At 54.9% G+C, this 137,230-nt stretch overlaps 5 protein-coding genes and 3 long non-coding RNA genes across 8 annotated transcripts in view; 4 read left to right on the top strand and 4 right to left on the bottom strand.

Moving 5' to 3' along the window:
* LOC143170195 (sperm-associated antigen 4 protein-like) overlaps positions 1-3,055 on the top strand; it is a 5,939-nt gene extending 2,884 nt beyond the window's left edge. Inside the window, exons 6-10 of the mRNA XM_076358282.1 lie at positions 1-20; positions 589-701; positions 1,303-1,470; positions 1,831-1,920; positions 2,724-3,055. The exon at positions 1-20 is cut by the window's left edge and continues 65 nt beyond it. Coding sequence (XP_076214397.1) covers positions 1-20; positions 589-701; positions 1,303-1,470; positions 1,831-1,920; positions 2,724-2,885 — 553 coding nt within the window. The 3' untranslated portion in view covers positions 2,886-3,055. The remainder of the gene's footprint in view (positions 21-588; positions 702-1,302; positions 1,471-1,830; positions 1,921-2,723) is intronic.
* Positions 3,056-11,431: 8,376 nt separating this feature from the next.
* On the bottom strand, positions 11,432-22,350 carry LOC143170199 (uncharacterized). The gene is made up of 3 exons (XR_012997020.1): positions 22,318-22,350; positions 11,991-12,149; positions 11,432-11,865 (listed from the first exon to the last, which is right to left on the bottom strand). It is a non-coding gene; the product is annotated as an uncharacterized LOC143170199 (long non-coding RNA).
* Positions 22,351-32,888: 10,538 nt separating this feature from the next.
* Positions 32,889-63,215, top strand: LOC143170224 (maestro heat-like repeat-containing protein family member 2B). Its single transcript, XM_076358320.1, has 33 exons — positions 32,889-32,913; positions 33,461-33,603; positions 33,927-34,049; positions 34,536-34,701; positions 35,104-35,202; positions 35,760-35,911; positions 36,303-36,446; positions 37,012-37,104; positions 37,462-37,531; positions 37,647-37,760; positions 38,245-38,318; positions 38,789-38,908; positions 39,899-40,006; positions 40,205-40,364; positions 40,753-40,793; positions 41,084-41,225; positions 41,905-41,957; positions 42,380-42,487; positions 42,742-42,861; positions 43,050-43,172; positions 44,002-44,163; positions 44,384-44,506; positions 44,820-44,887; positions 45,234-45,369; positions 45,475-45,570; positions 46,369-46,492; positions 47,461-47,570; positions 49,726-49,871; positions 50,120-50,267; positions 50,563-50,756; positions 51,377-51,514; positions 62,720-62,826; positions 63,079-63,215. The coding sequence occupies exons 1-33, from the start codon at positions 32,889-32,891 to the stop codon at positions 63,213-63,215; spliced, it is 3,867 nt and encodes a 1,288-aa protein (XP_076214435.1).
* LOC143170223 (sperm-associated antigen 4 protein-like) lies at positions 63,035-68,772 on the top strand. Its single transcript, XM_076358319.1, has 10 exons — positions 63,035-63,163; positions 63,933-64,000; positions 64,611-64,672; positions 64,874-64,914; positions 65,169-65,262; positions 65,854-65,938; positions 66,507-66,619; positions 67,221-67,388; positions 67,749-67,881; positions 68,642-68,772. The coding sequence occupies exons 2-10, from the start codon at positions 63,940-63,942 to the stop codon at positions 68,770-68,772; spliced, it is 888 nt and encodes a 295-aa protein (XP_076214434.1). The 5' UTR covers positions 63,035-63,163; positions 63,933-63,939.
* Positions 68,773-78,785: 10,013 nt separating this feature from the next.
* Positions 78,786-83,104, bottom strand: LOC143169941 (uncharacterized). The gene is made up of 2 exons (XR_012996973.1): positions 82,916-83,104; positions 78,786-79,498 (listed from the first exon to the last, which is right to left on the bottom strand). It is a non-coding gene; the product is annotated as an uncharacterized LOC143169941 (long non-coding RNA).
* A 59-nt stretch (positions 83,105-83,163) lies between these two features.
* Positions 83,164-87,483, bottom strand: LOC143169940 (uncharacterized). The gene is made up of 2 exons (XR_012996972.1): positions 87,295-87,483; positions 83,164-83,876 (listed from the first exon to the last, which is right to left on the bottom strand). It is a non-coding gene; the product is annotated as an uncharacterized LOC143169940 (long non-coding RNA).
* A 2,125-nt stretch (positions 87,484-89,608) lies between these two features.
* LOC143170207 (membrane-anchored junction protein-like) lies at positions 89,609-97,882 on the bottom strand. The gene is given in 6 exon segments (XM_076358301.1): positions 89,609-89,873; positions 89,876-89,941; positions 92,582-92,657; positions 94,494-94,548; positions 97,411-97,535; positions 97,666-97,882. Coding segments are annotated over 5 exon segments (399 nt in total). The 5' UTR covers positions 97,512-97,535; positions 97,666-97,882; the 3' UTR covers positions 89,609-89,772.
* A 10,189-nt stretch (positions 97,883-108,071) lies between these two features.
* LOC143170152 (maestro heat-like repeat-containing protein family member 2B) lies at positions 108,072-129,555 on the top strand. The gene is made up of 34 exons (XM_076358168.1): positions 108,072-108,096; positions 108,644-108,786; positions 109,110-109,232; positions 109,719-109,884; positions 110,287-110,385; positions 110,943-111,094; positions 111,486-111,629; positions 112,195-112,287; positions 112,645-112,714; positions 112,830-112,943; positions 113,428-113,501; positions 113,972-114,091; positions 115,082-115,189; positions 115,388-115,547; positions 115,936-115,976; positions 116,267-116,408; positions 117,088-117,140; positions 117,563-117,670; positions 117,925-118,044; positions 118,233-118,355; positions 119,185-119,346; positions 119,567-119,689; positions 120,003-120,070; positions 120,417-120,552; positions 120,658-120,753; positions 121,222-121,326; positions 121,552-121,675; positions 122,644-122,753; positions 124,903-125,048; positions 125,297-125,444; positions 125,740-125,933; positions 126,554-126,691; positions 126,854-126,965; positions 129,436-129,555. The coding sequence occupies exons 1-34, from the start codon at positions 108,072-108,074 to the stop codon at positions 129,553-129,555; spliced, it is 3,960 nt and encodes a 1,319-aa protein (XP_076214283.1).
* Positions 129,556-137,230: the final 7,675 nt, after the last annotated feature.

Below are 137,230 nucleotides of genomic sequence, written 5' to 3'. Positions count from 1 at the left end.
CTGGGCCCTGAAAAGCTCTGGTATGGACACAAGCAGCCCAGTCTCCTTGGCCTGCGCTTGTCTGTAGCACTCCCCAAAGGAGCCTGCGCTCCAGGCGCTGCTCTCCAAAGTGGGGGAGCTTAAACGCTTCATGGGGTCCAAGAGCAAGGCTGTGGCAGAGTGGCGCTCTCAGACTCCCTCCCAGTCCTGCCCTTGGCCTTCGCAGGGCTGCCTCTGGCACTGCCCCCGCACGTGTTCCTGTGCTGATGGAGGGGCTCTCTTCCTCTCCACTGCATTTGAAAAGGGAATGGCTGGGCCGTCCTTTGCTGCCCATGCAGCAAGCCCTCAGCTTCGGTCTGCTGTCATTCACATGGGTGCCTGCTGTCTCCGAGAACCCTCAGACCTTCTCCTCGTGGCACTGTGAGAGAAGCAGCCACCAGGCACGTGGCTGCCATCATTCCCCTGAACAGCTGGGCACCCCCACCAGCGTGGTGATGAGGACAGGACTGACAGACGTGGAGCTGGCCCGCAACATCAGAAATAGTGTCTGAGCACCAAGTCCTCCTAGTCTGTGGCCTCTTGCAGTCACGTGCTCTCCCTTCCTTACAGGTGCCACCATCGACGTGCAGAGAACTTCCGAGACCTACAGCTGCAAAGAGAATTGGGGCTGCAGGGTTTTATGGTTCTTTCGCACTGCCAACCCTCCTGATACTATTTTGCAGGTATCGTAGCAGAAATCATCGGTGCCGGTTTCCTTCCTTCCTTCCTGTGAAGTTAGGGGCTGACCTCAGGGGCTCTCCCCTCAGTCCAGTGGTACTGCTCAAGCCCGCAGTGTTGATCAGGTTCCTGAAACCAAAGCTCTAACACAGGGCTGGGCTTGCTAGAAATCAGTGGTTCCCCTCAGGAGGGGAACGGAGCTGAGCTGAGCCGAGCCGCTGCATCTTGCCCACAGTCCTCTGCCACAGCTGGGTGAAAGACTTTCTCCCTGGTGACCCCGTTTCCGCGCTCATCCCTAACAGCACCTTTTTGGGGGTGGGAGGCGGGAGCCGGGGGTGTGCCCTGCAGAGCCACTGGGCAGAGACGTGTTTCTGCTAGGCCCCTGACTAGGATGGTTTCATAACCGCTATTCTCCTCTGCTCCGTAATACTGAGAGCCCCCTTTGTCAGGCAGGGAAGAAGGCCTCCTGCTTCTGTCCATTTCCTCACAGGCGCCTCATTTTCGAGGCACCACAGACACACCGGCGCCTACGCTTCAAGCTGCATGGGCAGTTGTGTTGGCCCCAACACTCCCTCACACTTCATTGCTCTCGCGTTCTGGTTGCAGCCGGATGTTTCCCCAGGAAACTGCTGGCCTTTACAAGGGCATCAGGGCCAGGTGGTCATCAGGTTGCCAGCACAAGTCCATCTCACTGCCGTCACTGTGCAGCACATTGCCAAAGAAGTCTCTCCATCTGGGACCGTCATCAGCGCCCCCAGAGACGTCGCTGTCTTTGTAAGTCTCTGCTGGGCGCTTCTGGCGGGGATCTGGCCCGGGGGGAAAGCCGTGACAGGGTCTTGCTCGCTTTTGTGCATCCTCTGAGGTTTGTGCCCTGCTCTCTCCTGAGCACTGCGGTGCGCTAGCAGGGTACTTGAAGGGCTCTAGAGGTTTCATCCCTCTTAAGGCTTGTTCTGGCCAAGCACCTCAGGGTTCTTGACCAAAACTCAAGGCGGAGACTCAGCTCCACCGTAACCAGTGCTAGACTGCTGCTAGAGCCCCAGGAGAGGGTGGGTAGATAACAGGGCTGATGCAGCGCGTACGTTGCCTCTTTGTCGGGACGAGTCTGAGCTGCTCTCCTTGTGCTTTGCCCCTGAGGGAGTAGACGCGGACGGAGAAGAGGAGACTCTCCTTGGGACGTTCACGTACAACGTGGCGAAAGAGCTCATTCAGACCTTCCCTCTGAAGGTACGGTCCACGCGCGGGGGCAAGATGCCAGGGAGCCAAAGAGGTTTGCCTGCAAGTCCATGGCAGGAAGAGCGTGAATGCTTTCTCCCTGGGCAGAGGGGCCCAGACCACCGCCGAGAGAGACCTGGCGGGCTTGGGAGGGCTGAGTAGCACACGGTGGTGGTAGCAAAAGGATAGCGAGGGCAGGGTCAGGCCCGTGGGAGCACAAGTCCCGAGAGATTCCCCGGCTGGACCCACTGCCTTCAGCAGAGCCAGCTGCACACACAGCCACTCCACCCGAGCAACGTCTTTGTGCCGTGGAGAAACAGGGACGCCTGGCGGCGAAAGCCATTGGGCAGCACCGTCGCTCCATCCTGTGGCCTGCTGGCAGGCTGGCCAGCGTCCTCTCCTCCCAACATCGCATGCCCCTTCTCTCCTGGTGCTCTCACGCCTGCCAGGAGGAAAGCAGGCAGAGCAGACAGCGGGAGCTCGGTGGGGTTGCACACCAGCTGCCCCACGCATAGGAGCACCTCCCCGGCCTCTCTGTCAGCACAGAGCAAGCAACAGAGGGAAGGGGCAGAGGGCAGGGAGACTGAGCCCCAGCCGGGCCGGCATGCAGAGGATGCCAGGTGCCTTCCCCCTTCCCGTGTCCCCAGCCTCCCCAGCAGACCCGCTACCAGCAGCGAGCCTCAGATTTCCACAGCCGCTCCCACCCACTTTCAGGAGCTTGTTCCTCAGCAGGAGCAGGACTGGCAGGGGGAGAAACATTGATTGCATTGTCGCTCATAACACCCCCCGTTTCCTTTTCCCTCTTTCCTTCACAGAACGCGCCGCTTCCCAGAGCCTTTTCATACGTCAAACTTCTTGTGAAGAGCAACTGGGGAAACCCAGCGTACACCTGCATTTATCGAGTGCAGGTTCATGGGAAGATGGCAAACCAGAAAGCCTCGACTGAAACCAGAGGAAAAGAAGAGGGACAAACATAATAAAGAAGAAAAAGCGTGTGTGTGGGGAAAGATGTGGCAATTCGGATCGGTGTAGAGGATTGGTCTCCAAAGTGGGGTGCGCAAGAAGATCCATTGAGGGGAGGCCGGGCGCATGTGGAAAATGTTAGAACTTCTACTTAATTTTTTCTTAAAAATGAGGGAGATAGTAAGCGTTCCTAAGATTTAATCTAGAGAGGAGAGGCCCAGCCTGGCACCGCTCCTTCTCCCGCCGCCCCGGGAGGCTCCGCAAGTGGCACCAGCCTAGGGCACGCAGAAGGGCCCGGCTTCAGTTTACAACAGGGAGACTGCCACCCGCCGCCACAGCAGGCGCCGCAGGAGCTTTCCCAGGAGCCCGCCCACCTTCTTCCTGGCTTCTCAGCCAATGGCGCCCGCCAGGCGGTGACAGGCAGGGCCTCCCGCCAGCCACTGCAGCGCCCTTCTCTGGCCCCGCCCCACTGCTACCCCGCTGCCACGGCAACTGGGCAGCCTGCAGGCGCGGGTTGCGGGGCGAGCAACAAGCCTTGGGACAACTCTTTGGGGCTCCCAGGGCCGGGGGTGGGGAGCTCCTCCCTTACTTTCCCGATAGTGGGGCCGGAGGAGCAGATGGAACAATTTGGCCTGGCACCTTCCCAGCACCCAGGCTGTCGGTTTGTCGGTTAACCCGTAGTTTCTGTAAAACGGGTGTGGGGAGCCTGTCTGACTGGCCTGTCGGAAACCCCATGCCTCACCCCAGGAATGTCCCCGTCCTAGATCTTGCTACTCTCTGTTGGGAGGTCCTTTTGTGTCACATTGATTAGTGTCGACGGGGAATTTTCACCCCTTGTTATTCTGACCTCCCTTTGGCATTTGGACGACCCTGACCCGTCTTTCCTTTTGACGGACCAGCGTCTCTGGGGTTCCCAGGAAGGCTGACCAGTTCTGCAGCCCTTGGGGTGTTCCTCCACCATCTAACACTAAGGCTAGGCTCTTTGGTCCCCCGGGTGCTGCATGTTGCAACAGTGTGGTTTTCCCTCCCGCTGTTGCTGGCATGGACCTCATAACCGGGGTATAGCATCTTCTCCATTAAGGACATCCCGGGCAGCCAGACTGTCGCGGAGGCTCATGTCATCCAATTAGGCGGGTGATAGATTGAAAAATAAACTTTATTTTAACCAAAATTGTTTAGCAGAAAACTAACTAGAAATGAGGCGTCAACACTCCGACAACATCAGTAAACCACAGGTTCAGGATGGCGTACGAGGGATTAATACTGCACAGCCGGCTTTAGAAATGCGGATCCAAAATGTGCACAATCACTCAGCTATAAGATGAGGGCTCTCAACCTCGAGGAGTTTCCTTGGGTGGCGTCCCGACCCAAGGGGAGAGTCCCTGACTGCAGACCCGCTGCTCCGAGGAGGACCGGCTCAACTTGCCCTCCGGCGGGGCTCCATTTATACCCTAGTCGAATCTGATCTGTGGTCAATTCGAATTGGCTGAGGGCCTTAACTTGCTTTCTCCTCGCCCGAGGTGTATACGTGACGGTAATTACTGGCCCAAGGTGTGTACGTGATGGTCAGCACTCACCACCTTAAAGGCGCGAATGTAAGGGCGTGAAAAGTAAGGACGCAGTGGTCTTAATGCCCCCAGTCTTTGTCAGGGCGGGTGCACCTGCCACACAATCCAACCCGTGACCACAGTCACGTTTCGACTGGTTTCCCTGGAGTGGTGGTACAGTCACCTCTTGCCTCCAAAGTTAAAAGGGAGCGCAGTCTTGGTGAGTTCAGTGCTCACTGTGAATCATCATTTCTCAGTTGTTTAAGGTCGTACTGGAACATCAATTATACGAATAGATTTTGAGGGAGTATACTCCATGGCTAATACAGTTTTCGTTATTGCGCGCTTAACACCTTTTATAACAATACAAATCACAACAATCACAACTACAAGCATTATCAGAGATTGGAGAGGACTGGCTAGCCATCCTGACAAAGAAAACCCAAACATACCAAAAACTTTCCCCAACCAATTAGTCCCTAGTGCAGCAACACTTGCCTCTGAGTCCTTTGCTACTTTTTTTCATTTTGTTGATCTGGTCTTGAAAGGGTACCGACATGTTCAGGATGTGGACATAGCACTCATTTTCCGATAGGCTCAGGATTCCACAGACACCTTTCTTCTTTAACAGCATCAGATCTAATACGGCTCGGTTTTGAATAGGCGTTCTACTGGTATGTTGTGGTTGATTATCTAATAGCCCCAAACTATCAGACGTGGCGTTGGCCAAGGCTGACAGCTGCAGGCCCAGTTCCAGAATAGCCTGCCGGTTCCGTACCGGAGCAATTCCCATCCCAAAACCTGATTCCAGCCACCATCCTGTTTGTGTTGAGGCTTCCCGCCATTCCCCCCGCAAGCCCCTTGGGCTGTCATCCCACCACTTACGTGGCATGGATCCTTCCCAATAAATGGGACACAGAGAGAACACGGCTAATGTGCAGGCTAGTCCTGGGATGGTTGCGTAGAATCGGGAATATGTGTGGCCGTCAGAACATGCCCACGCTAAGTTAGGAGGTGCAGGGACAAAGGATGTTTGGCATGAACCTGGCACGGTAGTAAGGGGACGACAGTAATCTTTCTTACTACAGTCTAGGGCAGAGGGCCACAAGTAACTGGTAGTGCTACATAGGCAGCCCTGTATTAAAGCTTCCTGAGCAGGAGGATATAGCCGTAACGGTGGCATTTCATCTATGTCTTTGCACCTGATCTCTGCCTGACAGTTCCAGAGCGGAGATTTCCCTACCAGGAATACCTTTTCCCGGTACCAGCTGGGCGCACAAGTGTGTCTAGCCCACGTGCAGTTGAGGGGGCAGTCCCATGAATTTCGATTACACACGCTGGGACATTCGTTATTATCCTTTTCAGGGTGTTTGATGCACCATGAGGCATTCAGTGGTTTTGTATATTGTAGGGAGAGGTCATCGGTGCTCCAGCAGACACTATATTTGGTAGCTCCCCATGGAATTTCGGGGCATAGTGTAGTGCCATTCCAGCTCCAGCCCGTGGCCTCATGGGTAGGTTGAAGAACATAATCACATCTGGCATTCCATACCAAACTAGCATTTACTGTGCCCGGCTACCAACTGTAGACAATATAAGTACAGCCTCTTCCCTCGATCTCCCTAAAGCTCCTACTATAATTATTATTAATTATATATTATTGCTCCCACGTGAGCTCGAGGGCTAGCGATATGTTCATGTCCTGCACAAAAACTGGTAAAGGGTCTTCTGCTGACTTGGGTGTGGGCAGGCAAACCGTTACAGAGGTTAAATTCATCATTCGGGCAAATCCCACTATCGTTTTGCTACCATATTGCTGTCCAGGTCCTGGTTGTTTCCATTGGTCACTGTCACCATTGCCAGTACGAGCACCAAAGCAGACTGCTTTTCCATCGTCCTGTAAGAAAACACAGAGCTGGGCCTCGGGCCTGAAACCGGGCTTCAGGGTTAGAAGTCAGGGATTATCCACCGAGCACTAATATGGTGGGTTTTTCTGCTCCCGTCCAGAGTTCCCAGGCATATAAGCCTCTGGTTTTTGCCAGGGTCATGGGTACAATGCCAATGGAGGGTAGCTTCACCATTACAGGTTGGTCCACGTCCGTCCGTGGTGGGAACTGGTCCTTTTGTATCGCCCAGTATAGGGGTCGTCACCCGTTAACAGTCTCATAGTGCAAAATGCTCGAATTCTGGGGTTTCCATAACTTCCCCAGCGGCTGTTAACAATAAAGACCGCCCGTGGTAATCATATGTCCCAGTTGTGGCATCAGACATCGGCATGTCTTTTAATCAAACCATTGGTTCGTTCGACTATACCGTTAGCCTGAGGATTATATGGTGTATGGAACACCCATTTGACGCCTTCCCCGCGAGCCCAGTCTTGCACCACTGTGGCCGTAAAATGTGACCCATTATCACTTTGATGATACACACGGGGGTGTGTAAAATACTAAACCACTTTCTTAACGCTTGGACCGTCCGATCTCCGGTGGCGGTGCTAACAGCTGTAGCCATGGTCAGTCCTGACACCACCTCTACTCCTACCAAGATGTATTTCTTCCCATGGGATGGCCGCAAAGGACCAATATAATCCATTTGCTAGGTGCTCCAAAGAGCCTTGCCTTGTTTGCTACGCTGGGCTGGAGCTTGATTTGGGTGGTTGGCCTTATCCAACGCTGTGGGCAAGCTGTAAGGACTGCTTCACATATTCTCATGGACACTGGCCATCCCTGGGACCCACACTCGTAATAGAGGTCTGCTTTCCCCGAGTGGCCTCGCTTAATGTGCAGCCACTCAGCCAACCGTTCCCAATCTTCCTTTTTGCTATCTACTACCTTAATTTGGGCTAGGTGATCTACCTGTTGACTCCATTTTGCAGCGGTGGTCCCATTTCTTGCATGGCCTTTTACCCATCCCACCTTTAGGGGTCGTGATCCGCCTATTTCTAACAATCGCTGCCGGTCTCCAGCTCTCCAGGCTTCTGTACAGCCTGCTTCCCACTGATTGGATTCCCATTGGCATATCCACTCTGTGGCACCCTTATAGGTTGCGTAGGAATCAGTGTAAATTTTGGCAGCACCATTCTCTGCTGCCAGCAGGAGGGCGCGCAACTCCCCTACCTGTGCGCTACCTTCCCGCTCCTCTGTAATCGCTTTCCCGGTACCAATTTCCAATGCCCCTGCTCTATATTGCCACCTGGATCCCACTCAGTGGGCAGGTGCATCTGTGAACCACACTCCCTGTATACCTGAGCCTGTGGTCAGTTCGGGTGCCTCTTTGATCGCGGAAGGTTTATAGGGTTGGCCCAGCAAAACCGGATCCAGATTCACAGCTTGTTGGAGCTTAGAGGCTTTGACCGGGCCCTCTCTTAATGACAGTAACTGACTAACTCCCTCCAGATAGGCATACCACTTCCGTATCGTGTGATCCCTTGAGGATAGAATTTAGCAGAGGAAAAGGGCCTCGTACTATAATGTCTTGCGAAGTACGTAACCTCTCCGCCTCCTTAACTGCCCTGGTAAGTGAGAAGAGTCCCTTCTCCCACTCTGAGTACCGTTGTTCAGCTTCCTTGAATGAGGTAGAAGAGAATAATAAAGGTCTAGCCGGCCCCCTCGGTCCCTTTTGGAATATACCGCAATAGGAGGCATGTTCTGCAGACCCCCATTCTGCCCTCAACGGGTCTTGTGAGTGTAGTGGGCCTAGCCTCCGACAGGTCTTAAGTTCATCCTTCAGGACATTAAGGGCCTCTGTATGTCGTGGAGTCCAATCCCATTCCTTATTCTTTCGGAGCAAGTCATATAAAGGGCGAGCATTCACCGAAAAACCCCGGTGTATGTTTTCTCCAATAGCCCACTGTACCCAACAGTGGCTGTAATTCTGTCTTATTGCCTGGAGTTTGCCCTTTCTCAATAGCCGGTAGAGTGGCATGGGGCATCGCAACTGCTCCAGCTATCCACCAAGCTCCTAGGAATTTAATTTCGTGTCCGGGAACTCGACATTTGGAAGGTGGAATGTCAACTCGTTCTACATGGCTTCGGCCAGTTGCTCTACCTGTTCTTTATTATCTCCACCAACTAGGATGTCGTCTACGTACTGACATATGTGGACGCCTGACAGCACCTTCACTGTGTCGGGGAGTTTGGCCAAGGCATTGTGGGCAATAGCGGGGGAGTGTTTGTATCCTTGTGGGAGTCGATTAAAGGTGTATCGCGTCCCTTCCCAAGTAAAGGCAAACTGAGGCTTATCCTCTTCTCCTAGTGGGATCATGAAAAACATACCCTTGACATCCAGGGTGGCCATCCACGGGTGGGCAGCTGCCTGTATTGCTGTTACTATGGAGGTTAGACTTGGGACGGCAGCCGTTAGCAGCGGGGTATTATTGTTTCACCTTCGCCAGTCAATCGTTAGGCACCACCGCCCATCTGGCTTTACGAACTGGCCAGACTGGAGAATTATAGGGGGAGCGTGTGCGACTTATGATCTGTCTCTTCTCGAGGTCGCTAATTACCTCTGACATGCCCCGTTTAGCTGCGGTTGGTAGCGGATATTGAGAAACATAGGTTACTTTAGATTGCGGTCGTGTGGGAGCAAGCTGCAGGGTCCTAACATGGACGGCCTCTGCTCCTCTACCTCCAGAACTCCACACCTTGCCATTAGGTAAATACCACCGCTTGCCCACTAATACATCAAATCCCAATATATTTCCCTCATAAGGGCTTGGAGCCACCTCCACGGCCATCATTCGCTTTTCTCCAGGTAGCCAAAGTTGAGTCCGAGCTATGGGACATTTTTCTGCTGCACCCGCCACCCCTATTCTGTTTATCGTCTTTCTCGATGGTTTAATTCCTAACTCATCGGCTTGTTGCTTATTTAGAACACTAATTTGGGCCCCTGTATCAATTAAGAACTCTAAACTTGTTCGCTTCAGACCCACGGGGGTACGTATATAAGGTTCCTCGTCAGCAGACCATTGGCAGGAATTCACCATGCGGAGTGGGCGGCCCGAACCCCAAACCGCGGCTTCTAGTTTTTTAACTTGTTCAGTTCCCCTCGCAGGGACGCAAAAGGGTTAATTGTGTCTGTGCTATTGTGAGGGAGGGTGGTTGCCCGCGTTTTCCCTTGATCTTTGGTTTTCCCCTCAAGCAATTCCACCAGTTTCTGGCTGTGGTTGGTGGGCTGCCCGTGCAGCATCGCCCGGGGTACTCCCAGCACCAACGCTTTTCGCCAAAGGTCGTTCCTTCCCGGATCGTGGGCTCGAGCCGGTCTATCTCGGGAAGGTGCGGGCTCCCCGCGGGGAGGCCGTCCGGGGTGGGGGTTTCGGCTGGCTTGTCGAACCCTCCTATTCCCGCCCGTCCACGCCACTGCCTGGATCAGTCCACCCCCTCTCATGCCCGTGAGGGACTATATGTCGTGTAACGTCTCCGCCCAAGTCAGCACGTGCGCGGGCGCGTTCTGAGGGTTTTGCCAATTGTGTTCTATGGCCCTCTGGATCCTTTCTCTGAGGGACTGAATGTGTATTTTTAGGGCGTCTGGTAGCCCTCTAATGAGAGGTCTAACGTGGCTGGGGTGCACCGGTGCAGCCGTCGGCACCCCTTGCTGCCCCCTCTCATACATTGCCTGGATACAAGCAGCCTTTTGTACTCCTCCCGCTAACTCCGACAGTCCTTTTACTCGGATGGTAAAAGGACTGGTAGGTAACAGGCTCCCCTCGCTCTTTGGAGTCCACACACCCAGCCCAATAAGCCACTCGGGACGTGATCGACTGGTCGCCTGCCGGCCCGTCACTCACAAACACTCCGGGTCCCCAGAATCCCCTAGCCTCGTCCTCGCTCAACAGTATCACATCCCCCCCCGTTAAAGAGACACACCACAAATACTCGGTTTCCGTTTCTCCCGTCTACACGAGAACCTGGCTTGTAATTCACTGAGCTCACGTCCCGTCCGGGGGGTGGTAGGGACAGTGGTTCGGGGGTTCCTGCCCTGCGGACCTGTATGCTTCTCTGTTTTCATAAGAGGCCGCACTTCTTTTCCCTCCAACTCCTCCGTTTCCTCAGAACTATTTTCATCAGGGTCTCCCCACATGTCCCCATCCCAATCCTCGGGATCTGCACCCGCAATTAGTTTTCGGATTTGGACAAGCTCGCTTGTGCTAGCATGATCTCAATTTTTTGTTCTAACAGAAACATCCGCTCTCTTTCTCTTTCCAGTTCTCCTTTTAAACAATCGATTTCTAACTGCTTCTTTAAATTGCTCTTTTCTAGTATTCCGGAATAATTGTAGTGATCTTGCGCTTTGAATTAGTCAGGCACCCAGAATGGCACACATGGTCCCTTTACCTTTACCATTTCGATTAATCCTGTGGCATTGTTCTACTCACTGCGACCGCTGCTGCGTCGAACCACTTCTCCTTCACCCTTTTTATACCTGGGGGAGAAGGGCTACATCCGTGCCTCCATAGTAATTCCTCTATTGACACCATCCTGCCAACTACGCCAATTTAATGTCGCGGAGGCTCACGAAATCAAATTAGGCAGGTGATAGATTCAAAACTAAACTGTATTTTAACCAAAATTGTTTAGCAGAAAACTAACTAGAAATGAGGCGTCAACACTCCGACAACATCAGTAAACCACAGGTTCAGGATGGCGTACGAGGGATTAATACTGCACAGCCGGCTTTAGAAATGCGGATCCAAAATGTGCACAATCACTCAGCTATAAGATGAGGGCTCTCAACCTCGAGGAGTTTCCTTGGGTGGCGTCCCGACCCAAGGGGAGAGTCCCTGACTTGCAGACCCGCTGCTCCGAGGAGGACCGGCTCAACTTGCCCTCCGGCGGGGCTCCATTTATACCCTAGTCGAATCTGATCTGTGGTCAATTCGAATTGGCTGAGGGCCTTAACCTTCCTACTCCTCACCCGAGGTGTATATGATGGTCTTAATGCCCCCAGTCTTTGTCAGGGCAGGTGCACCGGCCACAGCCCCGTCCAACCTCAATGATTCTGTGAAATCCAGACACAGAGATCTACTTTGGAATCACCATGAGAAGTTTAGTTACCAAACAAACCGATGGGAAAGATGTGTGGTAATACTCATGTGCGCGCACACCACGTGCAATTCCGTGAGACTTTAAAGCACTTTGAAAACAGCAAGCTCAAATGGGTTTTGCCGTCAGCCTCAAGCCGAGAGGCAGCATTCATCAGCCGACGCAGAGGAACAGGCTGGGAGTCAGCTAGAAAACTGTTCCCAGTTCTTCCCTTGTCATCCCTGGCTCAGGTGTGCAAGCCTGTGCACTGCTTTGTCTAGTTGCCGAGTTCTCATCCCGCTGCGATTCCACAGATAATGTGAACACAAAGGAGTTAAACAGGAAGACCTCTAGTTAATGGCATGGGAACCTGAAAGCTTATGACAACTTTTCTCCAAATATGGGCAATGCTGCTTAGATTCTGTCACCTAAGGAAGAGAAGGAAGAAGACAAATGGGGCAAAGGATTACACAGGAATGAAATATCAGGAAGGTACAAGAGACATTAAAAATATTGATAGGGGCCCTGGAAGACTACGTTGTAGTCAACTGACCTGTCCATACCCGACCGTGGGCATGAGGTCGCTGCTCCGACTTCCACTCTTCTCCCCTTCCCTGTCTCTTCCGCTGCAGTACTTTCTGACATTTCATTTCTTCTCTTGACCTTCAGGACATTGCAAACTCGGTATTGACTAAATTTGATTTTGACCTTTCTGTTTTAGAACAAAATTCAGAGTCAATTACATTCCTATTTCGCAAAATTGTTCACGTTTATACAACGAAAACCAAAAAATGATTCAGGAGTAAGAGAGTAGCTTCCTTCTTCAAACAGAAGAGAGGCACTGAGAGGCCATCCAGAGAATTATGCTCAACAGTTTTAAACAAAAAGTACTGCTTTCCAGGACATCCTATTTGCTCCATCTTCAGAGGAGGGCCTAGGAATGTAATTAGCAGGAATGTAATGCTAGCAGACATAGAAGAAATTCTTTTGGGGAATTTGGACGTGACATCTTCACTAATTCACTCCCTCTTCAGACATTTACCCATACTGAAAACAAACCCACCCTGAGCTCTCATTAAACAAAAACTTTCCAAATAAGCTTAACTTTGTTGTTTATGACATATACAGTACCTAGGAAACTACTTAATTATTCAGAAATATCGACCTCATACAGACTCTCACAGTGAAGAAACCATTGGACAGCTCAGCTCAGACTTGCAGAAAATACATCTAACTGAAGCCGGCAGGGCTGTCGGGTCCTGAGGCAGGACCTCATTCAAAGTCCACTGGGATTGACAGGAAGATTTCTCGCAATTTGGAGGGTTCTAGGTGAGAATTCAGTGCCACTTTACATTGCCTGACTGACACCTAGAAACAGGAGAACTGTAGCATTGCCTATATAGATACATTCTGCTTCTCCAGACTATTTTGAATATAAATTTACAAAAAAAAATCCAAAACAACAAAACAGAAACACACACACAACTTACAAGCTCGTAACTGCCCTTGTTTACGTCTTTACCTGTAACAGAGGTATTATAAAATTTGGTGAATATTTAGACTGGACTTTCTTTAACCAACTTAAAAGTACACTTTTGCATTGCACCTCACCTTCTGAGAACAAGATAAACTACTTAGAAACAATGCTGGACTTGCATATGCTATGCTGAAATTGAAAAACAGCAAATACAGCTCTTTCAGAACTAGAATTCCTGGCTATGAATACCACATGTCGATGGGACGGGGACAATTGCTTTTCTTGAAGGAGACGAAGGAGTCTTCAGAAGAGAAGGAACCGAAGAACTGTGAGCATCACTCTGTGTTTTGGGCACCAGGTGGAAGATGCAAGGACATCTGGAGCATAGCCTCCAGCAGAGAATATTGGCCAGCTAACCTCTGACGCATGGGATCAATACGTATTTTCCTGGAGAAAAATCCCTGCCAACAGAAACTCGAAACATCAGTGCCTGAAAGTAACAGGACGTTATGCTGTGCATAATTTTAGAATAGCAACGCTGTACAACTATCTGGGGAGGGCAATTAAATACTGGAGCAAGGCGTACAGGACAGTGAGTGAATTCTCCACGTTTAGAAGTTTTTACATCCAAACATGGTATGTTTGATAGGGGACGCTACACGCAAGCAAATGGGTGAGACTAAGAAATGAATCGTGGTCCCTTTTATAAAGGAGACCAGACTAAGCAGTCGTAAGAAAAAACAGCAACTTTTCTCAGGGACCAATAATCGGAACAGGAAATAGTAAGAACAAACACTCAGTTTTCACAACAGAGGAGGTTAAATGTAGAGTCCCACAGGGGTCTCAGCTGGGGCCTGAGGCTGTTCAGGGAATTCACAGAAAACCTGGAAAATGAGACACTAGTGAGGTGAGAACATTTGCCAATTATACGAAAGACGTTACTACCATTACTACCAGTGTTACAATCAGTATTTAGAAAAACAAATGCATTCTTCCTTTAGGAAAACAGAAACAAAGAGCGTGAAGTTCAATGTCAACAAACGTAGTCGAGCACAAGGAAGAAAAACATGCATTCCATATGCATGTGCTGGCTCCAGCCTAGCTACTGACATGAAAGAATGAAGGTTGGGAGCCACTGGGCATTGCTTCATAAAAATACTAGCTGAAGAATCAGCAATGGCTGAAAAGGCAAAGAGAGATTCAGGACACTGTAGAAAAGCAATACAGGACAAAAGAGAACGCATTGTTCTGCTCTATTTCAAATCCACCGTACAGCCATACTGCACGCAGTTTTGCTCCCTCTAATTCAAAGATACAGTAGATGAAGGGAAAGTGAAAAGCAAGATACAGATCACAGATGTTTCCAGAAATCATCCAAACGTAACCATAGTGACTTACCACAAGATACGTTTTGCTGAAATGAGTTGAGTTCTCGATACACAGTGCAAATGTGTAAGGCACAAGATGGACATTCTCATGTTTCAATCTCATCTTTAATACTCTCTCCCATTTACTCAAACCTGAGAACAACGATAAGACTTAAGAACAAAGCACTGACATTTCAAAGGAGCAGGAGTCCTGACAACGTCTTCTTGTAAAGCTTCAAAAGTCACACCACACTGAACAGATGTATAAGGGAGCAAATACAACCTGTCGGTGTGAACTTTGTGAAAAAACACTAGTAACGCATTACAAGAAACACTCAGCCAGGTGACACTCTCCCATCAGTCACGTGTATTAATAGTGTTGTGTTTCCTTGACTGCATTTGCCTTCAGTCCCGACATCCTCCCACAAGAAACAACGTGCCAGGCTCTTCCAACCCGAGGAAGAAAACCTCATCAGCTTTCCTAACCAAAAAGTAATTCTTCTAAAAATTATTTTTAAAGTTGAAAAGGACTAGGATTCGTAGGAGTAGCATCAGTACATTTACCTCACAGTTCAAAATGGGAGGAAAAAACATAATTGACATGACAACCGCCACAGTTACAGACGTTACAGAACAGTTACAGTTACAGACGCTCCTTCCTGGGGGGGCAGTTCTGACACCAAGGAGCTCATGCGTGCAAGAACGGATGACGCTAGACAGCAGTCTCCTTACATGCCTCTGATCTCAGGAAGAAACAGGTAAAATGAATACTTTCAGTCCGTTTGCTAGCAGAAACTGACATCCTGAGGACTGGCGATGGAGCCCAAGACTTGCCTAGATGAAACCTGACACAATCAGTTCCTTTAAGGGATGAAATTGGTCGTTTGAGTTTGGCTTCAAGGACTCCCACAGCTGGTGATTAACTAAGATTTACGCTACAGCCCGACACACAGATTGCAGGACAACTCATCGCGCCAGGCCTCTGAGCTTGCAGTTCTCATCGGGGCCCAGTGCTGGCTGAGCATGTGGGTGGACTTCCAAGTTCCAGAAATACATACTCGTGAATCAAACGCTCCTCAAGCACGCAGGCAAAACTAGCTGAGCTTTCGAGAAGCAAACCAACAACGAGCCTTTGTTTGTTTGGGTGCTTCCTGCCTGAAGAGGCTCTTGGCTACTTTCTCGTCCTGGCAGTAACAGGAGTAAGTTGCTATCACACATACCAGCTTCTGACAGAGGAAGAGGACGACCTCGTTCTTGCCTGTCATTACGAGGTGTGGCAATAAGGCAGTCTTCCAAGACTGGGAGGCGGAAACGCCTGGGTGTTCATTACTCCGGGGCACCCAGAATCACAGGAGATGATGCCAGAGGGCCTGATCTGATTCACAAATTGACACACCTTAGGACGGAAGAGGCCTCTCATTCAACTAACTTACTTTTCTCTTCAACAAGAGCATCAGGAGAGTAACTTCTTCTTAACCCTTTACACTACAGCAACTACAACAGAAACATTAATTAACGGTTACCATTTCTTTAATTTAATTATTGTCAATTCAAATTAATAAGCTGCAGAATATGCAGCAGACATGGCTAAATTCTGTCCAGTTGCGCAGGCAGGAAGAAAGAGATGAAGGCTAGCTGGGCCCTTGGTGCACTCTGATGAAAGAACATCTAGGAGGAGGAGCCTGTAGTAAAGCTGCCGGCCAGAATAATCCAATCTCAAATGCCTCAGCACTTACATACCAAAAGTGAAATCCCCAGGAAACTACACTCAGCAAAACCTGTGCATGCCAATATTCAAATATTAGCTTCTCTATGCCTATGCTGTGCAACGGCACAAAGCTTTTACAGCGCTGTCTTTTGAGAGCAGGCCAGACTGACGGCAGCTAAATGCCCCTGTAAACTTTAGGCTAGAAGGAAAAACTCTGGTGGCTGGTCCCAAAGGAGTAAGGGGGATGAGCAAAATAAGGGGAATACTGCGTGGAGGACATTTGCTTCACCCTTATTTCTAGACTACAAAGACTACATTGAAGACGGGACTGGGATAACTGCATGACAATCCTGCAGGCTTTGTGTGTTCAAAAGCCTGTCTAGGCTTCCAGCTACCTCACCTCAACTACTTCTCCTCGTAAAACTCACTCTGTGAGGTGCTTTTTGCTTCTCGCCGCCATCTATGTGGGTACGTAAGCACATACTCACGCTTGCTCCCACCCAAGAACAACTTTTATACTCAACATCCCTCTAGGCAACATAAGATTTCATGGGAACACTATCCTGTTCTCTCAAGTTCAAGCTCAAACTTCTTCCTATACAGACTGAAGACGGCTTTGCAGGTACAATCCGTCCCCAGAGTCTCACGGATGTGATTTAGTCCTAGTGTACCTTACAAGAAAACTACTGCAGTCTTCTCTACTAGTGGGCCAACGTTGCTGAGCCTGTAAGGAGTGTTTTACGTTTTATTAACCTTTCTGAGCAATGCGCTAGCTTTGCTTGCAATCGCACTCGGTGGCCTTCCTGGGACTTTATATAGACACGTTCATTTTCTCTGGCTAAGTCTGATTTGGAACGCAGGGGTGTTCATCTGAAAACACTGCAGAACACTCTTTTCACATCAGTTCTCTCTGGTGAAGGCAACAACTGCGGAGGATCTTCAGCTAACGTAAAGCTGCAAAGCTCAAAGGAGTTGTACTCCAGCGAAAGATCTGCACACTACTAGACATGAATGTCGAATTAAGCAATGCCCAACAGATACAAGTCATCGAATCTTTTCTTTTGTGAGTAGGAAAGAAAGGATACACAGAAAGATAGGGAAGTGGTCTGTAGAAAATGGATGTAAATCATCAAGATTTCCAGGGATTATTCGAATCGCTTCCTGGAGAGGCCAAAAAAAGGAAGGAAGGAAGAATAGTAACAATACAGCCACAATTCCACTGTCAAGTACAGTTTCAAGGCTTGGGAAAAATTTAAAATTCCTTTACAGTTTGCATGAATCATGGAAGAGCAGGTTCGCGATATTTTGCTGTTCTTCCTCCCCTTCTTCGCCCCGCTCCCTCCCATCACCTTAGAGTGCACCGCACTAACAGACTCATAGAAATTGAAGGGAATGAGCATCTTAATCTTGAATTAACATAGAAGCATTACTATGGAGAGTGGAGGTGTGCTTTTAAACTTAAGAAGTTGTAAATGTAAGAAGTCTCCTTTTTTCCAGCAAAACACATGTAGGATTGACCTGTTTCAAAAATAAACATATTCCTCTTTTTCTGAATATTGACCCAACTCAGTTACAAAGGAACTGTAATTCAGCCCCAACAAACGCCTGCTTTACGAACGGGAAACTTGTTCTCGTAACACCTTTCAAGACCTTTCTAGTAACACCATAATTTTCCATATCAATTGAAATCAGCACGTTTTCTTCAATAATATTTATAATGCCATTACTGTACTCTGAAGATTTTTTTTAAATTAAGAAACAGGAGCATTTTTAAGCAGGCAATAGATTTGTCTCATTTCCTCGGGAATGGAAGGGGCTTTCTTCTGTCTCAGGAAGAAGATGGCAACAACAGAACTCATTGTTTGTGACCAAGCACCTCTGTCTTCCAGGCTATCGCGATGCCATTCTGCTCAAGGGACTAAAAGACGGAACCGGCAGGACGTCTCCCTTAATCCCCTCCACGGTGCAAACCTGCAGAGGAACGGGCCTTCACAGCATTGGAGCTAGGCCCTGTGATGCTGGGAGTTGTGTACGGCCTGCATCAAACTGCGTTCCCAAAGAGTAACTACATCTTTTGTAAGCCATCTTCTCAAAAGTTGTTTGCTGCTAGGTATCGGCCAACAATAAAACGCACAGGGAGAGAGAAGGTCTTAAAGAAAATGCGAACCCATTAAAAAGTAAACAAATCACACAAATGTCCCTTGGAAATAAGTAAATGAAGTGGAGCGTAAGGAATTATGGCATGCAACTATTCTCTGGTCTATGCTCTGGTAGGCAGCCATTCTCATGTCCTCCACATTCAGGGGCCCCAGCCAGATCTTGCTCAGAGATGAGAACTTTCCTTCCTCTTCAGAAAGGCTCTCTCCTTGCTTGACACGGAACAAGTTAATGAAAGGAATTACACAGCGCCCCGCAGCAGAAGGACAGATACCACCCACCCAAGACTTCTGCTGTGGTCATGAAATCTTCATGAATCAGCAGGGAAACAAAAGTACGATTCAGGAAGGGACGTTGCCGTGGTGACGAGGAAACAACGGTGGAAAGAATGGAAGAAAGCAAGGCACCACCCAGGGCCTCAGGACAAGGATGTCGGAGCTGCTACCTGACTGCGGGGGGATTCATTGGTTGGGTTGGGGGGAGCTTGGGGAGGAGGGGTTGATTATTTTCTTTTAAGCCTGGAGTGTAGAGATGCAAAAACGGAGTCATCTTTGAATCGTTAAGGGAAGAACCTTCATTGTTACTTGTTTTTCTCTGGGGATTCAGGAGACCTTCAGTGAAGACGGCCTTCCTCTACCAAAAGCCTGCGCACATGGGTAGGCAATCAGCTCTACGATCAGCTGGGATCAGCTCTCGCAACTCTTTCAATGTTCTTTTGGGAACCTGTCCTCAGATCGGTCACCATCTTATTGTGGGCAAAAGGAGTTTCACTTCCCAAATCTGCAGGCTAACCGACAGCATTGCTTTGGGCATAAGGCTATGCAGGCACTTGGGACTTACTCCTTTACTCTCTCTTATGAACTGGGAGTGAATCCAGATGCTTTCAATAAGCAACCTGTATTCACCACAAACCATGACACGATGGGGAAGAGTTTCACGAGTTTCGCTGTAAAAGGAGTTGCTTTTGCTATATGTTTGACCATGTTGATCTTCCTCTCCAAAATCAACACAGAGAACAAAACAAGGAGGAAGGTTAATCCTCCTGGATCTGACGCTATTCCAGCAAAATGCTAATAAGCAAAGCTAAAGAAACAATTGCGTTTCTCTTCATCCCAAAATAAAGTCATGCAGCAGAATTTCAAAGAGCCGGCCTACTGCTACAAAGGAAAAAGGAGACCAGCGTTGCACGACATTTAATGTAGCTTCAGGTCTGGAGACAGCCTAATTGGCATGATGTTCATAGCGCATTCTCTTCAGTTCTTCTGCAGCTAACAGCAGTCACTTCCAGAGTAAACCCAGGCTCTGGCAATGGCTGTGCACGTCTGGTTGCAAAAGGAAATCCACTCCCACTCATAAAGCCACTCTACAGGCAGATGCTTGAGTCATTGCCTATGGCATTTTAGTCCTGCCGCAACCTCACTGGCATGAAAACAGGGTTGTCGGGATGGCACAATGCTGGTCTGTTTCTCTTATCAGCAGGGATACTTGCTGACTCAAAAGGATCTCAGTTTCAGCATGGTTGCCACCATCTGAAAAGAGATTTAACCTCAACAAGTTTACAAGACCTTCCAAAAGCCTTTGAGGGCATCAACCTTGAACTGCTGTCTGCTGACGATCACAGCCTTGAAGGATGTACACAGGGAGCCAGATTATGCTGAGCCACTGCTTTGGGGTTTTTTTAATTACTATTTATGAATACCATCATTATTAATTATTTATCAGAGGCTGACACAGCAACAAATCCTCAACTTTCAGACCAAGTTTGAGCTCTACAGAACACTCCTTCAGCAGGACACGATCTATAAGCACCTGGTTTGGAATACTACCCTTAAACCTGAGCAGCTCCATCTTCTTGTGCCAGAGTAGCTCAAACTTCTGTGATTACTATAGCCCGCAGCCTCCAGGATTCTGAGTCCCCTCTCAAATTAAAAGCTCCAGAGCTCCTTGAGTGAGCTGGTCAAGGTTTTGCCCACTCGCAAAAGCACTTGCCCATCATCTCTGTGTTAATGTGACCAGCAGACACAAGCAGATTCCTCCAGGGCAATACCCTCAGGGAAAGTCTTTTTTTCACCTCTGAAAGATCACCCTCTTTTCTTGTTTGGCATCTCCCCCATCTCACCAGACCACTCAGCACCCTGTGCTTTCGTTACTTTGCTGGCTACTAACTAGGACTTCCTATCTGAGGCTTACCACACAACTGTTACCTCCCACAACCCTCCTATTCATTGTCCCCTGCACACCCAAAGGCTGTTTTCCTTTCTCTTCCTTGCATGCCTGTGGTACCACAGACTAAAATACGCTCCCTTCACTCTCATTTCTCAGCCTTGCCACTACAGTGCCTTCCAGAAACTGAGACAAGCAGTTATGCGAAAAGTCCTGCTCAGCCCCTCCGCCTGCAAGGAGAGGCACGCTGTCCTGTTTCAAAACAACAGGACAGGTTTGCCACAAACACATCTGAAACAGGAGTGGCAGTGGAAAGGGAACCTTGAGAGAAAAAATCCCGAGAGCACAACAAACATCTGCTGCCAGCAGCCAGTAAGAGCTTCCAAAGACTCTTCCTACGCCCACACTCGAGTGCCAGATTGCAAGGCCAGAGAAAGGCACATCGCTAACAGCAGACAGCCCAAGAAATAAGCACATACGTTGAGTACAGAGCTCCAAGGCTGTACTGGTTTTGACTGGGATAGAGTCAATTTTCTCCACAGTAGCTAGCATGAGGCTCTGTTTTGGATTTGTGCTGAAAAGAGTGCTGATAACACAGGGATGTTTTAGTTACTGCTGAGCAGTGCTTACACAGCGTCAAGGCCTTTGCTGCTTCTCACCCCACCCCACCAGCGAGCAGGCTGGGGGGTGTCCTGGTTTCGGCAGGGATAGAGTTAATTTCCTTCCTAGTAGCTGGTACACTGCTGTGTTTTGGATTTAGGGTGAGAACAATGTTGATAACACACTGATGTTTTAGTTGTTGCTAGGTAGTGTTTACACTAGTCAAGGACTTTTCAGCTTCCCATGCTCTACCAACTGAGAAGGCTGGAGGGGCACAAGAAGCTGGGAGGGGGCACAGCCAGGACAGCTGACCCAAACTGGCCAAAGGGATATTCCATACCATGCGACGTCATGCTCAGCATATAAAGCTGGGGGAAGAAGAAGGAAGGGGGGGATGTTTGGAGTGATGGCATTTGTCTTCCCAAGTAACCGTTACGTGTGATGGAGCCCTGCTGTCCTGGAGATGGCTGAACACCTGCCTGCCCATGGGAAGTAGTGAATGAATTCCTTGTTTTGCTTTGCTTGCATGCGCGGCTTTTGCTTTACCTATTAAACTGTCTTTATCTCAACCCACGAGTTTTCTCACTTTTACCCTTCCGATTCTCTCCCCCATCCCACCGGGGGGGAGTGAGCGAGCGGCTGCGTGGTGCTCAGTTGCCGACTGAGGTTAAACCACGACAGGGGGCACAAGAAGTTGGGAGGGGACACGGCTGGGACGGCTGACCCCAACTGACCCAAGGGATATTCCACACCGTATGACGTCATGCTCAGCATATAAAGCTGGGGGAAGAAGAAGGAAGGGGAGGACGTTCGGAGCGATGGCGTTTGTCTTCCCAAGTAACCGTTACGCGTGATGGAGCCCTGCTTTCCTGGGGATGGCTCTAAACACCTGCCTGCCAGTGGAAAAGAGTGAATGAATTCCTTCTTTTGCTGCGCTTGCTTGCGTGGCTTTTGCTTTACTTGTTAAACCGTCTTCATCTCAACCCACGGGTTTTCTTACTTTTACCCTTCCGATTCTCTCCCTCATGCCACTGCGGGGCAGTGAGTGAGCGGCCGTGTGGGGCTTAGCTGCCAGCAGGGGTTAAACAACTACAAAGGCTCTGGAGCTTCCCAGTTAAACACAAAATTTCAAAATACTGTCAGCAAAAACAGCCTCTTTTTCCACTGAAGCACAAAATCCGCACATGGCAGTGAAATAGGAGTGTTTTTTACAGCTCAGATTACTCTCTTAGGCCAATGCTCAGCGTATGCAAGTGCAGTAGCAACTTTTAAGTGACCACTTTCACGGCCAGTGAAAGCAGGCAGGAAACGAGGAGCTCCCAAGATCTGAATTTAGGGTCTCCTATTAACTCCCTGCTACCTGCAGTCATCAAACTGCAGGCTGACTTTTCAGCTTTAACATGCTTACCTGCTGAAGTTGCCATACCAGATTTTACATTTGTACACAAGCCTGCCTGCGTGAAGAAAGCTTGTTTCAGGCAAGGGACAGGTAAGTGGTTTCAATGACATCGTTCTTTCTCCCTGAATGCCAGCCTAGGGAAGGAGGAGAGTCAAAGGTAAATTACTAAAACCCTTCACCACATCTCATTCTGACAGACGAGAAGAAAAGATTACACGCAGTTTTTCCTCTAGAGGACATTTGCAGAGAGAACACGTTTCCTACCAGGATCTCCCACAAGTCAGAAAACCGCTGATTCAGTGTCCGTTCCAATCAAGCAGGGTATTTTTGAGCAGGGTTAGAGGACAGACTCCGAGCTGATGGCTACCCGCCTTCAGCTGCACTGCTCCGGACATGTCACTGCCACCGTCCCTGAAGCTTTACAGGCCTCTTGCCCCGCGGGCTGGCAAGACAGCCCCGGCAGGCCTGTGTTGCAGCCCGTGACCGACACCACGCTGGGAGGGACACCCCCGGCTGCTGTGGGTCCCTGCAGCCCCTGCGGGTACAGCCAGGGGAAACGCGTTTCTCTCCGCACCCGCACATCTCCCCGGTGCCCCCCAGCCTCCGCCGGACAGCCACCGGCGGGAGGCAGTCCCCTGCTGCTCCCGCAGCGCCGGGGGCGGGAGGGCGGGGCCGGGGCTCGCCGGGCCTGCCGGGGGAAGGCCGGGACCCGCCGCGGACGCCGGCTCAGCGCCCCAGCCTGCTGAGAGGGGAGATGCCGCCGCCGCCGCCGCCGCCTCCTCAGCCCTTCTGCCGGCCTGCGAGGCCCCCGGCCAGCCCCCGCGCTGGCGACCACCGGGCAGCCCACCGCTCCAATGAAGGGGAGGAGCCCCCGCCACGGCCACCGGCTCCGCCGCGCCCGCCACCCGCCCTCGCCTCAGGCGGGGCCGGGCCGGGGCTGTGGCCGCAGCGGAGCCGAGCCGAGCCGAACGGAGCGGAGCGGAGCCGAGCCGAGCGCAGCCGAGCGGAGCCGAACGGAGCGGAGCGGAGCGGAGCCGAACAAAGCCGAGTGCAGCCGAGCCGAGCGCAGCCGAGCCGAGCCGAGCGCAGCTGAGCACAGCCGAGCCGAACAAAGCCGAGCGCAGCCGAGCCCAGCCGAACGAAGCCGAGCGGAGCCGGCAGAGGGCCGCGCCCCCCACCAGCGGCGCGGAGGTCCGCGCCCCGCCCCGCCGCTGGGCGAGGGGCCGGTGCCCGCCTGGGGCGGGGGACCCCCGCCGGGGCGGGGGGCGGCTGCAGACGAGGCCGGGCTCGCCTCGGGGTGCTGGTGGTGGCGAGGGGCTGGCGGGCAGGACTGTGCTGCCCAGGGGCGCGTTGGCAGCCCTGCGTACCCGCGTCCTTCCAGCGGGCACAGCCCTGCCGCGGGTTTGGGGGAAAACGCCCCGACTGGCATGTTCGTGCCTTGAGCTGATCGGGTAGCTCCGAGCGCGACCGACTCCTGGCTGTGTGCGCCGGGACGTGGCCAAACTCTGAGCACCGGGGGCAGGGAATGGCCTCTGCGGTGTCTCTGGTGAAAGCTGCCCCGTGGGGGTGCGGGGGGGTCTCCTGGTCCAGGCAGAGATGCCTCCGTGAGGACGCCTGTGGAGGGGACCCCCGCCAGCACACCTCAGGCGGGGACGGGACAGCTTGTTGATGAGCTTTCTGACCAAGGGGGACCCCGTTTCAGAGGCCCTGGCGACGCTCGCTCAGCAGCACCTTGCTGCATCATTTGCACAACAGGACTCTGGGCAGGTCCCTGGGGACGCTGGGGACTGGCCCCAGCTGCAGGTGGGAAGGGTGGACATGGCATGGCGTGACGTGACGTGACGTGACATGGCACAAAGTGCCCCGTGTGCCCCAGCTCGGCAACCCCTTTCCAGCCCTGGCGCAGGCGTGGGAGTGGGCAGGGGGGCAGGACGTGCTGGTGGCGGGTGCTGGAGGTGGCCGGGGCTGTGCTGCAGAGGTGGCGTGGCAGCTGTGGGGGAGGCTCCAGGAGACGTCTGACCTGCCGCCAGGGAGGCTGGGGGTCGATCCTCAGCCGCTACAAGCACCTCCTTTCCTTCCCTTCCCTTTCTGCCCCACAGAGCTCCCTGCTGCACCTCTGCTCTGGGTCACCCGGGGCTGCCACCTCCCCCTGCTCCAGCTCCCCACGGCTCTGCACTGGCTCCGGCTGCTGCTGCACTTCAGAGGCAGCTGCATTTTGGGGCTTGGAGCGCCTTGGGTTCCGGTGTGAGCCCAAAGCATCAGAGGAATTGGCCTTTACCTTGTGGCAGGCCTTGCAACTGCTTTCAAAGTGGTCTGGGCTCTGCCCGGGCCTCTCAAGTCAATGTTAACTCTGGTGCCTAATGACAGTCCCTTGACAGTGGCCCTGGTAGCTCATCCCTTTCTCTCCCAAATTTCAATGATGCCGGGTTTGCCGATTCTTGTTTTAGGCACCTTTCATGCAAAGATTCCCGGAGGTTTTTTCATTCCTTCACTCCACACACACAGAGTGTGATTCCTGGAGGGCCACAGAAATGCAACAGCAGCAGCGTTCGTCTCACCTGGGTTTTCTGAGAGGAAGCTCCCTGTGAGATATCTGTCCTGAGCCTGTCGGGCAGCCACGTTTTACTTCTAAAACAGACGCAGCTGAAAAGCTCCGATGATCAGTGACCTAGCTGAGCAATGATCAAAATAAAGCCACTTTTCACCCCACGGAAGCCTAACAGTGACATTTGTAGGGAAAACAATGTCCCAACTAGTTCTCTTGTGCCAACCACAAAGACCGATTTTGGTATAAAAGAAGAGGCTTCTAATTGACTAAATAAAAACCTAAACAAACAACGAAAGCAGACACTGATCTGCCTCCTTGGGGCAGGACAGTCAGAATTTCCCTTTGCTCTGCAAAGGGCATCCTTTCCGTTAAAATGCAGAGCTCCTCCTTGACGAACCATGAGGCAGTCAGTGCTCGCTGGCTTCTGACGGCAGCCCAGCCTGGGGAACCTGGCTCAGACAAGTGCTTGCACCACTTTGGTGCTTCTAGGCAGCACCTGGACTCCTCCTGCCTCTCAGGACACATCTATAGGTCCCAAACATCGTTCTCATAAAAAAAAAAAAAAAGATGGCGTTCATGTCAATCTACAGGGAATGAGAAGGTCTTAAGCTTCTGGAGTAACAATTTGCATTTTATCATCCAAAAAACCAGTAGAGTGTAAGCAGAGTTGGGAGTCAAACAAAGTTAACGTGGAGCCTCACAAAAACTGCTCCGCCCTGGTGAGACCCCATCTGCAGTACTGTGTCCAGTTTGCGGCTCCCAAATAAATACATAAAAAACGTCACTGACACACAGAAGCAAATCAAGTGGAGGCCACCAAGGTGACCAGGGGCTGGGAGTACAGGATGCATGAGGAGAGGTGGGGGGAGCTGGGTTTATTCAGTCTGGAGTAGCAAAGGCTTGTGGGGATCCTAACTGCTGCCTTCAACTACCTAATAGGAGGGCGCAGAGGGGACAAGGCTGGGTTCTTCTTAGAGGTGCATGGTGATAGGACAAGAGGCAGTGGGCACGCGTTAAAACATAGGAAACTCCAACTAGGTACACGAGGGAGAAAAACTACCATGAGATGGGTCACGTACTGGAACAGGGTCCAGAGAGAGTGTGGGATCTCCATCCCTGGAGATACTGGAGACTCTCAAGTAGAGGAGGACCTGAGCAATCTCTTCTAACTGAACCTGCTTGGAGCGGGAGGCTGGTCTAGAGACCTCCAAAGGTCCTTCCCACCTACATCATTCTGTGATGCACTTACCAGCAGTTAACAAGAGTTATCAAGAAAACTTCTTTACGAAAACGGGGGAGGGGAGAAGCCCGGCCCGGCCCGGCCCTGTGGGAGCCCCGAGTGTCCCCAGGGAGCACAAAGCCTGGCAGCTGCCCTTCCTCACGCTCCTGTCCAGGTCCTGTCAGCTCCTCCCTGGAAAAGCAGGCACCGGCATCGTCAAACATCCTGGGGGCCAGGCCGGGAAGACCCCTGCCAGGGACAGCCCCGGGCGGTGCTGCCCAGAGCCCACCCAGCCCCGCTGTCCTCCCACGGCACCCACCCTCACACCAGCCCACCCCTTCTCCCCCGTGGGTTTGTCCCCGTGGCAGCTGCAGCAGGATCGCGCTGCTTTCCATCCCCAGCAAGCGGGGCAGGGCTGCACAAATGGAGCCCAAGGGGTCACGTCCTGTGGGCAGAGACCAGCAGAGACCTGCGAGGGAAACCGCCGCGTACATCGCACGGACGGGAGCAGCAGCAGCAGGAAAACGCTCCAGAGTTGTTCCACTTTCAGGGCAATCCCAGGCAACGCTTCACGCGTGGGATGTATCGTCTCGAGAGCGGGGCTAGCCCAGACGTGGCTGGCTAACGAGCCCGGCGGCAGGCACAGGCTGACCAGCAGCACTGAGCACAAGGCAAAGTCTGCCGTGGGTGCAGCCAAGGGCTGGCGCAGCCTCAGTGCCGGCTGGCACCATACGCCTCTAGAGAACACCGGAATCACGAGAACTGGCTGAGTCCCTTTGCGTCGGTGACACCATCATCAGGGCAGTCGCTGCCACAGACACAGGGACCCCCGGGCCAATGATGATTTTTCTCTATTGGTAGAAGCATTCTCCTCCAGGATCCACCCGAGGCTCCTGCCAGGTATCTCCCGGAGCCTTCTGACGTCCTCCTATAAGGACCTAAGATCCCAGGTAGCAGCCCCAGACTCCTCCACGGAAGCTGCCCGAGACTTTTTTTCTCTTTTGGAGGAAGCTGTCACCTCCCAGATGTACCCGAGACTCCTCCCAGGCATGTCCCAGAGTCTTCTGACCTCTGAGTTAGGGACCTGAGCTCTCGAGTGGCAGCCCCAGACTCCTCCAAGGAAGATACCCGAGATGATTTGTCTCTCTTGATAGAAGCACCCTCCTCCGGGATCCACCTGAGACTCCTCCCAGGCATCTCCGAGGCTCTTTTGACCTCTGCTTTAGTGACCTTAGATTCCTGAGAGCAGCCCCAGACTCCTCCAAGGAAGATACAGAGATGATTTTTCTCACTTTGAGGAAACTCTCTCCACCAGAATTCAGCCAAGACTCCTCCTGGGCATCTCCCGGAGTCTTTTGACCTCTGCTTTGGGGACCTGAGATCCCGGGTAGCAGCCCCAGACTCCTCCAAGGAAGATACCCGAGATGATTTTTCCCTTTTGGAGGAAACTGTCACGTCCTGGATCCACCCGAGATACCTCCCAGGCATTGCCCGGAGTCTTTTGCACTCTGCTTTAGAGACCCCCCCACAACGTTCCCCACTCGTCCCCCAGTGCCCCCCTTCCACCCCCTGCCCACACCCCTGTAAACTCCTGTGTCCCCCTCGGTTCCCCCCACCCATCCCCCAGTGCCCCCTACTCCCCCCAGTGTCCCCCTTTTCCCCTGCTACCCCCGCACTGTGTCCCTGGGCAAGTGCCGTGGGGGTCCCAGCATGGTGGGACACCGGGGGCCAAAGCCTGCTGTGGTGGTACGGTCAGGGCTGTCCTGGGCTGCTCCCTGCGCCAGCCCTAGCTGGTGCTGGAGGTGGTCATGCCGTGGGGGTCGGGGGGGTGGCAAGGGGAGCCCCATGGGCAGTGGGAGGGCACGGCAAGGCCCCAGGGCCCCATGGGGAGACCCCTGCTCTGGGGTCTGTCCCGGCGTGACTCTGTTGTCTCCAGGTACAAGCAGCCGCCCTGTTTCTTGAGCGCTCCCCAGGAGCAGCACCACCAGGCAGCTCAAAAAATGTGCTGCCTGCAAAAACTTGAAACCGGCTTAATTCTGGGCAATTTTTCTTCTTTTTAGGCCTGTTGAGTCCCAGGACTGGTCCGTGTCCGGCAGCCGTCGAGAGATGGCTCAGGACCGTGTCAGGGCCGGCGGTGCTGCTTCTGAACCCCATGGCGGCCATGGGCAAATGGACAGGTTGTCAGATCCCAGGGCTGGGTACGTGTGTGAGGTGTCAGGGTCACCCCAGCTTGGTTTTTCCCAGCAAAGCCCCAGCCGGTGCCAGCCCCGTGCTGCAGCCCCGGGGCCGAGGCTCAAGGAGCCAGGCATTTCTGTGGGCGCTGCACTGTGCCGGGCCCCACTGCTGGCTGCCAGCTGCCTTGTGTCAGGGCAGCCGATCTGAGAAGACCAGCTTTGCTTTGTGTCTGCTAGAAACAGAGAATTTCTGTGTTTTTCATGCTGAAAACAGCTGTGCTACTGTTGTGGCACCATCACACTCCATGGGGAAACAGGAAAAACGGCTGCTCCTTATCTTGAGGATGTGCTGAAGCCCTGAACGCATCAGCTCAGTACAAATCTGAACTCCCAAGTCAAGCTCACCAGCAGGACAGATCATGGCATTGATCAGCTGCACACAAGCCACCTGAAAAGAAAACCCCAACCACACAAACAAAAGAGAAAACTTCTGAGCATGGACTGGAAGTCAGTGGTTCAGGACTTACTAGGAGGCCAGAGGACAACACACAAAGCTGCCGCTGTAAAAAGCAGTAAAGCCAAAGGCATTTCATCCACACCAAATTCATCCTGCTACAAGCTCTCCAGCTCCTGCACTAGATTCCAAGTGCCGTGTCCACAAAAACCTGAGGAATTAAGTACCCTCAGCACCGCTGAGGTTCCACTCTCCAGGCCGTCCAACAGGGGCTCCAGTCGCTCTCCAGGCCATCCGTTTCTGCTCTTTTAGTGAAAAGCCTCCAGAACATGCCATGAGAGATGATCAGCAGCTGCCCCACAAACCAGGACAGGAGCGCACATTTGCAGACCCATTGTAAAATGAAGAGTGAGAGTCAGAAGAGAGACTCCACTGAGAGGCCACTAACAGTCGGAAACTCAAGAGCAGCAAAAGGCAGGACTTCTACCACCATGTACGTGCCTTTGGGTTGAGGCAGAACATGGAGGGTACACAGACCCTTCGCAGCATCTATCATCATGCGAAGGACTTTGGTTTCAACAGCTCTTGCCAGGAGCAGCATCCCCTCTTTTGTACCCAGCGGTGTTTTGCTTCCAAACTAAGGAGAAAAGGAAGTTGGAATCAATGTCTGAGACCAGGCCAGCTCTAAAGAAGAGTGCAATGGGAATGCCTCATGATTGAGAATGCTCTGAGGAATAACCATGAGAAAACACTTGCTCCAAAACCTTGCCCAAACATCTGTGTTACCCTTGTTTCTCATGGGACAGAGGAGCGACAAGAAAGGGAGTGATGCATCTCAAACCACACGCTGCCAGCAAGAGAAAGGCTTTCGACAAAAATTAAGACCCCAGGAGCCACAAAAGGAACCTGTGGACTTGGGAGGAAAGAGAGACTCTCTGTTTACCCAAGGAGAGCCAGGAAGAGCACACACAGGGACAAGGAAGTGCCCCAGCTCGTTCACAGGGAAGGCAAACCAGGTGTCCACTGCACAGGAGTGTAAATTAATAAAAATACCACCCCCCCCCCTCAGATGCAGAGCAAGACAAAAAGGAAAAAATGCTGAAGTGCAGCAAGCCCTCCTAGATAAGTTAAGAGGCATAATCAGAGAGGAGCAGAGCAAGCCACAGAAGAGGGCGGAGCAGCTGAAGTCTCACAGACCTGGACAAATAGATGGAAAGTATTTTGTAAGTCCTGGAAAAAGTATATGATGGTGACGGTACCGGGAAATGTACAGTAGGGGGAAAAAGCAAAACAAGCCATGTGGCGATAACAAGGATTTACTAAAGAGCAGGAATCTTCCACCAGCAGTTTCCCTCCCCGTTCCAGCAACTGTCCTGAGATATCCGGGCAGACACCATGCGGCCGGAGCTGTGGCTGTGTGAGGTCGTCTCCGGACACCGGACAAGCCTCTTACCTCGTTGTGTATAAAAGCCTTCAGGCATCAGATGGAGTCTTGTCTGCGTTGTGTACCTTCAAAAGACAGTAGAAAAGGTTGTTTATGCAGGAAAGCACCAGACTGAATGCCGATACTTCACCTTGTTACCAGTTGACCCCTTACTCACAGGAATCCCTCAGCTCAATCCCAAACACACACAGCCCCATCTCCATCTCAGAAGAGATCTTTAAGCCCCCAAACAAACCACTGCCTCATCCCCACGTGAGCAACCTGCCCTGATCCTCTTTCCTTTCCCCTCCCTCCCTTGCCGTACCACACTGAACTGGCATTTCTTTCCCTCCTCACACAACCAGACCATGTACAGACACAGTAATAATCCTGCATATGAAAAGTGTCTGCGGTCACCAGGGACTGGTCTTCCCCAGTTGCACCACAGAGTCACGGTGTCGTCACTGATGCAGCGATGTAGGGGTGCACACCATACATCAGCCAGCAGAAAGCATAGGAGGCGTAAGTCTTTACAGACCGTTTTTTCTCCTTCACATATTCCCTTTAAATGGTGTCTTCAACTCTTCCCAATATGTATGTAGCTTTTGAAGTTTACAGCTTTATAAGAGATCTGAAGAAGTGCTTGTCTCCAAAGGCTTTTCTGCTGTTCATCTACATTCGTTGTTCATGCAATAAGACAGTAAGCAACTGTACCTAATGTCTCCTAACACGCGCATGACCTGGGTTACCCCACAGCCAAGGCCGAAGACTCACCACAGGGTGAAAGTGTGGGTGGACGGGGGACCGTGTGGGTGCAGAGGCTGGACGAGAGGGGAGGCAGAAGGGGTCTCCGGCAGAGGTCGAGGGATGACTTTTCCCTGCTGTTGCAGCCACCTTTCTCCATGAGCGGTCTGGGTCCTAGAAAGGCTGGAGCCGCATCAAGCACGGCGGGACATACTCAAGCACGTCACCGAGACCAACAGGTGGCAGCAAGAGCAGCAGAGGCAGCTCCCCTGGTAACTGCCTCCAAAAAGGGAAGGTGCTTCCCCCGGCTGCAGGGCCCATCCCTCCACTGAGGGCAGCCCTGGGGGAAAGAGGGGATTTCTCTGACACCCCTCATGAGACAGAAGCAGGTTTTGGAGACTGGCGTTGGGCTGGAGCTCCCTGACACCCGAGGGGGGCTTGCTGGGCACCCCGAATTGGCTTTTTGTGTGGGACCTGGCTGAAGAGAAAGGGATCCCTCTCATGGCTGGCTCTCCCCTTTCCAAACCAGAGTCTGTACTCCCTTTGCAGAGTCCTGGCACCAAAACGCCTTGCCCCGAGGGGGGATACCTGTTTGGGACACCCAAGGTCTCGGCCCCACCTGACGCAGCCCCAGGCTGATCCGCTGCACCTGGGACCCTCTCACAGGCTTGGGCAGAAGGGGCAGTACGGAAGATGAGCAACACAGTAACCGAGCACTTGTGAACATACTTGCAGAAGCCCCTCACTGCTCCTGGCCCACCCCCACATAACCACACGACATCACGCTGTGCCCCTGAAAGCAGGGCTGGGGCAGGGGAGGGCGCCGGCCCCAGCAGGCCCGACCCGGACCCTCTCCACAGGCCACTTCTCTGCAGGCCGAGGGCCGGGGCCCGCTCTTGCACCTGGGGGCTCCGACACCTCGGCAGGGGCTGCCGGCCGCAGCCCCAGGCCCCGGCAGCCAGTGGCTAGGCCCCGTGCTGGCACTGAGGGAGAGAGCAGGAGGGCGCCGGACCGGGCCGGGCTGCAGCAGGGCTGGGCTTGGCACCCGCCGCCGGTTCCTGCTGTGAGGCTTCAGGGCGAAGGCCGGGGCCTTCTTCTGAGAAGGCCGGAGCCAGGCCCGCAGGCCGGGGTGGGCCAGGAGCAGCTGTGCCCCGAGGGCCTGGCTAGGCTGCTCTGGACACCCCCCTCATCAATGCTGATGTTCTTGGCTGAAAAGAGGAAAACGGGGAGTAACTTTGCCATGCGTGTTTACTAGAGGCTTGTGGCCTGATCCTGTCAGGCCCCGGGTGCTGGCGGGGCTTTCCAGGTGGCTGAGTGACGCCGTGCAGCTGTAAGTGGTGACATAAATTGCTCTGGTGGCCAGTGTATGTAGCATGTCCCACCTGTGCAGTCAAGAGAGCTGGCTGGGTTTTCCTGCAGCTCCGGCCTGCGTCTCTCTCCTTCCTGCGTCACCTCTTGTCGTGACGCAGTTGGGTCTGATGGGTTGGAGGTCTCCAGTTTCTGCCCAGTTCGGTCCTGGCTGGAGAATGGGAGCCAATGTTCTTGGAGGAGACGTAGGGGAGGGCACACAGAGACACAAGCAGGAGCCTCCTCTTTGGAGAAAACCAGGGAGAGACAATGCAGAGGGAAAAGGCCAGGTCAGTCCTCTTGACACCACATTGCCCTCGGGTCCCTGGAGTGGGACATGGATGAGGGATGGGGCTGGGAAGGGCTGTCATTGCTACAACTGTTTGAGGACCATGAGCGAGTTCAAGTGATGGAGAATGGGGAAATCCTGCATTTCTGGGCTGTGGGTGTCCCCAGGGTGCTGCCGTGTCCGGTCTGCGCCCCAGGGTGTGTCCCCAGCATGTGTCCCCATGTCACAGCAGCCCTCTGTGAGGCGCCGTGCCCCGCAGGGGGGTCACAGTGGCTGGGCTCTATATTTTCCCCCTGGGGCTGGTGCTGCCCCAGTTTCTCATGGCGTTTGCGGGAGGAGCACCCGGAGGGAGCAGTGTGTCTATCCGGGGGATCCTGCTGCCATGAGGAAGATGAGAGCGCTCAGAGGTGAGGGGCTGGTGGGAGGTTGGGGGCTGATGCCTGCCGGAGGCAGTGCCCGTCCCAGCTGGGGGCTGTGTCCCTGTCCCAGCTGGGTGCTGGGGACTGCGTCCCCGTCACCTCTTATCCTGCTGCCAGGCACCTCTGAGAGGGCTCTGGCTCCATCCTCTCCCTGCCCTCCGTGGGGCAGCTGGAGACTGCTCAGAGACAACCTGGCCCGGATGGCTCTTGTTGGCTGCTCAGCCCCAGCCCTCCCGGCCTCTCCTTGCAGGGCCCCATTCCATCCCCTGCCCAGCTCGGGGCCCCCGCGCTGGACTCACTCCGGTGCGTCGCTGCTGTTCTGGCACTGGGGAGCCCGGAATGGGCCCAGTCCCCCCGGTGTGGTCTTCCCAGTGCCACAGCGTCGGGCAGAGTCCCTCCCCTCATCCCACTGACTGCCCTCTTGCCAGTACAGCCCAGCACGGGCTGTTCGTGCTGGGGGAGGCTGGGAAGATCCTCACCCCTCCCTGGTTCGAAGCCCTGCAGCCAGCAAAAGCGTTTCTTCCTTTTCTTCCAGCTCTCTGCCGATGCGTGCGTTCCCAGTCCAGACCTGCGCATCCTGAGGATGAAGGCAGGGCAAAGGGGACGGCTGTCCCTGCAGCTGTCACTACCTTTGCGGCTGTCGGGACTTCTCTGCTAAAGCAGCTGCAAGACCATGAGGTGAGGCGGTGGGGGGGTGAGGGCTCCCTTTCCCCTTCCTCGCCTGGCACTCTCCCTCTGACCTCCGCCATCCCCCATCCTCAGGAATGATTTTCTAGGCTCCTGCAAGGCCTTTTACCCTGGTGGAGCCGATCTCCCTGTCTGGCTCTCTGCTAGTGTCAGAGGTGCCACGGAAGATCTTGCCGTTCCCCGTGGCTGTCCTGACCGATGCCTGCAGCTCGTGCCTCATGCCCAAGGCACACAGATGATCTGGGGGGCAGCCGGTCTCCCTGGGAACGAGGGCAAAGCAAGTCTCGTCACTCCCCTTTGTGGTCTGTCCCCAGGGTGACCGAGTGGAGACATACCGAGAGCTGGAGAGCGTCTTGCAGGGAGACGACGGCTGTTTGACGAGCGGTGTCGTGAACCGCCTGATAGCAGAGGTGTCCAGTGACATGCGAGCAGCCCAGGTGAGCTTGTTCTCTTTCAAGGCACCAAAGCGGCCTGCCTATGCCCCTGTTTTTTGGGGAAATACAGAGCAGCGCAGAGATGTTCCTCGGTCATTCAGACCCAGCGGTGGTCCTAAGGGAGAAGCTCTGGGGACTAATGGGGGCATTACAGAGAATTTGAAGAGGGGACACAGAAAGCTGTGCAGAGAGGTGGACTCGGGGTTGTTTCTAAATGAGCGAGAGCTGAGTTCAAGCTCAAGGTTATTTCTCCTGCCTTGAGGGAGCGCCATGGGAACCCACGAGTTCCACGGAGAGGCCCCAGGGGGGTCTCCTGGCATCTCCGCAGAGAGGGAGAGGAGGCAGTAGCACAGGGCTGCGCTGAGGCGGCAGACACCCGGCCCGAGCACAGCTGCCCTGAGGCGTCTTGCAGGGGAGACAGGGTCATTCAGCCTGTCCGAGTGCCTCAGCCTTTTTCTTGGGAGTGTTTAACCTGTGGCGCTTTTTCAGGGTGTGACAGATGATGTGAAGACGGCCGCTAGCGATGTCCTGGTGGCTCTGGCCCGCTCCCACTTCCACTTTGTCATGTCCGAGCTCCAGAGCCACCTGAAGGTCATGGGGAAGGTCCCTGATGAGACTGTGCTCCTCACCTTGGGCAAAATGGCCTGCAGCTACGGTATGGCACTCTCGGCATCCTGGTTTGGGGAGGGGTCTGTGATAACGGGGAGAAGGGATCCTCCCCCTTCCTAAATGTTTTGTGTTGAACTGGGGGCTATGAAGTTGCCGTGCCTCCTTGCTCCGTGCCAGGGCCGGCTGGCAGCTCTGCCTTACCAGCCCAGTCCCGGTTCCTGGAGGGTAGGAGCACATTGGAGGCAAACCCGTGGGGTCTCTTGCCCCCCGCTGTCCTCCCCATTTCCCCAAAGGGCTTTCCTGTGTCCTCCTTGGGGAAGGCAGCCCTCCACACACCCTCTGGCTTGTCCCGCGTAGCCCAGCAGCCCCAGCCTTGCCAGCAATCGACCCCAGCCTCCCGTGTCTCTCACTGACCCTCTCGGTCCCTCTGTCCCTGTCTTCTCTGCAGCTCTGTGGTGCATCCCCTTTGTGGGAATGACACTGCTCGCCCTGCGCACCATGCTGAGCCGGGTGGGGAGTGGCCGGATCCTGCGCGCCATCTGCAGTGGTGAGTGTCAGCTCCCTGGCCAGGGCCCAGGGGCAGGGGCTGGGGTGGCCTTTGATGCCTCCGTGTGATCTCAGAGGGAACGTGGTGGGTGTCAGCCCGCAGCGAGGTCAGGCCTTGGTGATCCCAAAGTGCTGTGAGTGTGCAGAAGGAGCGGGGGAAGCCTGGGAGGTTCCTGTGTGCAGGACGTGGCAGTGCTGCGTGGAGGAACTCCAGGGTCCCTTCCCATGGCTTCTGTTCCCCTGCTTTCCTCTGGGGTTTAAAGCCCCTGCACTGAAAGGGCGAGTATGTGGGAAGGGAAGGGCAGCGGCTGCAGTGGAAAATGCTGGAGGGGAACAGGGCATTGAGGAGGAAAAGGTGCGACGGGGAGAAGGAGAGAAACAGTGGGGTGATTGAATCCAGATACCTCAAGAGCACGGCTTGTCCTCGGATCCAGCTCTGGTCCTAGGCTGAGCCCTGCCGAGCCTGGGACTGCCCTTAAAGCAGGCTTGGGCGAGGGTGCAAGGAACCTTCCTTGCTGCAGACTCTCAGGTGCTCCCTTGTCCTTTCTCCTGGTGCAGTTCTGGAGCAATGGTCAAAAGGGGTCAATACCTACTTCTGCAACCGGGAGCAATGTCCCTTCCCTCGCAACGGGAAAGCGCAGCTCTGTGAAGACATTTACCCGGTCTTCCGTTACGCGGTGGTAAACTGGCTGGGCTGCGAGGAGGAAGAGGTGAGAAGTGCTGCTTTCCACGCCTGGGGCCGCAGCAGGGATGTCCACGTCAGTGGGTCCGTCTGTGCCCGGTGGGGTGCGAGCAGAGGCGGGCAGGGAAGGGAAGCGATCTGGGTGAGAAAGCACCCCAAGCCGGGAGCCTGCCAGCACATTGCCTGGGGCTGGAGGCTCCCTGGAGGGAAGCAGCCAAGTCCTGGGGCCTTTCTGCAGGGAGGGCTGGGGTACCAGCATGGGGAAATGCTCTCTCTCCTCTGGAGCGAGCCCTTCTCCTGCAGGGCAGAAGGGAAAGGGAAACCCCTCCCAGTGGGAAGGGCAGACTGGTGTCCAGGGGATGCTGAGCGCTAGGCAGACCTTCAGCCCTCCAAGCAGAGCCTCTCCCTTCCCTGTCCAGGACAAGCAGGCTGTCCTCGGGGCGGTGGCTGCCATGATGGGGGTCCTTCTGCATGAGGAGCAGCACCGAGAGCATGCCTGGGAGCAGCTCCTCTGGCTCCTGCACCAATATCAGGAGGTCCGAGACACCTCTCGGGTCACCAAGGTGAGAAGTCGCGTCGGGCCCGGCATGGCTGCTGGGGTGGGCCTGAGCGAGTGGCACAAGGCACTGGGGAGCTGTGGGGTGCCAGGGGGAGCTGGGCAGCCCTTCGAGAAGGAACAGGGAGAGCAGAGGAGGCCTGAGGCTTCCTGGGCTCTTTGGGCAAGAAAAGAGCAATGCCGGGGGGGGCGGGCAGGAGGGAGCCAAGAGTCCCCGAGGCTCATCTTCTCAGGAAGGGAGGCATTGGCACCTCCCTGGAGCTCTGTGTGCGGGAAGAGCTTTGCCCTAATGCCCAGGGCCACGTCCCGTCCCATCCAGTGAGGGGCAAGGTCTGACGAGTGGGAAGTGGTGGGAAACTGAGTTGTCAACACCGGGCTCTCTTCAGAGGAAAGAGACCCTCCCGATGCTGCTCTGAGGGGAGGGCAAACAAGAAGCCCCATGCAGGAGGGTTTGGGCTTTTCCCTGGGAGGTGGTGTTAGGGACTCCCCTTATCCCACATGTGCTGTGTTTCTCCCTTCCCAAGTGACTTTTGGTGGCTTTAGCCTCCTCTTCCTCCCCCGTTCTCTTGTAGAGCCTCATCTATGTCCTGGAGACGCTGGAGGGAGTTCAGACCCCAATCCCACAGGGCATGGCTGTTGCCATCAGCACGGCTGTGCACCGCCAGGTAAGGGGAGCCTGCGCCCTGCCACCGGCCTGGGGCCTGCACACCTGATTGCCGTGGAGGGGAAAGACCTGCCAGCTGGCAGGGAAGGGAAAGGCAGGACAGGGCAGGGCAGGGCATCCCTCCGCCAGGATTTGTGAGCTGGGTGCCACGTGGGTGCCACGTAGGTGCCTTAAGGCTGCAGGAGGCCTGATCCTGGCGGTTTGGAACGGGTCCAAGGGGCAGCCCGGTTCCCACAGCGATTTCCCTCTCAGCCAAGTCACAGGAGGACTCTGGGAGAGGAGGGCAGAGAGCACCGTCTCTTTTCAGTCCCCCTCAACGCTGACGCTAGTTTCTTTAAAACGGACCTTGTTCCCACAGCTCTCTGAGGTGACCAAAGAGCCTGGCCCGGCCCATAAGGCAGTGCTGTCCCGCTGCATCATTCTGCAGGGTAAGGAGAGGAGACTGGGCGATGCCCCGCCGTGCCATGGCAGCTCTCTCCCAGAGAGACCTCGGCGGTCGGCGGCAGCTGCCTGCTAATGCAGAACACGATTTCTTCCCTGCAGCCCACATGTGCCCTGAGGAGACAGTCATGTTTCTGCACTCCCAGCTGAGTGGTGGGAGCGAGGCCGGCCGTGTGGCAGCCCTGGGCCTGCTGGGAGCGCTGGCCCACTCTGACGGTCAGTGCCATGGGCCAGAGACACGAGGCAGGGGTTGGGGCTACTGGGCTGAGAGCAGAAACGGGCTGAAAGTGGTACACCTGCACCCAAAAGGAGCTGCAAAGAGCAGGTCCCCCAGCTGAGCTGACGCCCTGTGACAGGGCTCGAGCTCTCCCCCGGCAGTTAGAAATGGTGGCACACCAAGGACGATGCTCCAAGCTCAGTAACACGGGTGGGCTGATGGGCGAGCGGGCGGGCTGGCACGCGCAGGAGCTGCTTGTACCCATGCCATTTCTCTCATGCTCTCTGTTACCATAGCTTTCAGTCCCTATAAAATTGCTGTGCCTCTAGAAACAGAGTTGCTCTGGGTGTGCCGCTGCCTCCTGTGAAGTCAGTCAGGCCCCGCTTTTCTGTCCCACTGGTGTATGAAAAGCTTGGAAGCTTCAAGGGATCCCTTCTGCCATCGGGGCTCTGCCTCAATGCACACTCTCTGTATCTCTTCCAGCACCTGCAACAAGAGAGAAGCTGCCCCAGGTGGTGGAGGCCGTGCGGTCGGTGTGCAACGACCCCAGTGCCCCGGTGAGCTGGTTTGGGAAGGGGCGGTGCTGCCAGGGCAGGCAGAGAAACCCTTTCCCTCGGGGCAGAGCCTGGCAAGGCCATAGCAGGAAGCAGCGGTTTGGGGTCTGACCTAGATGACCATTCCCTTTCCCCACTTCCTCGTGCTCCCCAGAGAGCTGATGGCAAGAGGTGCCGCTGCTGCTGGCGTGGGCAGGGCTGGGGTGCCTGGGGAAGCGCCGGCACGTTGCCCAGGTGGTGGGTGATGGCTCCTCACCGGGGAGAGCTGGCAGAGCAGAGTGGGGAGGTCATTGTGCTCTGCAGGGCAGATGCACGTCCAGCCTGGTGCTAAAGCCCATTCCTGAACCCAGGAGCAAAAGCTTCTGCCGTGCCCTTGTCATCCCTCCGCGAGCTACAAAGGCTGCCCCCAAGCGAAGGCAGCTTCCCTTTGGGTTTTGAACAGGAGGGTCGTAACCACACTCTCCCCCTGGCAGGTGCGGAGGGCAGTTCTGGAGTTCATCAGGGAGCTGCTCAGCTCCGGCTCCCAGAGCTGCTGGGCATGGGATGTGGTGGGGCACATCTTCAACGAGTTCAGCCGGACCTCAGGCAGACTGGTAAGGGCAGAGTGGGACACCCGGGGCTTCGGCGGGTGCCTGGACTGTGCTGAGAGCTCCTGCAGGCATCCTTGACCATGGAGAGCTCCATGCTGCAGGGCCATCAGCACCGGCACTGCCATCGGAGCGGCCTCCAAACGGCCATTCCTCCTCGTGGGTGTCTGTGCTGATGTTGGTGGAGATGTCAGTGGATGACGTGGGTTTGCACCTGGGCGTGCCACCCAGGACTGCGGGGCTGCCTGCATGCCCGACGGGCTGAGCTGTGTCCACAGGCACCTGCAGCAAAGCCGTCTTGCAAAGGGAGGGGCCTTGTAGGGACAGGACATCCTCCAGCCAATGCAGACAGGTGGGCCTGGCTAGAGGAGCTTTCTGTGGTGTTCTCGTGCTCTGGCCCTCCAAAGCACGCCCTGCCCATCCGATAGCAGTCTGGGGACCCGTGTCCCTTCTGGCAAGGGGACAGGCCATTTGGCGGTCCCTTTGGTGAGTGTTTCCAGCTGGGCGCCCAGGAGATGAAGGCTGGGGATGGCCGAGCCTCCTGCTGACTTGCCGAGGATCTTCCCTCTGGCTGGAGCTTCCTTCCAGCCAGGGGATCTGTGTGCGTCGCTTTGCTCCGGGGCTCGGGGAGGCTCTGCTTTGGGAGCAGGGCGAAGGAAAGGGCTTCTGCAATTCTCCTCCACATCCGTTGGGCTGGGCGTGCCGCCGCCAGGGCTGGCGCTGAGCACGCCCTGCTGAAGGGCACGTTCCTCACCTGTTTTGGTGGCACAACAGCAGCATTTGGGCCCTGGGGGACTGTGCAGACAAGCAGCGTCTCTCTCTGCTCCCAGGCTTGCCAGTCCTTCCCAGGGTCCGGGAACTGGTCCCCGAGCTGGGTCCGGCTGTCCTTGTCCTCTGCTCCCGGCAGGTTGGCGCAGCAGCACTGGTGGGACCGTGCCTGAGCCTCGTCAGTTGGGAGCTGAGAGTAACGGGGGTTTTGCCAACTCTGTCTTACAGGTGGCAGGAGGCCTTTTTGCCTGGGAAACCCCGGAGGAAGGAGCTCTTCAAGCCCTGTGCGTGGACATTCTGGGCTCGCTGGATGTCTCTCTGAGAGGGATGGCCAAAGTAAGTTGCCCTCTGCCCTGCTGCTGTGGTCACTTCTTGCCTTCAGGGCATTTTTCGTTGCGCTTCCTCATGCCCTGAACCTCTCCCCTCACGTGCGCTGAATCAGCACACAAGGCTCAGGGAAACGCAGACCATCCTTTTTGTCTTCGAGCTGAGTGGAAGTGCCAGTGTGGCGAATTGCCTGGTTCTTCTCTGCAGCTCCTGTGGCCGAGGCTGCTGCAGTATGTGGTGCCAGCCCAGTACAGCGGCATGCTGATCCCGCTCTCCCGCTGTCTCCAAGCCCTGGCTGAGAGACGGGAGAGAGCAGGATGCGAAGAAGAAGAGGAGGAGCCTGATGCCGTGGACTCCCAGGAGCAAGGTAGGAGCCCCAGTGAGTGCTGCTGGGTTTGGCTGGGTGCCGGGCCAGTCTGTGTTTACGCGTGCCCTGCCAGCCCTGAGCAGGAGCCCGGGAGAACCAAAGGCTCTGCTGCTGGGCACGAGGGACTCTTCCCTGCATTGCCTCTCGCCTGGCGCAGAGGCCTGGCTCTCCTGCTCGCAGTGTGCTCCTGGTGAGCCGGGGCTCGTTCCTGGCCATGCTGGAGCTGACTTCATCTCATGCTGGGCAGCCCTTGGGAGTCCCCCCCGAGGCCAGCGCTGTGGCAGCGCAGCTGCTCTCAGCCCTCAGCCCTCTGCGGGGGCAAGGGAGGTGCGAGGGGCAGGGCATGGCAGGGGCTCGTCGGTCACCCAGCCTTTCTTCTTCCCCGCAGCCCAGCTGCCGACTCCCCAGGCCCTGCTGGCTCGACTGCTGGTGAGTAACGGGGCTCTGAGGAAAGAGCTTTTCTGGCCAGGGGTGGTGGGAGAGCCTGGGGCAGAGGTGCTTTTGAGGCCAGTGCCAGGAGCCCGCAAGGAGAAGGCAGTGCGCCTGAACCTTCCTGGGCCCGTCGGGGATCCCACTCCTTTCTCGGGGCCAGCAGCACCCTGGGTGAAGCCATTGGATGCCCGCTGCTGGCCGGAGTGGCGCCGAGCTCCCAAGCTCCCTCCCGGGAGAAGCTGCAGCTCTGGCGGCAGGAGTGACCCTTCTCTCCTGCTCTCGCCTAGGTGGTGGCGGCAGCTCCTCACAAGAGCGGCGAACGTGCAGTCACTGCATTGCAGCTGCTGCAGGCCCTCCACGGCAGGATCCACAGAGCCTTGGGGGCGGCGTGGGCGACCGAGATCCCCCTCCTGCTGCAGTACTTGGAAGGTAAAGCGCGGGAGGGGAGGGAGAGGCTATGGGGACAGAGAAGGGGCAGGGCAGCTTTCCAGTGTGACGGAGGGGAATTGTCCCCAGCTCCCCAGCACTTGCTCTGCTGCCTTTCCCCTCCCAGGGAGCCAGCACTGAGGCTGGGGGCAGCCGTTGATGTCCCCTAGGAGGGCAGGTCTTGGTGGCACCCCCATGTCCTGGCTGGGATGGTGTCTGGGGCAGGGACAGGACTGGTGCTCCTGGAGGAGGTGCAGCCCCTGGCTTTGGAGGGCCGAGTCCCCAGGCCAGGCCAGGTTTGCAGCATCTGTCCTTGGCAATAGCCTGGGAGGAGGGCTGCAAATGGGCAGAAAGTGGTGGGTCATTCAGGAGAAAATGTGTGTTGCCGGTGCGTGCTGGCACTCAGTGGTCGGCGTTGTTCTGGGAGCTGCAGTCAAGCAGTGGGGATCAGCTGCGGTCAGTGCGTCCTTCCCCAACTTGAATGCAGTGGCTCTGACAAACGCCCCTGGGCTCCCTCCTGTGTCTTTGGCCTCACAAGGGCTTTGGCGCAGGTGCTTCTAGGGCCTTTCTAGCCTGATGGCCTGGGACTTTTGGGAGGTCTGACCGCAGAGGAGACCACTGGGCTCTTCTTTGGTGTGAGCTTAAATAGCAGCAAGGGCTTTTGCTTCCTCTTGCTTTCTAGGAAAAACCGAGATCTCCCTGGACTCTGCAGAGTGGGAGCACCGTCTGCTTAAGGTATCGCATGCTTGGGGGAGAAGAGGGAGCAAACAAAATTGTGGGAGGAAGCTTGGGGCTGCCTGTGTAGGCACCAGGAGGTGGGGGCACCTCCTGAGCACCCTGCACCTCCCCCCACAGTAGGTGCCTGCCTGCTCAGAGGAGCTGCTCTCTGCACATGTGCCACGGCTGATGGCTAATGCCCTCTAACGCTGTGGCACACGCCTTAGCACTGCCTCCTCCTCCACATCTGGCGTGCCAGGGGGTCTCGCCTGAGGTGTTAGGAGAAGAGGGAGGCTGGAGAAAAGAGGGTTGGGTGGGGCAGGGGAAGAGACTGCCGTTCCCGGCAGCTCTCCCCCAGCAGTGTCCCGGGACATGTGAGTGTGGAAAGGGTCCTGGCCAAGGGCAGGGGAACACTCGGCTTCCTCTCCTGTTCCCCACAGTTCCTACAAGCGTCACTGGAGCCCATCGAGGACAAGGCTTGGACCGTGGGCCTGAGCCAGGAGCTGAGCCAGCAGCTGGGCAGCTCTGCCCCTGGTTCCTGGGAGAAGGTGTGTCTCCTGCCCCGTGCTGGGGCTGGGGCTGGGGCTGGTGCCGGTGCTCTGCCCATGCAGGCGGTTTTCACTGCTTCCCCTTCCTTCACCCCCAAAGGCACTTCCTCCTGGGCTGCTCCAGTGGCTGGCTACAGCCTGGCACCACGGCTGGCCTCGCCTGCTCCCAGGGGCGGTCGGGTCCACCTGGGGCCAGCCCTCTCCTGACAGGTCGAGCCGTGACCGCATCTCGGGCTCGGCCTCTTCTCTTTCAGCTTTTCCTGTACAAGGCTCTTGGGACAGCACTGGCAGCTTGTCAGGACCTCAGACACGTCCAAGAGCAGGTGCTGAGGTTCCTTCAGGAGACAAACCCTGTGGAGCTGTCTGAGGCCCAGGTGAGGTGATGCTCATGTCCTGAGCATCCCCTGCCTGTTCCTGGGGGAGAGGGAGGGCTGCTCCAGACCTCCTTGATTTCCCCGTTGCTGCCATTCCCCCCTTGCTGCAACGTCCTGCCTGGCCGTTGTCACTGGCTGCAGCTGAGTGCCTGGGCTGGAGCCGACTCCCTGTTTCTCTGTGGTTGCAGGGAATGATTTTTGTTGTGTCCCACGCTGCCAAGAGCCACTTCCACCTGGTCTTGGACACAGTGACGATGTTCACCGCCGCTTTCACTAGAGACTGGTTTTATCAGACTTCCATGGGCTGGAAGGTAAAGGATCCAGGGTTTTGCTGTTTGGCTTTCCTTTTTTGGCCTTATTTCCACTTCTACACCTGCAGCAGCCAAACCGTGGCAGCTGTGTTTAGATAAGCCCTCTTGTAAGAGCTCCCTGAGACCTGTGTTTCAGAGGGGATGTCCTGGCATTGGGGCCCCTGAGGTGTCATTGGAAAGGACGGAGTTTGACACCTCGTGGATCAGAGCCGGCCGGCTGGGGCAGCTGCAGCAGTTGCTTGCATGCAGCCACGTTGCCCGTGACTTAACTTCAGCAGGAGCTGGCAAGAAGGGGGTGGGCATGGTGCGACACTCTGCCCCTTCCCCAAAGCTGAGGGCTGGGAGCAGGAGCCTGGTGAGGTCTCGCTGGCTCTGCCCCCCACCTGGGGGCCACGGGGAAGCCTTTCAGGGCAGGGCAGGGCCCTGCAGAGAGAGCGGTGCAGCCTGGCCTGGGCGGTGGGCAGACTGGGCTGATCTGCCCACTGACACGCGTAGGCTGCGCATCTCTAAGCAGGACCGTGACAGGCTATTTCAGATACCTTTCCACAGAAAGCTTCCAGACAGCTCCCCAACCCCTCAAATCAGTGGTAAAACCACCAGCAGTGTGTGTGATGCTGGCTGCACCCTCCTCCTCAGTCCATGCGAGAACCCACGCTGTGGGATGGGAACAGCTCCCGGCCCCAGAGCTCGCAGCTTGAGGAGTAGCTTGGGGAGCTGCTGGGAGGTGCCCAGGTGAACGAGGAGCTGGTGAGGGTGCAGGGCAGCGGCCTGCCGCAGGAGCCTGCGGGAGTCCTGGAGCTGATGTCTTGGGGCATCTCTGTCGACACAGATACAGCGGCGGCAGAACACGGGGAGAGCCCAGGCCACTTGCGCTGCTCTCATGCGCACCTACAGCGGCATTGCGCTGCGTGCCCCCAAGGAGCAGCTGCTCACCTGCGTGGATAAAGAAATCATGGGCAACATCCTGCGGCTCTCCAGAGCCAAACAGAGGGTAGGAGCGTGGGGCGTGCAGGGGCAGGGATGCCTGGGTGCCCTCGCTCCAGCCCCTCAGGGCTGGGGCATACCGAGATGGACGGTCTCTTTCTAAACATCCCCCAAGGAAGGGTTTGTCCTCAACGTCCAGACCCCAAACCCCCACGGGTTCCATGCTCCTCTTCCCTGCCTCAGCCCTTCAAAGAGTTCAAGGGGTGCTTTGCTCTCTTTGGCCTCAGGACTTGCAGCTCAAGCTTGCCTTGGTGCAGAGCATCACTGAGGTCAGCAGCGCCATCCGGGCTGTGGGCGACTGCGGCAGCTTTGAGCTCTCCTTGAAGCAGGAGGCGACGCGGACCCTGCTGGTGAGTGCCTGTAGCCGGGGCAGTCACACGGGGGAGTTTTGGGCTGTGCCATGAGGCTGCTTTCCCCAGAGGCACAATGGTCTCTCGGCTTCATGCGAGCTCCTGGAGCTGTGTCCCGAGCTGGTGGGGCCCTTGGGCGCTGGTGCTGGGTGGCTATGGCTGGGGAGCAGGGTCCCTCCTGCGGTGCCTTTGGGGATCCATGGGGGTGACGGGGCAGGGCCTGTCAGTGGAGCCTGTCCCCGGGGGAGGCGGGAGGGCTGTCCCGTGCCCCTGCCCACTGCCAACTGTGCGCTTGTCTCTCTGGGACTTGCAGGACTGGATAAAGGGGGAGCCCTGGGACTCCCTGGTGTATGGAGTGTTTCAGGCCCTGGAGGAGTTGAGGTGAGGTCTGTTCCCCGGGCTCCGGGGGCTCCCAGTGTGTCCCAGCCCCAGTGACCTTGAGCGTGGAGCCGGGAGCTGCTGGGGCTGTGGAGTGGGAGGGTGTTCCCCATTTCGGGTGTCTCCCGATGGAAGGGAGCCTCAGGGGTTCCTTAACCTGGGTGTGGGGGTTGCCTGCTGCCTGGGAGGAGGCAGGAATTGCTGGAGCTGAAGGCAGTGCTCGCTGGCATGGGCTGGGGATGTTGGATTTGGGGCCCTCGATTAGGAGGAACCCAGCTATGGTTTGAGCCACTCTGGAGAGGGCTAGTAAATCCCCTTTCTGTTTTCTCTTCCTTTTTCCTCTGGCCAGCAAGCTGAGGCCACCTCTGAGCAGGGAGGAAAGTCGCAACCTGCTGTCAGTGTGCTGCCAGAGTGTCTTGTCCTACCCTTCCAAGGGGCGGATGAACAAGGGAAGGAAGACAGTGAGGGCAGCTGTGAACGTGCAGGTACCCACCGGCCAGTGCCTGCCCACCTCTGGGTCAGGATCCCACCTCAGTGCGCCCTGGCAGCCCCCGTGATGCAGAACCTCAGCTCTCCTTTCCTCCTTTCAGCTTCTGCACAGGAGAGGCATGGAAGATCTGGGCCATCTCATAGAAAGCCTTCTGGAGGCAGAGGCCACCTCTGCCTGTTTTGACGATGTGGTCCACGTGAGTAGCCATGGGGCAACAGGGAAAGCGTCACAGGGGCAGGGAATCAAGGCCTTAGAGGGTGATAGGAGGTGGATACCTTTCCTATGGGAAAGTGGGGCTTTGGCTCCTCGCTCTGAGGCTGTGTGTCTGGCTGGGGCCAGGGCCTGAGCTGGGGGACAGGAGCGCCCGGCCACTGTGGCCTCAGGACAGGCAGAGAAGTGGGTCCTGCCAGAGGGAAAGCCAAGAGCCAGCCCTGAGCTGGGCGAGAGCAGCCTGGGGGAAGGCTGGAGTGGGGAGACGCTGGCAGGGAAGCAACACCTGGCTCAGGGCAGAGGCAGCTGGAGAGAGCAAGGCGGTGGAGGCAGCAGTGCCAGTGCTCGGTGGGGCTGGGGGCTGTGCCGGGAAGGGGCCAGAGAAGGAGGGAGAGGGAGAGGGATCTCAGGGAGAGAAAGATGCCTGTTGCAAGAGAGATGCACCCTGCCTCAGGTCCTGAAGGGCTGGCTCACCTCAGCCCAAGAATGGGAGCGGGAGAGAGCCCTGCGGGTTTGCGCCCACGTGCTGGGAGCTTGCAAGGAGCGGTTTGAGCTCATGGTGAGTAGGGACCCCCCGTGTGCCCCGGTGCCCCCTCCCCACCATTCATGGCCCCGGAAGGGAGCCCTGCCTGGCCAGGTGCTGGGTTTCAGGGCTCCTGGGATTATGGGGCAGCCCTCCTGCCTGCCCCTCTGCCCGGTCGCTGCTCAGGGAGCAGGACGGGCGGTAGGGGCCAGTGGGTGCTGGGGCTGCCTGCGACCCTTTTCCTGCCGCTCTCCCCTGCAGCGAGGACATCCTTGCAAGCAGTTTGGCTCTCTGGTGGGCCTGCTGGGGACTCTGACCAGCGGCTGCCTGGCCGCATCCTGCCAGAGGGCATGGGTCTGCCTTGGCTACCTTCTCCAAATGCAAGGTGAGGAGAGCGGGCGCTTCCCAGCCTTGCTCAGCCTGATCCTCCCTCCCTTCCTGGCTTGGCACCACCGGGATCCTGCAGGGCCAGGCCCCATCCCCAGGAGGGAAGGGGGAGGCAATGTGCTCCGCTGGTTTTGTGCCCCCACCCTGTTAACTCTCTGCCTCCCCGGCCATCTCAGGAAGGATCCCTGGGAAAGGGTTGCTGAGTCCCACCTCCTTGGGGCACGTGTGATGTTGGGTGGTCAGGGCCATCCCCACTGCTGTCTGAGAGCAGGATGTTGTCACTAGCGCTGGGGACTGTCCCCCTCCATGTCTGTCCCCCTCCACGTTCCAGGGAAGACAGAGGGTGGTCAGACAGCTTGCTCGGATGAGGTCCCTGACGTTTCAGAGGGTGCCTCCCCCCTTGCTCCCTGCCCTGAGCCTGGGGAGACAGGCAGCTACCCAGGCAGTGTCTCCAAACTCATCCCTGCCAGGGAAGAAGTCTCCTGCCGAGCACAAGAGAGGAAACCAATTTGCTGCCCAGAGCAAACTGGGCAGGGAGGAGGGATCTGAGCTGCAGGCCCGGAGCGTGCTGCAAAGGGTTGTGTTTGAACCCTTTCCTCTTCAGGCAGCAGGGTCTGCCTGTGCTGAGGAAGTCACAGGGAGGTTTCCCGCCTCCCAGAGATGATGGTGGCCTGTGCGGGAATAGGGGACACAGCTGCTGGGAGCAGAGGCCAGTGGCTGCTGAAACCCTGAAGCCCCAGCAAACAGTTCAAGGAGGAAGAGGGGTCTTTCCAGCCCGGGATTTGTCAGCCGTTTATCAGGCTCAGGAAATCCTGCTGCACTGAGTTCAGGAGGGCCCTGGGTTTCCCTGTGGCCTTCACTGCTGCCACTTGGGTTCTCCTGGCCCCTCTCAGTATCTGGGGCCAAAGGCTGGGTTTCTGGGTTTCTGCAGACGTGACTCCTCTTTTCTCCTGGTGTTTGTTCCAGCCAAGACCATGAAGGTGGTGCCTCAGGCAGATGAGATCAGGTGCCTGTGTGAGGAGCCGAACAGCCCAGACACCAAGACTCTGGCAGACAGCTGTGCCACAATAGCAAAGGTAACTGGCCCCAAAACAATGGGGTGGGGGCCCAGCTCCCGGACTCCTGCACATCTCCCTGCTCCCCTCCAGAGTCTCTTGCTGTCTCCAGAGCGAGCTGTCCAGGACGGCTGTTGTTAGCAAGTAGCAGGAGGCTTTGAGACAAGACTGTCCTTTAGGCATGCTGGAGCAGATACTGTGTGTGTGTGTGTGTGTGTGTGTGTGTGTGTGTGTGTGAGAGAGAGAGAGAGAGAGAGAGAGAGAGAGAGAGAGAGAGAGTGCTCTTGTCAGAATACAGATTTGGTATATAAGCAAACAACATGGCGGGGAGACACTTCCAAATCAGTTACCTGCACCAGGTGTAAACAGCACTGTATGCACAGCGGGAGGATCAAGTGCTTGCCCCCTCCATGACTGCCAAACTAACAGTCCTGTCAAGTTTCCTTTCCTTTCTGAATGGCTGGAGCAGAGCTGTGACGCGGTCTCTCCTGTTCCCGACTTCTCTCCAGGCTGTTTGCAAATGCATCCCTCCAGCACAGGCCACGGACTTTCTGACTGCTCTCCTGGACAGCTTCCTGCGTGTCAGACCCACGTGTGTGAAGGCAGTGTGGAAGTGGGTGTTCGTCTTCCTGGTGGAATGCAGAAAGGAAATACTCCAGGAGGTGAAGGAGAACTTTTTTTCCATTTGACTTTGTCTTTTCTCCTGTTGGCTGTTGCACTACACACAGGTGCCCGTGTGCTGAGCTGAGGGGCTACTGATGGGTCTGAGTCGTGCATTAGCAACTGCTGCTGGCGTCTGCTCCAGCTGGTGACAAGGATATGGGCACTTCTTGTCCAAAGTGTCCCGTTGGTCCAGGTCCTTCCCACGAGTGAGGCAGTTATCACTGGGAGGCACCAACCTTGCCGTTCCTCCCCTTCCTCTGGGGTCGCTGTCAGTCCTCCCTGCCCTGGGACCCATTTCTTTCTTCACTGGTCCCCAATTCCCTCTACTCGGAGCTTTGCTGGGCACGCTAGGTTTTCCACAGGTTGGATACTTGTTCATTGCTCTTACTGCTTTCCCCGACTGTGGTGTTACCCAGCCCGCGAGGTGCTCGTCCCTTAGCGACCAGTTGCTGTCCATTTGTAGCCTGGGAGCCTCTGGCCTCATGCTGTGCCTGCCCTTTCAAGGCCTCTGTTCTCCTCCACTCGCGCTCTGCTGCGCCCCACTTGGGCTCTAGGGCTCTAGGGCTGGCGCAGCTCACTCAGCCCAGGCTAACTCCCCAGTGTGGCTGTCTGCCGCTGACAGAGGTTGTTCACAGTGACGGCAACCACGGGTTGCAGCTCACAGGATCGTGCCCAGCTGAGCTAAAGCTCACCCAGCTGTTAGGTGGCTGCTGTTTACAGCCAGGGCAGGGCGTCCCTGTGCCGTCCCTGCAGAGCCCGTGGCCGCTCCAAGCAGCGGGAGCACCGCAACCGTGGGCTGCGGGGTCACCCCTTGCTGCTTCCCCAGGCGCAGAGCAGGTTGTGTCTGCCCCACGGGCCAGAGGCAGGCAGCTGTGGGAGAAGCTGGGATCTTCCACAGGATGAGGGACCTGGCTGCCTATTTGTCCTTGTCATGGCCACAGCTTCTAGCTGTGAAAGGCTCAAACAAACACCCCTTCCTTTGGGGGAAGGTCCTTTGTGCGGGGAAGGGGCTGGCGCTTTGGGAAAGGAGGGTAGAGGCAAGGAAAAGTGTCCCTGGAGAACTGGCTTCCCCGGGAAGGAGTCACGTGCTCTTACACAGGCCTTGCAAGGCCTCTTCAGGGTTTTGAAGAGCGCGTGTGGTTTTGCTCTTGCATTGCTACAGACACATGGGGAGAGTTATTCAGGTGTTGGGTGTGCAATGTGTCCGTGTCCTCTGTGTGCACACAGGGCACACAGCTGCTCATACGGTTGGGCCCAGGCACATGCAGTGACTGAGGCTTTGCGTGTGAGTGCGTGCATGTGTGCGTGTGTGTGCACACAGACGTGCAACTGCCAAGAGCACGCTCAGCTCCGGACGTGAGCCAGGGTCAGGCAGGGGGTGAGGTTTCGAGCTAGATCTGGACTCTGTGTCAAGGGAGCAGGCATTGCTCATGTGCTGAATGACTGTGTCTGGGCCCCGCAGGAGGGGGTAAAGGATGCACCGAGCCCTTCTTTCTCCTCTTCTTCCATTCAGGTGCCAAAAATCCTGAACACCCTTTACAGCTCCATGCAGCAGAGCACCCACAGGCCCTTCTCTCTCCATGCGGTGTTTCTCCTCACCCGCTTTCACCGGGAGCCTGTGATCAGCAGTCTCCTCCAGAAAGGTCTGCCCATGGACAGGTACGTGCACTATCCACTTCCCCCACTGTAGTCAAAGAGAGACCCTGCAGCTTGCTTGCACCAGGGGGGTCCGGTTAAGCAGCAGGTCCTTTTTCTGCCTGAACTGTCTTGAGTGTTGCAAGACTGCGTGCTTGTGTCTCTGCTGTGAGTGGGGGGTTGTAAGCCCCATTGCAGACAAGGAGAAGGTCTGAGGGCGCTGCAGGACTGCAAGGATACGGGCTCATGGGTGAATGTCTGTTCCCTTGCAGTGACACGGTGGAGCTGTGGAGGAGCCTGGGGAGGAGCATCTTTGGGATTCAGGTCCTGAGGTGCTTAGTGGAGAAACTGAACAGAGCAGGAAACAACCGCCTGGGTTGTAAGCGGCCCAACCGTCAGACTGCTCTGGAGACTCTGACGGTATGTTCAATGGCAGACACATTTCTGCAGCTTTGCATCTGCTTTCTAACTCATACTCTGGCACGAGGGAGTCAGGTGCCCTTTGCGGATGCCCGTGGAGACTGCCAGGGTGCTGTGCTGGGCCGGCCTCAAGGAGTGTGGGGAGCCGGGACAGTTTTGTGCTCCTGAGCCACAGGGCTGTCACAGAAGTGACAATTGTGGCGAGTAACCCCCCCGCCCCAGGCAGGCCGGGGAACCCGGCTGGTGGGAAGAGGCCCTGCCTGAACAGGTGGTTCTTGGTCATGTTTCTCTGTAGATCACCCGTGCCATCTCCGAGGTGGTGCTTGCTCTGAGGAGCACAGAGGAGCTCAAGCAACTGCTTCCCCACCTCCTTCCCAGCCTCCTGAGGTGGGTCAGTGAAACGCTGGGCGAGGAGAGGCTGCTTTCCCCCGTGAGCAGCTGGAGAAGGCTGTTCCTCGAGGGCCGGGTCCTTGAGGAGAAGCCCTGCAGGTAAGGAGCTGAAGGGGCCGGTGGAGGGGTTGGCTTCAGTTCCCCTTTCCAAGACATGTGCGTTCGTGGGGCTGTGGGAGCACTTTGCCTGCCCCGCTTCCTAGATGTGCAAACCGGTCGTCGTGGTTGGTTTTACTTCTGCTCCTTCATGGAGAAATTCCAGCTCCCAGGCAAGAAGGTCTTACGCGGCTCGTACTGCGGACGGCTGTCATCTTGCCTCCTGCATACCCTTGCATGCACGATAGCATTGCACTCCTTCAACAGACCCGCGCTGTGGGGAGCATGGCTCTCACGGGCGCTGGTGTCATTCTTCGCAAAATGCTGGTGGGAAGAGGTATTAGGTGTTGCCTTGGTTATCGAGCATGGAGTCAGTCTAGGGACGTGGGTTTTCTTCTGCTTCAGTGGGTTTGGGGCACAAAGAAAATGCCAGTGCCGTTAGCTGCAGTCTTGAAGGCTATGGAGCATCATTTCAGGGGTAGTTAGCTCTGCTAAAGATAAATCTTCCCCTGATCTGTTGTGATTTGAGATTTCTTTGGTTTTGTGGTGGTGCTGGTTTTTTGATTGGCTTTGTTTTGTTTGACTGTGTTTTTATTTGTTTTGTGTTTTGTTTCTTTTGCCAGGCTTTTCCTTTTGGCTTTAGAGTTGGTGCTAGGCAGATGCATGGCAGACAAATGGATGCGGCTGCTCATGAATCGGGCAGTGTGGGCTCGCCTGGAAGACCCCCTGGCTCACCCTGAGGGGGTGTGTCTCCTGACCAGGTAAGAGCCCCAGGGAAATGGCTGCTGGGACCCTTCTGGCATGCCTGGGGGGACGTCCTCAGCTGAAGAATAGTGCCTGCATCAGTGCAAGTGAATTTTGGAGACCTGGCCTGTGGCCGTCCTGGGTAACTCTGTGTCCCTTGCTTGTGCTCCCTTGTGCAGCGTCCTGCTCCAGGCTGGGCTCGCATCACCCTGTCTGGTGCAGAGCCTCTTGCCATGGCTGGGTTCCCGCTCAGTTAACCTGCAGGTGACAGCTAGAGCTTTCTTTGCTGAGGTAAGGTGGCGGGGGGGAGGAAGGGTTCAGAGGGGTTTTACTGAGATACTGCTGCTTGGGATGTCTTTTTTTGTGGGAAGATCCCTGGGGAAAGGGTCCCTGCAGTGGGGCGGTCAGGGGAACGCCCGGCTGGGACCAGGTCCCCATGGCACTGCCTGTGTCATTCCAGCTCTCTCGGGACGGCAGTACGGCAAGGAGCCATGTGTGAGGCAGGCACTGGAAGAGTCCCTCTGCAATACCTGGCCGCAGCCAGCACCAAGGAGTTAATTAAATAAAGCTCATCACAAAATGCCTAGGGGGAAGCATATCTTTTTTTTCCCTGATGGCATCCTCGTGGTTGGTGGGACCACATGTGGGTTACACAGAGGCTGGGGGCTGCCAGCTGCGTGGCCCCTCTCAGATCTTCCCGGGCTGGGGATAACAGAGTCACGCCGGGACAGACCCCAGAGCAGGGGTCTCCACACAGGTCTCTCCACACAGGGAGCCCACCAGCAGAGATGTGGTTTCGACCCTCAGGCTGTTGTGCACACCGGCCCCGCTGCAAGCCCTTGCAAGCCTCTGGTCCCCTGTCCTGGGGGTCCCACACCATATGTGTGATCCAAACTGAAGACTCCGCAAAGTTTGCTCAAACACAACCCGTGCTCCCGCCTTGCACAGTCATGTTCCTTGACAGAGGTGAGGATGGAGCTGTAAGAGGGAGTCGAGCCCCTTCCTGGGTTGAACACCACGCTGAGAGGGGGTCCTGCTGTGGAAGGGGCACCAGCAAGGGCCAAGGGGCCGGGGCCGGGGGTTGCCCCGGGCACCTGCAGTTTCTCAAAACTTCAATCAAAAATCCCTCCAGAGGCCAGGACAAACCCCACTTCAGTTGTGGTGCCCCCCCAATGGCCAACAGATTTCCCTGCCTTCCCACCACGGTCTGACCCTGCCACCCTGAGCCCCAAGGAGCAGAGACGGGTGAGGGCTTTCCAGCAAGGAAGGAGGGGTGAGAGGGGAAGTTTGCTCATCCAAGGGCTGAAGGAAGGCTCTGGGACGCACGGGGGCTTCCCCACGCCTTGCACCCAAGGTGAAAGGCCAGGGGCAGAGCACAGCTGGGGCCAGAGGAGCACGGCTGGAGCTGGGGCTGCCTGACTTAGTCAGGGAGGGAGGGAGGGAAGGCTGTGGGGAGGGATGTCCATGACTTTTTCTGGGAATGCTGTCTCAGAGCCCAGCCAGAACTAGGGCCATGCCTCCCCACGCTCCTTTGCCTAAACTTCCCACCCTTTGATACAGCTCCTTGATGCTACCAGCTGGTTTCCAAGGCTGGGCCTGGCAGAGGAGGGAGGAGAGTTGGGGTCGGCCCTTTTTGGCTCCTCAGGCTAGAGAATGACATCCTTAGCTGCATCAAGAGGGCAGGCGCGGCGAGAGGGATGATACTGGAACAATCGAGGTTGGAGAGGTGTCCAAGCTCAAGCTCTGCAAGCAAGACCAAAGCAAGCCCTGCCTCTGGTGACTCGGCTTCCCAGATCACCATGGGATGGAAGGGGACCCTCTGCTGAGGAGCTCTCATGGACAGATGTCCCCACCACAGACATGTACAACTCCTCCAAGGGTCACTCCGGGAGCCTCAGTAGAAGGCAGAGGCAGCCCTAGGCAGCACTTGGACTTGAGGGACAGTTCCTCTCCCCAGGGGGAGGTGCCAGCCAAGGAGCCTTTTCCTAAGGGAGCTGGACAGACCATGGAGGCTGTTACATAAGAAAAAGCTCCAACGTGAAGATGGCTTCCAAGACCTGCACAAGAGAACTTGACCGACAGTGACCTGCCCTGTGCAAGAGGGTCTGCTCGTAGAAGAAACCAGACCAAACCGGCTGAAAGTGGCAAAGTTGCAACAAAATAGTGCAAACTCTGCTAATAAGTATGCATTAAGCACGCTTGCACGGGGGGTCGCGTGAAGAAATACTCAAAAGCGCATGGTAACAAGCGGTGTCATGGCCAAAGCCAATAGGTTATGTAAACTGTAAAAATGAATATCTGAGTAGTCTTAAAACTGTATATAAGGAATGAAGTGTAACATGGGGTCCCTTTGGGCTCCCAGCCGAGAGGCACCTTAATGCCGGCAATAAAAGCTAGTGTGTACTTCTGCTGCCTTCTTTCCGGTACCTGTGCACAAGCTAGGGGAAAAGAAGAAAATGTGAGCAAGTCCTTTTTGCTAACGATTTGGCGACCCAGGTGGGACTCTGTGGGTTTCCGACCTGGTGAGTGTAGCTACCACATACAACACAGCTGGCGCTGGGTGAGTTCACCCCATTGTCCTTGCGGGGTCCGTGTTCACCGGCAAGGTACTGAAACTGGGGGCAGCGTAAGTCATGGGGGGTTCAATAGGTAAGGAAAAACGGGGTTCGCCGCTGGCAGAAATTCTGCAAAACTGGAAGAAAACTGATGGTACTTCAGGACTCACTGAAGCTCGAAAGCTCGAGCCATAGTTCTCTGCCAGGATGAGGGGCCAGCTGAAACTCGGGAGGAGATGCCGTTCGAGCAGTGGCCCCTGGAAGGTTCGTCTGATATGAGCAAGCTGACTTTCCTGCATCAACGCTTGGAGGATCAGAAACCTTAGCAAATGAACTACTGCTCTTAGCAAATGAACTACTGCTCTGTCTGGGATAACTGGGCTTTTAAACAACCAGGCGGATACGGGGATTTGGCTAAGGTAAGACAGATGGTAAAGCACCCAATGCCGGGAGACTCAAAGTCTAAACCCTACCCTCGCTCTGCTTCACCCTGCACCTGCTCCTGCTACTCCTCAGACCCCTACGCTGTACCCGCCGCTTCCTCCTGAAAATCACGCTCCTGCTTTGCAAGCTCCTATGAGCTTGCTAGTGGCTAGTCCGGCTGCAGGAATGCCTGTGGCAGCAGGACAGAAACCACCCCCTCCAATATTACATGCCTATGTTTATCAGCCATGGGCTCCAGGAGATTTGACTCAAGGGGCGCAACAGATGCCCTGGGTACGTGAGGACCCAGAAAAGGTTGCCCAACTCTTCTCTACAATAATAGAGGGACATCACCCCTCTTGGAGGGATGTTCAAGTGCCGTTGCAGCAAATATTTTGGTTGGGAGATAGAGATCGGATTTGGGAAAAAGAGAGAGAATTAGCAAGTCGTGATGGAAACAGACAGCCTTGGCCAAGCGTGGACCCTAATTGGGATTATAAGAATGCAAATGACCGAGCTGCCTGTGAAACAGCTTGCCATAATCTGGTCCTGGCAATAAAGGCTGCAGGACAAACCGGTGTCAACTGGGAAAGAGTTCGGGAAGTGAGGCAAAGATCAGAGGAACACCCGAGCGACTTCGGGAGTCGCTTGCGGCAAGCATTGTTGCGATACGGAGGAAGGACGGAAGGTGACTTTAATGACGAATTGGCAGTGAGTGCATTTGTCCAACAGGCAGCCCCAGACATTCATAAATACTTTGTGAAGCACGCTCCAGGATGGCAGGGGGAAAAAAAATCCACAAAAGATATTGTCTCCGGCAGCGTATGTATATGACGGTAGCTCATAAAGACCAAAGAAAGAAACGGAAAGAAGAAAGTGAGAGGAAGTGAGTATGTTGGCAGTAGCGATGGGAGGAATCCCGCTGACGAGAGGAAGATGAAGGAATAGGAGAAGGGGTGTGGGAACAGCAGAAGCAATGAGAAGAGGACAACTGGACCCAAGTCGTTGCGCACGCTGTAAGAAACCAGGCCACTGGAAGAGAGATTGTCCATTTTGGCCACGAATGACCAGAGGATTTGGGTGGGAATCCCCCTGTTTGGAAGCCGCCAAGCAGAGAAAAGGTTGAGGAGCTGGCAGAATTCCCTCAGCACGACTCTCAACAATGACCGGAGGTGGGAGAGCCTGTAACCCTTGCGGCGTGCGAACCACTGGTAGGAGATCGTGCTCAAGTCGTGATAAAAGTCAGTAATCACACTTTAGAATTTCTGATAGACACGGGTGCAACCGACCCTATGCTAAATCAATACTGAGGTGAATTAAGTCAGGAGAAAGTACAAGTGCAGGGAACCGAGGGGCACCCGGTGACACTGGGGATAACAATCCCTTTATTAGTAGAAGTTGGCCCACATGCATTATACCCTCAGTTTGTGATAATGGAAGGCAGTCCAATTAATTTATTGGGGAGGGATTTACTGGAAAAATTGCAGGCAGGAGTTATGTTTGAAAACAGGGGCATAGCGTTGGAACTGCCAGAAGTCATTGCTCAGATAACGATGGCTGAGGACTTCCAAGCGATACCCCAAGAATTGAAAGATGTCCATAAGCCGCCTGGAAAGAAAGAGAGTTTCTAACCATCAGCGCGACACAAAACAGCACATCGAGAACAAAGTTTTGGATCTTCTACATGCTCTAGAAAAAACAAAACAAGTAGCAGTATTACACCATAAAGCCCACCAGCGAGATACTTCTGACCTGACTGAAGGAAACAATCTTGCTGACGGTGCGGCTAAGGCAGCAGCTTTACAACCCTTTGTGGCGGCGTGCTCCCCCCACCCCACCCACCCCCCCGCGTAAGCAACGACCACCAGTGGGGGTCGTTGTGGCTGCATCCAGCTTATGCTGGACTTCGGGAATGGGTGGCAACACAGTGGCCAAGGGCTGCCTGGAGCAGTGACCCAAACGACTTGCTGATATGCAAATACGACTGTAAGTCAATCATCTTACTCCATAAATAGTGGACAGCCCAGGGCCCGTTGAGCTCTCCTGCACGGCGGGATCTCCCCTTGAGTAAGGACGCCTCTCAAGGTTACTCCTCGAGGTTGAGAGGTTCCTTGCCGCAACAGATCCTTGGTAAGTGACTCATAGCACGCTAAACTTTGAAATCTTAGCTAAGTGATATAAAGGATCGGTTGCGCATATATAATCCTTTAGACATAAACCGTTGACCGAGTCTGGGACTACGTTTGCATCCAGCCGCACCCAGACTCCTCTCTGAGAAGGAGTTTAGAAAGCAAGGGGGTCCTTTCTGAACCTCACGACTCAACGGGAGGGTCTCCCTGGCAGTTTTGTCTGACCCTGTCCTCTATGCAGTAAATAATCAAGTGTACCTTGCCATCGAATCTTGTTAAATCACTGTCACGTTTACCATTGAACTTCATTAACTCACACTTTAACTCACTGTTTTCTATCAATAAAGTGTATTGTTGCTTCTCTCGCTTACCAGTGAAGTGCACTCTCACGCCATCTGCGACAGGCACCCAGGTTTAGTAAGAAGAATTTCTGCTCTGGCCCGGGGCTTAGTCAATGTGCAAATACAGTACTTATCCAGGTATGAAACTGAGGGTATCAGTTGATCCCAGGTGCCACATACACTGCACCTTCTTCCATTGTCTCCTGTCGATGAATTGATTTCCAGTCTCTTCCACCTCATCGCAGCTTAAATAACTGCACTCTGGCTGAGGGCTGACTGGGGGAACTTCTCAGTGCTTTAACTTTGCTTTGGGCTTGGTAGGAGCACGAGGCTTCATCCCTTTGGCTTGGCCCCCAGCAGAAGGTGGGCCAGTGGCAGGTTTCCAAGTGGTTTGGTGGAACTGAGCTTGTACCCCTACCGGAGATTAAAACCCGAAGAAACAAAAACCCAGAGAAACTGTGTTAGGAAGTAGCAGAAAAAAAAACCCTCAGGGATGACCAATGTTTAAGACACAGGGGTTTGGCATTTTGGAGACCAGAGCTCCCAACAGACATGCCTCTTCGAATAGAAACATCCTTTAGCTTTTGATCCTGACGGAACTATTACAGACTGCCCCCATCTCTACTTTGCAGTTGCCTGAAGCATTTGCTTGTCCATGTCCAGTTCGTTTCCATGCTTGCAAATTATGTTTAATCTGCAAAACAGTTAGTACTATAAACTGGCAGCCAAACGCCTCTTCTCTCAAAGACGTGAAAACTGCAGTTAAAGGTGACACAGGTACCATGACAGGCCTTCTGGTCTGGGTTAGGATTCAAAAAGCAGTGTCTTCTGAACTTCTGTTTTCCCACTGCTGCCAACAGCTGGAGAAAGGGTCTGGTTTTGATCAGCTGGATGATCAATGCTAACTACCACGATCCAGTACAGGATGTTACACCTCAGGCTTCAGATTTTGGGCCCAACACAAAGGACTGGATAACCTGCCTCCTGCCATTGGACTGACTGCCGTATGGCACATCCCCTGGCTTCTCAAGCTCTTCCCCAGCAGTCCTCTCCTGGCCACTCTGCTGTAGGCCGCTACATGGTCTCAGGGAACCACGTTCTGGGTCCACTCTGGCATCTCCCGTCAATGAGGATACAGAGATGCTCGCCCAGCACACTGTGCTCCTCTCCCCTCTTCTGGTCTCTCTGCATTGTCCTTTCCTCATCTCCAGCCACTGGTTTTGACCTTCAGGCAGATCTCCGCTGCTTGTAAAACTCCCCCGTCAACAAGATGACCACGTCCTCCTGATCCTTCTCAGTGTTGGGAACTTTGGTCTGGAAGCCAAAACAGAAAACACAGGAGGAAACAGGAGGAGGAGGAGGAGTTGGAGGCAACAGGAGGCATCAGGAGGCTTCACCAAGGGCAAGTCTTGCCTGACCAACCTAGTGGCCTTCTATGATGGACTGACTACATCCGTGGACGAGGGAAGAGCTACTGATGTCATCTATGTGGACTTCCGTAAGGCTTTTCACATGGTCCCCCACAACATCCTTCTCTCTAAATCGGAGAGATATGGATTTGATGGATGGACTATTCGGTGGATAAGGAATTGGCTGGATGGTCGCATCCAGAGGGTAGTGGTCAACGGCTCGATGTCCGGATGGAGATCAGTGGGACGAGTGGCGTCCCTCAGGAGCCCATATTGGGACCAGTACTGTTTAATGTCTTCGTCAATGACATAGACAGCGGGATCGAGTGCACCTTCAGCAAATTTGCAGATGACACCAAGCTGAGTGGCGCAGTTGACACACCTGAGGGATGGGATGCCATTCAGAGGGACCTGGACAAGCTTGAGAAGTGGGTCCTCGTGAACCTCATGAGGTTCAACAAGACCAAGTGGAAGGTCCTGCACCTGGGTTGGGGCAACCGCCAGTATCAATACAGGCTGGGGGATGAAGGGATGGAGAGCAGCCCTGCCGAGAAGGACTTGGGGGTACTGGTGGATGAAAAGCTGGACATGAGCCAGCAATGTGCACTCGCAGCCCAGAAAGCCAACCGTATCCTGGGCTGCATAAAAAAATAAGCGTGGCCAGCAGGTGGAGGGAAATAATTCTGCCCCTCTACTCCGCTCTGGTGAGACCCCACCTGGAGTACGGCATCCAGCTCTGGAGTCCTCAGCACAAGAAAGACAGTGACCTGCTGGAGCGGGTCCAGAGGAGGCCACAAAAATGATCAGAGGGATGGAACACCTCTGCTGTGAGGACAGACTGAGAGAGTTGGGGTTGTTCAGCCTGGAGAAGAGACGGCTCCAGGGAGACCTTATTGCGGCCTTTCAGTACTTAAAGGGGGCTTATAAGAAAGATGGGGACAGACTTTTTAACAGGGCCTGTAGCGACAGGACAAGGGGGAATGGCTTTAAACTAAAAGAGGGTAGATTCAGACTAGATATAAGGAAGAAATTTTTTGCCACGAGGGTGGTGAAACACTGGCACAGGTTTCCCAGAGAGGCTGTAGATGCCCCATCCCTGGAGACATTCAAGGTCAGGTTCAACGGGGCTTTGAGCAACCTGATCTAGCTGAAGATGTCCCTGCTCATTGCAGGGCGGTTGGACTAGATGACCTTTAAAGGTCCCTTCCAACCCAAACCACTCTGTGATTCTATGATTCTATGAAACAAGAGGAGGAGGAGGAAGAGAAAGAGGAGAAGGCCCCAGGAGGAAGACGAGGAGGAGGAGGAATAGGAGGCATAAGAGGGGGAGGCAGAGGAGGAGGAAGAAGAGGAAGAGAAAAAGGCAACAGGAAGCATCAGGAGGCAACAGGAGAAAGAGGCAAAAGGAGTCAGCTGGAAGAAACGGGAGGAGGAGGAGAAGGTGGAGGCAGTGGAAGAGGAGACAGAGGACGAGAAAGAGGAGGAAGAAGAGGAAGAAAGGGAGGCAACAGCAGGCAACAAGAGGCAAGAGGAGGAGGAGACAAAAGGAGGTAAAAGGAGGCAACAGCAGGAGGAGGCAACAGGAGACAAGAGGAGGAGGAGGAGGAGGAGAAGGTAACAGGAGGCCAGAGGAGGCAATAGGGGGTTCCTAGAAAGGCTGTCCAGTTCTGCAGCCCTTGGGGTGTTCCTGTCATGGGCTTCACCATCTAACACCAAGGCTAGGCTCTTTGGTCCCCCGGGTGCTGCATGTTGCAACAGTGTGGTTTTCCCTCCCGCTGTTGCTGTCATGGACCTCATAACCGGGGGTATAGCGCCTTCTCCATTAAGGACATCCCGGGCAGCCAGTCTTGCTGTCCACTCGGAAAGCCCATCCAGAGCATTCCAGGGATGGGAGGGGTTAGAACCCTGTGTTCCTGGCAGCTGTCTAACAGCATGTAGTACTGGGAGGGGGTCAGGCTAGCAGGAGCATTCCCTGGGGGTTTTTGGAGGATCCCAAGGGGTTGCTGAGAGATGGGGCTGGTGAGTGGGCATCCCAGGATGCTATTGAAGTTCTCATGCGAGGTTAGCAGGGTTGCTGGGTCATCCCAGAGAAGCCACTGGGGTCTCTAGGTCAGCCCAGAGGAGCTGTTGTGGTGTCTTGTGCATCTTGTGGAGGAGGAGGGGGCACTGTGGCCCTTGGCAGTTGCCCACAGGTCACCTTGGGAGACAGAGCCCCTCCATGTCGGTGTGGAGCCTGAGGGGCCCAGCCCCAGGCAGGATACTGCCGTCTCTGCCCGCTCCCAGAGGAACCCCCCTTCCAGCGTTGGACAAGGGAAGCCCGTTCCTACCCACAGGATCACACCCAAAGACCACCCTGTCCCACGAGTGCAAGAGCCGCCCAGCCTGCCGCAAGCCCCCCAGGCGCCCTTTGATGCCAAGGCCCCGGCTGCCCATCAATGGCACCGGCAGCTCTGCTGCCTGGACGGCCCACTGCACTGGGGCGGGGGCCAGGGGTCCGGGCAGGCCTGGGCTGCCCATGAGGAAACGGGCATCTTGTGCTCCCCTGCAAAAGCGGGTGGCATGGCTGGGAAGCTGCAGAGCCCCGCACCGCCCCAGCACAGCTTGGCCCTGCGCCAGCGTGGGGCACCCACTGGCCAGTGAGGTGGGACATGTGGGGCTGCGCTCCATATGCCCTGTGTCCCCATCCTGCCATGCTGGGACCCTGCTATGGGCCGTGCCGCTCAGTGCCCGCAGCGCAGCCTATGCCCCTGTGCAGGGACCTTCCTGGACCCTGCAGGCCACTGTAAGACAAGGAAGGGGCACACTTCCATTTCAAACTAGGGAAGTCAAGGCAGAATCAGCACGGGTGAGAAAAAAATGGTCTTTGTTAACCAGACGTACCCCTGGGCCCCTGACAGCACGTCTGGGCTACTGGGTTTTTCTTCCTGGCGTACGAAACAGTTGCAAGAGGAGAAACACTGACGGAAGCAGCTGTCCCATGGGGCGGGAGCAAAGCCCCCTTTCCAGCACCCTTTCTTGTTTCCCGGGTATGCCCAGGAGAGCTGGAACCCTGCCCGGCAGGCCAGGCCAGGCCAGGCAGCTGCCCGGCACGGGAGCGTGGCAGGGTTTGGGAGCCCACAGGCATGGGGTTCCGCCGCCTGTAAGGGCGGCAGCCGTCTTGCCCCAGGGGAGCCCACAGGGTCTCCCCGCCCTACTCAGCCCTGGGGAGCCCCAATGTGATGTCAGAGCCGCCGCTGTGAGGTCAGAGCTGGCTGCCTGCACAGCCCTGTGGCGCGTGGGGAAGGAGCCCACAGCTGCTGTGTGGCTGTTGCCCTGGGCAGGCGCGCTCCTGCTGGGGGGGGCGGCGTGGGGCTGCTGCCGGAGCTGTTTTTGCCTGGGCAGGCCACACTGCTGCGGCTGAGGGGGAAGAGCTGAGCGGGGAGCCTGTCTTTGCCCAGAGATGGCGAGGAGAAAGGGCCCCCAGAGAAGATGCCAAGGGGCCTCCAAAGGCTCCTTGGGGAACAAGGCTAACCAACAGCCAGCAGGGGAGGCAGCGGGGCCGAGCCGCTGCCAGACGAGTAGGTACGAAACGGGCTGCTCCTGCCCAGGGCGTCACGTTGGGGTGGTAGCACGGACGTGGTGTAACATGGTCAGTGGGGTGCGCAGCAGCATGGGGAAGCCAACAGAGGTTTGCTGAAGAAGAGCCCCGTGGCTTGCGAAGCCCCCCTTCTGTGGGGATGGGTCTCAGCTGAAAGCCTGGCTCGCTCTCCCGGCCAAAAGCCAGTGTGCAGCAGGGCCTTTTGGGGAGGCGGTAGCCTCGTGCTGCAGGGGTCGGAGCCCAGCCCTGCTGCACGGGGAGATTTTGCTGCGCGGGGAGTCCAAGCCCCTGGGACCTGGGACTGGCCCCCTTGGGACGTTGAGGCACAGTCCTGCCTGGCTGAGGGGGGCAGCTGAGCGGGGAGAAGAGGGGTCGGGAGACCATCAGCGCCCAGGGAAGAGGTGGGGGGCTGCGGTGGGGGACAGCAGCCTGTGCCCCCTCCCCGAACGGCCACTGAGAGGTGCCTGCCGAGGGGCAGGATGGCGCCAGGGGCCAGGGAGCAGGGAGGGACAGGGTGAGAATTGGGCTGTGCTGCCGGGTGGGCTTCCCGAGGCAGGGGACCGCTGCTGCCAGCTCGCTTCCTCTTCTCCCACTGTGGGCCTGTAAAGCAAAGGATGGGGAAAGGCGGGGGGAACCCCTGGAAGCAGCCCAGCTGTGCTGCCCTCTCTCGCTGCTGCTGGAACGGTCCATCCTCTGGCAAGGGCCTCCGCTCAGGCTACCTCTGCCCACCTCGGCTCCTGCAGCGTGGGGACAGTGGGCAACCGGCATTTGTCTTTTTCCTCCCACAGGAACCTCTGCATGGAGGTGGAGCTGGTGGAACTGTCTTCGATGTCAACCGCCGGCTCAGCCACTCAAGGGCCTGCCAAGTGGCGTGACGAGGCCACAGAAATTGCAAGTAAGTTCAGCACTGCTGCTTGCTGTGAAGTCCTCTGGGGTGAACTTGGAGAGCTGCGCTGTGCCAGAGCTCTGGCCAAATGTCACAAGTGGCAGGAGAAGTGCAGGCTGCCCTGCTCTTTGGCCCAGGGAGGGAGAGTGTGTAGGACTCGGTGCCCGCCTCCCCACAGGGAGCTGAAACATGTGTGGCTGGGCATCCTGGAGAAGAGACCTCAAGAGACGGGCCTAACTTTTCTCTCGTTTCTTTGCCCAGGGACAGTCTTCAGCCTTACTTGCCATCTGGCAGGTGCCCTTGTCTCTCTGTGGAGACATCTGCTGAGCACGTGCATCTTCGCCGTGTACGTACTACTTGTTTCTGCTGTGGACAGGGGGGAGAAAGGGGATGTGTGAGGGCCGGTGCAAGCAAAGGGGAGAGCAGAGGGTGTTCCCCAGCCAGCAGCAGGGGGCTCCCACTCGGGCACCAAAGCTCGGGCGCTGCTCGTGCTGTGGCCATTCTCAGGGAGAGCCAAGAGCAAAGCCCCTCGGAAGTCTCACTCCCACGCATTTGCCGGAGCCCCAGACTTTGGCTGCGGTAGGACAAACTGCCACGTAGCCAGACGCTCGGGTGCAGAGCCAAGCCTCCGCAGGGGAAGGGTTTCCCCCGGCTCTGGCAAGGGAGAGTCTGGAGGTGCAGGTCTGGGAGGGCTCTGGGAGGAAAGCCAGACAAGGCTCCTGCGCTTCCCAGCTGTGCGGAAAAACACCCCCAAGAGAGATCTGTGTGATGGCAAGTGAGAACAGGCCTGCTTTCTCAGCCAAAGAGAGAGCAAGGTCCACACCAGAAAGACTGCTGAAAAGCAGTCTTCATTTGCTCGACCTCTTGGCTTCCCTGGATAGTTTTCATTCCCTTTTGGAAGGTGCTCCTGGAGCCCTTCCTTTGGGGAAGATCTGCCGGCAGTGTTGAATGGCGTGGACAGAAATCGTGTTCCTCCTGTGTGCTGCTCTGTCAGCTCTCTGTCAGCAGCAGGCTTCCAAAACGGTGGCTTTCTGGCCTGAAAAGGGAAATCCACCCGTGAAAGGGTTTGCCCACGACTTGGTTCGTTGACAGCCACAGGACTCCCTCTTTTTCAGGCAAAAGATGGCCCTCCAGAAGAAGAGGTTCTTGAAAGTCGTCTTCTTGTTGCTCCCAGTGGCTCTTGGTGAGTTTTCGTGAGCAAACATCTGAGGGCGACAGCCTGGCTGTGCTGGATGCCAGCTTTCAGCTGGCCAGCTTTCCTTTTGGGCCAGTATGTGCGGAAACTCCCGTGGCCCAAGTGCTTCCCGAGTATGTCCTTGAGTGGGACTGGCTTTCGGACTAGCAGTAAGACTGGTAGTCTCCCAGCCATGCTGCTGCTCTGGCCACTGGACCAAATGGCTTGCGTAGTCTGCAAGTCTGCGAGCGAAGGGCGTAGGTATTTCCAAGCCTGAACTGGGGATTCCCAGGGGGGAGGGGCCGTGCAGGGGGACCGATGGAGAGGTACCTCTCCTAGCCCATGCAGCCTGGTCTCGGTGCTCACTGAAGCAGTGAGGGGAAATGGGGAATAGCTCTGGGGCAGCGAGCACACCTGAAGATCACGGCTGCGCAGTCCCCTCAAGCCGGGGCTGATGGCTCCCGGTCGGAGGCGCGTCCTCTCTCTGCGCCCCCACGTTCCCCACCTCCTCAGCTAACCTGCTGCCCCACCCCCAAGGCAACAGGGAGGAGACAACGCGACTGCAGGGATCGCTAGCAACCCCAGTAAAATAACTGTCTCTTGGTGATGTGAATTGCAGCTGGTGTTTACTGCGGGACCTCGCTGCCAGCGTGGACAATGCCGGCAAAGGGACTGAGAGAGGTCGGTGACTCTTGTGGGACAGGCACCTCCGGCAATGGAGCGTGGCTGACAGTGGCTGGATAAATCACGGGCTCTTCTGCTTCCACGCAGGGTGACCCAAAGAAGCAGCAGCTTTTGCCGTCTCTTCCTAGGGAACCCTCTCCTGGGAAGCCCCGGCGGCTCTGGTAGCAGATGCTCTAACGGAGCGTTTTTCCCTTTCAGGAGCTGACAAGGGTGTCTGCAGCAGACCTCAAGACCCTGCGGTAAGAGATGTTTCCTGAGCTGGAATTGGTTCGGTGCAGAAGCCTCAGCCGACCTCGTGCTACCTGCACTCGTTTTCCTAACAGCCAGGGCTCCCGTACTTCCCTCCTGCCTTTGCCTTTTGCTCAACCTGGTGCGGAAGGGAAGCACTCGCAAAGCAGGGAAAGCACATGTGTCTCTCCTCCTTGCTGAGCTCAGGTGCTCCCCAGAGGGGATGGGCCGCTCTCTGACAAGATCTGCTTTCCTGTTCCTGCAGGCACTCGAGCGCTTTGTTGGCGGAGCAAACCCAAAAGATGCAGCTTCTGCTGGAGGAGGTGGCTCAACTGAGGGCGGAGCTCAGCAGTGTGAAGGTGATCCTGCATTTTGGGGAAGGAGGCTTGGCTGGGCAGAACCCCCGAGAAAGCACTCCTTGGGGTTGTTGGTGGGGCCGGACTGCTGACCGCCGCAACCCAGCCTTTGCCCCAGGGGCTTGCTGGCTCAGCTTCTGCGCTGCACAGGCCCTCCTCCAGCCCCAGTTTAACCGAGCTGCTTCAGGCAGCGGAGGACTCCCGACAGCCTTCCCTTGGCATGCCGACACCTCTGGCTGCTCTGGCCAGGCCCCTGAGGCAGTGGTGAGACCCAGGCACGCTCACGGCGCCAGCCATCGCTGGCAGGGCCTGAGCCCATCTCCCAGCTGACCTGGAGAGCGTGGAAGGTGGGGAGGAGGGTGTGGGGACCCTCGTCAACCCACCTCGGGGACATGGTCGTGGCCGTGGACACAGATACGGTTCCTCAGTCCTCGCGGCTCACGTCAGCAGCAGAGAGTCTTGCAGCTCTGTGGACTTGAGACTGGGCTTGCCTTGCATTTCTGACACTGACCCTTTGCCTCTGCGGGCGCTAGTAGCCATGCCGAACTGCCCGCTGATGTGATCCTTTTCTGTGTTTGTTTATGGCATGCCCAGGAAGTTCAGAAAGTGAACCAGGCGGCGTCCGAGATGGCTTCGGAAGTCTACGTCCAGATGTCTGACTGGGCCCTGAAAAGCTCTGGTATGGACACAAGCAGCCCAGTCTCCTTGGCCTGCGCTTGTCTGTAGCACTCCCCAAAGGAGCCTGCGCTCCAGGCGCTGCTCTCCAAAGTGGGGGAGCTTAAACGCTTCATGGGGTCCAAGAGCAAGGCTGTGGCAGAGTGGCGCTCTCAGACTCCCTCCCAGTCCTGCCCTTGGCCTTCGCAGGGCTGCCTCTGGCACTGCCCCCGCACGTGTTCCTGTGCTGATGGAGGGGCTCTCTTCCTCTCCACTGCATTTGAAAAGGGAATGGCTGGGCCGTCCTTTGCTGCCCATGCAGCAAGCCCTCAGCTTCGGTCTGCTGTCATTCACATGGGTGCCTGCTGTCTCCGAGAACCCTCAGACCTTCTCCTCGTGGCACTGTGAGAGAAGCAGCCACCAGGCACGTGGCTGCCATCATTCCCCTGAACAGCTGGGCACCCCCACCAGCGTGGTGATGAGGACAGGACTGACAGACGTGGAGCTGGCCCGCAACATCAGAAATAGTGTCTGAGCACCAAGTCCTCCTAGTCTGTGGCCTCTTGCAGTCACGTGCTCTCCCTTCCTTACAGGTGCCACCATCGACGTGCAGAGAACTTCCGAGACCTACAGCTGCAAAGAGAATTGGGGCTGCAGGGTTTTATGGTTCTTTCGCACTGCCAACCCTCCTGATACTATTTTGCAGGTATCGTAGCAGAAATCATCGGTGCCGGTTTCCTTCCTTCCTTCCTGTGAAGTTAGGGGCCGACCTCAGGGGCTCTCCCCTCAGTCCAGTGGTACTGCTCAAGCCCACAGTGTTGATCAGGTTCCTGAAACCAAAGCTCTAACACAGGGCTGGGCTTGCTAGAAATCAGTGGTTCCCCTCAGGAGGGGAACGGAGCTGAGCTGAGCCGAGCCGCTGCATCTTGCCCACAGTCCTCTGCCACAGCTGGGTGAAAGACTTTCTCCCTGGTGACCCCGTTTCCGCGCTCATCCCTAACAGCACCTTTTTGGGGGTGGGAGGCGGGAGCCGGGGGTGTGCCCTGCAGAGCCACTGGGCAGAGACGTGTTTCTGCTAGGCCCCTGACTAGGATGGTTTCATAACCGCTATTCTCCTCTGCTCCGTAATACTGAGAGCCCCCTTTGTCAGGCAGGGAAGAAGGCCTCCTGCTTCTGTCCATTTCCTCACAGGCGCCTCATTTTCGAGGCACCACAGACACACCGGCGCCTACGCTTCAAGCTGCATGGGCAGTTGTGTTGGCCCCAACACTCCCTCACACTTCATTGCTCTCGCGTTCTGGTTGCAGCCGGATGTTTCCCCAGGAAACTGCTGGCCTTTACAAGGGCATCAGGGCCAGGTGGTCATCAGGTTGCCAGCACAAGTCCATCTCACTGCCGTCACTGTGCAGCACATTGCCAAAGAAGTCTCTCCATCTGGGACCGTCATCAGCGCCCCCAGAGACGTCGCTGTCTTTGTAAGTCTCTGCTGGGCGCTTCTGGCGGGGATCTGGCCCGGGGGGAAAGCCGTGACAGGGTCTTGCTCGCTTTTGTGCATCCTCTGAGGTTTGTGCCCTGCTCTCTCCTGAGCACTGCGGTGCGCTAGCAGGGTACTTGAAGGGCTCTAGAGGTTTCATCCCTCTTAAGGCTTGTTCTGGCCAAGCACCTCAGGGTTCTTGACCAAAACTCAAGGCGGAGACTCAGCTTCACCGTAACCAGTGCTAGACTGCTGCTAGAGCCCCAGGAGAGGGTGGGTAGATAACAGGGCTGATGCAGCGCATACGTTGCCTCTTTGTCGGGACGAGTCTGAGCTGCTCTCCTTGTGCTTTGCCCCTGAGGGAGTAGACGCGGACGGAGAAGAGGAGACTCTCCTTGGGACATTCACGTACAACGTGGCGAAAGAGCTCATTCAGACCTTCCCTCTGAAGGTACGGTCCACGCGCGGGGGCAAGATGCCAGGGAGCCAAAGAGGTTTGCCTGCAAGTCCATGGCAGGAAGAGCGTGAATGCTTTCTCCCTGGGCAGAGGGGCCCAGACCACCGCCGAGAGAGACCTGGCGGGCTTGGGAGGGCTGAGTAGCACACGGTGGTGGTAGCAAAAGGATAGCGAGGGCAGGGTCAGGCCCGTGGGAGCACAAGTCCCAAGAGATTCCCCGGCTGGACCCACTGCCTTCAGCAGAGCCAGCTGCACACACAGCCACTCCACCCGAGCAACGTCTTTGTGCCGTGGAGAAACAGGGACGCCTGGCGGCGAAAGCCATCGGGCAGCACCGTCGCTCCATCCTGTGGCCTGCTGGCAGGCTGGCCAGCGTCCTCTCCTCCCAACATCGCATGCCCCTTCTCTCCTGGTGCTCTCACGCCTGCCAGGAGGAAAGCAGGCAGAGCAGACAGCGGGAGCTCAGTGGGGTTGCACACCAGCTGCCCCACGCATAGGAGCACCTCCCCGGCCTCTCTGTCAGCACAGAGCAAGCAACAGAGGGAAGGGGCAGAGGGCAGGGAGACTGAGCCCCAGCCGGGCCGGCATGCAGAGGATGCCAGGTGCCTTCCCCCTTCCCGTGTCCCCAGCCTCCCCAGCAGACCCGCTACCAGCAGCGAGCCTCAGATTTCCACAGCCGCTCCCACCCACTTTCAGGAGCTTGTTCCTCAGCAGGAGCAGGACTGGCAGGGGGAGAAACATTGATTGCATTGTCGCTCATAACACCCCCCGTTTCCTTTTCCCTCTTTCCTTCACAGAACGCGCCGCTTCCCAGAGCCTTTTCATACGTCAAACTTCTTGTGAAGAGCAACTGGGGAAACCCAGCGTACACCTGCATTTATCGAGTGCAGGTTCATGGGAAGATGGCAAACCAGAAAGCCTGGACTGAAACCAGAGGAAAAGAAGAGGGACAAACATAATAAAGAAGAAAAAGCGTGTGTGTGGGGAAAGATGTGGCAATTCGGATCGGTGTAGAGGATTGGTCTCCAAAGTGGGGTGCGCAAGAAGATCCATTGAGGGGAGGCCGGGCGCATGTGGAAAATGTTAGAACTTCTACTTAATTTTTTCTTAAAAATGAGGGAGATAGTAAGCGTTCCTAAGATTTAATCTAGAGAGGAGAGGCCCAGCCTGGCACCGCTCCTTCTCCCGCCGCCCCGGGAGGCTCCGCAAGTGGCACCAGCCTAGGGCACGCAGAAGGGCCCGGCTTCAGTTTACAACAGGGAGACTGCCACCCGCCGCCACAGCAGGCGCCGCAGGAGCTTTCCCAGGAGCCCGCCCACCTTCTTCCTGGCTTCTCAGCCAATGGCGCCCGCCAGGCGGTGACAGGCAGGGCCTCCCGCCAGCCACTGCAGCGCCCTTCTCTGGCCCCGCCCCACTGCTACCCCGCTGCCACGGCAACTGGGCAGCCTGCAGGCGCGGGTTGCGGGGCGAGCAACAAGCCTTGGGACAACTCTTTGGGGCTCCCAGGGCCGGGGGTGGGGAGCTCCTCCCTTACTTTCCCGATAGTGGGGCCGGAGGAGCAGATGGAACAATTTGGCCTGGCACCTTCCCAGCACCCAGGCTGTCGGTTTGTCGGTTAACCCGTAGTTTCTGTAAAACGGGTGTGGGGAGCCTGTCTGACTGGCCTGTCGGAAACCCCATGCCTCACCCCAGGAATGTCCCCGTCCTAGATCTTGCTACTCTCTGTTGGGAGGTCCTTTTGTGTCACACTGATTAGTGTCGACGGGGAATTTTCACCCCTTGTTATTCTGACCTCCCCTTGGCATTTGGACGACCCTGACCCGTCTTTCCTTTTGACGGACCAGCGTCTCTGGGGTTCCCAGGAAGGCTGGCCAGTTCTGCAGCCCTTGGGGTGTTCCTCCACCATCTAACACTAAGGCTAGGCTCTTTGGTCCCCCGGGTGCTGCATGTTGCAACAGTGTGGTTTTCCCTCCCGCTGTTGCTGTCATGGACCTCATAACCGGGGTATAGCATCTTCTCCATTAAGGACATCCCGGGCAGCCAGACTGTCGCGGAGGCTCATGTCATCAAATTAGGTGGGTGATAGATTGAAAAATAAACTTTATTTTAACCAAAATTGTTTAGCAGAAAACTAACTAGAAATGAGGCGTCAACACTCCGACAACATCAGTAAACCACAGGTTCAGGATGGCGTAGGAGGGATTAATACTGCACAGCCGGCTTTAGAACTGCGGATCCAAAATGTGCACAATCACTCAGCTATAAGATGAGGGCTCTCAACCTCGAGGAGTTTCCTTGGGTGGCGTCCCGACCCAAGGGGAGAGTCCCTGACTGCAGACCCGCTGCTCCGAGGAGGACCGGCTCAACTTGCCCTCCGGCGGGGCTCCATTTATACCCTAGTCAAATCTGATCTGTGGTCAATTCGAATTGGCTGAGGGCCTTAACTTGCTTTCTCCTCGCCCGAGGTGTATACGTGACGGTAATTACTGGCCCAAGGTGTGTACGTGATGGTCAGCACTCACCACCTTAAAGGCGCGAACGTAAGGGCGTGAAAAGTAAGGACGCAGTGGTCTTAATGCCCCCAGTCTTTGTCAGGGCGGGTGCACCTGCCACACAATCCAACCCGTGACCACAGTCACGTTTCGACTGGTTTCCCTGGAGTGGTGGTACAGTCACCTCTTGCCTCCAAAGTTAAAAGGGAGCGCAGTCTTGGTGAGTTCAGTGCTCACTGTGAATCATCATTTCTCAGTTGTTTAAGGTCGTACTGGAACATCAATTATACGAATAGATTTTGAGGGAGTATACTCCATGGCTAATACAGTTTTCGTTATTGCGCACTTAACACCTTTTATAACAATACAAATCACAACAATCACAACTACAAGCATTATCAGAGATTGGAGAGGACTGGCTAGCCATCCTGACAAAGAAAACCCAAACATACCAAAAACTTTCCCCAACCAATTAGTCCCTAGTGCAGCAACACTTGCCTCTGAGTCCTTTGCTACTTTTTTTCATTTTGTTGATCTGGTCTTGAAAGGGTACCGACATGTTCAGGATGTGGACATAGCACTCATTTTCCGATAGGCTCAGGATTCCACAGACACCTTTCTTCTTTAACAGCATCAGATCTAATACGGCTCGGTTTTGAATAGGCGTTCTACTGGTATGTTGTGGTTGATTATCTAATAGCCCCAAACTATCAGACGTGGCGTTGGCCAAGGCTGACAGCTGCAGGCCCAGTTCCAGAATAGCCTGCCGGTTCCGTACCGGAGCAATTCCCATCCCAAAACCTGATTCCAGCCACCATCCTGTTTGTGTTGAGGCTTCCCGCCATTCCCCCCGCAAGCCCCTTGGGCTGTCATCCCACCACTTACGTGGCATGGATCCTTCCCAATAAATGGGACACAGAGAGAACACGGCTAATGTGCAGGCTAGTCCTGGGATGGTTGCGTAGAATCGGGAATATGTGTGGCCGTCAGAACATGCCCACGCTAAGTTAGGAGGTGCAGGGACAAAGGATGTTTGGCATGAACCTGGCACGGTAGTAAGGGGACGACAGTAATCTTTCTTACTACAGTCTAGGGCAGAGGGCCACAAGTAACTGGTAGTGCTACATAGGCAGCCCTGTATTAAAGCTTCCTGAGCAGGAGGATATAGCCGTAACGGTGGCATTTCATCTATGTCTTTGCACCTGATCTCTGCCTGACAGTTCCAGAGCGGAGATTTCCCTACCAGGAATACCTTTTCCCGGTACCAGCTGGGCGCACAAGTGTGTCTAGCCCACGTGCAGTTGAGGGGGCAGTCCCATGAATTTCGATTACACACGCTGGGACATTCGTTATTATCCTTTTCAGGGTGTTTGATGCACCATGAGGCATTCAGTGGTTTTGTATATTGTAGGGAGAGGTCATCGGTGCTCCAGCAGACACTATATTTGGTAGCTCCCCATGGAATTTCGGGGCATAGTGTAGTGCCATTCCAGCTCCAGCCCGTGGCCTCATGGGTAGGTTGAAGAACATAATCACATCTGGCATTCCATACCAAACTAGCATTTACTGTGCCCGGCTACCAACTGTAGACAATATAAGTACAGCCTCTTCCCTCGATCTCCCTAAAGCTCCTACTATAATTATTATTAATTATATATTATTGCTCCCACATGAGCTCGAGGGCTAGCGATATGTTCATGTCCTGCACAAAAACTGGTAAAGGGTCTTCTGCTGACTTGGGTGTGGGCAGGCAAACCGTTACAGAGGTTAAATTCATCATTCGGGCAAATCCCACTATCGTTTTGCTACCATATTGCTGTCCAGGTCCTGGTTGTTTCCATTGGTCACTGTCACCATTGCCAGTACGAGCACCAAAGCAGACTGCTTTTCCATCGTCCTGTAAGAAAACACAGAGCTGGGCCTCGGGCCTGAAACCGGGCTTCAGGGTTAGAAGTCAGGGATTATCCACCGAGCACTAATATGGTGGGTTTTTCTGCTCCCGTCCAGAGTTCCCAGGCATATAAGCCTCTGGTTTTTGCCAGGGTCATGGGTACAATGCCAATGGAGGGTAGCTTCACCATTACAGGTTGGTCCACGTCCGTCCGTGGTGGGAACTGGTCCTTTTGTATCGCCCAGTATAGGGGTCGTCACCCGTTAACAGTCTCATAGTGCAAAATGCTCGAATTCTGGGGTTTCCATAACTTCCCCAGCGGCTGTTAACAATAAAGACCGCCCGTGGTAATCATATGTCCCAGTTGTGGCATCAGACATCGGCATGTCTTTTAATCAAACCATTGGTTCGTTCGACTATACCGTTAGCCTGAGGATTATATGGTGTATGGAACACCCATTTGACGCCTTCCCCGCGAGCCCAGTCTTGCACCACTGTGGCCGTAAAATGTGACCCATTATCACTTTGATGATACACACGGGGGTGTGTAAAATACTAAACCACTTTCTTAACGCTTGGACCGTCCGATCTCCGGTGGCGGTGCTAACAGCTGTAGCCATGGTCAGTCCTGACACCACCTCTACTCCTACCAAGATGTATTTCTTCCCATGGGATGGCCGCAAAGGACCAATATAATCCATTTGCTAGGTGCTCCAAAGAGCCTTGCCTTGTTTGCTACGCTGGGCTGGAGCTTGATTTGGGTGGTTGGCCTTATCCAACGCTGTGGGCAAGCTGTAAGGACTGCTTCACATATTCTCATGGACACTGGCCATCCCTGGGACCCACACTCGTAATAGAGGTCTGCTTTCCCCGAGTGGCCTCGCTTAATGTGCAGCCACTCAGCCAACCGTCCCCAATCTTCCTTTTTGCTATCTACTACCTTAATTTGGGCTAGGTGATCTACCTGTTGACTCCATTTTGCAGCGGTGGTCCCATTTCTTGCATGGCCTTTTACCCATCCCACCTTTAGGGGTCGTGATCCGCCTATTTCTAACAATCGCTGCCGGTCTCCAGCTCTCCAGGCTTCTGTACAGCCTGCTTCCCACTGATTGGATTCCCATTGGCATATCCACTCTGTGGCACCCTTATAGGTTGCGTAGGAATCAGTGTAAATTTTGGCAGCACCATTCTCTGCTGCCAGCAGGAGGGCGCGCAACTCCCCTACCTGTGCGCTACCTTCCCGCTCCTCTGTAATCGCTTTCCCGGTACCAATTTCCAATGCCCCTGCTCTATATTGCCACCTGGATCCCACTCAGTGGGCAGGTGCATCTGTGAACCACACTCCCTGTATACCTGAGCCTGTGGTCAGTTCGGGTGCCTCTTTGATCGCGGAAGGTTTATAGGGTTGGCCCAGCAAAACCGGATCCAGATTCACAGCTTGTTGGAGCTTAGAGGCTTTGACCGGGCCCTCTCTTAATGACAGTAACTGACTAACTCCCTCCAGATAGGCATACCACTTCCGTATCGTGTGATCCCTTGAGGATAGAATTTAGCAGAGGAAAAGGGCCTCGTACTATAATGTCTTGCGAAGTACGTAACCTCTCCGCCTCCTTAACTGCCCTGGTAAGTGAGAAGAGTCCCTTCTCCCACTCTGAGTACCGTTGTTCAGCTTCCTTGAATGAGGTAGAAGAGAATAATAAAGGTCTAGCCGGCCCCCTCGGTCCCTTTTGGAATATACCGCAATAGGAGGCATGTTCTGCAGACCCCCATTCTGCCCTCAACGGGTCTTGTGAGTGTAGTGGGCCTAGCCTCCGACAGGTCTTAAGTTCATCCTTCAGGACATTAAGGGCCTCTGTATGTCGTGGAGTCCAATCCCATTCCTTATTCTTTCGGAGCAAGTCATATAAAGGGCGAGCATTCACCGAAAAACCCCGGTGTATGTTTTCTCCAATAGCCCACTGTACCCAACAGTGGCTGTAATTCTGTCTTATTGCCTGGAGTTTGCCCTTTCTCAATAGCCGGTAGAGTGGCATGGGGCATCGCAACTGCTCCAGCTATCCACCAAGCTCCTAGGAATTTAATTTCGTGTCCGGGAACTCGACATTTGGAAGGTGGAATGTCAACTCGTTCTACATGGCTTCGGCCAGTTGCTCTACCTGTTCTTTATTATCTCCACCAACTAGGATGTCGTCTACGTACTGACATATGTGGACGCCTGACAGCACCTTCACTGTGTCGGGGAGTTTGGCCAAGGCATTGTGGGCAATAGCGGGGGAGTGTTTGTATCCTTGTGGGAGTCGATTAAAGGTGTATCGCGTCCCTTCCCAAGTAAAGGCAAACTGAGGCTTATCCTCTTCTCCTAGTGGGATCATGAAAAACATACCCTTGACATCCAGGGTGGCCATCCACGGGTGGGCAGCTGCCTGTATTGCTGTTACTATGGAGGTTAGACTTGGGACGGCAGCCGTTAGCAGCGGGGTATTATTGTTTCACCTTCGCCAGTCAATCGTTAGGCACCACCGCCCATCTGGCTTTACGAACTGGCCAGACTGGAGAATTATAGGGGGAGCGTGTGCGACTTATGATCTGTCTCTTCTCGAGGTCGCTAATTACCTCTGACATGCCCCGTTTAGCTGCGGTTGGTAGCGGATATTGAGAAACATAGGTTACTTTAGATTGCGGTCGTGTGGGAGCAAGCTGCAGGGTCCTAACATGGACGGCCTCTGCTCCTCTACCTCCAGAACTCCACACCTTGCCATTAGGTAAATACCACCGCTTGCCCACTAATACATCAAATCCCAATATATTTCCCTCATAAGGGCTTGGAGCCACCTCCACGGCCATCATTCGCTTTTCTCCAGGTAGCCAAAGTTGAGTCCGAGCTATGGGACATTTTTCTGCTGCACCCGCCACCCCTATTCTGTTTATCGTCTTTCTCGATGGTTTAATTCCTAACTCATCGGCTTGTTGCTTATTTAGAACACTAATTTGGGCCCCTGTATCAATTAAGAACTCTAAACTTGTTCGCTTCAGACCCACGGGGGTACGTATATAAGGTTCCTCGTCAGCAGACCATTGGCAGGAATTCACCATGCGGAGTGGGCGGCCCGAACCCCAAACCGCGGCTTCTAGTTTTTTAACTTGTTCAGTTCCCCTCGCAGGGACGCAAAAGGGTTAATTGTGTCTGTGCTATTGTGAGGGAGGGTGGTTGCCCGCGTTTTCCCTTGATCTTTGGTTTTCCCCTCAAGCAATTCCACCAGTTTCTGGCTGTGGTTGGTGGGCTGCCCGTGCAGCATCGCCCGGGGTACTCCCAGCACCAACGCTTTTCGCCAAAGGTCGTTCCTTCCCGGATCGTGGGCTCGAGCCGGTCTATCTCGGGAAGGTGCGGGCTCCCCGCGGGGAGGCCGTCCGGGGTGGGGGTTTCGGCTGGCTTGTCGAACCCTCCTATTCCCGCCCGTCCACGCCACTGCCTGGATCAGTCCACCCCCTCTCATGCCCGTGAGGGACTATATGTCGTGTAACGTCTCCGCCCAAGTCAGCACGTGCGCGGGCGCGTTCTGAGGGTTTTGCCAATTGTGTTCTATGGCCCTCTGGATCCTTTCTCTGAGGGACTGAATGTGTATTTTTAGGGCGTCTGGTAGCCCTCTAATGAGAGGTCTAACGTGGCTGGGGTGCACCGGTGCAGCCGTCGGCACCCCTTGCTGCCCCCTCTCATACATTGCCTGGATACAAGCAGCCTTTTGTACTCCTCCCGCTAACTCCGACAGTCCTTTTACTCGGATGGTAAAAGGACTGGTAGGTAACAGGCTCCCCTCGCTCTTTGGAGTCCACACACCCAGCCCAATAAGCCACTCGGGACGTGATCGACTGGTCGCCTGCCGGCCCGTCACTCACAAACACTCCGGGTCCCCAGAATCCCCTAGCCTCGTCCTCGCTCAACAGTATCACATCCCCCCCCGTTAAAGAAACACACCACAAATACTCGGTTTCCGTTTCTCCCGTCTACACGAGAACCTGGCTTGTAATTCACTGAGCTCACGTCCCGTCTGGGGGGTGGTAGGGACAGTGGTTCGGGGGTTCCTGCCCTGCGGACCTGTATGCTTCTCTGTTTTCATAAGAGGCCGCACTTCTTTTCCCTCCAACTCCTCCGTTTCCTCAGAACTATTTTCATCAGGGTCTCCCCACATGTCCCCATCCCAATCCTCGGGATCTGCACCCGCAATTAGTTTTCGGATTTGGACAAGCTCGCTTGTGCTAGCATGATCTCAATTTTTTGTTCTAACAGAAACATCCGCTCTCTTTCTCTTTCCAGTTCTCCTTTTAAACAATCGATTTCTAACTGCTTCTTTAAATTGCTCTTTTCTAGTATTCCGGAATAATTGTAGTGATCTTGCGCTTTGAATTAGTCAGGCACCCAGAATGGCACACATGGTCCCTTTACCTTTACCATTTCGATTAATCCTGTGGCATTGTTCTACTCACTGCGACCGCTGCTGCGTCGAACCACTTCTCCTTCACCCTTTTTATACCTGGGGGAGAAGGGCTACATCCGTGCCTCCATAGTAATTCCTCTATTGACACCATCCTGCCAACTACGCCAATTTAATGTCGCGGAGGCTCACGAAATCAAATTAGGCAGGTGATAGATTCAAAAATAAACTGTATTTTAACCAAAATTGTTTAGCAGAAAACTAACTAGAAATGAGGCTTCAACACTCCGACAACATCAGTAAACCACAGGTTCAGGATGGCGTACGAGGGATTAATACTGCACAGCCGGCTTTAGAAATGCGGATCCAAAATGTGCACAATCACTCAGCTATAAGATGAGGGCTCTCAACCTCGAGGAGTTTCCTTGGGTGGCGTCCCGACCCAAGGGGAGAGTCCCTGACTTGCAGACCCGCTGCTCCGAGGAGGACCGGCTCAACTTGCCCTCCGGCGGGGCTCCATTTATACCCTAGTCGAATCTGATCTGTGGTCAATTCGAATTGGCTGAGGGCCTTAACCTTCCTACTCCTCACCCGAGGTGTATATGATGGTCTTAATGCCCCCAGTCTTTGTCAGGGCAGGTGCACCGGCCACAGCCCCGTCCAACCTCAATGATTCTGTGAAATCCAGACACAGAGATCTACTTTGGAATCACCATGAGAAGTTTAGTTACCAAACAAACCGATGGGAAAGATGTGTGGTAATACTCATGTGCGCGCACACCACGTGCAATTCCGTGAGACTTTAAAGCACTTTGAAAACAGCAAGCTCAAATGGGTTTTGCCGTCAGCCTCAAGCCGAGAGGCAGCATTCATCAGCCGACGCAGAGGAACAGGCTGGGAGTCAGCTAGAAAACTGTTCCCAGTTCTTCCCTTGTCATCCCTGGCTCAGGTGTGCAAGCCTGTGCACTGCTTTGTCTAGTTGCCGAGTTCTCATCCCGCTGCGATTCCACAGATAATGTGAACACAAAGGAGTTAAACAGGAAGACCTCTAGTTAATGGCATGGGAACCTGAAAGCTTATGACAACTTTTCTCCAAATATGGGCAATGCTGCTTAGATTCTGTCACCTAAGGAAGAGAAGGAAGAAGACAAATGGGGCAAAGGATTACACAGGAATGAAATATCAGGAAGGTACAAGAGACATTAAAAATATTGATAGGGGCCCTGGAAGACTACGTTGTAGTCAACTGACCTGTCCATACCCGACCGTGGGCATGAGGTCGCTGCTCCGACTTCCACTCTTCTCCCCTTCCCTGTCTCTTCCGCTGCAGTACTTTCTGACATTTCATTTCTTCTCTTGACCTTCAGGACATTGCAAACTCGGTATTGACTAAATTTGATTTTGACCTTTCTGTTTTAGAACAAAATTCAGAGTCAATTACATTCCTATTTCGCAAAATTGTTCACGTTTATACAACGAAAACCAAAAAATGATTCAGGAGTAAGAGAGTAGCTTCCTTCTTCAAACAGAAGAGAGGCACTGAGAGGCCATCCAGAGAATTATGCTCAACAGTTTTAAACAAAAAGTACTGCTTTCCAGGACATCCTATTTGCTCCATCTTCAGAGGAGGGCCTAGGAATGTAATTAGCAGGAATGTAATGCTAGCAGACATAGAAGAAATTCTTTTGGGGAATTTGGACGTGACATCTTCACTAATTCACTCCCTCTTCAGACACTTACCCATACTGAAAACAAACCCACCCTGAGCTCTCATTAAACAAAAACTTTCCAAATAAGCTTAACTTTGTTGTTTATGACATATACAGTACCTAGGAAACTACTTAATTATTCAGAAATATCGACCTCATACAGACTCTCACAGTGAAGAAACCATTGGACAGCTCAGCTCAGACTTGCAGAAAATACATCTAACTGAAGCCGGCAGGGCTGTCGGGTCCTGAGGCAGGACCTCATTCAAAGTCCACTGGGATTGACAGGAAGATTTCTCGCAATTTGGAGGGTTCTAGGTGAGAATTCAGTGCCACTTTACATTGCCTGACTGACACCTAGAAACAGGAGAACTGTCGTGCCATTTGCCAAAGCAGAGGGAAGGAGCAGTCACTCAATGTGAGGGATCAGCAGACTTCGTTTATTAGAATACAATCATCACACTTTATAGGTTCCTTAATTAGCTCATACATATTACAAAAGCCAAGCTCCTTATTGGTTAGTAGCCTAAATGCCAGCCTTTACATACACATCTTGTTTCTCCCAACATTTACATACACATCTTGTTTCTCCCAACACCCTGTTTCCTCCAGCTGCCGTTCCCTTTTGCTAACCACAACTTTCTTGTCGGCTTTATGCCGGAGTAAACAAGGTCAGTGTGTCCTTGCACTTTATTAGTTCTCACACCAGCTGTTTTCGCCACTTCTTGAGATCCTGCTGACTTATCAATTCTATGTTGACATGCCTCTGCTCAGCCAGCCAGTCTCCCACAATTCCCCCGTTTTTATTTTGGGCTAGCCAAGCGTCACTAGATATACGTGTTATTAATCGTTTAATACAAGACAAAGCACAACTAAACAACAATAATCCTATAATCACTATTATTAGTATTAATATTAGGCTCTGAATTATTCCCTTTAACCACCCTCCTAGGCCTAGCCAATTAGTTAGCCCTTCTCATTGGTAGCTGCCGGCTGGTCTCGCCGATCTGTGCCTCCTCCTTATCCTGGGTGTTGTTCCGCTGTTGTTGTTCATCACGTAGTGAGGCTCCTTCTTCTGCTCAGGGAAGGATGGTCAAGGTCACCAGCCGTTTTTGTCAGCATATCCCTGCTACTGTTAAAAACATGGGTTGCTCAGGGATACTAGATCGTGCCCCTGCTGTACCAGCCACTCCTCCACAATTCCCCCTTCTTGTTTTTGAGCAACCCAGACTTGATTAACAATTTTCATAATTGCTTTCTTCACACAGCTAAAAATTATACAAGAGCATATACTTATTACTAATATAACAATTAAAATGCATAAGCTTTCTTTTATTAAACTTATTATCCAAGATGGCAGTTCCCCAAATATATTCTTAAGCCAGGTATCGAATAACCCGTGATCTTGTTGAATATTCTTGGTGTGGTCCTTTAACCATTGTAGCTGTTTGTGGATTGACTCCCCATGGTCAGACAGATTCATACAACACATCCCTTCAAAATCCTCACACCCATGTCCTTGTGCTAATAACAGAAAGTCAATAGCAGCTCTATTCTGTAAAATTGCATGATGGAAGCTATCCTGATCTGCAAGTAATTTTTCAATAAGCTCTGTTGTCATATCAGCCTGCTTTTTAGCCCAACAAGCTAATTTCCCTACCTCATTTAGGGCCCTCGCAGCTGCAGCACCTGGTACAAATAGTGAAAGGAAGACCTTTTCGGTGTCGCTAGGCAGAATTACGTCATCACGACAGTCTGGGGAAAGACCCGTGGCGGCTCTTTTTCGTCTTTGTTGCTGCTCTTTTCTTGTTACGGTTTTCCACCAATTTTCTCCCGGAGCCAGCAGGGTCAATTTTCCTAAGTAGCATGGCCCTCCTACAGCATTTGCTGGGATACCCTGCCAGGCCCTGTCCCCACATATTAAAAATACCTGTGGGGGCAACGCCTTTGGGGTACCATTGTTCCAGATCCCTATTCCTCCCTTTGTTTCCGCTCCAGCCGCTCCTAAAGCATAGCTGTTACCACTGTCATTGGTACCACAAAAATCGCCCGCATCCTGATACTTGTAGTAAGATGCGTGAGAGGTGACATTAGTCCACCCTGTCCAATTTCTTGCCTGGTAGAAGTGGATACCCGTCTGTAGGGGTCCCCCAAATATAAAACATGTCTGAGTCCAATTTTTAGATGTATTTCCAACTCGCATCGACCCTAATAGTTCCAACTCCTGGGGATTCCAGGGTAGCGAGTGATTTAATCCTTTTATCAAGTTAGCACTACAGTTGCTAGTTGCAGTCACATTAGTACAACTGCCAGTACTGAACCTGGCAAAGTCACCTTCCTTATATCCAGGCATACCTAACAAACAAGTCCTAAACGGCTCAGTTGCTGAGGCGAGGGAAAGGCAAAACGCGGGCTGTCCTGTTTTATTTGCCCAGGTTACCCACATATTTTCCCTTGGGTTAATGCGATGTATAGTTGCCGACCCTGGGATTATTAAGATTAGCCCAATTACGATCACATCTGCCTGGCTCAACATTTTCTCTTCTAGGCGAATTGCCTTTCTTTTTTTGTTGGTTTTTTTTTGTTTTGTTTTTTTTTTTTTTTAATAAACAATAATCAATTTGGCAGTTTCGTGGACTGTATTTCGTGTCCAGTGGTTATTAATATTCTATACAGCACTATTTCTTTTAGATAGCAAGTTTCAGATCACCTTTGTGCACGCGTGCACCGGGCCCACCACTTCTTATCACAATGGTAACACTGACACAATACTCACGGTACACACTGTAGGCACTCTTTGTTTTTGTTTTTTTTTGTTTGTTGTTTTTTTTTTTTTCTTTTTTTTTTCTCTCTTTTTTTTTTTTTTCTCTTTTTTTTTTTCCTCTCTTTTTTTTTTTTCTCCCCTCTTTTTTTTTTTTCTCTTTTTTTTTTTTTTTTTTTTTTTTTTTTTTTTTCACATATCGCCCCCCACAAGCGATCGACAAAATGACTATACGCTTCAGTGGCACCTTGCTGTACAGAACTAAAGGATGGAGTGGACGAACCGGGTAAGGCTAAAAAGGCATCTAGCACCAGTTTGGCAGACAACTGCAACAAAGCAATAGGAAAAAACAACTGAGCATTAATATCATTAAACCTTCCCGTCCCCGTTATCATTTCCACGGTAATCCCATAGAGGGGATCCCCCTGCGTTTGATGCTGTGCCGCAGCACTTGCCGCCCGCCGTGACCATTCCGACCCCCACAACAAATACTGCGTAGGTGACAATAAAAGCCGCATAAGGTTTTGGCAGTCAGAAGGGCACATCAGGTCAGCCGAAAAAATCCAGATTACAATTTGACGTGAAGCTTCTGATTTTATCCCATACTGGGACACAGTGTTTTTTGCTTGCTGAAGGATTTTCCAATCGTGAGGTGCCCACTTATTGCCGTTATTCTCTTGCAGCACAGGAAAAGCACTCGCCCCCAAGCTGGATACCGCTTGCCACTGCCCGTCCAGCATAGCGTCTCTAGCCACTTCGCTCCAGCGTCTGGGCTGAACCGTCGCTGGTGGTCCAGAGAGGCAAGGGGGTAGGGATTCCCCTGATGCCCCGGACAGGTGCTCCATCCCTCCCCTCTGGGCTGTAATTGTTAAGTCCTGTAACTGTTGCACCACCTTCTTCAGGAGCTCATTAGTCCCAGCCATACTCTGTTCTTTGCTGTCACCCTGTGGTGGAGTAGACGCACCTGAAGAGACTCCTAGAGGTGGGGCTGTTGGCCACGGAGGGGTTAACGGAACCAGCCGCTCCTCCTCTCCGGGTCGTCGCTCTTCCGCGACCGTCTCAGGTGAAAGAGGGGCCCCGTTACCGCTAGTTTCTGCATCTTTGCAGTCCGTAAGCGGAGGGTACGTTTCAAGCAGTTCAGAAGCGCCGTCACCCCCCAGAACACTATACTTGGCTTCCAAGGCAGTTCGTTTGGGGGTACCCGACATACCTCGGACTGCCGACGGCCCAAAGAACCGAAACAGTCCAGATGTTGTATTCTTCGGTCTATCAGGCAAGGGTTCTGGGGCTAGCATTTGAGTGGCTGCACAAGCCACCTTTCTTTCAGCTTTCATGGCTTTTAAAGTCTCTGACACAGACCTCCATAGTTCCCGCACTGTTTTAATCTCCTTCTTTGACTTTTCATCCCCCGTGATAGTCTGCTCCCACATAGTATTGCCAAGCTCTCGCCACTCAAGGTCAGAAAAAATAGTTTGACTGTCCTTAAAATGTCCCCAACGTTGTCCTAATCAACGCACATAATTGTTTTACCGTTGTCTCGATCCCTCTCTTGGAGAGGATGCTTACGAGCAACACAGCTGCCGCCTCTGTTTCCATGATAGCGGTCGCTCACTGGGAGGCAGTTGGCCAGACTGCTCCGTTATCAGTCCGTATTAGAATCTGAAAAAATTCCCCGGGCTACCCCATACTCTAACAAGTCAGGGAGTTCCTTCTTTAAATCTACCCCTTCTGTGCCCCGCTTCTCTAAGAAGCATTTGAGCAAGTTATACGCCGCTTGCCTGTTCATACCTTTAAAGAGCGCTCTATTGCAGCCTTTGCAGACTTCGGCGGCGCGTAGCTGGCGGGACAGCCTCTTTAGGTGCTCCCGGGTGCGGGGACGAATATCCCTTTCACCTCCTGCGCTGCTTACAGGACCGCACTTTAGTTCTCTACTGGCCGTGGCTTCCGGACTCCGCTATCGGGTCGCCGGGTCCCTTGTTCGGGCGCCAAAAGTCGTGCCATTTGCCAAAGCAGAGGGAAGGAGCAGTCACTCAATGTGAGGGATCAGCAGACTTCGTTTATTAGAATACAATCATCACACTTTATAGGTTCCTTAATTAGCTCATACATATTACAAAAGCCAAGCTCCTTATTGGTTAGTAGCCTAAATGCCAGCCTTTACATACACATCTTGTTTCTCCCAACATTTACATACACATCTTGTTTCTCCCAACACCCTGTTTCCTCCAGCTGCCGTTCCCTTTTGCTAACCACAACTTTCTTGTCGGCTTTATGCCGGAGTAAACAAGGTCAGTGTGTCCTTGCACTTTATTAGTTCTCACACCAGCTGTTTTCGCCACTTCTTGAGATCCTGCTGACTTATCAATTCTATGTTGACATGCCTCTGCTCAGCCAGCCAGTCTCCCACAATTCCCCCGTTTTTATTTTGGGCTAGCCAAGCGTCACTAGATATACGTGTTATTAATCGTTTAATACAAGACAAAGCACAACTAAACAACAATAATCCTATAATCACTATTATTAGTATTAATATTAGGCTCTGAATTATTCCCTTTAACCACCCTCCTAGGCCTAGCCAATTAGTTAGCCCTTCTCATTGGTAGCTGCCGGCTGGTCTCGCCGATCTGTGCCTCCTCCTTATCCTGGGTGTTGTTCCGCTGTTGTTGTTCATCACGTAGTGAGGCTCCTTCTTCTGCTCAGGGAAGGATGGTCAAGGTCACCAGCCGTTTTTGTCAGCATATCCCTGCTACTGTTAAAAACATGGGTTGCTCAGGGATACTAGATCGTGCCCCTGCTGTACCAGCCACTCCTCCACAATTCCCCCTTCTTGTTTTTGAGCAACCCAGACTTGATTAACAATTTTCATAATTGCTTTCTTCACACAGCTAAAAATTATACAAGAGCATATACTTATTACTAATATAACAATTAAAATGCATAAGCTTTCTTTTATTAAACTTATTATCCAAGATGGCAGTTCCCCAAATATATTCTTAAGCCAGGTATCGAATAACCCGTGATCTTGTTGAATATTCTTGGTGTGGTCCTTTAACCATTGTAGCTGTTTGTGGATTGACTCCCCATGGTCAGACAGATTCATACAACACATCCCTTCAAAATCCTCACACCCATGTCCTTGTGCTAATAACAGAAAGTCAATAGCAGCTCTATTCTGTAAAATTGCATGATGGAAGCTATCCTGATCTGCAAGTAATTTTTCAATAAGCTCTGTTGTCATATCAGCCTGCTTTTTAGCCCAACAAGCTAATTTCCCTACCTCATTTAGGGCCCTCGCAGCTGCAGCACCTGGTACAAATAGTGAAAGGAAGACCTTTTCGGTGTCGCTAGGCAGAATTACGTCATCACGACAGTCTGGGGAAAGACCCGTGGCGGCTCTTTTTCGTCTTTGTTGCTGCTCTTTTCTTGTTACGGTTTTCCACCAATTTTCTCCCGGAGCCAGCAGGGTCAATTTTCCTAAGTAGCATGGCCCTCCTACAGCATTTGCTGGGATACCCTGCCAGGCCCTGTCCCCACATATTAAAAATACCTGTGGGGGCAACGCCTTTGGGGTACCATTGTTCCAGATCCCTATTCCTCCCTTTGTTTCCGCTCCAGCCGCTCCTAAAGCATAGCTGTTACCACTGTCATTGGTACCACAAAAATCGCCCGCATCCTGATACTTGTAGTAAGATGCGTGAGAGGTGACATTAGTCCACCCTGTCCAATTTCTTGCCTGGTAGAAGTGGATACCCGTCTGTAGGGGTCCCCCAAATATAAAACATGTCTGAGTCCAATTTTTAGATGTATTTCCAACTCGCATCGACCCTAATAGTTCCAACTCCTGGGGATTCCAGGGTAGCGAGTGATTTAATCCTTTTATCAAGTTAGCACTACAGTTGCTAGTTGCAGTCACATTAGTACAACTGCCAGTACTGAACCTGGCAAAGTCACCTTCCTTATATCCAGGCATACCTAACAAACAAGTCCTAAACGGCTCAGTTGCTGAGGCGAGGGAAAGGCAAAACGCGGGCTGTCCTGTTTTATTTGCCCAGGTTACCCACATATTTTCCCTTGGGTTAATGCGATGTATAGTTGCCGACCCTGGGATTATTAAGATTAGCCCAATTACGATCACATCTGCCTGGCTCAACATTTTCTCTTCTAGGCGAATTGCCTTTCTTTTTTTGTTGGTTTTTTTTTGTTTTGTTTTTTTTTTTTTTAATAAACAATAATCAATTTGGCAGTTTCGTGGACTGTATTTCGTGTCCAGTGGTTATTAATATTCTATACAGCACTATTTCTTTTAGATAGCAAGTTTCAGATCACCTTTGTGCACGCGTGCACCGGGCCCACCACTTCTTATCACAATGGTAACACTGACACAATACTCACGGTACACACTGTAGGCACTCTTTGTTTTTGTTTTTTTTTGTTTGTTGTTTTTTTTTTTTCTTTTTTTTTCCTCTCTTTTTTTTTTTTTTCTCTTTTTTTTTTCCTCTCTTTTTTTTTTTTCTCCCCTCTTTTTTTTTTTTTCTCTCTTTTTTTTTTTTTTTTTTTTTTTTTTTTTTTTTTCACATATCGCCCCCCACAAGCGATCGACAAAATGACTATACGCTTCAGTGGCACCTTGCTGTACAGAACTAAAGGATGGAGTGGACGAACCGGGTAAGGCTAAAAAGGCATCTAGCACCAGTTTGGCAGACAACTGCAACAAAGCAATAGGAAAAAACAACTGAGCATTAATATCATTAAACCTTCCCGTCCCCGTTATCATTTCCACGGTAATCCCATAGAGGGGATCCCCCTGCGTTTGATGCTGTGCCGCAGCACTTGCCGCCCGCCGTGACCATTCCGACCCCCACAACAAATACTGCGTAGGTGACAATAAAAGCCGCATAAGGTTTTGGCAGTCAGAAGGGCACATCAGGTCAGCCGAAAAAATCCAGATTACAATTTGACGTGAAGCTTCTGATTTTATCCCATACTGGGACACAGTGTTTTTTGCTTGCTGAAGGATTTTCCAATCGTGAGGTGCCCACTTATTGCCGTTATTCTCTTGCAGCACAGGAAAAGCACTCGCCCCCAAGCTGGATACCGCTTGCCACTGCCCGTCCAGCATAGCGTCTCTAGCCACTTCGCTCCAGCGTCTGGGCTGAACCGTCGCTGGTGGTCCAGAGAGGCAAGGGGGTAGGGATTCCCCTGATGCCCCGGACAGGTGCTCCATCCCTCCCCTCTGGGCTGTAATTGTTAAGTCCTGTAACTGTTGCACCACCTTCTTCAGGAGCTCATTAGTCCCAGCCATACTCTGTTCTTTGCTGTCACCCTGTGGTGGAGTAGACGCACCTGAAGAGACTCCTAGAGGTGGGGCTGTTGGCCACGGAGGGGTTAACGGAACCAGCCGCTCCTCCTCTCCGGGTCGTCGCTCTTCCGCGACCGTCTCAGGTGAAAGAGGGGCCCCGTTACCGCTAGTTTCTGCATCTTTGCAGTCCGTAAGCGGAGGGTACGTTTCAAGCAGTTCAGAAGCGCCGTCACCCCCCAGAACACTATACTTGGCTTCCAAGGCAGTTCGTTTGGGGGTACCCGACATACCTCGGACTGCCGACGGCCCAAAGAACCGAAACAGTCCAGATGTTGTATTCTTCGGTCTATCAGGCAAGGGTTCTGGGGCTAGCATTTGAGTGGCTGCACAAGCCACCTTTCTTTCAGCTTTCATGGCTTTTAAAGTCTCTGACACAGACCTCCATAGTTCCCGCACTGTTTTAATCTCCTTCTTTGACTTTTCATCCCCCGTGATAGTCTGCTCCCACATAGTATTGCCAAGCTCTCGCCACTCAAGGTCAGAAAAAATAGTTTGACTGTCCTTAAAATGTCCCCAACGTTGTCCTAATCAACGCACATAATTGTTTTACCGTTGTCTCGATCCCTCTCTTGGAGAGGATGCTTACGAGCAACACAGCTGCCGCCTCTGTTTCCATGATAGCGGTCGCTCACTGGGAGGCAGTTGGCCAGACTGCTCCGTTATCAGTCCGTATTAGAATCTGAAAAAATTCCCCGGGCTACCCCATACTCTAACAAGTCAGGGAGTTCCTTCTTTAAATCTACCCCTTCTGTGCCCCGCTTCTCTAAGAAGCATTTGAGCAAGTTATACGCCGCTTGCCTGTTCATACCTTTAAAGAGCGCTCTATTGCAGCCTTTGCAGACTTCGGCGGCGCGTAGCTGGCGGGACAGCCTCTTTAGGTGCTCCCGGGTGCGGGGACGAATATCCCTTTCACCTCCTGCGCTGCTTACAGGACCGCACTTTAGTTCTCTACTGGCCGTGGCTTCCGGACTCCGCTATCGGGTCGCCGGGTCCCTTGTTCGGGCGCCAAAAGTCGTGCCATTTGCCAAAGCAGAGGGAAGGAGCAGTCACTCAATGTGAGGGATCAGCAGACTTCGTTTATTAGAATACAATCATCACACTTTATAGGTTCCTTAATTAGCTCATACATATTACAAAAGCCAAGCTCCTTATTGGTTAGTAGCCTAAATGCCAGCCTTTACATACACATCTTGTTTCTCCCAACATTTACATACACATCTTGTTTCTCCCAACACCCTGTTTCCTCCAGCTGCCGTTCCCTTTTGCTAACCACAACTTTCTTGTCGGCTTTATGCCGGAGTAAACAAGGTCAGTGTGTCCTTGCACTTTATTAGTTCTCACACCAGCTGTTTTCGCCACTTCTTGAGATCCTGCTGACTTATCAATTCTATGTTGACATGCCTCTGCTCAGCCAGCCAGTCTCCCACAATTCCCCCGTTTTTATTTTGGGCTAGCCAAGCGTCACTAGATATACGTGTTATTAATCGTTTAATACAAGACAAAGCACAACTAAACAACAATAATCCTATAATCACTATTATTAGTATTAATATTAGGCTCTGAATTATTCCCTTTAACCACCCTCCTAGGCCTAGCCAATTAGTTAGCCCTTCTCATTGGTAGCTGCCGGCTGGTCTCGCCGATCTGTGCCTCCTCCTTATCCTGGGTGTTGTTCCGCTGTTGTTGTTCATCACGTAGTGAGGCTCCTTCTTCTGCTCAGGGAAGGATGGTCAAGGTCACCAGCCGTTTTTGTCAGCATATCCCTGCTACTGTTAAAAACATGGGTTGCTCAGGGATACTAGATCGTGCCCCTGCTGTACCAGCCACTCCTCCACAGAGAACTGTAGCATTGCCTATATAGATACATTCTGCTTCTCCAGACTATTTTGAATATAAATTTACAAAAAAAAATCCAAAACAACAAAACAGAAACACACACACAACTTACAAGCTCGTAACTGCCCTTGTTTACGTCTTTACCTGTAACAGAGGTATTATAAAATTTGGTGAATATTTAGACTGGACTTTCTTTAACCAACTTAAAAGTACACTTTTGCATTGCACCTCACCTTCTGAGAACAAGATAAACTACTTAGAAACAATGCTGGACTTGCATATGCTATGCTGAAATTGAAAAACAGCAAATACAGCTCTTTCAGAACTAGAATTCCTGGCTATGAATACCACATGTCGATGGGACGGGGACAATTGCTTTTCTTGAAGGAGACGAAGGAGTCTTCAGAAGAGAAGGAACCGAAGAACTGTGAGCATCACTCTGTGTTTTGGGCACCAGGTGGAAGATGCAAGGACATCTGGAGCATAGCCTCCAGCAGAGAATATTGGCCAGCTAACCTCTGACGCATGGGATCAATACGTATTTTCCTGGAGAAAAATCCCTGCCAACAGAAACTCGAAACATCAGTGCCTGAAAGTAACAGGACGTTATGCTGTGCATAATTTTAGAATAGCAACGCTGTACAACTATCTGGGGAGGGCAATTAAATACTGGAGCAAGGCGTACAGGACAGTGAGTGAATTCTCCACGTTTAGAAGTTTTTACATCCAAACATGGTATGTTTGATAGGGGACGCTACACGCAAGCAAATGGGTGAGACTAAGAAATGAATCGTGGTCCCTTTTATAAAGGAGACCAGACTAAGCAGTCGTAAGAAAAAACAGCAACTTTTCTCAGGGACCAATAATCGGAACAGGAAATAGTAAGAACAAACACTCAGTTTTCACAACAGAGGAGGTTAAATGTAGAGTCCCACAGGGGTCTCAGCTGGGGCCTGAGGCTGTTCAGGGAATTCACAGAAAACCTGGAAAATGAGACACTAGTGAGGTGAGAACATTTGCCAATTATACGAAAGACGTTACTACCATTACTACCAGTGTTACAATCAGTATTTAGAAAAACAAATGCATTCTTTCTTTAGGAAAACAGAAACAAAGAGCGTGAAGTTCAATGTCAACAAACGTAGTCGAGCACAAGGAAGAAAAACATGCATTCCATATGCATGTGCTGGCTCCAGCCTAGCTACTGACATGAAAGAATGAAGGTTGGGAGCCACTGGGCATTGCTTCATAAAAATACTAGCTGAAGAATCAGCAATGGCTGAAAAGGCAAAGAGAGATTCAGGACACTGTAGAAAAGCAATACAGGACAAAAGAGAACGCATTGTTCTGCTCTATTTCAAATCCACCGTACAGCCATACTGCACGCAGTTTTGCTCCCTCTAATTCAAAGATACAGTAGATGAAGGGAAAGTGAAAAGCAAGATACAGATCACAGATGTTTCCAGAAATCATCCAAACGTAACCATAGTGACTTACCACAAGATACGTTTTGCTGAAATGAGTTGAGTTCTCGATACACAGTGCAAATGTGTAAGGCACAAGATGGACATTCTCATGTTTCAATCTCATCTTTAATACTCTCTCCCATTTACTCAAACCTGAGAACAACGATAAGACTTAAGAACAAAGCACTGACATTTCAAAGGAGCAGGAGTCCTGACAACGTCTTCTTGTAAAGCTTCAAAAGTCACACCACACTGAACAGATGTATAAGGGAGCAAATACAACCTGTCGGTGTGAACTTTGTGAAAAAACACTAGTAACGCATTACAAGAAACACTCAGCCAGGTGACACTCTCCCATCAGTCACGTGTATTAATAGTGTTGTGTTTCCTTGACTGCATTTGCCTTCAGTCCCGACATCCTCCCACAAGAAACAACGTGCCAGGCTCTTCCAACCCGAGGAAGAAAACCTCATCAGCTTTCCTAACCAAAAAGTAATTCTTCTAAAAATTATTTTTAAAGTTGAAAAGGACTAGGATTCGTAGGAGTAGCATCAGTACATTTACCTCACAGTTCAAAATGGGAGGAAAAAACATAATTGACATGACAACCGCCACAGTTACAGACGTTACAGAACAGTTACAGTTACAGACGCTCCTTCCTGGGGGGGCAGTTCTGACACCAAGGAGCTCATGCGTGCAAGAACGGATGACGCTAGACAGCAGTCTCCTTACATGCCTCTGATCTCAGGAAGAAACAGGTAAAATGAATACTTTCAGTCCGTTTGCTAGCAGAAACTGACATCCTGAGGACTGGCGATGGAGCCCAAGACTTGCCTAGATGAAACCTGACACAATCGGTTCCTTTAAGGGATGAAATTGGTCGTTTGAGTTTGGCTTCAAGGACTCCCACAGCTGGTGATTAACTAAGATTTACGCTACAGCCCGACACACAGATTGCAGGACAACTCATCGCGCCAGGCCTCTGAGCTTGCAGTTCTCATCGGGGCCCAGTGCTGGCTGAGCATGTGGGTGGACTTCCAAGTTCCAGAAATACATACTCGTGAATCAAACGCTCCTCAAGCACGCAGGCAAAACTAGCTGAGCTTTCGAGAAGCAAACCAACAACGAGCCTTTGTTTGTTTGGGTGCTTCCTGCCTGAAGAGGCTCTTGGCTACTTTCTCGTCCTGGCAGTAACAGGAGTAAGTTGCTATCACACATACCAGCTTCTGACAGAGGAAGAGGACGACCTCGTTCTTGCCTGTCATTACGAGGTGTGGCAATAAGGCAGTCTTCCAAGACTGGGAGGCGGAAACGCCTGGGTGTTCATTACTCCGGGGCACCCAGAATCACAGGAGATGATGCCAGAGGGCCTGATCTGATTCACAAATTGACACACCTTAGGACGGAAGAGGCCTCTCATTCAACTAACTTACTTTTCTCTTCAACAAGAGCATCAGGAGAGTAACTTCTTCTTAACCCTTTACACTACAGCAACTACAACAGAAACATTAATTAACGGTTACCATTTCTTTAATTTAATTATTGTCAATTCAAATTAATAAGCTGCAGAATATGCAGCAGACATGGCTAAATTCTGTCCAGTTGCGCAGGCAGGAAGAAAGAGATGAAGGCTAGCTGGGCCCTTGGTGCACTCTGATGAAAGAACATCTGGGAGGAGGAGCCTGTAGTAAAGCTGCTGGCCAGAATAATCCAATCTCAAATGCCTCAGCACTTACATACCAAAAGTGAAATCCCCAGGAAACTACACTCAGCAAAACCTGTGCATGCCAATATTCAAATATTAGCTTCTCTATGCCTATGCTGTGCAACGGCACAAAGCTTTTACAGCGCTGTCTTTTGAGAGCAGGCCAGACTGACGGCAGCTAAATGCCCCTGTAAACTTTAGGCTAGAAGGAAAAACTCTGGTGGCTGGTCCCAAAGGAGTAAGGGGGATGAGCAAAATAAGGGGAATACTGCGTGGAGGACATTTGCTTCACCCTTATTTCTAGACTACAAAGACTACATTGAAGACGGGACTGGGATAACTGCATGACAATCCTGCAGGCTTTGTGTGTTCAAAAGCCTGTCTAGGCTTCCAGCTACCTCACCTCAACTACTTCTCCTCGTAAAACTCACTCTGTGAGGTGCTTTTTGCTTCTCGCCGCCATCTATGTGGGTACGTAAGCACATACTCACGCTTGCTCCCACCCAAGAACAACTTTTATACTCAACATCCCTCTAGGCAACATAAGATTTCATGGGAACACTATCCTGTTCTCTCAAGTTCAAGCTCAAACTTCTTCCTATACAGACTGAAGACGGCTTTGCAGGTACAATCCGTCCCCAGAGTCTCACGGATGTGATTTAGTCCTAGTGTACCTTACAAGAAAACTACTGCGGTCTTCTCTACTAGTGGGCCAACGTTGCTGAGCCTGTAAGGAGTGTTTTACGTTTTATTAACCTTTCTGAGCAATGCGCTAGCTTTGCTTGCAATCGCACTCGGTGGCCTTCCTGGGACTTTATATAGACACGTTCATTTTCTCTGGCTAAGTCTGATTTGGAACGCAGGGGTGTTCATCTGAAAACACTGCAGAACACTCTTTTCACATCAGTTCTCTCTGGTGAAGGCAACAACTGCGGAGGATCTTCAGCTAACGTAAAGCTGCAAAGCTCAAAGGAGTTGTACTCCAGCGAAAGATCTGCACACTACTAGACATGAATGTCGAATTAAGCAATGCCCAACAGATACAAGTCATCGAATCTTTTCTTTTGTGAGTAGGAAAGAAAGGATACACAGAAAGATAGGGAAGTGGTCTGTAGAAAATGGATGTAAATCATCAAGATTTCCAGGGATTATTCGAATCGCTTCCTGGAGAGGCCAAAAAAAGGAAGGAAGGAAGAATAGTAACAATACAGCCACAATTCCACTGTCAAGTACAGTTTCAAGGCTTGGGAAAAATTTAAAATTCCTTTACAGTTTGCATGAATCATGGAAGAGCAGGTTCGCGATATTTTGCTGTTCTTCCTCCCCTTCTTCGCCCCGCTCCCTCCCATCACCTTAGAGTGCACCGCACTAACAGACTCATAGAAATTGAAGGGAATGAGCATCTTAATCTTGAATTAACATAGAAGCATTACTATGGAGAGTGGAGGTGTGCTTTTAAACTTAAGAAGTTGTAAATGTAAGAAGTCTCCTTTTTTCCAGCAAAACACATGTAGGATTGACCTGTTTCAAAAATAAACATATTCCTCTTTTTCTGAATATTGACCCAACTCAGTTACAAAGGAACTGTAATTCAGCCCCAACAAACGCCTGCTTTACGAACGGGAAACTTGTTCTCGTAACACCTTTCAAGACCTTTCTAGTAACACCATAATTTTCCATATCAATTGAAATCAGCACGTTTTCTTCAATAATATTTATAATGCCATTACTGTACTCTGAAGATTTTTTTTAAATTAAGAAACAGGAGCATTTTTAAGCAGGCAATAGATTTGTCTCATTTCCTCGGGAATGGAAGGGGCTTTCTTCTGTCTCAGGAAGAAGATGGCAACAACAGAACTCATTGTTTGTGACCAAGCACCTCTGTCTTCCAGGCTATCGCGATGCCATTCTGCTCAAGGGACTAAAAGACGGAACCGGCAGGACGTGTCCCTTAATCCCCTCCACGGTGCAAACCTGCAGAGGAACGGGCCTTCACAGCATTGGAGCTAGGCCCTGTGATGCTGGGAGTTGTGTACGGCCTGCATCAAACTGCGTTCCCAAAGAGTAACTACATCTTTTGTAAGCCATCTTCTCAAAAGTTGTTTGCTGCTAGGTATCGGCCAACAATAAAACGCACAGGGAGAGAGAAGGTCTTAAAGAAAATGCGAACCCATTAAAAAGTAAACAAATCACACAAATGTCCCTTGGAAATAAGTAAATGAAGTGGAGCGTAAGGAATTATGGCATGCAACTATTCTCTGGTCTGTGCTCTGGTAGGCAGCCATTCTCATGTCCTCCACATTCAGGGGCCCCAGCCAGATCTTGCTCAGAGATGAGAACTTTCCTTCCTCTTCAGAAAGGCTCTCTCCTTGCTTGACACGGAACAAGTTAATGAAAGGAATTACACAGCGCCCCGCAGCAGAAGGACAGATACCACCCACCCAAGACTTCTGCTGTGGTCATGAAATCTTCATGAATCAGCAGGGAAACAAAAGTACGATTCAGGAAGGGACGTTGCCGTGGTGACGAGGAAACAACGGTGGAAAGAATGGAAGAAAGCAAGGCACCACCCAGGGCCTCAGGACAAGGATGTCGGAGCTGCTACCTGACTGCGGGGGGATTCATTGGTTGGGTTGGGGGGAGCTTGGGGAGGAGGGGTTGATTATTATCTTTTAAGCCTGGAGTGTAGAGATGCAAAAACGGAGTCATCTTTGAATCGTTAAGGGAAGAACCTTCATTGTTACTTGTTTTTCTCTGGGGATTCAGGAGACCTTCAGTGAAGACGGCCTTCCTCTACCAAAAGCCTGCGCACACGGGTAGGCAATCAGCTCTACGATCAGCTGGGATCAGCTCTCGCAAGTCTTTCAATGTTCTTTTGGGAACCTGTCCTCAGATCGGTCACCATCTTATTGTGGGCAAAAGGAGTTTCACTTCCCAAATCTGCAGGCTAACCGACAGCATTGCTTTGGGCATAAGGCTATGCAGGCACTTGGGACTTACTCCTTTACTCTCTCTTATGAACTGGGAGTGAATCCAGATGCTTTCAATAAGCAACCTGTATTCACCACAAACCATGACACGATGGGGAAGAGTTTCACGAGTTTCGCTGTAAAAGGAGTTGCTTTTGCTATATGTTTGACCATGTTGATCTTCCTCTCCAAAATCAACACAGAGAACAAAACAAGGAGGAAGGTTAATCCTCCTGGATCTGACGCTATTCCAGCAAAATGCTAATAAGCAAAGCTAAAGAAACAATTGCGTTTCTCTTCATCCCAAAATAAAGTCATGCAGCAGAATTTCAAAGAGCCGGCCTACTGCTACAAAGGAAAAAGGAGACCAGCGTTGCACGACATTTAATGTAGCTTCAGGTCTGGAGACAGCCTAATTGGCATGATGTTCATAGCGCATTCTCTTCAGTTCTTCTGCAGCTAACAGCAGTCACTTCCAGAGTAAACCCAGGCTCTGGCAATGGCTGTGCACGTCTGGTTGCAAAAGGAAATCCACTCCCACTCATAAAGCCACTCTACAGGCAGATGCTTGAGTCATTGCCTATGGCATTTTAGTCCTGCCGCAACCTCACTGGCATGAAAACAGGGTTGTCGGGATGGCACAATGCTGGTCTGTTTCTCTTATCAGCAGGGATACTTGCTGACTCAAAAGGATCTCAGTTTCAGCATGGTTGCCACCATCTGAAAAGAGATTTAACCTCAACAAGTTTACAAGACCTTCCAAAAGCCTTTGAGGGCATCAACCTTGAACTGCTGTCTGCTGACGATCACAGCCTTGAAGGATGTACACAGGGAGCCAGATTATGCTGAGCCACTGCTTTGGGGTTTTTTTAATTACTATTTATGAATACCATCATTATTAATTATTTATCAGAGGCTGACACAGCAACAAATCCTCAACTTTCAGACCAAGTTTGAGCTCTACAGAACACTCCTTCAGCAGGACACGATCTATAAGCACCTGGTTTGGAATACTACCCTTAAACCTGAGCAGCTCCATCTTCTTGTGCCAGAGTAGCTCAAACTTCTGTGATTACTATAGCCCGCAGCCTCCAGGATTCTGAGTCCCCTCTCAAATTAAAAGCTCCAGAGCTCCTTGAGTGAGCTGGTCAAGGTTTTGCCCACTCGCAAAAGCACTTGCCCATCATCTCTGTGTTAATGTGACCAGCAGACACAAGCAGATTCCTCCAGGGCAATACCCTCAGGGAAAGTCTTTTTTTCACCTCTGAAAGATCACCCTCTTTTCTTGTTTGGCATCTCCCCCATCTCACCAGACCACTCAGCACCCTGTGCTTTCGTTACTTTGCTGGCTACTAACTAGGACTTCCTATCTGAGGCTTACCACACAACTGTTACCTCCCACAACCCTCCTATTCATTGTCCCCTGCACACCCAAAGGCTGTTTTCCTTTCTCTTCCTTGCATGCCTGTGGTACCACAGACTAAAATACGCTCCCTTCACTCTCATTTCTCAGCCTTGCCACTACAGTGCCTTCCAGAAACTGAGACAAGCAGTTATGCGAAAAGTCCTGCTCAGCCCCTCCGCCTGCAAGGAGAGGCACGCTGTCCTGTTTCAAAACAACAGGACAGGTTTGCCACAAACACATCTGAAACAGGAGTGGCAGTGGAAAGGGAACCTTGAGAGAAAAAATCCCGAGAGCACAACAAACATCTGCTGCCAGCAGCCAGTAAGAGCTTCCAAAGACTCTTCCTACGCCCACACTCGAGTGCCAGATTGCAAGGCCAGAGAAAGGCACATCGCTAACAGCAGACAGCCCAAGAAATAAGCACATACGTTGAGTACAGAGCTCCAAGGCTGTACTGGTTTTGACTGGGATAGAGTCAATTTTCTCCACAGTAGCTAGCATGAGGCTCTGTTTTGGATTTGTGCTGAAAAGAGTGCTGATAACACAGGGATGTTTTAGTTACTGCTGAGCAGTGCTTACACAGCGTCAAGGCCTTTGCTGCTTCTCACCCCACCCCACCAGCGAGCAGGCTGGGGGGTGTCCTGGTTTCGGCAGGGATAGAGTTAATTTCCTTCCTAGTAGCTGGTACACTGCTGTGTTTTGGATTTAGGGTGAGAACAATGTTGATAACACACTGATGTTTTAGTTGTTGCTAGGTAGTGTTTACACTAGTCAAGGACTTTTCAGCTTCCCATGCTCTACCAACTGAGAAGGCTGGAGGGGCACAAGAAGCTGGGAGGGGGCACAGCCAGGACAGCTGACCCAAACTGGCCAAAGGGATATTCCATACCATGCGACGTCATGCTCAGCATATAAAGCTGGGGGAAGAAGAAGGAAGGGGGGGATGTTTGGAGTGATGGCGTTTGTCTTCCCAAGTAACCGTTACGCGTGATGGAGCCCTGCTTTCCTGGAGGTGGCTGAACACCTGCCTGCCCATGGGAAGTAGTGAATGAATTCCTTCTTTTGCTGCGCTTGCTTGCGTGGCTTTTGCTTTACTTGTTAAACCGTCTTCATCTCAACCCACGGGTTTTCTTACTTTTACCCTTCCGATTCTCTCCCTCATGCCACTGCGGGGCAGTGAGTGAGCGGCCGTGTGGGGCTTAGCTGCCAGCAGGGGTTAAACAACTACAAAGGCTCTGGAGCTTCCCAGTTAAACACAAAATTTCAAAATACTGTCAGCAAAAACAGCCTCTTTTTCCACTGAAGCACAAAATCCGCACATGGCAGTGAAATAGGAGTGTTTTTTACAGCTCAGATTACTCTCTTAGGCCAATGCTCAGCGTATGCAAGTGCAGTAGCAACTTTTAAGTGACCACTTTCACGGCCAGTGAAAGCAGGCAGGAAACGAGGAGCTCCCAAGATCTGAATTTAGGGTCTCCTATTAACTCCCTGCTACCTGCAGTCATCAAACTGCAGGCTGACTTTTCAGCTTTAACATGCTTACCTGCTGAAGTTGCCATACCAGATTTTACATTTGTACACAAGCCTGCCTGCGTGAAGAAAGCTTGTTTCAGGCAAGGGACAGGTAAGTGGTTTCAATGACATCGTTCTTTCTCCCTGAATGCCAGCCTAGGGAAGGAGGAGAGTCAAAGGTAAATTACTAAAACCCTTCACCACATCTCATTCTGACAGACGAGAAGAAAAGATTACACGCAGTTTTTCCTCTAGAGGACATTTGCAGAGAGAACACGTTTCCTACCAGGATCTCCCACAAGTCAGAAAACCGCTGATTCAGTGTCCGTTCCAATCAAGCAGGGTATTTTTGAGCAGGGTTAGAGGACAGACTCCGAGCTGATGGCTACCCGCCTTCAGCTGCACTGCTCCGGACATGTCACTGCCACCGTCCCTGAAGCTTTACAGGCCTCTTGCCCCGCGGGCTGGCAAGACAGCCCCGGCAGGCCTGTGTTGCAGCCCGTGACCGACACCACGCTGGGAGGGACACCCCCGGCTGCTGTGGGTCCCTGCAGCCCCTGCGGGTACAGCCAGGGGAAACGCGTTTCTCTCCGCACCCGCACATCTCCCCGGTGCCCCCCAGCCTCCGCCGGACAGCCACCGGCGGGAGGCAGTCCCCTGCTGCTCCCGCAGCGCCGGGGGCGGGAGGGCGGGGCCGGGGCTCGCCGGGCCTGCCGGGGGAAGGCCGGGACCCGCCGCGGACGCCGGCTCAGCGCCCCAGCCTGCTGAGAGGGGAGATGCCGCCGCCGCCGCCGCCGCCTCCTCAGCCCTTCTGCCGGCCTGCGAGGCCCCCGGCCAGCCCCCGCGCTGGCGACCACCGGGCAGCCCACCGCTCCAATGAAGGGGAGGAGCCCCCGCCACGGCCACCGGCTCCGCCGCGCCCGCCACCCGCCCTCGCCTCAGGCGGGGCCGGGCCGGGGCTGTGGCCGCAGCGGAGCCGAGCCGAGCCGAACGGAGCGGAGCGGAGCCGAGCCGAGCGCAGCCGAGCGGAGCCGAACGGAGCGGAGCGGAGCGGAGCCGAACAAAGCCGAGTGCAGCCGAGCCGAGCCGAGCGCAGCTGAGCCCAGCCGAGCCGAACAAAGCCGAGCGCAGCTGAGCCCAGCCGAGCCGAACAAAGCCGAGTGCAGCCGAGCCGAGCGCAGCCGAGCCGAGCCGAGCCGAGCGCAGCTGAGCCCAGCCGAGCCGAACAAAGCCGAGCGCAGCCGAGCCCAGCCGAACGAAGCCGAGCGGAGCCGGCAGAGGGCCGCGCCCCCCACCAGCGGCGCGGAGGTCCGCGCCCCGCCCCGCCGCTGGGCGAGGGGCCGGTGCCCGCCTGGGGCGGGGGACCCCCGCCGGGGCGGGGGGCGGCTGCAGACGAGGCCGGGCTCGCCTCGGGGTGCTGGTGGTGGCGAGGGGCTGGCGGGCAGGACTGTGCTGCCCAGGGGCGCGTTGGCAGCCCTGCGTACCCGCGTCCTTCCAGCGGGCACAGCCCTGCCGCGGGTTTGGGGGAAAACGCCCCGACTGGCATGTTCGTGCCTTGAGCTGATCGGGTAGCTCCGAGCGCGACCGACTCCTGGCTGTGTGCGCCGGGACGTGGCCAAACTCTGAGCACCGGGGGCAGGGAATGGCCTCTGCGGTGTCTCTGGTGAAAGCTGCCCCGTGGGGGTGCGGGGGGGTCTCCTGGTCCAGGCAGAGATGCCTCCGTGAGGACGCCTGTGGAGGGGACCCCCGCCAGCACACCTCAGGCGGGGACGGGACAGCTTGTTGATGAGCTTTCTGACCAAGGGGGACCCCGTTTCAGAGGCCCTGGCGACGCTCGCTCAGCAGCACCTTGCTGCATCATTTGCACAACAGGACTCTGGGCAGGTCCCTGGGGACGCTGGGGACTGGCCCCAGCTGCAGGTGGGAAGGGTGGACATGGCATGGCGTGACGTGACGTGACATGGCACAAAGTGCCCCGTGTGCCCCAGCTCGGCAACCCCTTTCCAGCCCTGGCGCAGGCGTGGGAGTGGGCAGGGGGGCAGGACGTGCTGGTGGCGGGTGCTGGAGGTGGCCGGGGCTGTGCTGCAGAGGTGGCGTGGCAGCTGTGGGGGAGGCTCCAGGAGACGTCTGACCTGCCGCCAGGGAGGCTGGGGGTCGATCCTCAGCCGCTACAAGCACCTCCTTTCCTTCCCTTCCCTTTCTGCCCCACAGAGCTCCCTGCTGCACCTCTGCTCTGGGTCACCCGGGGCTGCCACCTCCCCCTGCTCCAGCTCCCCACGGCTCTGCACTGGCTCCTGCTGCTGCTGCACTTCAGAGGCAGCTGCATTTTGGGGCTTGGAGCGCCTTGGGTTCCGGTGTGAGCCCAAAGCATCAGAGGAATTGGCCTTTACCTTGTGGCAGGCCTTGCAACTGCTTTCAAAGTGGTCTGGGCTCTGCCCGGGCCTCTCAAGTCAATGTTAACTCTGGTGCCTAATGACAGTCCCTTGACAGTGGCCCTGGTAGCTCATCCCTTTCTCTCCCAAATTTCAATGATGCCGGGTTTGCTGATTCTTGTTTTAGGCACCTTTCATGCAAAGATTCCCGGAGGTTTTTTCATTCCTTCACTCCACACACACAGAGTGTGATTCCTGGAGGGCCACAGAAATGCAACAGCAGCAGCGTTCGTCTCACCTGGGTTTTCTGAGAGGAAGCTCCCTGTGAGATATCTGTCCTGAGCCTGTCGGGCAGCCACGTTTTACTTCTAAAACAGACGCAGCTGAAAAGCTCCGATGATCAGTGACCTAGCTGAGCAATGATCAAAATAAAGCCACTTTTCACCCCACGGAAGCCTAACAGTGACATTTGTAGGGAAAACAATGTCCCAACTAGTTCTCTTGTGCCAACCACAAAGACCGATTTTGGTATAAAAGAAGAGGCTTCTAATTGACTAAATAAAAACCTAAACAAACAACGAAAGCAGACACTGATCTGCCTCCTTGGGGCAGGACAGTCAGAATTTCCCTTTGCTCTGCAAAGGGCATCCTTTCCGTTAAAATGCAGAGCTCCTCCTTGACGAACCATGAGGCAGTCAGTGCTCGCTGGCTTCTGACGGCAGCCCAGCCTGGGGAACCTGGCTCAGACAAGTGCTTGCACCACTTTGGTGCTTCTAGGCAGCACCTGGACTCCTCCTGCCTCTCAGGACACATCTATAGGTCCCAAACATCGTTCTCATAAAAAAAAAAAAAAAGATGGCGTTCATGTCAATCTACAGGGAATGAGAAGGTCTTAAGCTTCTGGAGTAACAATTTGCATTTTATCATCCAAAAAACCAGTAGAGTGTAAGCAGAGTTGGGAGTCAAACAAAGTTAACGTGGAGCCTCACAAAAACTGCTCCGCCCTGGTGAGACCCCATCTGCAGTACTGTGTCCAGTTTGCGGCTCCCAAATAAATACATAAAAAACGTCACTGACACACAGAAGCAAATCAAGTGGAGGCCACCAAGGTGACCAGGGGCTGGGAGTACAGGATGCATGAGGAGAGGTGGGGGGAGCTGGGTTTATTCAGTCTGGAGTAGCAAAGGCTTGTGGGGATCCTAACTGCTGCCTTCAACTACCTAATAGGAGGGCGCAGAGGGGACAAGGCTGGGTTCTTCTTAGAGGTGCATGGTGATAGGACAAGAGGCAGTGGGCACGCGTTAAAACATAGGAAACTCCAACTAGGTACACGAGGGAGAAAAACTACCATGAGATGGGTCACGTACTGGAACAGGGTCCAGAGAGAGTGTGGGATCTCCATCCCTGGAGATACTGGAGACTCTCAAGTAGAGGAGGACCTGAGCAATCTCTTCTAACTGAACCTGCTTGGAGCGGGAGGCTGGTCTAGAGACCTCCAAAGGTCCTTCCCACCTACATCATTCTGTGATGCACTTACCAGCAGTTAACAAGAGTTATCAAGAAAACTTCTTTACGAAAACGGGGGAGGGGAGAAGCCCGGCCCGGCCCGGCCCTGTGGGAGCCCCGAGTGTCCCCAGGGAGCACAAAGCCTGGCAGCTGCCCTTCCTCACGCTCCTGTCCAGGTCCTGTCAGCTCCTCCCTGGAAAAGCAGGCACCGGCATCGTCAAACATCCTGGGGGCCAGGCCGGGAAGACCCCTGCCAGGGACAGCCCCGGGCAGTGCTGCCCAGAGCCCACCCAGCCCCGCTGTCCTCCCACGGCACCCACCCTCACACCAGCCCACCCCTTCTCCCCCGTGGGTTTGTCCCCGTGGCAGCTGCAGCAGGATCGCGCTGCTTTCCATCCCCAGCAAGCGGGGCAGGGCTGCACAAATGGAGCCCAAGGGGTCACGTCCTGTGGGCAGAGACCAGCAGAGACCTGCGAGGGAAACCGCCGCGTACATCGCACGGACGGGAGCAGCAGCAGCAGGAAAACGCTCCAGAGTTGTTCCACTTTCAGGGCAATCCCAGGCAACGCTTCACGCGTGGGATGTATCGTCTCGAGAGCGGGGCTAGCCCAGACGTGGCTGGCTAACGAGCCCGGCGGCAGGCACAGGCTGACCAGCAGCACTGAGCACAAGGCAAAGTCTGCCGTGGGTGCAGCCAAGGGCTGGCGCAGCCTCAGTGCCAGCTGGCACCATACGCCTCTAGAGAACACCGGAATCACGAGAACTGGCTGAGTCCCTTTGCGTCGGTGACACCATCATCAGGGCAGTCGCTGCCACAGACACAGGGACCCCCGGGCCAATGATGATTTTTCTCTATTGGTAGAAGCATTCTCCTCCAGGATCCACCCGAGGCTCCTGCCAGGTATCTCCCGGAGCCTTCTGACGTCCTCCTATAAGGACCTAAGATCCCAGGTAGCAGCCCCAGACTCCTCCACGGAAGCTGCCCGAGACTTTTTTTCTCTTTTGGAGGAAGCTGTCACCTCCCAGATGTACCCGAGACTCCTCCCAGGCATGTCCCAGAGTCTTCTGACCTCTGAGTTAGGGACCTGAGCTCTCGAGTGGCAGCCCCAGACTCCTCCAAGGAAGATACCCGAGATGATTTGTCTCTCTTGATAGAAGCACCCTCCTCCGGGATCCACCTGAGACTCCTCCCAGGCATCTCCGAGGCTCTTTTGACCTCTGCTTTAGTGACCTTAGATTCCTGAGAGCAGCCCCAGACTCCTCCAAGGAAGATACAGAGATGATTTTTCTCACTTTGAGGAAACTCTCTCCACCAGAATTCAGCCAAGACTCCTCCCGGGCATCTCCCGGAGTCTTTTGACCTCTGCTTTGGGGACCTGAGATCCCGGGTAGCAGCCCCAGACTCCTCCAAGGAAGATACCCGAGATGATTTTTCCCTTTTGGAGGAAACTGTCACGTCCTGGATCCACCCGAGATACCTCCCAGGCATTGCCCGGAGTCTTTTGCACTCTGCTTTAGAGACCCCCCCACAACGTTCCCCACTCGTCCCCCAGTGCCCCCCTTCCACCCCCTGCCCACACCCCTGTAAACTCCTGTGTCCCCCTCGGTTCCCCCCACCCATCCCCCAGTGCCCCCTACTCCCCCCAGTGTCCCCCTTTTCCCCTGCTACCCCCGCACTGTGTCCCTGGGCAAGTGCCGTGGGGGTCCCAGCGTGGTGGGACACCGGGGGCCAAAGCCTGCTGTGGTGGTACGGTCAGGGCTGTCCTGGGCTGCTCCCTGCGCCAGCCCTAGCTGGTGCTGGAGGTGGTCATGCCGTGGGGGTCGGGGGGGTGGCAAGGGGAGCCCCATGGGCAGTGGGAGGGCACGGCAAGGCCCCAGGGCCCCATGGGGAGACCCCTGCTCTGGGGTCTGTCCCGGCGTGACTCTGTTGTCTCCAGGTACAAGCAGCCGCCCTGTTTCTTGAGCGCTCCCCAGAAGCAGCACCACCAGGCAGCTCAAAAAATGTGCTGCCTGCAAAAACTTGAAACCGGCTTAATTCTGGGCAATTTTTCTTCTTTTTAGGCCTGTTGAGTCCCAGGACTGGTCCGTGTCCGGCAGCCGTCGAGAGATGGCTCAGGACCGTGTCAGGGCCGGCGGTGCTGCTTCTGAACCCCATGGCGGCCATGGGCAAATGGACAGGTTGTCAGATCCCAGGGCTGGGTACGTGTGTGAGGTGTCAGGGTCACCCCAGCTTGGTTTTTCCCAGCAAAGCCCCAGCCGGTGCCAGCCCCGTGCTGCAGCCCCGGGGCTGAGGCTCAAGGAGCCAGGCATTTCTGTGGGCGCTGCACTGTGCCGGGCCCCACTGCTGGCTGCCAGCTGCCTTGTGTCAGGGCAGCCGATCTGAGAAGACCAGCTTTGCTTTGTGTCTGCTAGAAACAGAGAATTTCTGTGTTTTTCATGCTGAAAACAGCTGTGCTACTGTTGTGGCACCATCACACTCCATGGGGAAACAGGAAAAACGGCTGCTCCTTATCTTGAGGATGTGCTGAAGCCCTGAACGCATCAGCTCAGTACAAATCTGAACTCCCAAGTCAAGCTCACCAGCAGGACAGATCATGGCATTGATCAGCTGCACACAAGCCACCTGAAAAGAAAACCCCAACCACACAAACAAAAGAGAAAACTTCTGAGCATGGACTGGAAGTCAGTGGTTCAGGACTTACTAGGAGGCCAGAGGACAACACACAAAGCTGCCGCTGTAAAAAGCAGTAAAGCCAAAGGCATTTCATCCACACCAAATTCATCCTGCTACAAGCTCTCCAGCTCCTGCACTAGATTCCAAGTGCCGTGTCCACAAAAACCTGAGGAATTAAGTACCCTCAGCACCGCTGAGGTTCCACTCTCCAGGCCGTCCAACAGGGGCTCCAGTCGCTCTCCAGGCCATCCGTTTCTGCTCTTTTAGTGAAAAGCCTCCAGAACATGCCATGAGAGATGATCAGCAGCTGCCCCACAAACCAGGACAGGAGCGCACATTTGCAGACCCATTGTAAAATGAAGAGTGAGAGTCAGAAGAGAGACTCCACTGAGAGGCCACTAACAGTCGGAAACTCAAGAGCAGCAAAAGGCAGGACTTCTACCACCATGTACGTGCCTTTGGGTTGAGGCAGAACATGGAGGGTACACAGACCCTTCGCAGCATCTATCATCATGTGAAGGACTTTGGTTTCAACAGCTCTTGCCAGGAGCAGCATCCCCTCTTTTGTACCCAGCGGTGTTTTGCTTCCAAACTAAGGAGAAAAGGAAGTTGGAATCAATGTCTGAGACCAGGCCAGCTCTAAAGAAGAGTGCAATGGGAATGCCTCATGATTGAGAATGCTCTGAGGAATAACCATGAGAAAACACTTGCTCCAAAACCTTGCCCAAACATCTGTGTTACCCTTGTTTCTCATGGGACAGAGGAGCGACAAGAAAGGGAGTGATGCATCTCAAACCACACGCTGCCAGCAAGAGAAAGGCTTTCGACAAAAATTAAGACCCCAGGAGCCACAAAAGGAACCTGTGGACTTGGGAGGAAAGAGAGACTCTCTGTTTACCCAAGGAGAGCCAGGAAGAGCACACACAGGGACAAGGAAGTGCCCCAGCTCGTTCACAGGGAAGGCAAACCAGGTGTCCACTGCACAGGAGTGTAAATTAATAAAAATACCACCCCCCCCCCTCAGATGCAGAGCAAGACAAAAAGGAAAAAATGCTGAAGTGCAGCAAGCCCTCCTAGATAAGTTAAGAGGCATAATCAGAGAGGAGCAGAGCAAGCCACAGAAGAGGGCGGAGCAGCTGAAGTCTCACAGACCTGGACAAATAGATGGAAAGTATTTTGTAAGTCCCGGAAAAAGTATATGATGGTGATGGTACCGGGAAATGTACAGTAGGGGGAAAAAGCAAAACAAGCCATGTGGCGATAACAAGGATTTACTAAAGAGCAGGAATCTTCCACCAGCAGTTTCCCTCCCCGTTCCAGCAACTGTCCTGAGATATCCGGGCAGACACCATGCGGCCGGAGCTGTGGCTGTGTGAGGTCGTCTCCGGACACCGGACAAGCCTCTTACCTCGTTGTGTATAAAAGCCTTCAGGCATCAGATGGAGTCTTGTCTGCGTTGTGTACCTTCAAAAGACAGTGGAAAAGGTTGTTTATGCAGGAAAGCACCAGACTGAATGCCGATACTTCACCTTGTTACCAGTTGACCCCTCACTCACAGGAATCCCTCAGCTCAATCCCAAACACACACAGCCCCATCTCCATCTCAGAAGAGATCTTTAAGCCCCCAAACAAACCACTGCCTCATCCCCACGTGAGCAACCTGCCCTGATCCTCTTTCCTTTCCCCTCCCTCCCTTGCCGTACCACACTGAACTGGCATTTCTTTCCCTCCTCACACAACCAGACCATGTACAGACACAGTAATAATCCTGCATATGAAAAGTGTCTGCGGTCACCAGGGACTGGTCTTCCCCAGTTGCACCACAGAGTCACGGTGTCGTCACTGATGCAGCGATGTAGGGGTGCACACCATACATCAGCCAGCAGAAAGCATAGGAGGCGTAAGTCTTTACAGACCGTTTTTTCTCCTTCACATATTCCCTTTAAATGGTGTCTTCAACTCTTCCCAATATGTATGTAGCTTTTGAAGTTTACAGCTTTATAAGAGATCTGAAGAAGTGCTTGTCTCCAAAGGCTTTTCTGCTGTTCATCTACATTCGTTGTTCATGCAATAAGACAGTAAGCAACTGTACCTAATGTCTCCTAACACGCGCATGACCTGGGTTACCCCACAGCCAAGGCCGAAGACTCACCACAGGGTGAAAGTGTGGGTGGACGGGGGACCGTGTGGGTGCAGAGGCTGGACGAGAGGGGAGGCAGAAGGGGTCTCCGGCAGAGGTCGAGGGATGACTTTTCCCTGCTGTTGCAGCCACCTTTCTCCATGAGCGGTCTGGGTCCTAGAAAGGCTGGAGCCGCATCAAGCACGGCGGGACATACTCAAGCACGTCACCGAGACCAACAGGTGGCAGCAAGAGCAGCAGAGGCAGCTCCCCTGGTAACTGCCTCCAAAAAGGGAAGGTGCTTCCCCCGGCTGCAGGGCCCATCCCTCCACTGAGGGCAGCCCTGGGGGAAAGAGGGGATTTCTCTGACACCCCTCATGAGACAGAAGCAGGTTTTGGAGACTGGCGTTGGGCTGGAGCTCCCTGACACCCGAGGGGGGCTTGCTGGGCACCCCGAATTGGCTTTTTGTGTGGGACCTGGCTGAAGAGAAAGGGATCCCTCTCATGGCTGGCTCTCCCCTTTCCAAACCAGAGTCTGTACTCCCTTTGCAGAGTCCTGGCACCAAAACGCCTTGCCCCGAGGGGGGATACCTGTTTGGGACACCCAAGGTCTCGGCCCCACCTGACGCAGCCCCAGGCTGATCCGCTGCACCTGGGACCCTCTCACAGGCTTGGGCAGAAGGGGCAGTACGGAAGATGAGCAACACAGTAACCGAGCACTTGTGAACATACTTGCAGAAGCCCCTCACTGCTCCTGGCCCACCCCCACATAACCACACGACATCACGCTGTGCCCCTGAAAGCAGGGCTGGGGCAGGGGAGGGCGCCGGCCCCAGCAGGCCCGACCCGGACCCTCTCCACAGGCCACTTCTCTGCAGGCCGAGGGCCGGGGCCCGCTCTTGCACCTGGGGGCTCCGACACCTCGGCAGGGGCTGCCGGCCGCAGCCCCAGGCCCCGGCAGCCAGTGGCTAGGCCCCGTGCTGGCACTGAGGGAGAGAGCAGGAGGGCGCCGGACCGGGCCGGGCTGCAGCAGGGCTGGGCTTGGCACCCGCCGCCGGTTCCTGCTGTGAGGCTTCAGGGCGAAGGCCGGGGCCTTCTTCTGAGAAGGCCGGAGCCAGGCCCGCAGGCCGGGGTGGGCCAGGAGCAGCTGTGCCCCGAGGGCCTGGCTAGGCTGCTCTGGACACCCCCCTCATCAATGCTGATGTTCTTGGCTGAAAAGAGGAAAACGGGGAGTAACTTTGCCATGCGTGTTTACTAGAGGCTTGTGGCCTGATCCTGTCAGGCCCCGGGTGCTGGCGGGGCTTTCCAGGTGGCTGAGTGACGCCGTGCAGCTGTAAGTGGTGACATAAATTGCTCTGGTGGCCAGTGTATGTAGCATGTCCCACCTGTGCAGTCAAGAGAGCTGGCTGGGTTTTCCTGCAGCTCCGGCCTGCGTCTCTCTCCTTCCTGCGTCACCTCTTGTCGTGACGCAGTTGGGTCTGATGGGTTGGAGGTCTCCAGTTTCTGCCCAGTTCGGTCCTGGCTGGAGAATGGGAGCCAATGTTCTTGGAGGAGACGTAGGGGAGGGCACACAGAGACACAAGCAGGAGCCTCCTCTTTGGAGAAAACCAGGGAGAGACAATGCAGAGGGAAAAGGCCAGGTCAGTCCTCTTGACACCACATTGCCCTCGGGTCCCTGGAGTGGGACATGGATGAGGGATGGGGCTGGGAAGGGCTGTCATTGCTACAACTGTTTGAGGACCATGAGCGAGTTCAAGTGATGGAGAATGGGGAAATCCTGCATTTCTGGGCTGTGGGTGTCCCCAGGGTGCTGCCGTGTCCGGTCTGCGCCCCAGGGTGTGTCCCCAGCATGTGTCCCCATGTCACAGCAGCCCTCTGTGAGGCGCCGTGCCCCGCAGGGGGGTCACAGTGGCTGGGCTCTATATTTTCCCCCTGGGGCTGGTGCTGCCCCAGTTTCTCATGGCATTTGCGGGAGGAGCACCCGGAGGGAGCAGTGTGTCTATCCGGGGGATCCTGCTGCCATGAGGAAGATGAGAGCGCTCAGAGGTGAGGGGCTGGTGGGAGGTTGGGGGCTGATGCCTGCCGGAGGCAGTGCCCGTCCCAGCTGGGGGCTGTGTCCCTGTCCCAGCTGGGTGCTGGGGACTGCGTCCCCGTCACCTCTTATCCTGCTGCCAGGCACCTCTGAGAGGGCTCTGGCTCCATCCTCTCCCTGCCCTCCGTGGGGCAGCTGGAGACTGCTCAGAGACAACCTGGCCCGGATGGCTCTTGTTGGCTGCTCAGCCCCAGCCCTCCCGGCCTCTCCTTGCAGGGCCCCATTCCATCCCCTGCCCAGCTCGGGGCCCCCGCGCTGGACTCACTCCGGTGCGTCGCTGCTGTTCTGGCACTGGGGAGCCCGGAATGGGCCCAGTCCCCCCGGTGTGGTCTTCCCAGTGCCACAGCGTCGGGCAGAGTCCCTCCCCTCATCCCACTGACTGCCCTCTTGCCAGTACAGCCCAGCACGGGCTGTTCGTGCTGGGGGAGGCTGGGAAGATCCTCACCCCTCCCTGGTTCGAAGCCCTGCAGCCAGCAAAAGCGTTTCTTCCTTTTCTTCCAGCTCTCTGCCGATGCGTGCGTTCCCAGTCCAGAGCTGCGCATCCTGAGGATGAAGGCAGGGCAAAGGGGACGGCTGTCCCTGCAGCCGTCACTACCTTTGCGGCTGTCGGGACTTCTCTGCTAAAGCAGCTGCAAGACCATGAGGTGAGGCGGTGGGGGGGTGAGGGCTCCCTTTCCCCTTCCTCGCCTGGCACTCTCCCTCTGACCTCCGCCATCCCCCATCCTCAGGAATGATTTTCTAGGCTCCTGCAAGGCCTTTTACCCTGGTGGAGCCGATCTCCCTGTCTGGCTCTCTGCTAGTGTCAGAGGTGCCACGGAAGATCTTGCCGTTCCCCGTGGCTGTCCTGACCGATGCCTGCAGCTCGTGCCTCATGCCCAAGGCACACAGATGATCTGGGGGGCAGCCGGTCTCCCTGGGAACGAGGGCAAAGCAAGTCTCGTCACTCCCCTTTGTGGTCTGTCCCCAGGGTGACCGAGTGGAGACATACCGAGAGCTGGAGAGCGTCTTGCAGGGAGACGACGGCTGTTTGACGAGCGGTGTCGTGAACCGCCTGATAGCAGAGGTGTCCAGTGACATGCGAGCAGCCCAGGTGAGCTTGTTCTCTTTCAAGGCACCAAAGCGGCCTGCCTATGCCCCTGTTTTTTGGGGAAATACAGAGCAGCGCAGAGATGTTCCTCGGTCATTCAGACCCAGCGGTGGTCCTAAGGGAGAAGCTCTGGGGACTAATGGGGGCATTACAGAGAATTTGAAGAGGGGACACAGAAAGCTGTGCAGAGAGGTGGACTCGGGGTTGTTTCTAAATGAGCGAGAGCTGAGTTCAAGCTCAAGGTTATTTCTCCTGCCTTGAGGGAGCGCCATGGGAACCCACGAGTTCCACGGAGAGGCCCCAGGGGGGTCTCCTGGCATCTCCGCAGAGAGGGAGAGGAGGCAGTAGCACAGGGCTGCGCTGAGGCGGCAGACACCCGGCCCGAGCACAGCTGCCCTGAGGCGTCTTGCAGGGGAGACAGGGTCATTCAGCCTGTCCGAGTGCCTCAGCCTTTTTCTTGGGAGTGTTTAACCTGTGGCGCTTTTTCAGGGTGTGACAGATGATGTGAAGACGGCCGCTAGCGATGTCCTGGTGGCTCTGGCCCGCTCCCACTTCCACTTTGTCATGTCCGAGCTCCAGAGCCACCTGAAGGTCATGGGGAAGGTCCCTGATGAGACTGTGCTCCTCACCTTGGGCAAAATGGCCTGCAGCTACGGTATGGCACTCTCGGCATCCTGGTTTGGGGAGGGGTCTGTGATAACGGGGAGAAGGGATCCTCCCCCTTCCTAAATGTTTTGTGTTGAACTGGGGGCTATGAAGTTGCCGTGCCTCCTTGCTCCGTGCCAGGGCCGGCTGGCAGCTCTGCCTTACCAGCCCAGTCCCGGTTCCTGGAGGGTAGGAGCACATTGGAGGCAAACCCGTGGGGTCTCTTGCCCCCCGCTGTCCTCCCCATTTCCCCAAAGGGCTTTCCTGTGTCCTCCTTGGGGAAGGCAGCCCTCCACACACCCTCTGGCTTGTCCCGCGTAGCCCAGCAGCCCCAGCCTTGCCAGCAATCGACCCCAGCCTCCCGTGTCTCTCACTGACCCTCTCGGTCCCTCTGTCCCTGTCTTCTCTGCAGCTCTGTGGTGCATCCCCTTTGTGGGAATGACACTGCTCGCCCTGCGCACCATGCTGAGCCGGGTGGGGAGTGGCCGGATCCTGCGCGCCATCTGCAGTGGTGAGTGTCAGCTCCCTGGCCAGGGCCCAGGGGCAGGGGCTGGGGTGGCCTTTGATGCCTCCGTGTGATCTCAGAGGGAACGTGGTGGGTGTCAGCCCGCAGCGAGGTCAGGCCTTGGTGATCCCAAAGTGCTGTGAGTGTGCAGAAGGAGCGGGGGAAGCCTGGGAGGTTCCTGTGTGCAGGACGTGGCAGTGCTGCGTGGAGGAACTCCAGGGTCCCTTCCCATGGCTTCTGTTCCCCTGCTTTCCTCTGGGGTTTAAAGCCCCTGCACTGAAAGGGCGAGTATGTGGGAAGGGAAGGGCAGCGGCTGCAGTGGAAAATGCTGGAGGGGAACAGGGCATTGAGGAGGAAAAGGTGCGACGGGGAGAAGGAGAGAAACAGTGGGGTGATTGAATCCAGATACCTCAAGAGCACGGCTTGTCCTCGGATCCAGCTCTGGTCCTAGGCTGAGCCCTGCCGAGCCTGGGACTGCCCTTAAAGCAGGCTTGGGCGAGGGTGCAAGGAACCTTCCTTGCTGCAGACTCTCAGGTGCTCCCTTGTCCTTTCTCCTGGTGCAGTTCTGGAGCAATGGTCAAAAGGGGTCAATACCTACTTCTGCAACCGGGAGCAATGTCCCTTCCCTCGCAACGGGAAAGCGCAGCTCTGTGAAGACATTTACCCGGTCTTCCGTTACGCGGTGGTAAACTGGCTGGGCTGCGAGGAGGAAGAGGTGAGAAGTGCTGCTTTCCACGCCTGGGGCCGCAGCAGGGATGTCCACGTCAGTGGGTCCGTCTGTGCCCGGTGGGGTGCGAGCAGAGGCGGGCAGGGAAGGGAAGCGATCTGGGTGAGAAAGCACCCCAAGCCGGGAGCCTGCCAGCACATTGCCTGGGGCTGGAGGCTCCCTGGAGGGAAGCAGCCAAGTCCTGGGGCCTTTCTGCAGGGAGGGCTGGGGTACCAGCATGGGGAAATGCTCTCTCTCCTCTGGAGTGAGCCCTTCTCCTGCAGGGCAGAAGGGAAAGGGAAACCCCTCCCAGTGGGAAGGGCAGACTGGTGTCCAGGGGATGCTGAGCGCTAGGCAGACCTTCAGCCCTCCAAGCAGAGCCTCTCCCTTCCCTGTCCAGGACAAGCAGGCTGTCCTCGGGGCGGTGGCTGCCATGATGGGGGTCCTTCTGCATGAGGAGCAGCACCGAGAGCATGCCTGGGAGCAGCTCCTCTGGCTCCTGCACCAATATCAGGAGGTCCGAGACACCTCTCGGGTCACCAAGGTGAGAAGTCGCGTCGGGCCCGGCATGGCTGCTGGGGTGGGCCTGAGCGAGTGGCACAAGGCACTGGGGAGCTGTGGGGTGCCAGGGGGAGCTGGGCAGCCCTTCGAGAAGGAACAGGGAGAGCAGAGGAGGCCTGAGGCTTCCTGGGCTCTTTGGGCAAGAAAAGAGCAATGCCGGGGGGGGCGGGCAGGAGGGAGCCAAGAGTCCCCGAGGCTCATCTTCTCAGGAAGGGAGGCATTGGCACCTCCCTGGAGCTCTGTGTGCGGGAAGAGCTTTGCCCTAATGCCCAGGGCCACGTCCCGTCCCATCCAGTGAGGGGCAAGGTCTGACGAGTGGGAAGTGGTGGGAAACTGAGTTGTCAACACCGGGCTCTCTTCAGAGGAAAGAGACCCTCCCGATGCTGCTCTGAGGGGAGGGCAAACAAGAAGCCCCATGCAGGAGGGTTTGGGCTTTTCCCTGGGAGGTGGTGTTAGGGACTCCCCTTATCCCACATGTGCTGTGTTTCTCCCTTCCCAAGTGACTTTTGGTGGCTTTAGCCTCCTCTTCCTCCCCCGTTCTCTTGTAGAGCCTCATCTATGTCCTGGAGACGCTGGAGGGAGTTCAGACCCCAATCCCACAGGGCATGGCTGTTGCCATCAGCACGGCTGTGCACCGCCAGGTAAGGGGAGCCTGCGCCCTGCCACCGGCCTGGGGCCTGCACACCTGATTGCCGTGGAGGGGAAAGACCTGCCAGCTGGCAGGGAAGGGAAAGGCAGGACAGGGCAGGGCAGGGCATCCCTCCGCCAGGATTTGTGAGCTGGGTGCCACGTGGGTGCCACGTAGGTGCCTTAAGGCTGCAGGAGGCCTGATCCTGGCGGTTTGGAACGGGTCCAAGGGGCAGCCCGGTTCCCACAGCGATTTCCCTCTCAGCCAAGTCACAGGAGGACTCTGGGAGAGGAGGGCAGAGAGCACCGTCTCTTTTCAGTCCCCCTCAACGCTGACGCTAGTTTCTTTAAAACGGACCTTGTTCCCACAGCTCTCTGAGGTGACCAAAGAGCCTGGCCCGGCCCATAAGGCAGTGCTGTCCCGCTGCATCATTCTGCAGGGTAAGGAGAGGAGACTGGGCGATGCCCCGCCGTGCCATGGCAGCTCTCTCCCAGAGAGACCTCGGCGGTCGGCGGCAGCTGCCTGCTAATGCAGAACGCGATTTCTTCCCTGCAGCCCACATGTGCCCTGAGGAGACAGTCATGTTTCTGCACTCCCAGCTGAGTGGTGGGAGCGAGGCCGGCCGTGTGGCAGCCCTGGGCCTGCTGGGAGCGCTGGCCCACTCTGACGGTCAGTGCCATGGGCCAGAGACACGAGGCAGGGGTTGGGGCTACTGGGCTGAGAGCAGAAACGGGCTGAAAGTGGTACACCTGCACCCAAAAGGAGCTGCAAAGAGCAGGTCCCCCAGCTGAGCTGACGCCCTGTGACAGGGCTCGAGCTCTCCCCCGGCAGTTAGAAATGGTGGCACACCAAGGACGATGCTCCAAGCTCAGTAACACGGGTGGGCTGATGGGCGAGCGGGCGGGCTGGCACGCGCAGGAGCTGCTTGTACCCATGCCATTTCTCTCATGCTCTCTGTTACCATAGCTTTCAGTCCCTATAAAATTGCTGTGCCTCTAGAAACAGAGTTGCTCTGGGTGTGCCGCTGCCTCCTGTGAAGTCAGTCAGGCCCCGCTTTTCTGTCCCACTGGTGTATGAAAAGCTTGGAAGCTTCAAGGGATCCCTTCTGCCATCGGGGCTCTGCCTCAATGCACACTCTCTGTATCTCTTCCAGCACCTGCAACAAGAGAGAAGCTGCCCCAGGTGGTGGAGGCCGTGCGGTCGGTGTGCAACGACCCCAGTGCCCCGGTGAGCTGGTTTGGGAAGGGGCGGTGCTGCCAGGGCAGGCAGAGAAACCCTTTCCCTCGGGGCAGAGCCTGGCAAGGCCATAGCAGGAAGCAGCGGTTTGGGGTCTGACCTAGATGACCATTCCCTTTCCCCACTTCCTCGTGCTCCCCAGAGAGCTGATGGCAAGAGGTGCCGCTGCTGCTGGCGTGGGCAGGGCTGGGGTGCCTGGGGAAGCGCCGGCACGTTGCCCAGGTGGTGGGTGATGGCTCCTCACCGGGGAGAGCTGGCAGAGCAGAGTGGGGAGGTCATTGTGCTCTGCAGGGCAGATGCACGTCCAGCCTGGTGCTAAAGCCCATTCCTGAACCCAGGAGCAAAAGCTTCTGCCGTGCCCTTGTCATCCCTCCGCGAGCTACAAAGGCTGCCCCCAAGCGAAGGCAGCTTCCCTTTGGGTTTTGAACAGGAGGGTCGTAACCACACTCTCCCCCTGGCAGGTGCGGAGGGCAGTTCTGGAGTTCATCAGGGAGCTGCTCAGCTCCGGCTCCCAGAGCTGCTGGGCATGGGATGTGGTGGGGCACATCTTCAACGAGTTCAGCCGGACCTCAGGCAGACTGGTAAGGGCAGAGTGGGACACCCGGGGCTTCGGCGGGTGCCTGGACTGTGCTGAGAGCTCCTGCAGGCATCCTTGACCATGGAGAGCTCCATGCTGCAGGGCCATCAGCACCGGCACTGCCATCGGAGCGGCCTCCAAACGGCCATTCCTCCTCGTGGGTGTCTGTGCTGATGTTGGTGGAGATGTCAGTGGATGACGTGGGTTTGCACCTGGGCGTGCCACCCAGGACTGCGGGGCTGCCTGCATGCCCGACGGGCTGAGCTGTGTCCACAGGCACCTGCAGCAAAGCCGTCTTGCAAAGGGAGGGGCCTTGTAGGGACAGGACATCCTCCAGCCAATGCAGACAGGTGGGCCTGGCTAGAGGAGCTTTCTGTGGTGTTCTCGTGCTCTGGCCCTCCAAAGCACGCCCTGCCCATCCGATAGCAGTCTGGGGACCCGTGTCCCTTCTGGCAAGGGGACAGGCCATTTGGCGGTCCCTTTGGTGAGTGTTTCCAGCTGGGCGCCCAGGAGATGAAGGCTGGGGATGGCCGAGCCTCCTGCTGACTTGCCGAGGATCTTCCCTCTGGCTGGAGCTTCCTTCCAGCCAGGGGATCTGTGTGCGTCGCTTTGCTCCGGGGCTCGGGGAGGCTCTGCTTTGGGAGCAGGGCGAAGGAAAGGGCTTCTGCAATTCTCCTCCACATCCGTTGGGCTGGGCATGCCGCCGCCAGGGCTGGCGCCGAGCACGCCCTGCTGAAGGGCACGTTCCTCACCTGTTTTGGTGGCACAACAGCAGCATTTGGGCCCTGGGGGACTGTGCAGACAAGCAGCGTCTCTCTCTGCTCCCAGGCTTGCCAGTCCTTCCCAGGGTCCGGGAACTGGTCCCCGAGCTGGGTCCGGCTGTCCTTGTCCTCTGCTCCCGGCAGGTTGGCGCAGCAGCACTGGTGGGACCGTGCCTGAGCCTCGTCGGTTGGGAGCTGAGAGTAACGGGGGTTTTGCCAACTCTGTCTTACAGGTGGCAGGAGGCCTTTTTGCCTGGGAAACCCCGGAGGAAGGAGCTCTTCAAGCCCTGTGCGTGGACATTCTGGGCTCGCTGGATGTCTCTCTGAGAGGGATGACCAAAGTAAGTTGCCCTCTGCCCTGCTGCTGTGGTCACTTCTTGCCTTCAGGGCATTTTTCGTTGCGCTTCCTCATGCCCTGAACCTCTCCCCTCACGTGCGCTGAATCAGCACACAAGGCTCAGGGAAACGCAGACCATCCTTTTTGTCTTCGAGCTGAGTGGAAGTGCCAGTGTGGCGAATTGCCTGGTTCTTCTCTGCAGCTCCTGTGGCCGAGGCTGCTGCAGTATGTGGTGCCAGCCCAGTACAGCGGCATGCTGATCCCGCTCTCCCGCTGTCTCCAAGCCCTGGCTGAGAGACGGGAGAGAGCAGGATGCGAAGAAGAAGAGGAGGAGCCTGATGCCGTGGACTCCCAGGAGCAAGGTAGGAGCCCCAGTGAGTGCTGCTGGGTTTGGCTGGGTGCCGGGCCAGTCTGTGTTTACGCGTGCCCTGCCAGCCCTGAGCAGGAGCCCGGGAGAACCAAAGGCTCTGCTGCTGGGCACGAGGGACTCTTCCCTGCATTGCCTCTCGCCTGGCGCAGAGGCCTGGCTCTCCTGCTCGCAGCGTGCTCCTGGTGAGCCGGGGCTCGTTCCTGGCCATGCTGGAGCTGACTTCATCTCATGCTGGGCAGCCCTTGGGAGTCCCCCCCGAGGCCAGCGCTGTGGCAGCGCAGCTGCTCTCAGCCCTCAGCCCTCTGCGGGGGCAAGGGAGGTGCGAGGGGCAGGGCATGGCAGGGGCTCGTCGGTCACCCAGCCTTTCTTCTTCCCCGCAGCCCAGCTGCCGACTCCCCAGGCCCTGCTGGCTCGACTGCTGGTGAGTAACGGGGCTCTGAGGAAAGAGCTTTTCTGGCCAGGGGTGGTGGGAGAGCCTGGGGCAGAGGTGCTTTTGAGGCCAGTGCCAGGAGCCCGCAAGGAGAAGGCAGTGCGCCTGAACCTTCCTGGGCCCGTCGGGGATCCCACTCCTTTCTCGGGGCCAGCAGCACCCTGGGTGAAGCCATTGGATGCCCGCTGCTGGCCGGAGTGGCGCCGAGCTCCCAAGCTCCCTCCCGGGAGAAGCTGCAGCTCTGGCGGCAGGAGTGACCCTTCTCTCCTGCTCTCGCCTAGGTGGTGGCGGCAGCTCCTCACAAGAGCGGCGAACGTGCAGTCACTGCATTGCAGCTGCTGCAGGCCCTCCACGGCAGGATCCACAGAGCCTTGGGGGCGGCGTGGGCGACCGAGATCCCCCTCCTGCTGCAGTACTTGGAAGGTAAAGCGCGGGAGGGGAGGGAGAGGCTATGGGGACAGAGAAGGGGCAGGGCAGCTTTCCAGTGTGACGGAGGGGAATTGTCCCCAGCTCCCCAGCACTTGCTCTGCTGCCTTTCCCCTCCCAGGGAGCCAGCACTGAGGCTGGGGGCAGCCGTTGATGTCCCCTAGGAGGGCAGGTCTTGGTGGCACCCCCATGTCCTGGCTGGGATGGTGTCTGGGGCAGGGACAGGACTGGTGCTCCTGGAGGAGGTGCAGCCCCTGGCTTTGGAGGGCCGAGTCCCCAGGCCAGGCCAGGTTTGCAGCATCTGTCCTTGGCAATAGCCTGGGAGGAGGGCTGCAAATGGGCAGAAAGTGGTGGGTCATTCAGGAGAAAATGTGTGTTGCCGGTGCGTGCTGGCACTCAGTGGTCGGCGTTGTTCTGGGAGCTGCAGTCAAGCAGTGGGGATCAGCTGCGGTCAGTGCGTCCTTCCCCAACTTGAATGCAGTGGCTCTGACAAACGCCCCTGGGCTCCCTCCTGTGTCTTTGGCCTCACAAGGGCTTTGGCGCAGGTGCTTCTAGGGCCTTTCTAGCCTGATGGCCTGGGACTTTTGGGAGGTCTGACCGCAGAGGAGACCACTGGGCTCTTCTTTGGTGTGAGCTTAAATAGCAGCAAGGGCTTTTGCTTCCTCTTGCTTTCTAGGAAAAACCGAGATCTCCCTGGACTCTGCAGAGTGGGAGCACCGTCTGCTTAAGGTATCGCATGCTTGGGGGAGAAGAGGGAGCAAACAAAATTGTGGGAGGAAGCTTGGGGCTGCCTGTGTAGGCACCAGGAGGTGGGGGCACCTCCTGAGCACCCTGCACCTCCCCCCACAGTAGGTGCCTGCCTGCTCAGAGGAGCTGCTCTCTGCACATGTGCCACGGCTGATGGCTAATGCCCTCTAACGCTGTGGCACACGCCTTAGCACTGCCTCCTCCTCCACATCTGGCGTGCCAGGGGGTCTCACCTGAGGTGTTAGGAGAAGAGGGAGGCTGGAGAAAAGAGGGTTGGGTGGGGCAGGGGAAGAGACTGCCGTTCCCGGCAGCTCTCCCCCAGCAGTGTCCCGGGACATGTGAGTGTGGAAAGGGTCCTGGCCAAGGGCAGGGGAACACTCGGCTTCCTCTCCTGTTCCCCACAGTTCCTACAAGCGTCACTGGAGCCCATCGAGGACAAGGCTTGGACCGTGGGCCTGAGCCAGGAGCTGAGCCAGCAGCTGGGCAGCTCTGCCCCTGGTTCCTGGGAGAAGGTGTGTCTCCTGCCCCGTGCTGGGGCTGGGGCTGGGGCTGGTGCCGGTGCTCTGCCCATGCAGGCGGTTTTCACTGCTTCCCCTTCCTTCACCCCCAAAGGCACTTCCTCCTGGGCTGCTCCAGTGGCTGGCTACAGCCTGGCACCACGGCTGGCCTCGCCTGCTCCCAGGGGTGGTCGGGTCCACCTGGGGCCAGCCCTCTCCTGACAGGTCGAGCCGTGACCGCATCTCGGGCTCGGCCTCTTCTCTTTCAGCTTTTCCTGTACAAGGCTCTTGGGACAGCACTGGCAGCTTGTCAGGACCTCAGACACGTCCAAGAGCAGGTGCTGAGGTTCCTTCAGGAGACAAACCCTGTGGAGCTGTCTGAGGCCCAGGTGAGGTGATGCTCATGTCCTGAGCATCCCCTGCCTGTTCCTGGGGGAGAGGGAGGGCTGCTCCAGACCTCCTTGATTTCCCCGTTGCTGCCATTCCCCCCTTGCTGCAACGTCCTGCCTGGCCGTTGTCACTGGCTGCAGCTGAGTGCCTGGGCTGGAGCCGACTCCCTGTTTCTCTGTGGTTGCAGGGAATGATTTTTGTTGTGTCCCACGCTGCCAAGAGCCACTTCCACCTGGTCTTGGACACAGTGACGATGTTCACCGCCGCTTTCACTAGAGACTGGTTTTATCAGACTTCCATGGGCTGGAAGGTAAAGGATCCAGGGTTTTGCTGTTTGGCTTTCCTTTTTTGGCCTTATTTCCACTTCTACACCTGCAGCAGCCAAACCGTGGCAGCTGTGTTTAGATAAGCCCTCTTGTAAGAGCTCCCTGAGACCTGTGTTTCAGAGGGGATGTCCTGGCATTGGGGCCCCTGAGGTGTCATTGGAAAGGACGGAGTTTGACACCTCGTGGATCAGAGCCGGCCGGCTGGGGCAGCTGCAGCAGTTGCTTGCATGCAGCCACGTTGCCCGTGACTTAACTTCAGCAGGAGCTGGCAAGAAGGGGGTGGGCATGGTGCGACACTCTGCCCCTTCCCCAAAGCTGAGGGCTGGGAGCAGGAGCCTGGTGAGGTCTCGCTGGCTCTGCCCCCCACCTGGGGGCCACGGGGAAGCCTTTCAGGGCAGGGCAGGGCCCTGCAGAGAGAGCGGTGCAGCCTGGCCTGGGCGGTGGGCAGACTGGGCTGATCTGCCCACTGGCACGCGTAGGCTGCGCGTCTCTAAGCAGGACCGTGACAGGCTATTTCAGATACCTTTCCACAGAAAGCTTCCAGACAGCTCCCCAACCCCTCAAATCAGTGGTAAAACCACCAGCAGTGTGTGTGATGCTGGCTGCACCCTCCTCCTCAGTCCATGCGAGAACCCACGCTGTGGGATGGGAACAGCTCCCGGCCCCAGAGCTCGCAGCTTGAGGAGTAGCTTGGGGAGCTGCTGGGAGGTGCCCAGGTGAACGAGGAGCTGGTGAGGGTGCAGGGCAGCGGCCTGCCGCAGGAGCCTGCGGGAGTCCTGGAGCTGATGTCTTGGGGCATCTCTGTCGACACAGATACAGCGGCGGCAGAACACGGGGAGAGCCCAGGCCACTTGCGCTGCTCTCATGCGCACCTACAGCGGCATTGCGCTGCGTGCCCCCAAGGAGCAGCTGCTCACCTGCGTGGATAAAGAAATCATGGGCAACATCCTGCGGCTCTCCAGAGCCAAACAGAGGGTAGGAGCGTGGGGCGTGCAGGGGCAGGGATGCCTGGGTGCCCTCGCTCCAGCCCCTCAGGGCTGGGGCATACCGAGATGGACGGTCTCTTTCTAAAGATCCCCCAAGGAAGGGTTTGTCCTCAACGTCCAGACCCCAAACCCCCACGGGTTCCATGCTCCTCTTCCCTGCCTCAGCCCTTCAAAGAGTTCAAGGGGTGCTTTGCTCTCTTTGGCCTCAGGACTTGCAGCTCAAGCTTGCCTTGGTGCAGAGCATCACTGAGGTCAGCAGCGCCATCCGGGCTGTGGGCGACTGCGGCAGCTTTGAGCTCTCCTTGAAGCAGGAGGCGACGCGGACCCTGCTGGTGAGTGCCTGTAGCCGGGGCAGTCACACGGGGGAGTTTTGGGCTGTGCCATGAGGCTGCTTTCCCCAGAGGCACAATGGTCTCTCGGCTTCATGCGAGCTCCTGGAGCTGTGTCCCGAGCTGGTGGGGCCCTTGGGCGCTGGTGCTGGGTGGCTATGGCTGGGGAGCAGGGTCCCTCCTGCGGTGCCTTTGGGGATCCATGGGGGTGACGGGGCAGGGCCTGTCAGTGGAGCCTGTCCCCGGGGGAGGCGGGAGGGCTGTCCCGTGCCCCTGCCCACTGCCAACTGTGCGCTTGTCTCTCTGGGACTTGCAGGACTGGATAAAGGGGGAGCCCTGGGACTCCCTGGTGTATGGAGTGTTTCAGGCCCTGGAGGAGTTGAGGTGAGGTCTGTTCCCCGGGCTCCGGGGGCTCCCAGTGTGTCCCAGCCCCAGTGACCTTGAGCGTGGAGCCGGGAGCTGCTGGGGCTGTGGAGTGGGAGGGTGTTCCCCATTTCGGGTGTCTCCCGATGGAAGGGAGCCTCAGGGGTTCCTTAACCTGGGTGTGGGGGTTGCCTGCTGCCTGGGAGGAGGCAGGAATTGCTGGAGCTGAAGGCAGTGCTCGCTGGCATGGGCTGGGGATGTTGGATTTGGGGCCCTCGATTAGGAGGAACCCAGCTATGGTTTGAGCCACTCTGGAGAGGGCTAGTAAATCCCCTTTCTGTTTTCTCTTCCTTTTTCCTCTGGCCAGCAAGCTGAGGCCACCTCTGAGCAGGGAGGAAAGTCGCAACCTGCTGTCAGTGTGCTGCCAGAGTGTCTTGTCCTACCCTTCCAAGGGGCGGATGAACAAGGGAAGGAAGACAGTGAGGGCAGCTGTGAACGTGCAGGTACCCACCGGCCAGTGCCTGCCCACCTCTGGGTCAGGATCCCACCTCAGTGCGCCCTGGCAGCCCCCGTGATGCAGAACCTCAGCTCTCCTTTCCTCCTTTCAGCTTCTGCACAGGAGAGGCATGGAAGATCTGGGCCATCTCATAGAAAGCCTTCTGGAGGCAGAGGCCACCTCTGCCTGTTTTGACGATGTGGTCCACGTGAGTAGCCATGGGGCAACAGGGAAAGCGTCACAGGGGCAGGGAATCAAGGCCTTAGAGGGTGATAGGAGGTGGATACCTTTCCTATGGGAAAGTGGGGCTTTGGCTCCTCGCTCTGAGGCTGTGTGTCTGGCTGGGGCCAGGGCCTGAGCTGGGGGACAGGAGCGCCCGGCCACTGTGGCCTCAGGACAGGCAGAGAAGTGGGTCCTGCCAGAGGGAAAGCCAAGAGCCAGCCCTGAGCTGGGCGAGAGCAGCCTGGGGGAAGGCTGGAGTGGGGAGACGCTGGCAGGGAAGCAACACCTGGCTCAGGGCAGAGGCAGCTGGAGAGAGCAAGGCGGTGGAGGCAGCAGTGCCAGTGCTCGGTGGGGCTGGGGGCTGTGCCGGGAAGGGGCCAGAGAAGGAGGGAGAGGGAGAGGGATCTCAGGGAGAGAAAGATGCCTGTTGCAAGAGAGATGCACCCTGCCTCAGGTCCTGAAGGGCTGGCTCACCTCAGCCCAAGAATGGGAGCGGGAGAGAGCCCTGCGGGTTTGCGCCCACGTGCTGGGAGCTTGCAAGGAGCGGTTTGAGCTCATGGTGAGTAGGGACCCCCCGTGTGCCCCGGTGCCCCCTCCCCACCATTCATGGCCCCGGAAGGGAGCCCTGCCTGGCCAGGTGCTGGGTTTCAGGGCTCCTGGGATTATGGGGCAGCCCTCCTGCCTGCCCCTCTGCCCGGTCGCTGCTCAGGGAGCAGGACGGGCGGTAGGGGCCAGTGGGTGCTGGGGCTGCCTGCGACCCTTTTCCTGCCGCTCTCCCCTGCAGCGAGGACATCCTTGCAAGCAGTTTGGCTCTCTGGTGGGCCTGCTGGGGACTCTGACCAGCGGCTGCCTGGCCGCATCCTGCCAGAGGGCATGGGTCTGCCTTGGCTACCTTCTCCAAATGCAAGGTGAGGAGAGCGGGCGCTTCCCAGCCTTGCTCAGCCTGATCCTCCCTCCCTTCCTGGCTTGGCACCACCGGGATCCTGCAGGGCCAGGCCCCATCCCCAGGAGGGAAGGGGGAGGCAATGTGCTCCGCTGGTTTTGTGCCCCCACCCTGTTAACTCTCTGCCTCCCCGGCCATCTCAGGAAGGATCCCTGGGAAAGGGTTGCTGAGTCCCACCTCCTTGGGGCACGTGTGATGTTGGGTGGTCAGGGCCATCCCCACTGCTGTCTGAGAGCAGGATGTTGTCACTAGCGCTGGGGACTGTCCCCCTCCATGTCTGTCCCCCTCCACGTTCCAGGGAAGACAGAGGGTGGTCAGACAGCTTGCTCGGATGAGGTCCCTGACGTTTCAGAGGGTGCCTCCCCCCTTGCTCCCTGCCCTGAGCCTGGGGAGACAGGCAGCTACCCAGGCAGTGTCTCCAAACTCATCCCTGCCAGGGAAGAAGTCTCCTGCCGAGCACAAGAGAGGAAACCAATTTGCTGCCCAGAGCAAACTGGGCAGGGAGGAGGGATCTGAGCTGCAGGCCCGGAGCGTGCTGCAAAGGGTTGTGTTTGAACCCTTTCCTCTTCAGGCAGCAGGGTCTGCCTGTGCTGAGGAAGTCACAGGGAGGTTTCCCGCCTCCCAGAGATGATGGTGGCCTGTGCGGGAATAGGGGACACAGCTGCTGGGAGCAGAGGCCAGTGGCTGCTGAAACCCTGAAGCCCCAGCAAACAGTTCAAGGAGGAAGAGGGGTCTTTCCAGCCCGGGATTTGTCAGCCGTTTATCAGGCTCAGGAAATCCTGCTGCACTGAGTTCAGGAGGGCCCTGGGTTTCCCTGTGGCCTTCACTGCCGCCACTTGGGTTCTCCTGGCCCCTCTCAGTATCTGGGGCCAAAGGCTGGGTTTCTGGGTTTCTGCAGACGTGACTCCTCTTTTCTCCTGGTGTTTGTTCCAGCCAAGACCATGAAGGTGGTGCCTCAGGCAGATGAGATCAGGTGCCTGTGTGAGGAGCCGAACAGCCCAGACACCAAGACTCTGGCAGACAGCTGTGCCACAATAGCAAAGGTAACTGGCCCCAAAACAATGGGGTGGGGGCCCAGCTCCCGGACTCCTGCACGTCTCCCTGCTCCCCTCCAGAGTCTCTTGCTGTCTCCAGAGCGAGCTGTCCAGGACGGCTGTTGTTAGCAAGTAGCAGGAGGCTTTGAGACAAGACTGTGCTTTAGGCATGCTGGAGCAGATACTCTGTGTGTGTGTGTGTGTGTGTGTGTGTGTGTGTGAGAGAGAGAGAGAGAGAGAGAGAGAGAGAGAGAGAGAGAGTGCTCTTGTCAGAATACAGATTTGGTATATAAGCAAACAACATGGCGGGGAGACACTTCCAAATCAGTTACCTGCACCAGGTGTAAACAGCACTGTATGCACAGCGGGAGGATCAAGTGCTTGCCCCCTCCATGACTGCCAAACTAACAGTCCTGTCAAGTTTCCTTTCCTTTCTGAATGGCTGGAGCAGAGCTGTGACGCGGTCTCTCCTGTTCCCGACTTCTCTCCAGGCTGTTTGCAAATGCATCCCTCCAGCACAGGCCACGGACTTTCTGACTGCTCTCCTGGACAGCTTCCTGCGTGTCAGACCCACGTGTGTGAAGGCAGTGTGGAAGTGGGTGTTCGTCTTCCTGGTGGAATGCAGAAAGGAAATACTCCAGGAGGTGAAGGAGAACTTTTTTTCCATTTGACTTTGTCTTTTCTCCTGTTGGCTGTTGCACTACACACAGGTGCCCGTGTGCTGAGCTGAGGGGCTACTGATGGGTCTGAGTCGTGCATTAGCAACTGCTGCTGGCGTCTGCTCCAGCTGGTGACAAGGATATGGGCACTTCTTGTCCAAAGTGTCCCGTTGGTCCAGGTCCTTCCCACGAGTGAGGCAGTTATCACTGGGAGGCACCAACCTTGCCGTTCCTCCCCTTCCTCTGGGGTCGCTGTCAGTCCTCCCTGCCCTGGGACCCATTTCTTTCTTCACTGGTCCCCAATTCCCTCTACTCGGAGCTTTGCTGGGCACGCTAGGTTTTCCACAGGTTGGATACTTGTTCATTGCTCTTACTGCTTTCCCCGACTGTGGTGTTACCCAGCCCGCGAGGTGCTCTTCCCTTAGCGACCAGTTGCTGTCCATTTGTAGCCTGGGAGCCTCTGGCCTCATGCTGTGCCTGCCCTTTCAAGGCCTCTGTTCTCCTCCACTCGCGCTCTGCTGCGCCCCACTTGGGCTCTAGGGCTCTAGGGCTGGCGCAGCTCACTCAGCCCAGGCTAACTCCCCAGTGTGGCTGTCTGCCGCTGACAGAGGTTGTTCACAGTGACGGCAACCACGGGTTGCAGCTCACAGGATCGTGCCCAGCTGAGCTAAAGCTCACCCAGCTGTTAGGTGGCTGCTGTTTACAGCCAGGGCAGGGCGTCCCTGTGCCGTCCCTGCAGAGCCCGTGGCCGCTCCAAGCAGCGGGAGCACCGCAACCGTGGGCTGCGGGGTCACCCCTTGCTGCTTCCCCAGGCGCAGAGCAGGTTGTGTCTGCCCCACGGGCCAGAGGCAGGCAGCTGTGGGAGAAGCTGGGATCTTCCACAGGATGAGGGACCTGGCTGCCTATTTGTCCTTGTCATGGCCACAGCTTCTAGCTGTGAAAGGCTCAAACAAACACCCCTTCCTTTGGGGGAAGGTCCTTTGTGCGGGGAAGGGGCTGGCGCTTTGGGAAAGGAGGGTAGAGGCAAGGAAAAGTGTCCCTGGAGAACTGGCTTCCCCGGGAAGGAGTCACGTGCTCTTACACAGGCCTTGCAAGGCCTCTTCAGGGTTTTGAAGAGCGCGTGTGGTTTTGCTCTTGCATTGCTACAGACACATGGGGAGAGTTATTCAGGTGTTGGGTGTGCAATGTGTCCGTGTCCTCTGTGTGCACACAGGGCACACAGCTGCTCATACGGTTGGGCCCAGGCACATGCAGTGACTGAGGCTTTGCGTGTGAGTGCGTGCATGTGTGCGTGTGTGTGCACACAGACGTGCAACTGCCAAGAGCACGCTCAGCTCCGGACGTGAGCCAGGGTCAGGCAGGGGGTGAGGTTTCGAGCTAGATCTGGACTCTGTGTCAAGGGAGCAGGCATTGCTCATGTGCTGAATGACTGTGTCTGGGCCCCGCAGGAGGGGGTAAAGGATGCACCGAGCCCTTCTTTCTCCTCTTCTTCCATTCAGGTGCCAAAAATCCTGAACACCCTTTACAGCTCCATGCAGCAGAGCACCCACAGGCCCTTCTCTCTCCATGCGGTGTTTCTCCTCACCCGCTTTCACCGGGAGCCTGTGATCAGCAGTCTCCTCCAGAAAGGTCTGCCCATGGACAGGTACGTGCACTATCCACTTCCCCCACTGTAGTCAAAGAGAGACCCTGCAGCTTGCTTGCACCAGGGGGGTCCGGTTAAGCAGCAGGTCCTTTTTCTGCCTGAACTGTCTTGAGTGTTGCAAGACTGCGTGCTTGTGTCTCTGCTGTGAGTGGGGGGTTGTAAGCCCCATTGCAGACAAGGAGAAGGTCTGAGGGCGCTGCAGGACTGCAAGGATACGGGCTCATGGGTGAATGTCTGTTCCCTTGCAGTGACACGGTGGAGCTGTGGAGGAGCCTGGGGAGGAGCATCTTTGGGATTCAGGTCCTGAGGTGCTTAGTGGAGAAACTGAACAGAGCAGGAAACAACCGCCTGGGTTGTAAGCGGCCCAACCGTCAGACTGCTCTGGAGACTCTGACGGTATGTTCAATGGCAGACACATTTCTGCAGCTTTGCATCTGCTTTCTAACTCATACTCTGGCACGAGGGAGTCAGGTGCCCTTTGCGGATGCCCGTGGAGACTGCCAGGGTGCTGTGCTGGGCCGGCCTCAAGGAGTGTGGGGAGCCGGGACAGTTTTGTGCTCCTGAGCCACAGGGCTGTCACAGAAGTGACAATTGTGGCGAGTAACCCCCCCGCCCCAGGCAGGCCGGGGAACCCGGCTGGTGGGAAGAGGCCCTGCCTGAACAGGTGGTTCTTGGTCATGTTTCTCTGTAGATCACCCGTGCCATCTCCGAGGTGGTGCTTGCTCTGAGGAGCACAGAGGAGCTCAAGCAACTGCTTCCCCACCTCCTTCCCAGCCTCCTGAGGTGGGTCAGTGAAACGCTGGGCGAGGAGAGGCTGCTTTCCCCCGTGAGCAGCTGGAGAAGGCTGTTCCTCGAGGGCCGGGTCCTTGAGGAGAAGCCCTGCAGGTAAGGAGCTGAAGGGGCCGGTGGAGGGGTTGGCTTCAGTTCCCCTTTCCAAGACATGTGCGTTCGTGGGGCTGTGGGAGCACTTTGCCTGCCCCGCTTCCTAGATGTGCAAACCGGTCGTCGTGGTTGGTTTTACTTCTGCTCCTTCATGGAGAAATTCCAGCTCCCAGGCAAGAAGGTCTTACGCGGCTCGTACTGCGGACGGCTGTCATCTTGCCTCCTGCATACCCTTGCATGCACGATAGCATTGCACTCCTTCAACAGACCCGCGCTGTGGGGAGCATGGCTCTCACGGGCGCTGGTGTCATTCTTCGCAAAATGCTGGTGGGAAGAGGTATTAGGTGTTGCCTTGGTTATCGAGCATGGAGTCAGTCTAGGGACGTGGGTTTTCTTCTGCTTCAGTGGGTTTGGGGCACAAAGAAAATGCCAGTGCCGTTAGCTGCAGTCTTGAAGGCTATGGAGCATCATTTCAGGGGTAGTTAGCTCTGCTAAAGATAAATCTTCCCCTGATCTGTTGTGATTTGAGATTTCTTTGGTTTTGTGGTGGTGCTGGTTTTTTGATTGGCTTTGTTTTGTTTGACTGTGTTTTTATTTGTTTTGTGTTTTGTTTCTTTTGCCAGGCTTTTCCTTTTGGCTTTAGAGTTGGTGCTAGGCAGATGCATGGCAGACAAATGGATGCGGCTGCTCATGAATCGGGCAGTGTGGGCTCGCCTGGAAGACCCCCTGGCTCACCCTGAGGGGGTGTGTCTCCTGACCAGGTAAGAGCCCCAGGGAAATGGCTGCTGGGACCCTTCTGGCATGCCTGGGGGGACGTCCTCAGCTGAAGAATAGTGCCTGCATCAGTGCAAGTGAATTTTGGAGACCTGGCCTGTGGCCGTCCTGGGTAACTCTGTGTCCCTTGCTTGTGCTCCCTTGTGCAGCGTCCTGCTCCAGGCTGGGCTCGCATCACCCTGTCTGGTGCAGAGCCTCTTGCCATGGCTGGGTTCCCGCTCAGTTAACCTGCAGGTGACAGCTAGAGCTTTCTTTGCTGAGGTAAGGTGGCGGGGGGGAGGAAGGGTTCAGAGGGGTTTTACTGAGATACTGCTGCTTGGGATGTCTTTTTTTGTGGGAAGATCCCTGGGGAAAGGGTCCCTGCAGTGGGGCGGTCAGGGGAACGCCCGGCTGGGACCAGGTCCCCATGGCACTGCCTGTGTCATTCCAGCTCTCTCGGGACGGCAGTACGGCAAGGAGCCATGTGTGAGGCAGGCACTGGAAGAGTCCCTCTGCAATACCTGGCCGCAGCCAGCACCAAGGAGTTAATTAAATAAAGCTCATCACAAAATGCCTAGGGGGAAGCATATCTTTTTTTTCCCTGATGGCATCCTCGTGGTTGGTGGGACCACATGTGGGTTACACAGAGGCTGGGGGCTGCCAGCTGCGTGGCCCCTCTCAGATCTTCCCGGGCTGGGGATAACAGAGTCACGCCGGGACAGACCCCAGAGCAGGGGTCTCCACACAGGTCTCTCCACACAGGGAGCCCACCAGCAGAGATGTGGTTTCGACCCTCAGGCTGTTGTGCACACCGGCCCCGCTGCAAGCCCTTGCAAGCCTCTGGTCCCCTGTCCTGGGGGTCCCACACCATATGTGTGATCCAAACTGAAGACTCCGCAAAGTTTGCTCAAACACAACCCGTGCTCCCGCCTTGCACAGTCATGTTCCTTGACAGAGGTGAGGATGGAGCTGTAAGAGGGAGTCGAGCCCCTTCCTGGGTTGAACACCACGCTGAGAGGGGGTCCTGCTGTGGAAGGGGCACCAGCAAGGGCCAAGGGGCCGGGGCCGGGGGTTGCCCCGGGCACCTGCAGTTTCTCAAAACTTCAATCAAAAATCCCTCCAGAGGCCAGGACAAACCCCACTTCAGTTGTGGTGCCCCCCCAATGGCCAACAGATTTCCCTGCCTTCCCACCACGGTCTGACCCCGCCACCCTGAGCCCCAAGGAGCAGAGACGGGTGAGGGCTTTCCAGCAAGGAAGGAGGGGTGAGAGGGGAAGTTTGCTCATCCAAGGGCTGAAGGAAGGCTCTGGGACGCACGGGGGCTTCCCCACGCCTTGCACCCAAGGTGAAAGGCCAGGGGCAGAGCACAGCTGGGGCCAGAGGAGCACGGCTGGAGCTGGGGCTGCCTGACTTAGTCAGGGAGGGAGGGAGGGAAGGCTGTGGGGAGGGATGTCCATGACTTTTTCTGGGAATGCTGTCTCAGAGCCCAGCCAGAACTAGGGCCGTGCCTCCCCATGCTCCTTTGCCTAAACTTCCCACCCTTTGATACAGCTCCTTGATGCTACCAGCTGGTTTCCAAGGCTGGGCCTGGCAGAGGAGGGAGGAGAGTTGGGGTCGGCCCTTTTTGGCTCCTCAGGCTAGAGAATGACATCCTTAGCTGCATCAAGAGGGCAGGCGCGGCGAGAGGGATGATACTGGAACAATCGAGGTTGGAGAGGTGTCCAAGCTCAAGCTCTGCAAGCAAGACCAAAGCAAGCCCTGCCTCTGGTGACTCGGCTTCCCAGATCACCATGGGATGGAAGGGGACCCTCTGCTGAGGAGCTCTCATGGACAGATGTCCCCACCACAGACATGTACAACTCCTCCAAGGGTCACTCCGGGAGCCTCAGTAGAAGGCAGAGGCAGGCCTAGGCAGCACTTGGACTTGAGGGACAGTTCCTCTCCCCAGGGGGAGGTGCCAGCCAAGGAGCCTTTTCCTAAGGGAGCTGGACAGACCATGGAGGCTGTTACATAAGAAAAAGCTCCAACGTGAAGATGGCTTCCAAGACCTGCGCAAGAGAACTTGACCGACAGTGACCTGCCCTGTGCAAGAGGGTCTGCTCGTAGAAGAAACCAGACCAAACTGGCTGAAAGTGGCAAAGTTGCAACAAAATAGTGCAAACTCTGCTAATAAGTATGCATTAAGCACGCTTGCACGGGGGGTCGCGTGAAGAAATACTCAAAAGCGCATGGTAACAAGCGGTGTCATGGCCAAAGCCAATAGGTTATGTAAACTGTAAAAATGAATATCTGAGTAGTCTTAAAACTGTATATAAGGAATGAAGTGTAACATGGGGTCCCTTTGGGCTCCCAGCCGAGAGGCACCTTAATGCCGGCAATAAAAGCTAGTGTGTACTTCTGCTGCCTTCTTTCCGGTACCTGTGCACAAGCTAGGGGAAAAGAAGAAAATGTGAGCAAGTCCTTTTTGCTAACGATTTGGCGACCCAGGTGGGACTCTGTGGGTTTCCGACCTGGTGAGTGTAGCTACCACATACAACACAGCTGGCGCTGGGTGAGTTCACCCCATTGTCCTTGCGGGGTCCGTGTTCACCGGCAAGGTACTGAAACCGGGGGCAGCGTAAGTCATGGGGGGTTCAATAGGTAAGGAAAAACGGGGTTCGCCGCTGGCAGAAATTCTGCAAAACTGGAAGAAAACTGATGGTACTTCAGGACTCACTAAAGCTCAAAAGCTCGAGCCATAGTTCTCTGCCAGGATGAGGGGCCAGCTGAAACTCGGGAGGAGATGCCGTTCGAGCAGTGGCCCCTGGAAGGTTCGTCTGATATGAGCAAGCTGACTTTCCTGCATCAACGCTTGGAGGATCAGAAACCTTAGCAAATGAACTACTGCTCTTAGCAAATGAACTACTGCTCTGTCTGGGATAACTGGGCTTTTAAACAACCAGGCGGATACGGGGATTTGGCTAAGGTAAGACAGATGGTAACGCACCCAATGCCGGGAGACTCAAAGTCTAAACCCTACCCTCGCTCTGCTTCACCCTGCACCTGCTCCTGCTACTCCTCAGACCCCTACGCTGTACCCGCCGCTTCCTCCTGAAAATCACGCTCCTGCTTTGCAAGCTCCTATGAGCTTGCTAGTGGCTAGTCCGGCTGCAGGAATGCCTGTGGCAGCAGGACAGAAACCACCCCCTCCAATATTACATGCCTATGTTTATCAGCCATGGGCTCCAGGAGATTTGACTCAAGGGGCGCAACAGATGCCCTGGGTACGTGAGGACCCAGAAAAGGTTGCCCAACTCTTCTCTACAATAATAGAGGGACATCACCCCTCTTGGAGGGATGTTCAAGTGCCGTTGCAGCAAATATTTTGGTTGGGAGATAGAGATCGGATTTGGGAAAAAGAGAGAGAATTAGCAAGTCGTGATGGAAACAGACAGCCTTGGCCAAGCGTGGACCCTAATTGGGATTATAAGAATGCAAATGACCGAGCTGCCTGTGAAACAGCTTGCCATAATCTGGTCCTGGCAATAAAGGCTGCAGGACAAACCGGTGTCAACTGGGAAAGAGTTCGGGAAGTGAGGCAAAGATCAGAGGAACACCCGAGCGACTTCGGGAGTCGCTTGCGGCAAGCATTGTTGCGATACGGAGGAAGGACGGAAGGTGACTTTAATGACGAATTGGCAGTGAGTGCATTTGTCCAACAGGCAGCCCCAGACATTCATAAATACTTTGTGAAGCACGCTCCAGGATGGCAGGGGGAAAAAAAATCCACAAAAGATATTGTCTCCGGCAGCGTATGTATATGACGGTAGCTCATAAAGACCAAAGAAAGAAACGGAAAGAAGAAAGTGAGAGGAAGTGAGTATGTTGGCAGTAGCGATGGGAGGAATCCCGCTGACGAGAGGAAGATGAAGGAATAGGAGAAGGGGTGTGGGAACAGCAGAAGCAATGAGAAGAGGACAACTGGACCCAAGTCGTTGCGCACGCTGTAAGAAACCAGGCCACTGGAAGAGAGATTGTCCATTTTGGCCACGAATGACCAGAGGATTTGGGTGGGAATCCCCCTGTTTGGAAGCCGCCAAGCAGAGAAAATGTTGAGGAGCTGGCAGAATTCCCTCAGTACGACTCTCAACAATGACCGGAGGTGGGAGAGCCTGTAACCCTTGCGGCGTGCGAACCACTGGTAGGAGATCGTGCTCAAGTCGTGATAAAAGTCAGTAATCACACTTTAGAATTTCTGATAGACACGGGTGCAACCGACCCTATGCTAAATCAATACTGAGGTGAATTAAGTCAGGAGAAAGTACAAGTGCAGGGAACCGAGGGGCACCCGGTGACACTGGGGATAACAATCCCTTTATTAGTAGAAGTTGGCCCACATGCATTATACCCTCAGTTTGTGATAATGGAAGGCAGTCCAATTAATTTATTGGGGAGGGATTTACTGGAAAAATTGCAGGCAGGAGTTATGTTTGAAAACAGGGGCATAGCGTTGGAACTGCCAGAAGTCATTGCTCAGATAACGATGGCTGAGGACTTCCAAGCGATACCCCAAGAATTGAAAGATGTCCATAAGCCGCCTGGAAAGAAAGAGAGTTTCTAACCATCAGCGCGACACAAAACAGCACATCGAGAACAAAGTTTTGGATCTTCTACATGCTCTAGAAAAAACAAAACAAGTAGCAGTATTACACCATAAAGCCCACCAGCGAGATACTTCTGACCTGACTGAAGGAAACAATCTTGCTGACGGTGCGGCTAAGGCAGCAGCTTTACAACCCTTTGTGGCGGCGTGCTCCCCCCACCCCACCCACCCCCCCGCGTAAGCAACGACCACCAGTGGGGGTCGTTGTGGCTGCATCCAGCTTATGCTGGACTTCGGGAATGGGTGGCAACACAGTGGCCAAGGGCTGCCTGGAGCAGTGACCCAAACGACTTGCTGATATGCAAATACGACTGTAAGTCAATCATCTTACTCCATAAATAGTGGACAGCCCAGGGCCCGTTGAGCTCTCCTGCACGGCGGGATCTCCCCTTGAGTAAGGACGCCTCTCAAGGTTACTCCTCGAGGTTGAGAGGTTCCTTGCCGCAACAGATCCTTGGTAAGTGACTCATAGCACGCTAAACTTTGAAATCTTAGCTAAGTGATATAAAGGATCGGTTGCGCATATATAATCCTTTAGACATAAACCGTTGACCGAGTCTGGGACTACGTTTGCATCCAGCCGCACCCAGACTCCTCTCTGAGAAGGAGTTTAGAAAGCAAGGGGGTCCTTTCTGAACCTCACGACTCAACGGGAGGGTCTCCCTGGCAGTTTTGTCTGACCCTGTCCTCTATGCAGTAAATAATCAAGTGTACCTTGCCATCGAATCTTGTTAAATCACTGTCACGTTTACCATTGAACTTCATTAACTCACACTTTAACTCACTGTTTTCTATCAATAAAGTGTATTGTTGCTTCTCTCGCTTACCAGTGAAGTGCACTCTCACGCCATCTGCGACAGGCACCCAGGTTTAGTAAGAAGAATTTCTGCTCTGGCCCGGGGCTTAGTCAATGTGCAAATACAGTACTTATCCAGGTATGAAACTGAGGGTATCAGTTGATCCCAGGTGCCACATACACTGCACCTTCTTCCATTGTCTCCTGTCGATGAATTGATTTCCAGTCTCTTCCACCTCATCGCAGCTTAAATAACTGCACTCTGGCTGAGGGCTGACTGGGGGAACTTCTCAGTGCTTTAACTTTGCTTTGGGCTTGGTAGGAGCACGAGGCTTCATCCCTTTGGCTTGGCCCCCAGCAGAAGGTGGGCCAGTGGCAGGTTTCCAAGTGGTTTGGTGGAACTGAGCTTGTACCCCTACCGGAGATTAAAACCCGAAGAAACAAAAACCCAGAGAAACTGTGTTAGGAAGTAGCAGAAAAAAAAACCCTCAGGGATGACCAATGTTTAAGACACAGGGGTTTGGCATTTTGGAGACCAGAGCTCCCAACAGACATGCCTCTTCGAATAGAAACATCCTTTAGCTTTTGATCCTGACGGAACTATTACAGACTGCCCCCATCTCTACTTTGCAGTTGCCTGAAGCATTTGCTTGTCCATGTCCAGTTCGCTTCCATGCTTGCAAATTATGTTTAATCTGCAAAACAGTTAGTACTATAAACTGGCAGCCAAACGCCTCTTCTCTCAAAGACGTGAAAACTGCAGTTAAAGGTGACACAGGTACCATGACAGGCCTTCTGGTCTGGGTTAGGATTCAAAAAGCAGTGTCTTCTGAACCTCTGTTTTCCCACTGCTGCCAACAGCTGGAGAAAGGGTCTGGTTTTGATCAGCTGGATGATCAATGCTAACTACCACGATCCAGTACAGGATGTTACACCTCAGGCTTCAGATTTTGGGCCCAACACAAAGGACTGGATAACCTGCCTCCTGCCATTGGACTGACTGCCGTATGGCACATCCCCTGGCTTCTCAAGCTCTTCCCCAGCAGTCCTCTCCTGGCCACTCTGCTGTAGGCCGCTACATGGTCTCAGGGAACCACGTTCTGGGTCCACTCTGGCATCTCCCGTCAATGAGGATACAGAGATGCTCGCCCAGCACACTGTGCTCCTCTCCCCTCTTCTGGTCTCTCTGCATTGTCCTTTCCTCATCTCCAGCCACTGGTTTTGACCTTCAGGCAGATCTCCGCTGCTTGTAAAACTCCCCCGTCAACAAGATGACCACGTCCTCCTGATCCTTCTCAGTGTTGGGAACTTTGGTCTGGAAGCCAAAACAGAAAACACAGGAGGAAACAGGAGGAGGAGGAGGAGTTGGAGGCAACAGGAGGCATCAGGAGGCTTCACCAAGGGCAAGTCTTGCCTGACCAACCTAGTGGCCTTCTATGATGGACTGACTACATCCGTGGACGAGGGAAGAGCTACTGATGTCATCTATGTGGACTTCCGTAAGGCTTTTCACATGGTCCCCCACAACATCCTTCTCTCTAAATCGGAGAGATATGGATTTGATGGATGGACTATTCGGTGGATAAGGAATTGGCTGGATGGTCGCATCCAGAGGGTAGTGGTCAACGGCTCGATGTCCGGATGGAGATCAGTGGGACGAGTGGCGTCCCTCAGGAGCCCATATTGGGACCAGTACTGTTTAATGTCTTCGTCAATGACATAGACAGCGGGATCGAGTGCACCTTCAGCAAATTTGCAGATGACACCAAGCTGAGTGGCGCAGTTGACACACCTGAGGGATGGGATGCCATTCAGAGGGACCTGGACAAGCTTGAGAAGTGGGTCCTCGTGAACCTCATGAGGTTCAACAAGACTAAGTGGAAGGTCCTGCACCTGGGTCGGGGCAACCGCCAGTATCAATACAGGCTGGGGGATGAAGGGATGGAGAGCAGCCCTGCCGAGAAGGACTTGGGGGTACTGGTGGATGAAAAGCTGGACATGAGCCAGCAATGTGCACTCGCAGCCCAGAAAGCCAACCGTATCCTGGGCTGCATAAAAAAATAAGCGTGGCCAGCTGGTGGAGGGAAATAATTCTGCCCCTCTACTCCGCTCTGGTGAGACCCCACCTGGAGTACGGCATCCAGCTCTGGAGTCCTCAGCACAAGAAAGACAGTGACCTGCTGGAGCGGGTCCAGAGGAGGCCACAAAAATGATCAGAGGGATGGAACACCTCTGCTGTGAGGACAGACTGAGAGAGTTGGGGTTGTTCAGCCTGGAGAAGAGACGGCTCCAGGGAGACCTTATTGCGGCCTTTCAGTACTTAAAGGGGGCTTATAAGAAAGATGGGGACAGACTTTTTAACAGGGCCTGTAGCGACAGGACAAGGGGGAATGGCTTTAAACTAAAAGAGGGTAGATTCAGACTAGATATAAGGAAGAAATTTTTTGCCACGAGGGTGGTGAAACACTGGCACAGGTTTCCCAGAGAGGCTGTAGATGCCCCATCCCTGGAGACATTCAAGGTCAGGTTCAACGGGGCTTTGAGCAACCTGATCTAGCTGAAGATGTCCCTGCTCATTGCAGGGCGGTTGGACTAGATGACCTTTAAAGGTCCCTTCCAACCCAAACCACTCTGTGATTCTATGATTCTATGAAACAAGAGGAGGAGGAGGAAGAGAAAGAGGAGAAGGCCCCAGGAGGAAGACGAGGAGGAGGAGGAATAGGAGGCATAAGAGGGGGAGGCAGAGGAGGAGGAAGAAGAGGAAGAGAAAAAGGCAACAGGAAGCATCAGGAGGCAACAGGAGAAAGAGGCAAAAGGAGTCAGCTGGAAGAAACGGGAGGAGGAGGAGAAGGTGGAGGCAGTGGAAGAGGAGACAGAGGACGAGAAAGAGGAGGAAGAAGAGGAAGAAAGGGAGGCAACAGCAGGCAACAAGAGGCAAGAGGAGGAGGAGACAAAAGGAGGTAAAAGGAGGCAACAGCAGGAGGAGGCAACAGGAGACAAGAGGAGGAGGAGGAGGAGGAGGAGGAGGAGGAGAAGGTAACAGGAGGCCAGAGGAGGCAATAGGGGGTTCCTAGAAAGGCTGTCCAGTTCTGCAGCCCTTGGGGTGTTCCTGTCATGGGCTTCACCATCTAACACTAAGGCTAGGCTCTTTGGTCCCCCGGGTGCTGCATGTTGCAACAGTGTGGTTTTCCCTCCCGCTGTTGCTGGCATGGACCTCATAACCGGGGGTATAGCGCCTTCTCCATTAAGGACATCCCGGGCAGCCAGTCTTGCTGTCCACTCGGAAAGCCCATCCGGAGCATTCCAGGGATGGGAGGGGTTAGAACCCTGTGTTCCTGGCAGCTGTCTAACAGCATGTAGTACTGGGAGGGGGTCAGGCTAGCAGGAGCATTCCCTGGGGGTTTTTGGAGGATCCCAAGGGGTTGCTGAGAGATGGGGCTGGTGAGTGGGCATCCCAGGATGCTATTGAAGTTCTCATGCGAGGTTAGCAGGGTTGCTGGGTCATCCCAGAGAAGCCACTGGGGTCTCTAGGTCAGCCCAGAGGAGCTGTTGTGGTGTCTTGTGCATCTTGTGGAGGAGGAGGGGGCACTGTGGCCCTTGGCAGTTGCCCACAGGTCACCTTGGGAGACAGAGCCCCTCCATGTCGGTGTGGAGCCTGAGGGGCCCAGCCCCAGGCAGGATACTGCCGTCTCTGCCCGCTCCCAGAGGAACCCCCCTTCCAGCGTTGGACAAGGGAAGCCCGTTCCTACCCACAGGATCACACCCAAAGACCACCCTGTCCCACGAGTGCAAGAGCCGCCCAGCCTGCCGCAAGCCCCCCAGGCGCCCTTTGATGCCAAGGCCCTGGCTGCCCATCAATGGCACCAGCAGCTCTGCTGCCTGGACGGCCCACTGCACTGTGGGGGGGGCCAGGGGTCCGGGCAGGCCTGGGCTGCCCATGAGGAAACGGGCATCTTGTGCTCCCCTGCAAAAGCGGGTGGCATGGCTGGGAAGCTGCAGAGCCCCGCACCGCCCCAGCACAGCTTGGCCCTGCGCCAGCGTGGGGCACCCACTGGCCAGTGAGGTGGGACATGTGGGGCTGCGCTCCATATGCCCTGTGTCCCCATCCTGCCATGCTGGGACCCTGCTATGGGCCGTGCCGCCCAGTGCCCGCAGCGCAGCCTATGCCCCTGTGCAGGGACCTTCCTGGACCCTGCAGGCCACTGTAAGACAAGGAAGGGGCACACTTCCATTTCAAACTAGGGAAGTCAAGGCAGAATCAGCACGGGTGAGAAAAAAATGGTCTTTGTTAACCAGACGTACCCCTGGGCCCCTGACAGCACGTCTGGGCTACTGGGTTTTTCTTCCTGGCGTACGAAACAGTTGCAAGAGGAGAAACACTGACGGAAGCAGCTGTCCCATGGGGCGGGAGCAAAGCCCCCTTTCCAGCACCCTTTCTTGTTTCCCGGGTATGCCCAGGAGAGCTGGAACCCTGCCCGGCAGGCCAGGCCAGGCCAGGCAGCTGCCCGGCACGGGAGCGTGGCAGGGTTCGGGAGCCCACAGGCATGGGCTCCCGCCGCCTGGAAGGGCGGCAGCCGTCTTGCCCCAGGGGAGCCCACAGGGTCTCCCCGCCCTACTCAGCCCTGGGGAGCCCCAATGTGATGTCAGAGCCGCCGCTGTGAGGTCAGAGCTGGCTGCCTGCACAGCCCTGTGGCGCGTGGGGAAGGAGCCCACAGCTGCTGTGTGGCTGTTGCCCTGGGCAGGCGCGCTCCTGCTGGGGGGGGCGGCGTGGGGCTGCTGCCGGAGCTGTTTTTGCCTGGGCAGGCCACACTGCTGCGGCTGAGGGGGAAGAGCTGAGCGGGGAGCCTGTCTTTGCCCAGAGATGGCGAGGAGAAAGGGCCCCCAGAGAAGATGCCAAGGGGCCTCCAAAGGCTCCTTGGGGAACAAGGCTAACCAACAGCCAGCAGGGGAGGCAGCGGGGCCGAGCCGCTGCCAGACGAGTAGGTACGAAACGGGCTGCTCCTGCCCAGGGCGTCACGTTGGGGTGGTAGCACGGACGTGGTGTAACACGGTCAGTGGGGTGCGCAGCAGCATGGGGAAGCCAACAGAGGTTTGCTGAAGAAGAGCCCC

Source organism: Aptenodytes patagonicus, chromosome 22 (assembly GCF_965638725.1).
Source record: "Aptenodytes patagonicus chromosome 22, bAptPat1.pri.cur, whole genome shotgun sequence".
Taxonomy (NCBI): Eukaryota; Metazoa; Chordata; class Aves; order Sphenisciformes; family Spheniscidae; genus Aptenodytes; species Aptenodytes patagonicus.
Note: the sequence above shows the minus strand (reverse complement) of the source record. Positions and strands in the feature narration are given on the sequence as shown.

Bases quoted from the DNA above. Each gene is read 5' to 3' on its own strand.
- LOC143170224 (XM_076358320.1), top strand. From the start codon at position 32,889: ATGAGGAAGATGAGAGCGCTCAGAG. The intron at 40,007-40,204 runs GTAAGTTGCCCT...TCTTCTCTGCAG, and splicing joins CTCTGAGAGGGATGGCCAAA to CTCCTGTGGCCGAGGCTGCT. The intron at 47,571-49,725 runs GTAACTGGCCCC...TCTTCCATTCAG, and splicing joins GCTGTGCCACAATAGCAAAG to GTGCCAAAAATCCTGAACAC.
- LOC143170223 (XM_076358319.1), top strand. From the start codon at position 63,940: ATGGCCCTCCAGAAGAAGAGGTTCTTGAAAGTCGTCTTCTTGTTGCTC. The intron at 66,620-67,220 runs GTATCGTAGCAG...TTCTGGTTGCAG, and splicing joins CTCCTGATACTATTTTGCAG to CCGGATGTTTCCCCAGGAAA. The intron at 67,389-67,748 runs GTAAGTCTCTGC...TTTGCCCCTGAG, and splicing joins CCAGAGACGTCGCTGTCTTT to GGAGTAGACGCGGACGGAGA.
- LOC143170152 (XM_076358168.1), top strand. From the start codon at position 108,072: ATGAGGAAGATGAGAGCGCTCAGAG. The intron at 118,045-118,232 runs GTGAGGTGATGC...CTGTGGTTGCAG, and splicing joins TGGAGCTGTCTGAGGCCCAG to GGAATGATTTTTGTTGTGTC. The intron at 121,327-121,551 runs GTGAGTAGGGAC...TCTCCCCTGCAG, and splicing joins AGGAGCGGTTTGAGCTCATG to CGAGGACATCCTTGCAAGCA.